The sequence below is a fragment of the Notolabrus celidotus genome, chromosome 2 (assembly GCF_009762535.1).
Source record: "Notolabrus celidotus isolate fNotCel1 chromosome 2, fNotCel1.pri, whole genome shotgun sequence".
Classification (NCBI taxonomy): Eukaryota; Metazoa; Chordata; class Actinopteri; order Labriformes; family Labridae; genus Notolabrus; species Notolabrus celidotus.
The window spans coordinates 26,449,252-26,593,430 of record NC_048273.1 but is presented as its reverse complement, the minus strand read 5'-3'; the positions used below and the strand labels follow the sequence as shown (position 1 = coordinate 26,593,430).

Below are 144,179 nucleotides of genomic sequence, written 5' to 3'. Positions count from 1 at the left end.
CCGTTCTCCGTGCATGTTTTACTGATGAAAAGTGACGATCAAGTGAGGACATACGTTTATGTTTGAAGGAAGTGAAATTGATGACGAAATCGATGACCTCCAGGGGCTGTGATTAAGGTGATTGGTCAAGGAACTCTGCCAGCCGGTTCAGAGAAGACAGAGCTAAATACATCAGACTTTCCTTCTTTGTGTGTGTTAAAAAAATCTGTTGTGACACAATGCCAATGAATATAAACTTTCACAAGTAATGATCTTTGATTATTTATTTTTTTGTTGCATTTGTGACATTCTGTTTTTGTATTTGTGGTTACCCCTCAGGCATGTTTTAACAGCTGTAGCAGCCTTCATTATTTACTGAAAAGAGACAAGATTTCCTTGTATCTTCAGTAATGTGTAAATATCCTGTTGTGTTTACCACTCATCCTGCTTTAGAATATGTGACACCAACTAGCAGATATTAAAATATACTGAGGCACAATGTGCAGAAAATGCAGCAGCCTTAATTGAATCTGTGAAAAACAAGGACATGGTAATGGGGTGTATGAAACAAAATGCGTCCAGCGATGTCCTTAGGTTTCAGCTCATTATGTCCTGATGTCTGAAAGCTATACGCTGTTGGAGTCAGAAGCAGACCACTGCAGAGCTCTTTGTTTAAATGACCATTCTCTATGCCTACCCTGTCTTTCTTTCTCACTTTGTCTCCTGCCTTGGTCAAGGAAAGAGGTGATGTGGATGTGCTCTTTGAAAGTCATATAATTACAACAGAGTAATCAGCCCATTTAACGTTCGTCTTTCCTTTTGTCCCTCATGTCCAAAGGCTTAAGGATGGCTAATTGAGCAAGTGGGCTTACCCAAATGGTGAAGACTCAGGAAGAAAAGTGGCTTTCAACATATGAAGATATGAGGGGCTTATGTCCTGCACAGAATAATTTTCTGATAACATTGAGACCACTCTTTTAGTTTTTGGAGAAAGGCGACAGAAAGGAAAACCTGGCTGAGCGCAGCTTGCAGTCACAGTGCTGCTTTGTGAGGAAAGACTGCCTGCAGTCCAAGATAAAGTGGCGGGAGGTGACAAATTCATAACAGCTTTGTGTTTTGTACAATTCGGAGGGATTGTGGGGTTGGCTGGGAATAAGGTGACACGGCTGACAGGGATTTCATCAGGACTGAACTTGCCACACACTGCAAGAACACAATCCTCTACAAGATTCGTCTTGGAGAGTCAAACAGTGGATATATATTTATATATTTTTTTATCTGCTGACTCAACCAAAGATAAGTCGTTCAGGACAGAGAATGCATTAAAGGAGTTATTAAAACAAAGAACAGCATAAAAACACATGGCTGGCTTAATATGTCAGAGGTAAAGCAGTTATTTTCACTGAACACCTGTGGTTTTCGAACACAAGGAATAGGCCTACAGCTATTTTCCACAGCAGAACAGTGGTGTACGCGACAGCTGACATTTGAAAGTGATGTACCAAGCCTTTCATTTAAACTGCTCATTCTTTTTTCCATCACAATTTGATGGTTTGGTGGAGGTTGTTTTTTATAAAGCGGTTGTGTGTCTGTGGTAAACATCCTTCACACTCTAGGGTTGAAAATGTTTAGTGAATTGAAGATCAGTTTTAGCACTTGTCAATAATAATCAAATTATATCTATTAATTGTTTCTGTTAACTCACATTGCAATTAAAAAAATGCAATGTACAAATAAACAAATTAATAGCAACTGGTGTCGAAGGAGATTCAACAACTTCTGTGTACAGTCATGGCCAAAAGTTTTGAGAATGACACAAATATTACATTTTCACAAAGTCTGCTGCTTCAGGGTTTTTAGGTGTTTTTGTCAGATGTTTCTATGGTATAATGAAATACAATTAGAAGCATTTCATAAGTATCAAAAGCTTTTATTGAGAATTACACAGAATTCATGCAATAAGTCAATATTTGCAGTGTTGACCCTTCTTTTTCAAGACCTCTGCAATTCTCCCTGGCATGCTGTCAATCAACTTCTGGACCAAATCCTGACTGATGGCAGTCCATTCTTGCATAATCAATGCTTGGAGTTTGTCAGAATTTATGGGTTTTTGATTGTCCACCCGCCTCTTGAGGATTGACCACAAGTTCTCAATGGGATTAAGATCTGGGGAGTTTCCTGGCCAAGGGCCCAAAATCTTAATGTTTTGTTCCCCGAGCCATTTTGTTACGACTTTTGCTTTATGGCAAGGTGCTCCATCATGCTGGAAAAGGCATTCTTCATCACCAAACTGTCCTTGGATGGTTGGGAGAAGTTGCTCTCGGAGGACGTTCTGGTACCATTCTTTATTCATGGCTGTGTTTTTAGGCAAGATTGTGAGAGAGCCCACTCCCTTGGCCGAAAAGCAACCCCACACATGAATGGTCTCAGGATGCATCACTGTTGGCAAGAGACAGGACTGATGGTAGTGCTCACCTCGTCTTCTCCGAACAAGCCTTCCTCCAGATGCCCCAAACAATCGGAAAGGGGATTCATCAGAGAAAATGACTTTACCCCAGTCCTCAGCAGTCCAGTCCCTGTACCTTCTGCAGAATATCAGTCTGTCCCTGATGTTTTTACTGGAGAGAAGTGGCTTCTTTGCTTCCATCCTTGACACCAGGCCTTCCTCCAAAAGTCTTCGCCTCACTGTGCATGCAGATGCACTCACACCTGCCTGCTGCCATTCCTGAGCAAGCTCTGCACTGGTGGTGGCCCGATCCCGCAGCTGTAACACCTTTAGGAGACGGTCCTGGCACTTGCTGGACTTTCTTGGGCGCCCTGGAGCCTGTTTAGCAACAATTGAACCTCTCTCCTTGAAGTTCTTGATAATTCGATAGACGGTTGACTGAGGTGCAATCTTACTCGCTGCTATAAACTTCCCTGTTAGCCCTTTTTGTGCAATGCAATGATGGCTGCACGTGTTTCCTTGCAAGTAACCATGGCTAACAGATGAGGAACAATGGTGTCATGCACCATCTTCCTTTTAAGTGTCCAGTCACTCAATCATGACAGATTGATCACCAGCCTTGTCCTCATCAACACCCACACTTGTGTTAATGTGTGTGACACCTGTGTGTCATTGAAATTATGTTACCTGGTCCTTTTGTGGCAGGGCTGAAATGCAGTGGAAATGTGTTTTTGGTGATAAAGTTCATTTTCAAGGCAAAGAGGGACTTTGCAATTAATTGCAGTTGAGCTGATCACTCCTCATAACATTCTGGAGTATATGCAAATTGCCATTATAAAAACTGAAACAGCAGACTTTGTGAAAATTAATAGTTGTGTCATTCTCAAAACTTTTGGCCATGACTGTACTCTCACTAATAGTCGTACTAATGCAGCCTAATAAGGATGTGAGGTAATGAGAGAGAAACATCATCACACACCGATGTATGAAAGAGAAATACTTAGCATACAAGTTAAGTTGTTGAAAATGCAACAGCTTGTTGTGATACAGACTTTAGACAACTATTTAATCTATGTTGGAAGCTGCCTCCGATCACTGGGACAGTGGTTAGACGATGAACTTAAGTACTGTTTGGGATTTACCATTAACAACACAAACAAGGGAGACGGAAGTAAAAAAAGACAGGTCAAAGTTTGAATGCCTTTTTTTTTTTTGTCACAGCAGTTCAATTGTATTACTTTTATAACTCACTTTACTAACATGCTCCACAGTTTATGGTCCTAAAATAAGAAACAAAGTTAAAAGTTACTAACAAAGCATTTTTATCCACCTCTCGAATCTTTAGCAAACTTGGTTAGATCTATTAAGAAACAGCTGCAAATCGTTCCTCGTTAGCATCACCTGGTGTTAATTAAGGAGATGACCTCATGAATAACTCTCTGCCAGCTTGAAATGACATGAATTATGCATGTTGCTAAAGCCTAGTCCAAATTACAATGTTTAAAATCTGAACATGTTACAATGTGGGAAATCTCACAGATGATGACACATGAGCGCAATGCAATGACAAATACAGCACTCCACACAATGACAGATTCCATTCACCAGCAACAACAGAGTCCTCAGAAATAGGTATTGCATAAAATCTCTCACAGCTGAATGTAATTTCAGATTAACGACAACGCAATGGTTGTCAAGCTAAAGGTTGGTAGCTGCTAAGACACCTGGTACATCCTTTGTGGTAGCAATTTATCCCTAGTCACTTTGGTTGTGGTATGTTCTAAGGACACATTGTGTTGCTGCCACTGTTACAACCCTAGCCGCGCCCCCGCTCTGTCTGTTTTATGAATTAATCTTCGGTAGCGTCTGTGAATGTGTGTGTGTAAGTGTGCTCCTCCCCCAGGTCCTGCAAGCCACAAGGTGATTGGTAAACGAGCGGAACCTGCCCGTCAATTAAAGGAGAGCACTCTGATTAAAGCACAGGCCAGCTGGAAGGACGAGAGAAGAACAGACAGACACTTGCTCCGTGCCTCCCATAGTCTGTTAGGATTGTTAGCGTGTTAGAATTGTTGAGTGTTAGAATTGTTAGTGTGAATCATTTTATTCTTGTACAGAGGCACTAGATCTGAACTGGGTCAGGTTTTAGCTTTTAGTTGCCCATACATTTCAAGATTTACTTTGTTAGTTTCACTAGGTTAGGGGTGCTGCTCAAGTACATTGTTTGGTTTTGCAGGTAAGCTAGGTAGGTTATTGTTTTGACTTTTCTTTTATTTAGAAAAGGCAGATAGCCCAAACTCTAGGTTAGAGTGCTCTTTTGGTTCTACTATTTTGTTCCTTTATGCCTTGTTTACTTATTTTGTAATAAATAACTTTGCCTACCCTTAACATCTGTGTTTATGATACTTTCCTTTCCCCTCACGAGCTAGGTTGTAACAGCCACAGATTAAGAGCCATTTAACTGTAAGCTTTGCATTTACTGTTGTCGCCATGTCTGCGTTTGCTCTGCGTCCTTCTTCAGTCAGCTTGCTTCCTAATTGGCTATGGTGGTGTTCCATGTGACAGTCCACAGTGTGTGCTGGGCTTTCATTGGCTTTATTCCTAAACAGGAAAGATATCATATCAGTGTGGTCCAATCATCTTCTGAGCAGATTGGGCGAAGCAAAATCACCCTCACCTTATCAAAACACCACAGGAAAATCTGACAAGATACTCATTAGAAGCATCAAAAATCTGTTTTTTTCTGACTATTGTCTGTAGGGGGAAGAGGGTCAAAGATTGAAGTAGAAAAAATCCCAACAAAAAATCTGCCAGATTAAATAAACAAAATAATATCAAATTGGGTAACTCTTTGAGTCACTGGGTCAATGGTTTTCCATCCTGTGTTTGACCAACTTATCCACCGGCCCACCCACCACCACAATAAAATGAGGACTTTGACAGCCTTTGCCGTGAAAAGGATCTGCCCTCTCAACAAAGAACCTTTCAGGTTTTGGCAAACAGGCCAGTATTGATTTCTTCTCCGCCTTGTATGTGACATTATGAGGATACATCCTTGACTTTTTGAGGATCACGGACTGTATTCAGATATTTGAGCTTAATACCAAAAACCTGCTTTGCTGCTGAAATAGCAAGGTTCACCTCTGCTCCTCAAATTCACCAGCTTTTGGAGTAAGCTGAAAGAGAGCCTTATTAAAATGTCCCCGTTTTCTTTAAAGTTCTTCTCCCATCTGTCACGTAACCTGCAGGCATCACTTTAGATGATACCAACAAAATGAATCATATCCAGGTGCCAACAGCTGCACAGCTTCTTGGAAAATGTGCTCTGAAGATTAAAACAAAGAATGAAAGACAAAAAAAGTTTGGGCTTCATTGGTCATGTGTTTGTTTCCCTTTGGCACAGTTGGGATGCCTTCAGAAGACACTGAGCCCATGGCATGGCAAATATTTGTCATTTCTTTGAACAATGCACAAATAAGAAGATTAAAACTTGTTATTTTATTTTCAACATTTCAGTCTTGAAACACTTTTGACTGTGTAATATCATAAGTGAAATAATTTAGCCTGGTCCTGCAAAAAATCAAAAGGAAACATTCTTGATGTGACCACTGTACTTTTATTTTGATTGTTTTGATTCACTTAAAAAATGCCATGAAAGGGCTGTATTGCACTTCTACGACAGTCCCTGAATGCACCTGCAGTGACAGGCTCTATGTTCACAGTACCCCGACATTCATCTGCATCTCTGATGACAAGTAGTTGATCAAAACTTACCAAATGTGTGTGATGTATCAACAAACTGGAATAAATCAGGCTTTAGACGAAGAGCGTTTTATGGTGATAGTGGCAAAAACAGCAAATAGTAAACAGACGTCCCCCCCTTGTGTCTTAGTCACTAACACTCACCAAGGGGTAAAAATCATCAATGAACATGAGAGAGATGTATGGAGGTGGGGAGAGCTATTTCACACAGCACACCTGGTTCGGGTAGTAAAAAAATAGTTTGGCGTGTAAAACAAAAACACACACCCGCTAGTGGTCACATGCAATACATTTTGTATTGCATGTAAGGTTTTGTTTTCATTTCTGCCGATTGTCAAGCTATTTTGACCCTTGTGGTGCGCTGTACTTGTGTTGTGATTCGGTACGTCGGGTACAGCGTGACTTCAGCTACTGGAGTTCTACTCATTCCTTTTGCTTGAAGAAGCACGGTGGGAAGAGCGTTTGGAGAAAGATGTGGTGACACATTCCCTGCATGAAGCCACCACAAACAAAAAGGATAAACAAAGAGGCAGGAGACGATCAAGAAGAGGAACAGACAGCTAAACGGAGTAAACAATTTTAAACAAATAAGGCATGGTTTTTTTATTTGCCCAGTGAAAAATATTTTTGTCCGGTAACTTCTTGAAGGTCACTAGCCAATGGCAGATCAGTTAAGCAGTTAATTTTACGCCCTGCTGCTAACCCTCAAATAATAACTCAGCTTGTCACGGGAATGCATCGTTTGTATTTTGAAAGATAAGACGCACAGCGGGGGAAAATAAGGATTTCATATATCTGACAGTCCACTAACAACAATTTCATCTCTTCATCATCTCGTTAACAAAATCAAAGTCAGAGTTTTTATTATCAGTGATGAACTTAACCTTGTCATAGTCTTGTCTTCGTCATGAAAAAAAGGTGCGTTGATGAACATTTATCGCCATAATTTTTGTTAACGAAATGAATACTGCGGCCTCTACCATTTGTTAGAAAGTAGGGGGCAGTATGGAACCATTTTTCAACATCCATGTGCCTTGCCCATATCAAATCTTAGTTCCACCCTTTCTGATAATTGTGTGATTGAAGTGTTTTTTTGAGGACATTTAGCCCTCAACAATGGGATTTACTTTGACATATTAAGTCTCCTAAAAACATCAGGGCCTCCTAACATTACATGTAAGGGCCCTAATAAGGTTTCCTACGACCTTAGCTCCTAACACCCTCACTCTTTCACCTTGAAGCACCACATAAGCCGATCCCTCCTACATGCAAATGCATTTTTTGTCATAGCCTGTTTGTGTGTAAGCCTGAATAATTCATCATAGAGGTGGCTTGAGGTGACGTAGGGGGGGGGGACAGAGAACATCCATCTAAGGCTGCGAACTGAGAATCACCTCTCTCTAAATGCAACTCATCATCAGTTCTCGGGTCTAAATGGGAGACGCTGTTGCATACAGCTGCAAGTGAATGCATCTATCCAGCTGGCATGTGTCCCCTGTGAGGACAGGAGAAACTTTAGCAGCATTCCTCTTGGGATTGGACTGACAGTGCGGTAAGCACATCGAACATGACTATAAATAGAGCCCAACAAAGGCTTCATCTGATGTATGTCCCTGCATGTGGCAAACTTTCAACGACTAAAGCTTTGCCGTATAAGCAGATGGTAAAAGATGCTGCAGTGGTATTGATTAGAGTTTGAGTGTATATATTGTAGCAAATGAACGTTATGGAAGTTCCAATATGAACCGTTGCAAAATAATGAGCGAGTTTAATGAAATAAAACTTTGATTAGAAAGCATCATGCCTTGTTTATTATTGAAAGGAGGTGAAATTCTGTCACTGACTCAAAGAGCATATGAAGTAGATTAAATTTTCTAAGATCTATTAATTCTTGAATGGGCTGCTGTTGACATAGTCATGCGATGTTTACGAGTATGAATTTACAGGTGTCTCATTGACAGTAACAAAAGAATAAATGCACGCTGAAGCGATTTAATCTTGTGCAGGAACAATTCAGACCTCAAAGGAGTTGATTTTTATTATTTACAAATTGCTCAAGGAGCAGGAGCACATTGCTTTGTTCTTCTTGTCGCTTGTCAGCCAATTAAATATTTCTCATTGCCCTTATACTCATTTAATGATTTATTCTTTCAACAGCAGCAGGCGGTCATGCTCGAATCTTAAAGACTGACTGTGTGCCTTTATTAGTTTGCCTTTTGAGACCAATCACTTGCATCTCTCATAAGTCCACTCCATCTCTGATTGGTCAGAGGAAAAGAGTTTCTTCTTTTTATTTTGCTCCATTTCCCTTTCCCTTTTCCTTTTCATGCATTCTGAAGGACACAGTTTTTTACCTTTTCGGCACGGTGAGGCGTTCTTATAAAATCACAGGTCCATGCGGGGGTTCACAGCAGACAGGTCACCTGTCTCCTCGGCCACCTGGGGTGAGGCGAAGGCACACAGCCAGCTGTCAGTCAGGTCTAAGAGCAGAGCGGAGAAGGGGGGGAGTGAAGGAGGGATGAGAAATGAGTGCTAATGGTATGGATGCAGGATGACATTTAAGTAGGAGTTGAATGAAAGCTCTATCTTGATGCATCTGTGATCTTTAACCTGAGTCCTACCCACAGAGAAACCCTTATGGCATGTAGGAGATTTACTTTGGATTTAAAGTGGATCATATGCATGTGTAACCGGCTGATTAGCGCTCATGCCCCACAGCTGGGTGGGAACCAATCACCTGTGGTTACCTGGTTTTTTGCGGGGATAAAATTGAGTGACGGAGCTACCTTCAGTCTCTGCAGAGCTCCGGGTTGAGAGCAGGTACGAGTCGCGTGTGTTAAGTGTTTTCAATGTCCGTACATGTGAGTAACTTTCACTTTTATTCCAGGACGGTGTTCCTTTCGGGTTGGCGGATCGTTGTGTGCCGGCAACACATATAGTACGCGGTACGAACGCGGGGTAGTGACGTGATAGGGTCGCGGACGGCCGAGGTAAACCTCAACTGGTTTTTGTTTATCTTAATGTGCCGTGTGTTTTGTTGTTGTATGTAAGTGGTTAACGTTCATGTATTTTGTTGCAGATTGCCACTTTTGCCTTGTCTTTTTGGTGTCCTTTTGCTTGTCTTTTTGCCTTTTCTATTTAGCTTGTCTTTGTTTTGTTCTTTTTGTCTTGAGTTAAAGATTCTGCTCAGTAACAGTGTGATTTAGAAGACTCTACTCAGTAACAGTGTGATTTTAGAAGACTCTACTCGGTAACAGTGTTGAAGTATCCCCGTCCAGGCTGTGTAAGCAGCCGTGGCTGTACAGTTTACAGTCATTCTTTTTCATGTTCTTTGCATTCTTCTAATTTATTAACTAGATGTGTGTTATTGTCGTGAGTGTGCCGTGTTTATAGGCCTGATTCAGATAACCTGGCTGCAGTTAGCAATGTCCTTCTAACACTGATTTCTAGTATGTCTGTCCAAGGTTGAAGTTATAACAATTAGTGTGTTTTAAAACTATTTGTCTGCCAATTAAATAAAGATTGTGTATATATTTTTCTAAACCATGCCTTTTGAATTCATTTGTGAACTCACCTGTGTATTGTTAAAGGGGAAACCCTCTGTTAAAGGGTCGGTAACTGAAAAATAAGGATATTGTTCAAACTCTTTGGGTGGAAGTCCCAAGGTGGCGTTGTTGGTATTTTATCTTCTAAACCCAGAAATCCCTTTCCAGCTCTAGCTTGGTTACACATGCACACTGCTTTTATAAAACACTCTACAGAAGCAGAATTAATGCACTCACAGGCTGTTGTAATAAGTGTTCACAAAAGGGCACATTTTTTTCTTTTTACCAAACCTGTAAGCAACTTGTAACTTTTCCGCCTACAGAGGTGCAAAGAACATGTTGATACCAAGTGGGAACCTCTGGCCACGAGAATTGAGGCCAATGCGGAAGTGTTAAACTGCAGTTCATCGAGCATCCACTTGAGGCTGGCTCCAGAAGTATAGGAAACCACATACACACCAATTCAAAAAAGACTATCTTTACAGCAGAAATAAACATGTTTGCAGCCTGGCACAAGAAATAAGTGTAGTCTGGGTAGCTCATTTCTCGATCAGCACACGCTGTACGGGGGGTGAATTTTTTTATAACGCGGCAGTTTTGAAGATATTAAGATTACCAGTTTTCCATTATGAGAGGCACAGCTGATTTGGCTGACAGGCGGGAACACCGTAGCTGTTGGCGAGGAGGCTCAAAGCCGGCTTCTTTACCTCGACAGAAGTTATCAGCATATCCAATATGGTTCCCGCCGACAATTGGCTTCAAAACAACGCTTCAGAAACAGATGGGTGACATCACAGGTACTATGTCCATTATTTATACAGTCTATGGATGATATTTAAAGCACATTAGCTTACTCCGAGGTCAGGGGCATAGCATCATTAGCTACATATAGAAAAAAACTGAGTTTTCATCAAGATCAATGAAGTATCTTTCATCTGCATATTTGTATGAATATGTAAAATGTGAGCATAATGTTATACAACAGCCAAGTTGACAGGAGTGGTTCTGCAAAACTTTGCATTACAATTAGTAATCTGAATGATTTTTTCTCATCCTGACAAATGAGACCCAACATCTTGAGTATAATCTGGAGTTTTGAGTCTTTACCAATGCAAATAATAGAGCTCAGTGTTTGTTTTTGTTAGTTTTTTACTCTGCTTTGGTAAAAACTAACCTGTTCATTCTAATAATGCAATCAGAACATAAGTCAACCCATTACCATACATTGTTATAGTTGTGCACTTTTAGTTTTTTAATCACCTGTGAGTACTCTTGAGTATGGTAAGCACTATCTATGTCTCTGATCTCCTTGATGAAAGTCATATTAGTTTCTGCACATGGCCAAAGACTTCACATTCTTTCTATTGTCCTGTTTCCTTTACTTGTATCACAAATAAACTCTTAGCTGCATAATGATGTGTCTTTTCTAGGGTTATTGGGCTGTGAACTGTATAGTTATCCTCTTGTATAACACAGGTGAAGTTTATTGTAGGGATTTCTAAGGTACTGGTTGCCTTAGTAACATACAAGATAACTTTGCTCAAGGTAAGTAGGTGTAAGTAATCCCATCAGAAGGAGCACAAAAGCTGAGACTTCCTCAAGGCTGTATACATGTCAGCCCTGGGATGCAGAAAGTGTAGGAAGGCTGGCTAACAAAACTCGACACCTTGATGGTGAAAAGGTAGCTTCACTGTACATTGTGGTACTGTCTGAAGCCGACAGTGTCTCTGTAAAAAAATGACCTTTGGTATGATAGAGGCAAAACAACACATGCACCTGCTGCCAGATCCAAATGACTTACATTTCACCTGGGGACAGAAAAAGGTTTATGATGTTTGCAGACCAATGCCAGCTTATATTTGATTCACTTGGTCATTTTATATGAGACTTCAGATTTGAAAGTTCTGGACTCACATGGACCTGGAAGGTGACATTGTTCAATTCAAGCTTACTGACATATTGGCAGAACGTTTAGCAAAACTGTTGCTAATTGCAGACACTGCAGAGCCCAGAACATAAAGTATATTAAATGAATCTGTCCACACAAGACAAACCACTTGACCCCTTTCACATCTTAAGTGACCTACTTTTACTTTACAATTTTTCATTTAAGGTTCAGGAACAGTTGGCTTTGAAACATATTGGACTGCACAATTTTCCCCACAACAAACATGCAGTATCTCACAAAAGTGAGTACACCCCTCGCATTTCTGCAAATACTTAATTATATCTTTTCATGGGACAACACTGAAGCAATGACATTATGATGTAATGTAAAGTAGTCAGTGTACAGCTTGTTTAACAGTGTAAATTTACTGTCCCCTCAAAATAACTCGACACACAGCCATTAATGTCTAAACCACCGGCAACAAAAGTGACTACACCCCTAAGTGAAAATGTCCAAATTTGGCCCAAAGTGCCAATATTTTGTGTGGTCACCATTATTTTTCAGCACTACCTTAACCCTCTTGGGCATGGAGTTCACCAGAGCTTCAAAGGTTGCCACTGGAATCCTCTTCCACTCCTCTATGATGACATCACAGAGCTGGTGGATGTTAGAGACCTTGCGCTCCTCCACCTTTCGTTTGAGGATGCCCCACAGATGCTCAATAGGGTTTATATCTGGAGACATGCTTGGCCACTCCATCACCTTTACCCTCAGCTTTTTTAGCAAGACAGGGGCCATCTTGGAGGTGTGTTTGGGGTCGTTATCATGTTGGAATACTGCCCTGCGGCCCAATTTTTTGAAAGGAGGGGATCATGCTTTGCTTCAGTATGTCACAGTACATGTTGACATTCAAGGTTCCCTCAATGAACTGTAGCTCCTTAGTGCCAGCAGCACTCATGCAGCCCCAGACCATGACACTCCCACCACCATGCTTGACTGTAGACAAAACACACTTGTCTTTGTACTCCTCGCCCGGGCACCCCCACACACGCTAGACATCATCTGAACCAAATAAGTGTATCTTGGTCTCATCAGACCACAAGACATGTTTCCAGTGATCCATGTCCTTAGTCTGCTGTCTTTAGCAGATTGTTTGCAGACTTTCTTGTGCATCATCTTTAGAAGAAATGTGAGGGGTGTACTCACTTTTGTGAGATACTGTAACTTTGAATTATTGATCAGTGTTGGCACAACATGATATACATAACAGACTGAGGGCCTGATGCCACTTTAACGCTTGCTAAACCTGACAAATGAGCTGAAAAATACATTTTCTAATTCATAAAGCATGCACTGAGGGTTAAATGCACACCACGCTTGTGCTGCAGAGTAAATAGCATCCCTGTGCACTTTTGTCAGCATACATTGAAATGTGAAAGGTGGAGATGATGACAGTTCAACCTAATCACAAATAAGCAAACGTGGCGCAAACTGTATAGCTCTGCAGAACTTTGTGTTTTCTCAATATGCTTTGTGGATTGGACCTTAAGATGGAGCCAAGCGGCAACCTCTGGCCGCGAGAATTGAAGCCAATGCAAAAGTGTTAAAAACAGCAGGTAATCTAGCTTCGGCTTGGGGCTGGCTCCAGAAGTTTGGGAAACTGCATACACACCAATTAAAAAAAAGCTGATCATTACAGCAGAAATAAACATGTTTACAGTGGTACAAAAACGATTTTAGTCTGGATAGCTCATTTCTCAAATCACTGATTTTTTTCATTACGCAGCAATTTTGAAGATATTAAGGTTACAAGTTTTCCATTACGAGAGGCACAGCTGACTTGACTGACAGGCTGGAACATTGTAGCTGTTGGCTAGGAGGTTTAAAGCCTGCCTCTTACGTCACACTCACTCGACAGCAGTTATGTTGAGTTCAACATTTCCAATATGGCTCCTGCCGACAATCGGCTTCAAAACAGCACTTCAGAAACAGATGAGTGACGTCACGGATACTACCTCCATTATTTATACAGTGCATGTATGGAGCAGATAGCAGGGGCAAATGGTGCACAATTCTTGGTGCAATTAGCGGCCCTAGTCTGTGCTCAGTCATTTCCCCCCTCTGTGTGCTCACCCTGGTCGAAACAACTTAAAAAGACTCTGAACAGCCTTTAAAATCCACTTAAAGCTTCATGATAACACAGCTGTTAGTAAAGATTTAGCTTTGATTATATTAATGCATGACTTGAATGCAAACATGGTTTAATTGCTTCATAAGAAATATTATCCCTTCAGTTGTGACTGTATGGGATGCCAATACAAATGATTCGGTGCTATTTCTGTCTACCTTCTACACTGTATTGATGTCAGATACAGCACACAACATGTCAACACATGAATAGATTTTTTCCTCCTGCCTGTGGCTCTGAGATGGGAAGAAAAGGGGGGGAAATAAAGCGTTGGAGATGGAGCTTAATTACACCTTTCTCTGATAAAGGCCTGAGATATATCGGGTAAGCAGAGGTCTCCCAATAAATTCTGGGGTGTTCCAAATGAGAAGGCAGGAAACAGAAGTGCATCTGATGTACTCAATCAAGTGCAATTAATCTCTGTTGCGGGTGAAGGTAAGGGTTGGTTGTAAAGTGCCTCACACTCCTGGCATCATTACACACTCGGGTGCCCGCTGACTTTTAAGAGGTGTGCTGCGGTGGTCTATTTGTGCATTGGAGCGTGCAGTGTACAAGCAAGGCCAGGGACATTACCCTCACTGTGTGTCGCGACACTGTAGCCTCATCAAGGTAACCTGCAGGGAGGCAATCTGTGGACGGAGTATATCAATGCTCTAATTTAAATGTCACTTCTTTTATATTACATTCCCCCGGCAAGACTTTCACCTTTTCCTTTTACACACCCAAATTAATAAGAGGCAAAATGCTAAGCCTTTACCAACCAATGCAAAATGAATGTTGTATGAATTCTGCCTGGTGACCCACTACTCACATACACAAATTGTCATGGAAACAGAATTCGGATATGATGTTTTTCTTACATAAGCTGCAAAGAATGTGGCCAAGATCCTTTTTCTTGATTCAATTTGGCATGTCATGTTCTGGTCTGTGGCTGTGAATGAAGATTACACAATTTAATCAGGAAACCATGTACCATGTGAATGTGTCATGTCCCCATGATTGGAACATTTCTATAAAAGCATCTTCTGCTTTTTCATAACCTCCCTGAGAAAAGATGATCTTTTCAGAGATCTCTTAGACAAAGACAGCTGAATCACATGAATGTCTTTCTTTCTTTTTGCTATTGTTGTTTATTTTATTGTATTTCTCTAACTTTAATATTTTTTGTCATTATTAAATCTTCCTCCACTTTTTGAAAGCTAATGAAGCTAAAGCCAAGAAATCAAACACTATCTAATACGGTTTTGATCTCTATATATGTCATAGTCTCACATCCTTTTATACACTCTTAAAATTATATTATTTATCCATTAACTTATGTTAAATACCTTTAATATTTACTCTTTTACTAGAGCTATTTGTAGGATATTACGTACAGACACGTACTGACACTTCTGTCCTGACATGAGGAACAGTGAAATCAATTTACTGTGTTTCATCTTCTTCCGATGTGTCATTTCCTCTCATTTTAATACTGTATCAGTGCTGCTTTTTTCAGTTCAACCAGTGCTAAAACAACCCAACAATTTAACTTAAAATTGATTTGATATGTCCAGAGCCTTTTTCAAATGCAGAAAAATCACATGCAGTGGCTTTAAAAGCAAAAATCCCTTTAGATATATTGTGTAATGTAAAACTAAAATTAATACTTACCTTTTTAATCTGGCGTATAACTTTGAGTAATTTATTATTAGCACTGGCCTGATTATTACCGTTATTACCATCGTTTTAGCATAATTTTTTGTTTTTTAATTTTATTCTATCTTATTTTATTCTATTTTTATTTTGTTTTTTTTTCTAGTATTTATCTGATTTTTATTCTATTTATTTTATTGTAATGATTTGATTAGATTTTCTGATATTTATGAGATTTTATTTTATTGACTTTATTGTAAGGATTTTATTTTTTTAGTATTTCATATAATGTTCCTCTAGCTTGTTTTAGACTTGTATCATTTTATTATTTTAATTTTATCTTATCCTACTACTTTTTTTTCTGTAAAGCACTTTGGGCTGCATGCCTGAATGTATGAAATATGCTATATAAATAAAAATGAGTTGAGTTGAGTATAAAGTTAGTTATTTTCACTCATGAACTGTACTCATGCTTTCAGACAGAGCTCTCGTTTGTCTTTGGAAGGATAACTTAGATTAGACACATTTTTCTCATGTGGGGGCGTTATTGTGCCGTAAAGAATGGCTTTGTAACAGGAATTGTCTTCATTTTATTGTAGTTGCACAGTTCAGTACAAATGTATTCAAGCAGGAATCCTATATTAATTCAGCAATATGCTGAGCACTAACTTGACACCACCACATGGTTCAGATTTTTCCTCTTAATGAAATCTTCAATGTTATTAGACGGCCCGGTGCATTCAACTTAGTAAATATCCAAAGAGTCACCACGGTACATTTGGAGTTAATAGATTTTTGCATGGACCAGGAAAAAACCCTTCTGGCTTTTTCTAATGCAATGTATAACAATACGCTCATCCATAAAATCAGATCAAGGATTATGAGAAACGCTGAAACCAATACTTTTCATGAAACATTAACCTCATGTGTACTTACCAGAAATTATTGTTTCATCAGAACAATGATAACAAACAGAACCACAGGGGGAGGCAGATTAGAATTTTCTCTCTTCTGTTGTTTGAAACTCTTTTCTTCATCTTCAGACTTTATTTTGGCAGCACAGAATGTTTACACCTGCACAGAACAAGAGCAGAGACAACAATAGACCATTATTGTTGATGGGAGAAAGCCACTTAGACTTTCAGGATTGCAAATCAGTCTCCAGGTATATTTTATTCCCTTTGAGGTGCAATTACTCCCAAGGACATCAGACATGTATTCTTGTCAAATAAGAAGCGGGAGGCGGTACGACCCAACTGTTTGAGCAGCAGCTAGGTCCCCTGTCAGTTCCCTTTCTGACATTTTTACAATACTCTCACCAATGTAGCCCCTGCTCCTGGCTGTTTCATATAGCTGGAGAGTTTCATACATATGAGTGCTATCACAAATGACATACAACATATCTCAAAGTCTTTACAATGAAGCCACAAGAGTCCTCTTCTCAATGCAATTGTATGAGGTAGTAATTTGTCAGGTTGGTGGGGACTGTGGTGCAGAAGTAAGGATTCTTGGAGGTCCATGAAGGGAAAAGTACTGAGAGAGGGTTAAGGTTAAGGAGAAGTTAAGTAGGGTTTCATATTTAGAGGATGCAGGGAAAAGCCTGAAACTTTTGTTCTGTGTTGATGAAATCTTGTTTTTTAGATTTTGTTTGGCTCTTCATACATTTATTGAGAGGTTATTGGATGGTGGATAGAGCAGGAAGCTGTAAAGGGAGTAGGTGATGACATGCAGAGAAGGGTCACAGGCCAAATTTATACAGAGGCTGCCCGCTTTTGGGACTAAGGCCTTTGTATGCAGGGCACGGGATTTGACTGACAAAGCACTGATGTACTACAAGATAAACGGGCCGATTATGGTCCTGATTCCTCTCTCTGACAAAAGTCAGCAAAGTCTGGATTTTTTTATGCTTCTAACATGATCTTTAAAGATTTTCCTGTGGCTTGAGGTATTTTGAGAACAATTTAACTGACCCTGATCTGCTCAGAAGAAGATTGTAGCTACATTGATTGTTGGGGTTCCAAACCAAACTTTAAATTCTATCATTATTTGTGTCATCATGTGTGGGATCTCTCACAGTTTCAACATCTGTCAAGTCTTTTAGTTTGAGCAAGGCCTAAGCTAAAACCAGTGACCCTCTCTCCTCCTTAACGCTAATATGGAGGAAAAAACATCCAACGGAAACCAAACAGATGTTGACAGAAAAAAAGCCTGGCATCATAAGAATAAAATCAGCATTGATGAAAAGCGAAATGCACGACTTACATGAAGTGCCAATGTGCAGTAAAGATGTAGAAAATAAGTCCCAAGGTAGAAAACAAGGCTACACTCCATCTACTGATCGTAATTGCTTCCTCGTTAAACACTGGCCATGGCCTTTACCTAATCTGAACTCTTTTGCAACCACTGTGTGTAAGTGCACAGCTAACAAAGAGTTCCACAGTGATGGTTGAAGACTATAGTGTTTGCCTATAAAGAGTGTAATAAAAGAGGTTTTAAGACTAGCACTTCAATTAAAGCACAAATAAAGATTCAAACGAGTGCGAGAGCAAACTTAATGGAACAAAGGTAGGAAAAAAACAGGACATACAGCTGTAAGTTATAAGAAAGAGGACTTTCAAATTCAGCCAAAGCAATCAAGTATAAATGTTCTCGATAAAACTCTGAGCATTGTAAAACGACTTTCTGCACAGAACAAAAAGAGCAAAGTACGAAATGTCATTAAATCACTGATACATTCAGAATAATTTGAACTAACATGACATGTAGGTATAGTTTAAATTCTGACAGTGATAGTTTACATCCAATGATCCATTGCTTGGACCTTAGGAGTCGCAGTTCAAACAAGGCTGCTACAATGTAATGGGAGCTATGGACATTTTGATCACTATGTTGCAGTACACCCTGAATTTCGCTGTCATTTGGGACTCTTTATCCCTCTTCCCTGTCCCATTTTATGATTGGGTAGTTCCTCTTTATTTAGTTCTGCTCAAAATGGCGAGACACTCCAAAATTGCAAGGGTTTAAATGACCGTCAATGCCTTTTGTAGGAAATGAACAATTCCAAATGTTTTTATTGAAATATTTTGAGGAAGAAGCAATAAAAAATGTCTTTAATGTGAACAAGGCTGTTTACATGAAAGTGGAGCAAAGGTTTCCAAAATCACATTCATATTTGCTCCTTGTCTGACCTTCACTGGCACCAAACACCAGATTTTTCTCCATCGCCCAAAAAAAACAGCCTGACATGTTTGCCTCAGGCCCATCCCATTTCAAAGGTGGATTTTGTATGTAGACAACAACCTAGTAATTTCCCTGGGCGCAGCAGCTGAGCACACTCGTCTGTGCGATGACAAACGGAAAGGGTTATCCGGTCCCCTCAGACTACCGCACAAACATCGCTCAGATAAACCTAATTTTGCCCAAGGCTCTCTTCACCTGCTCAAAAAGTAGAGCAATAAATTTGCAAATATCTTCAAGAATTCCCTCTTCCCTGAACATGCTGTAACTATACTTCCATAGGGGCAGTTCACCTTCCCCCGAGGACTCTGGGATACATCTTTCTGGCCTTTGGTATCTTTCTTTTTTCTTTTTTGGTTCCAACAATTACAAACGTCATGGAAGAACAATCACAAGCTCAAGGGGCCTATAGCACTTTATTTTATTTTATTTTTTTTTTTTTTGAGGGGGTGACATTGCCAAATGTTTTTCTGATTTATTTAATAATTTCTCCTTTTTTATTCTTGCATAACATTATTCATGAATATTAATGTGGTCTCATGGTGGGAACTGTTTGTGGTACTCAGGGGTCTGGGAGAGGCCGTGAAACAAAGCAGGAAAACAAATCACACTCACTAATGTGAAGTGGGAGTTATGGGCTTCCACTGAAGTGGATCACTCACTGAAATAACAGCTCACTAACAAATTTGACTCTTTTTATATATGAATAAATGGAGTAAACTGAATTTCCAAAGAGCTGTCAGAGTGAGGCTTCATTTTCCAAGTTCTTACAGGAGCTGTGGGCTGACCTACAGCGGGTCTTTACCCCCGGACTGCAGCTTCTTTTAGATCAGACAGCCAAACTTCAGGTCAGCAGGGATTAATTAGCTTTTTGAAACCCACCCAGCAGATGTCAAGGTAATCTTGGGATGTGGGCTGCAGAGGTCAATGCAATATCTCTGGGCAGTGGGAACGGGAGCTGATCTCACCAGTGTCCAACACTCTGCCAGGCCAGGCATTAGTCCCCAACAGGCTGAGACCGCTCAGTGCCAACCTCCCAGCCTCATTCAGGCCCCATTAATGGCATAGATTTTAATTAGGTCACCTTTTTAATGCCTGCAGAAATAAATGTAAGATATTTACTGTTTTTCACTGATACTGATGTTTAATCACTTTATCCCAGGAGCCGTGTTTGTAGAGCTTACTTTGAATAAGCTATCTTATCTACAGTATATGAATAAAACAAGTTTCCACACAGCCAACAAGGAGGAACAAAATCTCACATCGCCCCAACTGTTCTGGAGCTGTGTGCCAGCAAAGGACGGATCCCCAGCCAAACCTATTATTATTCAGTGGAAGGTGAGAAAACACTCAAGGAGGGGAAGCACTGGGATCAGAGTTGTCAAGGGCTGGCCTTAAAGTGCTTAACTTCTTTCAAAACCTGCCCTTCAAGAGAAGAAATGTATGTTGAATGTTTGGGGAGATGAGTGACACTTGAGTATTTCTCAGATGTGTTTGTGTGTGTTTCTGAATGACCTCACTGCAAGTCCTCATATCCAAAACATACAGTTCAAACTCGTAAGGATACACCATTTTTGCTTGAAAGCAACGGTCATACTTTCCTGTTAATGTTGTGAAAAAACGTACTGCAGGATGGAGGTAAAGTGTGCAAAGTTTTAATGACTTTGAAAATGTGAGGAACAGTGACTTCTTGGGAAATAAGTACACTTAGGGCCTGATCTACTAAGATCCAAAATAACAAGCACTATTTGCGTGTGCAAATAAAAATTTTGCACATGCTATTTCTGGGCGTGTTGCTGGTAATCTATTATGACTGCGTGCGCAAATGATAACAAGTGCAAAAGTGGTGCAGACCGCCCTATTTTACAAGGATTTTGTGTGTGCTATCGGCTGTCACCATGGAGAGTTTGAGAGAACAGAGTGGCCTTAAGCGAAAAATGCAGTTTGAAGCCATGGAGTTGGAGATCTTTGTGGAGGAGGGAAATAAACACATCGGTGAACTCCAGCAGAGACATCTCAGCGTTAGAAACGTGATTTACGAGGCCATCTGTGAACACATGTGACATCTACTCTACTCCAAAACGCAATCAGTGTTTTGATGGAGTTTAGAGTGCAATTTGATAGGCTAAGTCTGCCACTCTTGCTCACTCTTCCCAGTTAATAAACTGGGAAGTCAATAGCAGTTTGAAACAACCAGGGCCAGAAAAATTAGGCGTCACTTGGATGAAGACAGTCGCCCCACTGTCCCAGAGAGCAACTTTCGGGTGAACGTTTTTAATGCCTGATATCATCATCCAGCAACTGTCCCAAAGATTCACCAGCTTAAATGGAACTGTGAACATGTTTGAGGCAATTCACCCCAACACACTGCTGCAAGCACGAGATGAGGAGTTACTCCAAGCTGCCTGGCGGCTTAGTGAGCGCTCATTCTCCAACTAAAAACCCCTTGATGAGCACGATGGGACAGGAGACATTGAGTGGACGTGTCATGTTATCTATTGAGAATGACAGATCAAAGAAAATGGATATATTATAGCTGTTGATACAGTGGCCCACTGCTCTCATTTATTGAAAAAGTTAAAGTGGGTGTCAGAATGATGCGTTCGCTATCCGTGGTGCTGAACTGCTTTGAATTTGTGTTGTTTTATTATTATCTATTATTCTCTTGGTTTGATTGACTAAAAAATGTAGTAATGCTTGTAAGCCCCGCTGTTGCGGGCATATTGTAAAGCGATGTTATGATGAGCTTTACAGTGACCGTAGCCATGTGTGTGTAATGCTGTGCTAGTTTGCACCTGCCTTTCAAACGTATTAAATATAGACGCAAAAACTGCGCTCGCTATCTGCTTCAGGTTTGATAAATCACATTGCGTGTGCTAAATGATTACATTTGCATCTTCTCCTCCCAGTATTTTGCGCGTTCTGATGATCTACATGTATTCTGCATATTCATGAAGGCAAACACGCTAAATGGATAGTGAGTGCTATTTTGCTCATTTGAAAGACGCAATCCTCGGTGCTCTCGGTTAGTACGTCAACTTTGCGCACGCTATCAAGTTTGCACATGTTTTTATACACGCAAACCTTCAGTAGATCGGGCCCTTAGTTCCTGTAGATATGCAATTTTATATCAGAACATTTAGCACAACTGGACTAAAAGGAAAATGAAAAGCATAATCTGTTATATTACACCCAACAGTTGCAAGACTTCCCATGGGCACAGCCTGTCAATGACGGGAATCCTACAGTCATGCCGGTGTTAAGCAGATAATATGGTAATGGTAATCTCAATTTTTTTTTAAAAAAAGGAAGGCACCAAAAGACAAAAATGCTGAAGCTGATATAAAATGTCATTGTTCTTGTAAGTAAAAGGTTAATGGACAAGCTTAATTTTCAAGTAATAAATGAGATACATACAACTGAGTCTGACAGGGATAACATGAATGTCTGGAAGTGAATTCCACAGAGGTGGAGACACTCTGAAATTCAATTTTAAAACGCTGGAAGTCAAAATCAAGACTAAAATCCTCTAGCTAAGTTTAATAATTGAGCTCAATTTTAAATGTGTTCAGACACGAGGAGAGGAGTTTGCACCCTTGTAAGCTGATACAGTGGTATGTTGAGTCACTGAACTAAGAAGAGAGGAATAAATGGTCATATAGAAACAGCCAAATCCAAACTCAACATAAATTCTCGCCCAGGTTTGACCCTTGCTTTTCTGCACGAAGAGCAGACATTAAGACGGTTTAAATGCTGACCTCACTGTCGAGATCTGTGACCTGCTTTGGAGCTGCACAGCATTAATGACCCAGAAAGTGCAGCCAAGCAGATGCTTCCATGAAAGCATCAGTATGGCCTCCATTACAGTGGACGCGCATGTTTTCATAAGCAGGTGAAAAGCGAGAATGCTGATCTCATCATATTCAATTAGAGAACTTCGATGGTGAGCATTACTTCAGTTACGATCCCATTCAGGGCTCTGAGTCCACATATAAATACTTTTTCTCCATTTCATTGTTTTTGTATGTGTGCTGGGTAATGATTTACACTCTGTAGGTACCCTCCTAATCCAAAAAAATGCTACCTATATTTCTTCAGACTGAGTGCTGAACACAGCAACCTGCAGAATGAAGGCTCCTGTACCAGCACTCAGAATAGCTAACTCATGTCTTGTACAGTAATAACAGACTCTCTTCTGAACAACGATGGCAACAAGTTTATGCAGCACTCAGCATCATCACTCAGAAGGAGTCTATTATTACTGTAGAACACTTGAGTTTTGCTATTCTAACAATTTGATGTAAGTTAAAAAAAAAGGCTGTGTGAGTGTGTGATCATTCATGACAGGAAACAGAATCATTTCTTGCTTTTTAGGATTATTACAAAACCTGATTATTCATAGTGTGTATTATCATCGTTGTTGTTGCAATGGACGTATTGCAACCAAATGGCCCGGGCACACAGCAGTCAACATGTCATCACAGTTGTTGACTTCAGCCATAGAGATCTGTTACTTGAGTTCTTATTGCTTCACATCTCAATGCTGTTAATACAAGGGAAGTAATTAATGATTAATTTAGGAGCACAAATTGCACATTAGTGAGTATGTACTACCAATTTGTGCACCTAAATTGGTCACTCATTCGTACAAATAGACAACGCTCACACCCAAATTAGTCATTTGAGGTTAGCATTCACTATTGATGAAATAATGAGCTCCGTACAGGATAACTCAAGGTAGTGCTTTGTTGATCTGATAAACCCATTGGTAGGAAACAAAGCTCAGCCGGGATACTTAAGTTATATTTAGGTTACTAAATACTTAAGGAGAAGGGAAGAAACCCAAACCAAGCTGCCTTTTGTGAAATGTCAAATCGTGCACTCAAATATTTGCTCAGAAAAGTATAACAGTGATCTGAAGTTCAACAGGAGCCTTTACCCCAGCTTGCAATCTTGCATTTGCAAAGATAAGGCTAATTCAGGCAGGCAACATGAGCTGCACTAATTTCACATCTCATTCTCATTATCACCCGAAGAAGTATCCTCCTAATTAGACGGTGTATTTAAGGTGCAAGATTGCTGGTCTCTGCTTCTGCTTTGCCAATGCAAAGTTGCCCCGGCCCGCACCAGTGCTGCACTCAAACTTTCATCCCCAGCATCCACCTTCAGGCTCTGACTATAAATGGGTTTAAGATATGATGTCATCACTCCTTAATGTCTGCATGCAAAGTTCATCTGCAAAGAGTGATGAGATTTGGAGCCCAGACGTCAAACACAATGTTCTTCAGCTGCTGCAAAAGGTTTTGATCAATGCAATGTGAGGTGACTGACTGACCCTGACAAATATGTTAACATGTTTTCTCTTCTTGTTAATATCAGTATGTCATATTTTAGTTCATTTCAGATTAAGGAACTGTATAGGATTATTATAGTTGGACACAACAACTGAGCATCTGGGTCACTGTTTGTGACTTTTTAGAACAGCAAAGAGTGTCATGATCATACAGAAACAGAGATTCCTCCTCAACATGAGGGTTTTGCTCTTGGATTTCAAAAGTGTCAGTGGAAGGCAAATATAGCATGAATCAAACTTTTGTGGAACAGGTCTAAATATACTAAGAATTTATTGATGGAAAAAAGGCACTTTCAAGATTGCTGCAAGAATTTTTCCCCTACCAAATGCTTGTCAAAGCCCCAGTGAGATGTAACATGTACGAGACAAACCAGCAAAGCGATAGGATGTATGTCCTGCTTGCCTTAAATGCTTTGTTGTTGTGTTCTGTTTTTATGCACGTCCCGCATGCTTCATGTGTTTCTTAACATTTCATTATTGCTGCTTCCTCCTTGTCTTGCATGCTTCATTTAATGTATGTCTATGGCCAATTAGCCACTTTCTCTAAGACTGCTTATCTTTATGTTGTTTTTAGTCATTTTTAATCACTAGGTGTTATTTGTTCTCTAATTATTGTGTTTTCTTCTCCCATTTTTTGTTTAATCCGGTGCTTTTTAGGGAGCCTATTTTAACATCTGGCAAGAGACTGCACATGGGAACTAGCCTTTTGGCTAACTCTGGCATATTTACAGAAATGTTTATATGCACTGTCCTTGTAAATGAAAAATAAATAAAATAATGTTGCCCACAGGGGGCGCCAATATTGACAAACTTGCTGAAGCTTTAACATACACAGCAACTATGTTTTACCTTGCTCAATGAGCAATTAGAGGTGTTTTTTCATTGGAGATGTGTCAGAGGTTTCTCATTAAATCAAAGTGCATCTTAGGCACTGAAGAAATCTATATGAAACACTGTTTTGCAGGACTGTGTGGGTTGTTCATGCCTTTGGTATTTCATAGATTACCAATGCAGTAAACCTTAACAAAGAGTGTGCAGAGAGGTGCAATGTACATACAATATATATACACTACCAGTCAAAAGTTTGAACACACCTTCTTATTCAATGGTTTTTTTTATTTTAATCATTTTCAACATTTGAGATTAACACTGAAAACATACAAACTATATGATATGATATGATATGATATGATATGATATGATATGATATGATATGATATGATATGATATGATATGGTTTAGCCATAATATGGATTACAAGTGTAGTCAAATAGGGCTTTCCATTGTGTACTAACCCTACCCCTGAACAACACAACTGAACCAACAAACACATTAAGAAGGCAAGTCATTCTACAAATGAACTCTTGACAAGGCTCATGTTCATTCAAAACCATTCCAGGAGACCACTTCATGAAGCAGATTGAGAGAATACCAAGAGTGTGCAAAGCTGTCATGAAGGAAAAAGGGGGCTACTTTACAGAATCTAAAATATAAAACATATTGTGGTTTGTTTAACACTTTTTTGTTAAATAAATAATTCCATATATGTTCCTTCATAGTTTTGATGTCTTCACTATTAATCTGAAATAAATAAAAGACATTGAGTGAGAAGGTGTGTCCAAACTGTTGACTGGTAGTGTTTATATATATATATATATATATATATATATATATATATATATATATATATATATATATATATATATACATATATATGGTCATGGAATTATTATTTGAAGGACGAAAGAGGCAACGCATCGTTGCCTGTGCATTTATTTTCACTCTGCAGCTCTAGCTTCCTTCAGTAAGTTTCACTTGTTGCTGATTTGAAATAAAGGAAGGTAGTTACAGACAAAAGTGGCCGGATAGAAATTGATGGTGAGGAAGGAGGTGATAGTATTGGTTCTTGCAGATATATTTTTTTTCCTTTTTCTTGTCCTCTTCCACTTGGCAGCTAGAGGTCTAGGTCATTAAGAGAAAAGCCACGTAAGAGCCTGCTATTGAGATTCACCATCTTGCTTGAGGACACTTCAAGGTGCTGGACAGTTGTAAGAACAGCTCCCCTGCATCGTGGGACTGTGATGTCTCTCAGTCGTAATGGCAGTGAACAATGACACAGAAAGGTCATAGAGAGAAAGGAAATAAATCATAAGTCTTTCTCTTTCAGAAAGTTGGAGAGTTCATCTTAAACTTATTCAGCACAGTTTCTCTATTAATGATCAGAAATGAATGAAGCACTTAAACACCTATCTTCTTTTCTGGTTTAGGGAGATTTTAGACATAAAGTTGTTTTGTAAATCAGCTACAAAGTCTGTTTGTGTGGGTGTTGTGTCTTGGTTTTTAATGTTGATTGCTGAACATTCCTTTAATGTTATCACATGCCCCTATACTTGAGAACTGCATGGTTGTAATTGTATGTTATTTGAAGCCATTGCTTGTTGAACAGCAGCACAATAAAGGCAGTGTGCTGCACAGAACATCTTTAAGTGGCTGATCGAGGACAGGCCAAAGAGATAGCTTAATTAGCTGGTGATGAATGTGCGTGTTTATCACCTTTATGCATGTCACTGAGTGTTTTTGATGATGTGCATATTTAAAAAACAGACTATATTGGATCACAATACAGGTAGGGCATATACATGCTATCAGAACAGAGAAAATGTGCATGCTACCACAACTTTCACAGGATATAAGGACAGTACAATTATACAAAAATCTCTGAGGAGCATATGAGCATGCTGCTGAATTCTTAAATTCCTCTTCATTATCTTTTAGAGCCAGCAAAGGCGTCACTGTAGCTGGGTTTTGTTCCCCTTGAGGGACTATTTACCTCCGACTTAATTTCCTTGTTTTTGCTAATTCTTTGCAAGTTGGAGGATGTGTTGTCTTTGTTGTTTATAACATCAGAGGGAGGTGTTTAATTTACAAATGTAACAGAGTTTACCTCCAAGAGGAACTCATTTAAATAAACTAACTCAAAAGCGACTTCAGGAATAAATCAGGGTGTCGTATTCTTATGTTGTCGTCCTGTTTTTCTTCTATTTGTTAATATTTCAAGCATTTTTTTATGATCTAAAGTCGGTTCCTGTGCTTTTGTTATCAGCTCTGTATTTCTCAGTACAAATTATGCAGAAAATAAGCAACCATCTTCTTGCATGGTGGGATTTAATTGGGTGGATTTTATTGCAAGAGACAGAACACTGTGGAGAGAATGTTCACATGAATCCCAAGCTGAGAATAGAGGACACAGTCCCTGAATATTTAATGACCGTCACATTACCCCAGCCTAATCAAATGATCAGATTTGCACTTGTTTTTATTCACACAGTTTATGCATAATGCACCCTCTACTGCAAGTGAGGGGATTCTCTGTGAATTTGCACAAATCCTCAGAGTTGAGCTGAGGATGTTTGACTGAACTTAGACATAATTTGATCTTTGTGTATGGGAAATGCAGGTGAAAGTAACAAGAATACAGAAATACATCATACTGTGCAGTGTATTTTTAGGACACTATTTCCCACATTAAATAATCTCTCCTCTATCAAGAAAATCCTGCAGTGCTCAAGAAGAGATTTTATGGCTTTTAGTAGTTTATCATCAGTTCCTGCTGACTGCCTCTCAAGAATAAAGTCATCAAAACATGATGGATGGCTTTTATTCAAGCCCTCATCTGCAATCCCTCCCGACAGAACCCACAAAGGTATTCATTTACACTCAGCTATGTGGGTGTTAATGTGAATGTATGTTGCCATGCAATCTGTCAGGCTTGTTCATAGCCCGCTGGGGAGCAATCGACGTTAATCAGGCTTCAACAGGGTCAGTAATTCTAAAAGCAATCACAATACTGTGGAGATTTTGACAGTTAATGTAGACTTAGCTCCTCGATTGTTTCACCAAGAATGTTTGTTTTTAATGACGTTCAATTCAACAAGCACATGCTTTTTCACAGACAAATTAGCCACTCCACATAAATTAACAACACCTTTTGAGAATGATTAATCCTGAAACTAAGTGGTCAAGTTCATTGGAGCCCATTTTCCTTGTAGCATCCCAGTATTATGCAGCTAATTTCCAATGCCAATATTCAGCAAGCAGTCTTTACTTTATGTCAAGAGGTCAGAAGTTTAGTGGAGGTCACAGAAAGAGTATGCGGAAGCAGATGGGCATGTAGAATGTTGAATTTTAATGCAGGAAACTGGAAACCACCCACAGTGTGCCCAGACAGTAAACAAAGTGACTGTTGCTTTGCTGGAGGGGGTTTGACCACAGAATAACTTTGGTTAATTCACAAATATTCCCCTTTATTGATATGTCCCTAAGTAAAACGCTGTCTTGATTCAAAACATACCTCAGGGGTCTCAGGGGAACTTTGTCCAGACATATCAAACTACTGCTGTCCTGTAAGGCTCAACAGTTGTCGTTGGTTTGCTAGGTCAGGCTCAGCTCAGTTTTGTATTTAGTTTTCTTTAATAGAAAACAGTTTGGCACGCCATTTCAGATGTGGTGCACTGTCTCATGTGATGGCAATGGTGTTTGAATGGGGATTATTAAACTATTGCAAGCTATAATTTGCTTTTATCTCATTTTGATTTCATCATTTATTCTGAATATTAAAATGTATACATTTGTTTCATAAAATAAATGCTTCTGCAAATTTTCACTGTCTTACTGTTTCGTTCCCACTTACCTCTGACCCGCCACTACATACATTCTGACAAACACCTTTGCACAAACATTTTTCCTTTGCACTGAGCCCTGCAATCACAGCTGCTACATTGGATCATGTATATGTATAAAACTAAGTCTGAGGCTTTGCAATACAAATATGTTATCTCCCCTCAAAGCCGCACGTGATGATACAACTTTTTTCAGAAGCTCCCCTGAGCATTGATCTCGATGTATAAAACTGATGGAGTAAACAAAGACGCTAACATTTGCAGCTCCTCAAATCTGAGGGTTTTGGACTGCGTGGTGCTCCAACAAAAAAAAGGGTGTCACTTTTGGTTTGGAGGATGAGCGGTGGAAATGTTCCCGTTTTCTCTCTCTTTTTTTAATATATTGAGTAAACAATTACATTTAACCTGAAGATAAATCATGGGAAATAAATAGTTAAACCTTTTAGTGGAACACAAGGTCTGTAGGGCTCACTGCTTTTCTTTGTAGATTTGACTGGTGTGTTTGTGTGTGTGTGTGTGTGTGTGTGTGTGTGTGTGTGTGTGTGTGTGTGTGTGTGTGTGTGTGTGTGTGTGTGTGAGTGTGTGTGTTATTTTGTGTGCCTCTGATAGGTGTGTATGTGTGTGTGAAGTGCTTGTTTACATCTGTTCCAGTGTGCTGGGTTCATTGTGTGAGAGCATTTATTCGATAAAGGCTTAGGGGGATTTGAGATGAATCTTGTTTCTCTGTCGTTTTCTGCTCCCTGTTTGATTTTGGTATGAAAGCTGAAGATGAAGATTAGAAGAAGCTGTGTGACCTCAGAAAAGATGCGTTTGGACTGTCTCCGAGCTGTGCGCCTTCCATATGACATCTCAGCTTATTTATTTATGACTCTATCAGACCTTATTACTATTCAGATTCAAAGGTAATGTATCCATAATCACTCAACAATTAACTTGTCCTTGGGTTACAGAATCCTATCAAAGTCTGACCCTGGAGCCCTCTGACATAATGTTGCTTCTTTCCTTCACATCCTCCTCCAGACCTCCTCTACAATTTTGTCACATTGAAATGAAAGCATCACATTTAAAAGACCTGAGCAAATTCAAAATTTATCTCACACATTCAGAATAACCTCTCTCTTCTAAGAAGACTGTATTTTATTACATAAAGAGATCCAGAAAAGTCAGCAATCATTCTGCAAAAAATAAAAGTTTGACCTGTGAATGAATTTCTGAAACCAATAATAGTGTCCAAAACCTGTGCCCACACAGATATCAAATCATCAGTATTGTCTTTGAAAGCTGCATTTCAACGCTCGCAGTAACCTTGCAATGTATTTCCAGGGATTTCTGGCGGTAAATCCTTGTGTAAAGAAGTCTCTTTACACCACACAGAATGTAATTTAGTTAGATTTGTCTTGTAAGAATCTGCAGGAACCCCAGCAGGAGAGACTAATGCTGTACCTGTTAGTGTCAGATTGATAGTTATTACATAAGTTACATGATATCCTGCTGTTTGGCTTATCAGATGGAGCTGCAAGCTAACACATTACCAAGAACAGTGGTGTCCTTATCAATATTCACTCTGCCTCTCACATCGCCACCAAACAGATGGCTTTGCTGTTCTTTTTGCATAAACCCACAAGAAATTGTTACAACTCTTGCATACAAAACACAAAGTAGACTCCAATAATGGAGTGTCACTCTGCATAATGTCCACATTTCTGATGGATTTGGGCTCATAATGGATTCTTAATTAATGCTTGTAGGTTTTTGAAAGGCGCCAGTGCCTGCACAGATGATAAGGCTCTGAAACCACCCTGCACTCTCACTTTTTTCCCTTTTTTTTGGAATCAGTGGACTCGAACGTGATGATGATGGCGATGATGATAACAGCTCTATTTAGATTCCTGTGTGTCTGTGCAGCCACTAGCCTGCCATACATCCATCTGTGGTGTTCTAATATCTCGAACGTGGGCTGAGAGCATCATTTGTCTTAAGTGTCAAAGGCACTTGACATTACTGGCCCTCCGGCTCGCATCTCAAAGAGAGGTTGACAGGGATCTGCCAGGCGATTTGAAGCCAGCTGAGACAGGCCTGATCCGTCACAAGTCTCTTCTTTGTGCACTTTTTAAGTTAACCACCGCAATGACTTTGGAGAAACTTTAGCTGAGGCCTGAGACCAAACCTTTACTGTATAAAAGATGTCAGGCTGCAGCATGCTCGAGTGAGCAGATTATTCACTGATTACTGCTGCATGATGAGCTTTGGCCAATTTATTAATTTGGCCAAAGCCAGTAAGTAGTTCTGATGGGCAATAGTGAGAGGCACAGAAACACTTGCACTGATTGTGTAAAAATCTCTTTTTTAAAAGTCTTAAACATATAAAATGTTACAACTCTGCATCTTATCTTTAAATTTCAATTTTAGGCTTTGTCTTTAAGTTAGGAGATAGTGGATTTTTCAGGTGGTTCTTGATTCCATATGACAGAATTATTCTCCCCCAAAGGAGGATCGAGGAAAATGACAAAAAGATATGCCTTTTTCAATTTGCAGCAATCTAAGACAGGGCACATCATTGCTTGATTTTCACAAGTCAGAATTATTCTTTTGAACAGAGAAATTGTTTTTTTTAAAAAGTGCCGGCAAGTATTCCTTTTTTTTTCTTTTTGCTTATTGGCTTCATGTTTAAACCAAGCTAGGAAAAAGACACTACTGCTATGTGGGATAAATGTCTCAGCAATGATTTATTTCTGCCAGATACCCATAACGTCACCATTCTGTCATATTCACTCACTCTGATCAAGGAGCAATTTCAGCAGAATCTCTAACAAAGGCCTTTTTGATTTAGTTTTTGACATTTCTGCCAATATGTCTGACATGCAATATATGCAAATTGAACTGCTCTAATAAGCATCTTCTTTGGTTCAATTGGTTCAGACCTTTTTTTTCTTGCATATGACAGTCCGTGTTCCTAATTTTGTTCATGAAAATAGCCTTATTATTTTCCTGATAAGGGCATGCCTACTGAGATGTCACTATTCTCTTCCAGCCGAGCTATCACCCCATCCGTTCAATTTAAATTCAAAATATCATGCACACTTCTTAGGGGAGATTGTAACCTCTCTGCAGCATGTTGCATGCCCACATACAGCTATACAGGCACCTCATCATTGTCATCTCCAATAAGACTTAAATGATGGATGATTTTGTATCCAAAGCCAAATAGGAACACTGAGTTCTCTCACCCGGCCCGCCAAGTTTTTGGCTCTCTGCTCTGCCAGGAGGCAGGGAGAATTTTGCGTCAATATATGCTGCTCATATTTTCCTCACTGAATATTAAACAAGGCGAAAGTTAGTTGTAGGTCAACTGAGGGAAAAGCTTGAAGATGCTGTGCCTATACTTCAGTGTAAATTCAAAAAAGTGTAGTAACTTCTAATGGCCACTTTAGGCCTGCTCCAAAAATTGAGTTGAGCCCCATAACACAACAACCTTCTTCACAGTGGAATTAAACACGGTCTACTGGTTTAACTTGGCTTTATAAATTATGTTAAAGCCTACAGTTATGCATATTTAGAGGCATGCCATATTTGACTGACAGGTGGATGCTAAACACTGACTCAGCAAATTAAATCACTCTCTGCACCCTTGGCTGTGTTTGTGTTGTCGGTGCATGTTGGAGATATCTTCATGAAACTTAAGACGATGATGAACGCTTGCTGGTGGGTTCATCTGCCGCCCAAGATTTTGTTGTGTAATGTATTGGTGAAATGAATTTGTCTAGGGATGCATGATATATACTGAGGTAAGTTATTTGGCTGATAAGGGAGTATTTTATTAATGTTTATCATTCTGCTAAAACAGTTTTATCCTTACAGAAAATAAAATAAATAGTTGATTTCTAGTACTTATTAACAAGCCTACACATTCAGACACAGTCAATTGCTGCAACCTTCTGGTATATACAAAGGTGAGGAAATGCAGCTGCATCAAGCTGATGAGACAGTAAAAATGGTGGCACCTGTGTGGATGTTTTTCAGTTTCAGAGGACAAAGAAAAAAAAAGGCCAGAAGTTTTAATGCAGACAAATGTCTGAAGTTACCTGAAAAGTCCTCATTGCAACAAAGAAGTACAAAGCAGCAGTTGCTGCAGCTAGCATTAGCACCAATAAAGCAGTGAGTGCCACAATACCAATCCAACAAGCGTTTGAGAAATACAGAAATTCACCAGAGACAAGCCATTAATAACACGTGCTAAATTTACAGAGCCTGATTACCCTCCTTTTTCTTTAGAAGACCAAGGATTTCACCTAATGGCACATATGAAACTGTATCCCTACCCACCCTGAATGATGTGATCTCTACACACATTTACAGTCTTATCTGCAATGTCATTGACATTGGCTGAACTGTAAAGTTTTGGATTTCTGACTTCCTCTGAGTATGTGTGATATTGACTCAAAGAAACCCAGCATGCATCCTATTTTTTGTTAGCATCGCTAATTAGCCACCATTAGTTTCTCTGCTCACTGCTCCTGGCTTGTTAGCTTGGTAGTCTTTTGTCATACATGTATTCATTTGCAAAGGTCTATGACAAGAGATAGGATTACTGCCTTTTGTCCTAAGTGATGGAGGTAGACAGTAGAGATGTGAGGACTGATTGCTTTTAATTAACTCTCTCCCTCTCCCTCTCATCTGCAGACAGTAAGGAGTAAGAATAGAGTTTGTTACCTTTCACAAGCTCTATGAGCTCCTTTATTTTGACAATAAACAGCCCTGGTCAGCGACCACTACAATTAGAGCCTTATTCTGTGGGAAACAATGTAGCTAACTAGCTCATTAGCAAGCTAATAAACTAGACACAGGTATGCACTGTTTGCCAACCCCTCGATCCTCTCCAGAACCCCCCTGTTGTCTAATTGCGGTCCCTTCTGGCTCAAAGGAACAACATGGTGAGGGCCAAGATGCCAAACTGAAGGCTTTATAAAGGCAGTTAGCAAACTAATGGGTGGCATCACAGAGGGAGGTGCTATTATTTATACAGTCCGTGACTTAAAGACAAAACAATCATGAAGTTCGACAACGGAGGAACCAGTTGAAAGACATAACTGTTCCGTGCTCCTGGGAGGGTCTTGTCCTGGCCCTGCACAGTCCCTGCACTCCGGCTTTGGGTGTGTTCACCCCGAGAGGTTGAAAAATGAACAGCACCAAAGCAGATCAGAGGATCTGTTGCAGAGCAGCTGCACTGTGAAATTGATTTTAATTGAAATTGATTATTCAATCTGGGACACATGGGTCATTAATTTCTAATCTCTCACTTCAATCAATAATATATCCCTCTCTCTAAAGCGTCTTTTAGAGCATTTAACTCTTGTTTATGAATAAAAATGATTACAATGATAGCATTCCTTAATTAAAGCTGAGGCTTCCCTGCCTCATCATTATTTTTAGTGGATTTCATGCCTCCACAAGAGAAAGAAAAGTCATTAAGCCAAAAGAAAGAGGGAGTAGGCGTAGGGATCTTCTTGTTTGAACATATTTGCTTGCTTTTTTTTGTAACGTGTTTAATTTGTTTTGATGTCAGAGAGGAATGTGTTATCTATGTGTCTGTTTTTCTATCATCTCAGATCTGCCTTTATTTCATCTGTATTGAGTTGGGGGTGGACAAAAAACTCTATGAGATGATCTATAGCAGACCGTAAGTTCATTTAACACACTGTTTGGCAGGCTGGTGGTGGCCGGGCACCAAGTTTTATCAGTTAGTTGGTCGATACGACAGTCTCTACACAACAGCATGCTTTTAGTTATTCCAAAATGACTCTATTTTACATACCAGTTATATGGAAGTTGCACCATGAACAAGCAATTCTAACAGTGCTGCAATTACGTACTAAACAGAGTTTACAGACTTCCCACATTTTATAGTTTTCACATCTTTTGCACAAAAAGTGTAACCAGATTAAATCCCTAATCATTGTGAACTTCTAGAAATCATGCACACCAGTAGATGTAAATCAGTCTACAGTTGTCCACAATCATTTGTTACATCTGTTAATATCTCTTCCATGTATTTGGGCATGGAAGGAGAGTATCCGTCAACAGCACTCCCTTAAAATTAAGCAGATATTCGGTTGTTGTTTTTTACAATCCAACTGTTTCCAGTGTTACTTTGTGGAAACACTGCACACAAAAAACGAGAAAAGAAGTGTTAAACTAGGCCGCAGACAGTTTTGTTTGTTTGTTTGTTTCTGAAAACACTCAACCCATGACCCCGTTTTGAACAAGAGGGTCATAAATTGTTGAGTTTTTTATAAATAATATAATAAGAATTACAGCCTCAGGCAACCTTATTTCAAAAGTGTCAAATAATGACTTAACATGTATTATGTGCAGGATTTATTTAATAGCAGAAAAACATAACCTCTGACTTTTTTTTATTGCCTTTGTTTCAAGTTTTCAGAGACTTCATTATGAGTGAACAATTGTGTATTTAACAAGTTTTGAAAATATGCAAACTGTGCAAAGTCTTTGGTGATTAAACTCCATTGTGTTGTCATTGTGTACTCAAAGGGGTGGTGAGGCTTACAGCAGGATAGGCTACCCCTCTACGGAGTCTAGACACTGGAGAAGGATGCATGATCAGCTGAGGAGCTGGATACTGATGAGATGGACTGGAGGTGACTGGGGTGAAGTAGGGTTGCAACGACCAGACTGAAACAATGAATTGAGAGAATGAGAGGGGAACAGATTACATTTTTTAGCAGCAGCATGGTGATTGGTCAATAGGGGCTGGGGCTAAATCTGGTTGGTTTAGTGCTTGAAAGAGTAGAAAAGGAAGACAGAAGGGGAGGGAGAAGGATTTACGTGAATATAATAATAAAGTGAGAATGAATGAATAAGTACCAGTCTTACTGCTTGAACTAAAGCTGAGTTGTTCGATTGAAAATATCACTTAAAGACCCTTAAGACAGGGGCTGTCTTAAAGCTGGGGTTGGTAGTCAGATTTAGATACACTTTTTGTTATACTGGTTAAAATGATTTTTATGTCCTGATGGCAATCAATACGTAACGTGTTTCTAGAAAAGAGCGAAGAAAAGCTGCTATCTACAGCCGGAGTAAACCTGGGAAAACACCAACCGATCAGATTTCTTTGGGTGCCAAAATTTTAAACCGCTCAAATCCCGTCCTGCCGTTCTGCCCGCCTCCTGTGCGTACATTTCCCTGGCGTTCACTCCCCGTCTCCCGCCTCTGCTTCCCCTGACTCTACTGACTGCCCCTCTCGCTCCACCTCGGGCCTGTCCCCTCTAACCCGATGAGGTGCTTTGCTCAGGACTGTAGTCCGGATCAGAGTCTAAAAAGGTCTCACCACGGGGGCTCTGACAAGCAGAAGAATTAATGACATTTAGTAAGTCCTACAGAAAATGTGGATGTATTGTAGCGTCAGTCCGGACGCTGTAGGGATGATGAGCCGATTTGTGAACACCTTGAGTTTTAATAACCGGTCACTGTCGGCCGTGATCACACCAACCAACAAAGCAACAATCAATGTTTGAATTAATGAAAAACTTCTTTTGTCTCTCCTCTCTCCCGCTCGCACACTCTACATCTCTCCTGATGCCTTCACTAACTGTCAACACTGTAGGAATTAAGAACATCTACACTGAACACGTTTAACAAACAGTAGAGCTGTTACAGTATTATATGTGTTATAACTTTTCTCCTGATATCGTGTCACCAGTACAACTGGATAATGCTAGCATGACAGTTGTGAGTACTAACAGCAGCCATGTTTGTTTGTGTTTTTAACTTTCACTATGATAATGTTTTGGTGAGGACCTGTTTTGAATCAGTCACCATCATACGGTCGCAAGTCAGCGGCGCTCTTGCATGTGAGATGGGGGGGCGTCGTTTTGGAGGAGCTCCGAGGGAGGAGGGGAGGGGTTAGACGGAGTCATGAGGAAATGCTACATTCAAATTCATGCTAGTTTTCCGAGACTACCAACCCCAGCTTAAAAATGTGTTTATTTTCATGATAGGAAAGTCCTATCGATGTAGATGCCACAATAAAAGGTTTATATGATTGTTGCATCATAACATGCAAAAGGTAACAAATGATGATATGTTATTGGAGCCCTTTCATATTACATTGTGAGATGGCAGCTTGAGTTTTCAGAGCTACAGAAATAAAAAAAACTGGCCCCGGTTGGAATGCTGACTTTCCCCGTGTTCTGACTCTTGTGTTTGTCTGTGGATTGTTTGTGCAGATCCTGCTGCATGTAATAGTATGGAATTGGGACACCACCAGTTGTGACTAAGTTTATGACAATACTGTTTTGCTTCAAAACACCTCATTAATATGGTTTCATCACTCGCTGCTTATTTGAACGCAGACGACTCAAAACCGACCACTTTTCATGGGTGGAGAGAACTAACACAGGTTCTTCAGGCTGACTTGTCTGCCACAATACAGCCTGATTGGGCGTTGATTATGTTTGTTGGTTCAACCTTAATTATCCCGGCTGTTTGGTACCCATCCTCTGCCTCTGATTGCTGACGCACATTACCATGAGGTTGTGAGGAGCAGCATCCTGTGCACGTCAACTGCGACATTTCAAGTGCCACTGAGGCTCCTAATGATCATTTCCTAGCACTCCAGGCTGCTTGGGATTTGATTTGGAGTGTGTGTGTCATTAAAAAAGGAGCTTTCCCAACACACACACACACACACACACACACACACACACACACACACACACACACACACACACACACACACACACGTAGTACTTATTCATGTGAGAATCATCATTCCTAAGGATGTTAGCACCTGTTTGTCCCTGAAGTGATTGAATTACCTGTTTTTGATCTTTGAAGTATCTCTTCTCTTCTGCAAACACAAACAAATGTTTAAAAATTAGTTATTTTGTTCAACCGAATACACACATTTATGTGATTAATTACAAGTAGGGCATTGAATAATCTTCCAATAGACTATTTTAATCTCTATCAGGATCCACAGATTCATGCATCAGGTAGACGTAACGGAAATAATACAGTCTAATCAATATGAATACCGGCCTGATGATCATCACATAACATTGAGATTTGTGATGACAGTGAAAAGGAAGATGATACAATCCCACAATCATCTTATTTGATCTGTAATATGTTATTGATTTCTGCACTGCTTCAATTAAACTGGTGTCAGATTATGAGAGGGAGAGAGGGAGGGAGATATAAAAAAAACAACTGCTCCCTGGTCACAAAGAAAGGGTCCACAGCTGCTATTATCTTGGATAAATTCTTGGCAACATAGCATCTCCATGCAAACACAATTACAGCCTGAAGTCTGTAGAACTTTTATGTCAAGAGTGCTTATTCTCTTCTTGTCTGTACTCGGGGCCCCTATTAGTGTTATAGAGCAGTATCTATATAGGTAAGTTTTCATGTATTTAATGTGTAGTGCCTGCACACAAAGACATACATGGATGCACTCAAGCACGCAGTAATGTGCCAGGAAAAGCAGCAAGTTGCCTGCAAAGGCAGGAAAATTGGGCCGCTCACGAGTTAACATATTGTATCTGTTCCAAACCCAATACTTCCATCCTATTCAATAGACCAGGGGAAAAAAACAGTATGTTCTGATTCACAAGACTCACACAGTCGTTACTTACTTGTTATGTCATGCTCAGGGTGAGATGCTAAAATAGTACAATGTTAAATGGTTTCTTCTACATGACTGTCTGAAAAACAGCTATCAATCGATCACTCTGGGTTTCTTCTCCCTACCTTTATTTTCTGCATATTACCTGGCTAACAACTACGAACAAGCTGACACTAAGTATTGATCTAAAGATGATATTATTGATGTATAAATTCTTTATTTATACAGCTTGAAAATAGTCTTTCAGTTTTGCTGGTTGGGAGCAATTCCACTGTCTTCTTTGCCTACATACAGCCCAAATTGACATTACACTTTGCCATAAATGAAGATGTTGAGTCTAAACATATACATTGTTCCATTGGCTTTCTTATCAGATGCAGAAAATAACAGCAGTACCTGCGTAAAGTCCTGTGATTTTGTTTTCGCTTGCTTCGTGTTTGTTTTCTTCAATGTTTTATTGCTTCCCTCAGTTACGCCCCCCCCCAAAGGCAGCTCTGTGGGGCTAACAATACACCTACACATGACCCACCAAACACAAAAACAACTTAATCACTTAACAAAAAAGGAGTTTGATATAAAATGACAGATTAACTAACTATTCAACAAAGATCACCTAAATTCTTAGATAACAAAACACAACAAAAGCACATGCTAATCCCACGAAGCAGAGGCAGCCTGGCTGCAATCCCCAACTCAAATGCCTCTCCCCTACTGCAGGCATCTGTGGACTTTTAAAGGCCCACTGCCAGGTGAACCTCATTGCCTCAATTAGGAGGCACCTGCAGAGAAGAAGGTGATGGAGGGGGGAGGGACACAGAACAAACATACAGCTGTAACACTCTCAGATTGTTTACAGGAAGAGGTGACATCTTAAACAGAACACTACATGTGTCATAACTACTTCCTGCAGATTGACTTGATGTTTGTGTGACCAGGCTGTTCTTTGCATCTCTTGAGCTATCTAGTATTACTAACTACTGTCAAGGGGCTTTGACCAATCAGAATCAAGTATCTAACACAGCTGGGTGGTTAGTAAGAAACTGGGCAATTAAAGCATTTAACCAGTTCCTCACCACCTGATATTACCATTGGCATTGACCAACATAACAAGCATTACCAGCTTGTATGATTGATGTTTAGAAACTTTTGCTTTCACTATACTACTTTGTTATAACTTTATAAATACTTACATCCAAAGTACACCTCATGATGGGATATGGATCTTTTAAACTGTACATTTTCTATGACTTGTACTTTAAACTACTATTGTTGTGTTACACCCAGGTCAGTTTTTTTTTTCCATGGGGGTTCTCAGCCTGTTAATTCAAACTTTTTATTCCTACTTTTGCTGGAATAACTACACTATGAAATATACCTTCCAATAGTTTGAAAAATGAATACCAATTTAATTTTCATCAAACTCTTTTCACAGCTGATTTCTCCTCTTAAACAAAGTTTATGTCACCGTTCATATCCATTTATTTTTCATTCATGAAATATTATATAATGAGCACAATTTGTATCACCCCATTCAATCTTAATACCATAATTTAAAGGAAAGTCTAGCGCTCAATGAGCATTCGGTAGGTAAGTAATACTTTATTTAGGCATCGCTGCTCTGTAAGGCTGCAGTTATCCACAAAAGAAATAGCTCTGATTTCACACTCCACTCCCTTAACGGAAAGACAGACAGACTCAGATATCGACTGTGGAGCAGCACATTGGTAAAAATGTGACACAAATCCAAATAATTCATAAATGACCTTGTCTAGCGCCGGTGCCTCAATCCTCTGATGAGTACATGTCACAGCAAAGGATTGTCTAATAAGTGATGCATTGGAAAGCCTGGCCAGAGGATCCCTAAAGCAATTCTTTTGTAATTGATGTTGCAGCATAAAATGGCTCTCAGTGGGCCAGGCTGATTAGGTTGGTTTTTTTGTTGCTGTCTAGCCGCTCGCCTCTCGTGAAACAGTCACTCACCAGGTGGAATGACAGTTTCACATCCAATTATCCCATTAAGCTGGCTTGCATTCTTGTGTGTTCTCCTGTCGTGTGCCTCTCATCTCATCTCTAAATGCATGTTTGCAGACCAGAAGGGTCTGCATATTAATATTAAAGTCTGCTGAGAAACTGTGATAACGACAAACTCAAGCTGCTGGAGTTTATTCCAGAGTATTGAATAAAATGTGTAATTTATGGGGGTAAATACACTGGAAAACGTTATATTTCCCTCTTTCCTCTTCTGTGTTATCTTCCTTGTTTTATTGTCTGTATTCACTTTCATGTGGACTCTGGGGACTCATTGCAAATGTCCTGGTGTTCCACTTACTCCTCGAACTTACAGGGTTCATCAAGTCTAATCAGATCTATGCTTTGTTGGTCCCCCCCATTGTACCAGACACAGAGAGAAGAACAGAAATAAATCTGTTTGTGCACGCGGCCTTATAATTTTTCAAAGGGGTTCAGTTCACTGAGTTGCACTGTATAAGCACAGCTGCACCGTTTCAAAAGCCTACATTGTAAATACATTAAATTATAACATGCGATTTCCAGCATTTCTCACCAAGGCAGGCTTTAAACAGCGGTGTGAAGAACACTTGTACAGAAGATTTGCTGTAGTGATCTGATCGTTCTAGTAATGCTCTGAAACAAGCTTTCAGTGTGAATTTTTCATAACTTCTGAGCAACATTTCTACTCAAATATGGAATATGGAATGTTTTTGTTGTGTTGGATTGTCTGAACGGTGTCATTACGTCACAATGCTTAAAAGGGAAATATCAGCTGTTGAAGTGGAAGCATTTCTATGTCAGTCTCTACACCTCTTTGCTGATGATGTCTTACTATTTCCTTCAGTCTTTGAAATTGATTTTGTGGAATCAGCTAAAAGGCTGCACGGTGGTGCAGTGGGTAGAGCTGTTGCCTCACAGCTAGATGGTTCCTGGTTTGAATCCCCAGCCGGGTGGGTGCCTTTCTGTGTGGAGTTTGCATGTTCTCCCCGCGCATGCGTGGGTTCTCTCCGGGTACTCTGGCTTCCTCCCACAGTCACTCTAAATTGCCGTAGGTGTGAGTGTGTGCATGAATGGTTGTCTGTCTCTATGTGTTAGCCCTGTGATAGGTTGGCGACCTGTCAAGGGTGTACCCTGCTTTCCGTCCGAAGCCAGCTGGAATAGGCTCCAGGCCCCCATGACCCCTAACAGGATAAGCGGTCAAGATAATGGATGGATGAATGGATGGATGGAATCAGCAAAAACAAAAAAAAACTGTTGTTAGTGGACACATGCCCTAAGGTCTCTCTTGAAGTCAAATCACAGAGTGCATCTAACCAGCGCTTACTGTTGCTGGGTTATGATGGTTGTCCTGGGCACCTCCCTTTGTGATGACAGTTTAGTCTGTAAGCCTGGGTATTGAAAAACTAGTGTGGCTAGTTTATTTCCTCTGCATGGACCGATGGCATATTGTTGACAAAGTTGATATTAAAAGTCCCAAAGTGACAATGATGAGCATGGCAGTTTTCCAGAAGTTTAACAGTTTCGCCCGAGAGCGCAGTGACTTAAAAACAGCCGACGCAGAGGGTGTCCACTTATGCTGAGCACTGAAAATGCAGAGCTACATTGGTCTGATGTGGAAATTAGGTGCTGCTTGCAAAAATATGCTGTTAATGAACACAGGCCCTTATGCTGCCGTGTCCTTAGACTCATTGTGCCAGTTTTAGCAAATAAATTATTGAGATAGAGACCTACGCATTATTAAAACTCTTCTGGTGTGTTGTTTTGACCTCTGAAAGAATGTAATTTCTCTCTTTTTTTTTTGTAAGAAAGCCTACCTAAACCATAATCAATATAAGGTGACTTAGGGACTTTGAAATGCAAGGTAAATCTTACTGATTTTTCCAACATATCTAGGTTTTTTAATCTTCAGCCTGTGGTAATATTGTCCCTCTTGCACCACATAAACGATTCCTTGTACATCAACCAACAACTGCTTGTTTACAGAAGTTTGAGGAATAAGCAAACATGGCAACTGACTAGAACTGGGGGATACGTAACCGTGGAAATTGAGTACAGCTAGTAATACAACTATGTTGCAGAACCCAAGAAGTGTCAGAAGAAACAATGTGTTTGCCAGTCCTACGACATATTTGCAAAATGCAAAAACAAATGAGTCTGATGATCACATTTCTTAAAAGTCAGCCTCACTAACCAGCTACAGCATTGTAATTATTTTTATGTTGTTATATGCATCATAAATAGTCCTAATCCACCATATACTGTAGATTTAGACAATTAGAAATATGGCTATTGCACATTTTACTTTTATTACTTGTAGCTGACAAAACTGCATTGCTAGCTAGAAGTCCTGGCTGACTCATGTCTCCCTGTTGCATCCAGAGTATAAAACAACCAAATCCAATCATATTTTTTACATTCTTTACCACTACAATTTTCAACTATACTAACTCAATAAATCTAGTCACTAATAACCTGTAACATTACTTTGCCTCATACCATACTTACAGAGATCAGTTTGAAGGATTTACAGAGTGAAACATTTCAAAGAGGTTCTCTGCAATTTCCAGCATCTCAGAGGCCACTGGTCACGTAGAAGAACAATATGGGGCCTGGGCCAACAATTCAACTCCCTAAAAAGACCCAAGTGGCCCTTACTGTAGCCAGTGTCTGGTTTATTAGAAACATGCAACATGGCAGACTCAGTGGATCCTCTCTATCTTATTTAATATCTCTGTCTATAGATATTGAGGGCTAATTCTAAGATAACAACAATACTCATTTCAGTTGATATGGTCCTTAAAAGTTTTCTGCTTCTTGTATTGTGTTCAATTTCAGCCCTTAGAGACAGACTAGATTTGATGCCCAATTTCTTGCCCACACAGGAGGGAAAAACAATGCGTGGTTTTGCGCTGACGTTGTATTGTGTGAAGATGCTTTTTCTTCTTTTTTCTGACAGTAACTGATAGAAAATGCTTAAGAGCTGTTGCCTGATTTAATGCACTAAGAACAGGGCACAGATCCAAAAACAAAATTTTGCAAGCAATGAAACAATACAAAAGCCTATAAGGAGACAAAAGTGGACATAGCGATAAGACATCTCACTGTCTCACTCACTAATTCAGCAAACCACTCTTGGGGTTGGAGTTAAGGAATTCAAGGTCTGGTTTGGATCTTTGGGACTTTCACAGGTGAGATTAGCATTTAACTCTAACTACAAATCTGAGTCCTGCCACCACAGTGAGATTCATGTTTATAAACTAAAGGAATACTGAGCCTAACTGTTTCTCAAAAAATGTTGTCTTCTTTGGTAGATTTAAAGACAGACACACTAACTGGGCACTAAAATAATCCTTTAACATCTTTACATCTTGTGTTTTAACTTTTAAAACACAAATTTGGTTGGTTTTTCAGCCAAACCATGGCTGTCATATTGGAAATGCTGACTCAACCTTGGTTTAATCCAACCAAGCAACAGACAAAGAGGTGGAGCTGAGGCAGGCTTCTAGCCTAACAGCTTCATCATATACTGTTTGTGTCTTCAAAATGGATAAATCATAGAAATATTAAAAACGTATATCCCCAAAGAAAAAGTAGCTATTCAGAACAAGACTAATTTGATGTTTAATTTTGCTGTAAAATCAGGCATTTTAATATAGGTGTTAATGGGGATATCTTTGCTTTTGCAGCTCGCCTCAAGTGGACACTCGAGGTACTGCAGGTTTTTTTTTTTTGCACTTTCCCATTGGTTTGATTTTTTGACCCCAGAGGTTGCCACTTGGTTTAGGCACACAACTGCATACAGTTTTTTTTTCCTGTGGGAGTGGGTTTCAGATGCAATTAAACTCAGACTAAACTTTCTACATCTAAGGAACCAACTAATTAAGGCATTGTAAGAAGGGTACTATTTTTGCAACATGAAAAAATAATTATTTTATACATTTTACAAAATAGTTTGGTGTCTTAGTTGGTGGAGCATGCATCCAACACACATAGGCTGAGTACTCATCAAATCAGCTTTTGGGTGCATTTCATTCCCACTCTCTACTCCTGTCTTTCTACATTAAGCTCTATGGAGATGCTTTTTGTGATTTATGGCTTAGAAATTTGGTTAGAACTTTAAAAAGCAGCTTTCATATAGTAAACTATGGTATGATCAATTCTTAAAACTATCAAAAACTCATATACCATTGGTTAACACTGAACATGACTGTCTTCTTCAGTTCAGCCAAGACACTGTCTCATATTCTCTGCACATCCACAGTCAATGCAGCCTTACTTCCTAATGAATGGTATTCATCTGGCACCCTGAGTAATGTCATTTTACAATTTATCATAGCAGCTAATAAACTCAGGATTGATTTGTGCTTATACAAAAACACGCCAGGCAGAAACCATCACATTGGTAATAAATTGATGCTGATCTGGTCGTGGGGACAGAGCAGCCAAATGCCAGGAGAATTTATATATTTATATATTTTTTTCTTATTGGAGGCTCCTCAGCGGTGCAATCGATCCCGGTGCAGAGCCTTTTGTTCTCTGAAGTAATAAAGGAGCGTATTGATTTATTGGCGGGCGACAGTTACCTTTCGCCTCCTCCTCCTGTTCTCCGTTTCGTTCCACTGTCGGGTCCCCGGGGAGGAAAAGTTTGGTCTGTATGGAGGCCGAGGCCTTACACTTTGCTACAGTACATCTATACTGACACAGAGATTTAATCTTCCTGCCAAAAAACAATGCAAGAAGTATAGATCTGGACAAGTAGATTTATTTTTCTGGATGGATTTTAGTCAGGACTATAACATCACGTACAAATATGTTTGTTGATTTCCTGACTGTGTCAAATGACAAAACAGACTCAGTATGATCAGCATTCAGGGAAACATGTCCTTGTATAGCTGTTGTAATGAGTGTTTCCTTCATTAATTCCTTCTCATTTACAGAATTATAGACACAATGTGGCAGATGTTCGAGCAGAAGCTTCCTAACTCATCTAAATATCACTTGCAACAACAGTGCCGAGCGCAATCATTTAATGTAATCCTTTATTTTTATATAAACTCTAATTATACCCCCTTCCATTCATTTTGATTACTCCTCCTTCTTCTTAAGTAAGCTTTTATAAAATTGCTCAATTTCAGCAAACATAATCTCAAGATGAGTTTAGTTTTGCCTATTAAATCTTTGTTTTTTCAAAATTGCAATAGCATTAGTCATGCACAAATCAACGAATGTACCAACATTTTCTAAGGGAGCTCAGTAGTTTTTGTCTGTACTGCAGAGTTTGACTGGATACAGTCTGTTTGGTGTCTCTGTCTACTATTACACTTGATAGCTGGCATGCTGGACACCCAAGCACTTTCAAGAGACTCTGATATTGCAGCTAGAGGGTTGACTCTGGGGTTAGGCCAGGTGAGTCTGGTGCAGATGCCAAAGGGTGGGGAAATTCCGTATTCTGTATTCTCAGCTGTTCTTCTAATCGTTTGCGTGCAACTTTATCCAGTGCTGCTCTTTTAAACTGTGTAGGCCTTTCTAATACCCATCTTCAAAATGCAGTTGTTAATTTTCCCTGAGAGTCAGTTTAAGGCCCCCCTGAGGTCATCATCAGCATAAATCTGCTCCCTCCTGGTGAAATGTCTCTTAAGGGTTATGACAAGGCAGGTTAACAAAACAAACTAGAATAAACCGTCTTCAAACTGAGAATGTAATCAAGCAGATTGACAAATAATCATGTCATCTTTTTTTTCCCTGACTCCTTTGATTGACAGATTATTAAAGGTCAGTGTCTCCAATCAAAGTTTGCCTCTTGCCACCCACTCCCAGTGTCATACGAGAGGCTGTATGGAGACACTGGTGGAATAAAAAAATGGAGCTATTTACAAGCAGACGGTAATGTATTATGGCTGGCTACCTCTGCAGGACAGGTTTTTAGAACCAAGTGGGGTAATTTCACAATGAGCAGAGTACTGTTAGACATCATAATTATGGGCACACTACCTTGGGATCTTTTTATTTTGCTGCAGGAGGAACATGTACTACCGGGAGGGAATAAGTATTTTCCAGTCTTCCGGTTCCATTTTTCTTTAAAAACCTCATCCATATCCCTAATTACTGTACAGATGATTAATTCGTTTTTTTTTCTCTTATGTGGATGGGTAAAGTGTATTTTTCTGCGGTTTCCTCTATTAGTGTTTTTCATAGTGCTTCCTGTGTTGCGATCCTTTCCCCCTTTTGCAAACAATTATAAAAGACCTTGGCTACCTTAGGGTTTGCCAACCAGCTGTTAGAGATGTGATTTGGGCATTTAGTGACCTCAAAGTTGCAACAGATTCACAGCCAAAGCTACTGTCTCATTCTAACAGGCCTGCTCTTTTCAGGCTGCAGCGAGGCACTCATCTCCGCCACGTAATTGACACGGCTGTATCCAGGAAAAGACGTGCTGACATTTGGTAATACATTCCCCCACTCACACATCTCATCAAACACTACTCATCCATGCACAGCCCTCGTCCAACGAAACTTTTGACATGAGCTGGAGTTGATAGGAGGAGCAGACAAATTGAGGTGATGACTGTTAACCTTCACAGGTGCTTGACTTCCCTTTTGGTCTGCTGTGTCACTAAGGCACATGTGCATGTTAACAGATTAGAGATGGCATCTCACACCTGACATTAATAATGCAGATTGGATCTCTGACCTCCAGCACAGAGGTACAGAAGCATTAAATCATTGACCAGACTGAAGTGCGTGTGTTTATGAATCTGTTTAACACCAATAAATCATCGTAGAATAGTCCGGAGACATTGATGTGATCAATTTAAAATAAAAGTTTGAAGCCTTAGACTCCCCATATCTGAAACAAAACCTGCACAGCTAAGCTTGGTGGTTTGCAGGTTACCTTCTGATCTGTGGACCTTTTTTTCCTTATCAAATTCAGTGTTAGATTTATAGTGCCTCTGTCACTTGCTGTACAAACTTTACGTTTCTTTTTCTATTTAAATGGGACAATTTAATTTAAAAATACATTGAATGTATCTGTTTTATCATTATTTTCAATTAAAATTGTTTCCTCCGGAAGAACAGGATCCGGTCTTCAAAAACTCTTTTACCAATAATCAGTCTTAAAAAAGGGGGGTCATCATGAGATCAGGGTCCTGTACTTAGGTTCATCTGGTTGTTAATCTTATAGAAGTTATCTTGTTTGCCTCAGTCCTCCAGTTTTATCCAAGAATGTACTGAAGTTGCAGCTTGCTGCTGTTTCAAAAAATGTTTCATGACCCCAATCTCACCAGTACTAATGGGAATATGTTTCTAAATTCAGAATTTGTTTGCAGAGGAGGTCAAAATGTGTCAACGCGATCTTGTTACAGTTTGCTGTTAGAGTAGTTTAAAACAGTCATGTTTCAGGGGGCTTTGTGTACAGCATGAAATTTAATATTTATCCAAAACTGTAGACCAGCGTTGTGTTTTGGAAGAGTGTACAGCCAGCTGCTGTTTAAGTTAGATACCTTGATGTCATTGTCTTGACTTTTAGTCCCTTAAGCCGATCCAGAAGGGCTAAACGCTGTTAAAATCTGTGTACACCAACTCTTAATCCCTGTAAACAGACAACTGCAAGACTCTGTAGACAAGTAGACAGAAGTTTTTTGTTTCTGATGTGTTTCACTTTGTCGCTGAAATAGGACTGACCTGTCACCTGCTGGAGGGCTTATGCTGCATGCACAACAAAATGTCACATTCATGCAGAACTCGAGACGAGTGATACTTCTTTAGTAGAAAGGTTTAAAGCATTTATAAATCAGTAGCAGAGATTCAAAGCACACGTTGATGTAATTTTGTTAACTGTTAGTTCTCGAAGCAAAGAGTTACTGAAAGTGCAGTTTGTAGCTGAAAATGTGTTTGTTGACCCTGACACACTCTCTATGAAATGCTGTTTGAGTAGGTGTTCAAAATATGCAGGCATGGAAAAAGACTTCTGGCATATGCAGTTTGTGAAGTATTGACCAATCATGTTTCAGAGAGTTTTGTAAGTGCACAGGAACAAATTTAATGTTCATCCTTTGGCTAAGTAAGGTTGACTTTCAATGTCCGAGATACGATTAAACACAAGTTAGTTTGACACCAGTCCTTCATGCATTTTCAAGATGGCAGTGAGGTCTCAGCTTTATGACTGAGGCTGTTTCCGAAACGGCCTGCTACATACTACTTACTAATGTAGTAGGCAGTAGGTATTGCCTACTACATACTGCGTTTGAATTTAGTATGTAGTATGACTGTTCTGTTCGATCTGTCATGCAGCATGCTGAGCCAGACTTCGCTGGATTTCCAGTTTCGGAAAGCGGAAGTAAACAACGGCGAAGCCGATAAATAAAATGCTTATTTAGCATTCACTAATGATTTAAAAAGTTAGGAAGTGGTTTATATGTAATTTGATAACTTTCACAGCACCCAATTACGGATTTCCTCCCGTCAAAAAATGAGGAAAAAGAAAAAGCAGAACGAGCGCTGTGCATTATGGGAAACAGTACGCGAGGCAGACTGGTCCGATGCATACTGAGATATTTTCCCGAATCAGTAGACATCCGGGGAGTTTTGGCTTACTGCAGATTTTGCTCTTGTTCACATACTACTTACTACATACTGAATTTTGGACATATCAGTACGTACTGCTAGTATAGTAGGCGATTTCGGAAACAGCCGGAGTGTTTTTTTTTCTTTCTAACCTTAACCTCTATAGTGAGATATGTGCATATCAATGTGGAATCTGAAAAGGCTTTGAGTGCTCTGGTGTCTGTAACACACTCAAGTACTGACCAGACACTTTTGTCAGGGACTTTTTTGTGTGAGCAGAAAAGCAGCATGTGGAGAATAAAGGGGCAGGTCACTTTGACTACAATGCGAACCTTGAATATGTCAGCCATTGTCTGAAGAGGATTTGGCTCCTTTAGACTGAAAACAGAGATCAGTGTGCAGAACAGGAACTCTTGGCTGGGATGTGTGATATCAGTTATTCAGATATAGCTGGCTACATGCGCAGCCAGAAATTCTGTAAAACCCAGAGGCTGGTTGTTAGGTTCCAAGATTGACAAAAAAACAACCTCCTGAAGGATGAAACCTGCGACCGTTTACCGACAATGGAAGACACAGCGAAAGACAGTCCTGCTGGTTAAGTTGCTCCGAACAGTTCTTGCGTTTTTAAGGTGTCCATCTCTTTAATCTCAGGAGCTTCAGATGATGTCAAATACTCTTCATGCCTTACAATATCAGTACAAGAGAGTGAGGTTGGGTTGGGGTTACCTTTATGTTTCTATAAACAGTTATGAATGACGCATTCGTGCACATTGCAAATGCCGATCGAGTTATGGTAGCCTCAACTCAGCATGTCTTTGAGTTCAAGACTAAAACTGATACCTAAGGGGCAGATAACCATATAGAGTTCAAGCTAACATATTAGAAAAAAAACACACACAATGACACTCTGTAGGTCTCTTTGTGGAACTAAAGCCTTTGTTTGCTTTCTATTCCTCCAGACTGCCTTGACACACCGATACAACCACACACTGGCTGTCTTGCAGCCAGAGTGGAACAATAGTGCTGAGCTGCCACGCACTTGAGTTGGACATAAAGTGTCGTGTGCTGCCTGGGCCTAATTGGTATTTGGTCCAATCACCTTGTCGTTGCTGGCCGTGCAGCGGAAGCAGCACGTCAGCTGCACAATAGCAGCAGCTGCTGTTCTCTGTCAGTGTCTACACTGGATCTGTTCAGCCCCAGCACTGCTGTGCACTCGCTGCGTGTTTGACAAAGCTCACAGCCCAATGTACATGCGTATCTGTCTGTGCAAGTGATACAAAAAACGGGTGTTGAAAAGCCCTCAGGTTGCAGTAACATAACATGAGTGAGACATGAGCAATGACACAGATGGACTTGTCAGCAGCATTGCATACAATTTGATGGGCCTGATCCATGGCAGAGGACTGGAAAAAAAACTTTAGTGTGATACAGTATTACTTGAAAAGATTGCCTGAACTCAGCCACTGTGGAGCGTGGATTCAGGTCCTCTACTATTGCTAACCTCTGTCCTTTACACAACTCAATGCTGCTCTTTGTACTGAGAATAATTGTGTTTGATTTGGAAACGAACAAACGCTGTGGCTTTATGTCATAATTGAGTAACATCGTCATAACCTGGTGAATCATACTGAAATACTTTCATCCAGTTCTTACTGCGGATACATTTCACAGTACTTTACCTCTTTGGACCAAACTGCAAACAGTGTTCGAAAAGGAATAATGTTTGCTCTTCTAGAGGGGAACAAATCGGTCCCTGAGCCTTGTAACAAGAGACTGCCTATAAAGTGTGTGGTCTTTATTTTTACTCAACTACGGTAATGGACCATTTTCGGTGTTGTTAATGTAATGAAGATAATTTGGGATTTTTTTTAATTGGCACACATTACATATAACCCTGTTTGTTTGATTGTGGCCTTGCTTGGCATCATTCATGTGTGGAAAGTTTGTGCTTGGAACAAAATGTCCTTTTTTGTTAAATGGGCCGAGCAGACAAAGTTATGGTAGAAAACCATGACTGTGATTCATGAAATCTTTGATGAGAGCTTCCTTGAAATATTTTGCAAAAATATTCCAACAGCTGGACTCTGTTATAACATAATGTTTTAATATCAATTTATCTACAAAATCTTGACTGACACCACTTTATTCTGGTCTTCATGGAAAGTGCACTGATACTGAAGCAAAAGAACATATAAAAATTACAAACAAACAGACTGTACCTTTTTTACCATAAAATGTCCATTCAATTTGCGTTGGTACTTACAATATAAATGAGCAGATTCATATTGAAACATGATGATTCAACTTTGTCGTAGTGGTATCTGAATTTTACGATAGAATTCTTTAGTTGAAGAGTTTGTTTTTGTGAAATAGTTGTGCATTTTCTCGCCGATCCACCTCATTCTTTATGATAGAGCACTGAAGGTAGTTGCCACAAAACAGAAAACCAAAACAACCATATAAGTACATTCTTCGGCTGTCTACAGCTGGTCCTCTCCTGATTAGCCATACAGTTTGGTAATCCCCAGAGACAGAGGACCGCTGTAAGCATCGGCCTCACAATGGGCACGATTGAATCTTTTGTCCCGACTTCTCCTTGAGGCAGTCAAGATCTCTGTTCAAGCAGCTGTTAACTGCACAGCTTGGTGGTCTCGTAATCCATCGAATTGGGCAGGCGTGAGCTGAAGGCCTGTAAGGAGGCATGAATGCGAACCACCTCGCTGGCAGTCAGTTTAAGCCGGTGCCGCAGCAAACAAGCAAACAGATCCAACCTCTGCTGACCGGGAGGGGACAGTCGGTTCACCCGATCTCGTATTTCCAAAAGTTGCAGCATGGCAGTGTCTTGGGATCCTTGGGTGTATGGGTAGTCCAGCTGCAGAATCAAGTCACGGATCGCTTCTGGGTCAAAGTGCATGCTGTAGCCAAAGACCTGGATGCTATTGATCTTCATATAGCCCAGGTTTCTCACAGGATCTGTCACTTCTAACGGCTCGTAGTAAGCACTGTCATTCACTCCATCTTGAGTTTTTATCCTGCTCCGGAGATAGATGTGGATGGTTTCAAAGAATGTCTTCCATTTGTTGCCCAGTGTCAGAGTCCAGTTATAGCACTCAAATGGAAGGTCCAGTTTGTTGGCTTGCCAGTCTGGGAAATTATTCTCATTAACTGGGATGTACCAGCTCTCTGAGTGGCTCCCTCCAAAGGGGTTGATGTAGAGGGTAAGGGCAGGCTCCAGGGTGCTGTTCTTTGTAAGGCAGATCTGGAGGGATATTCCAAGAAGCATGTGGACCATGTTGGACTTGTACTTGTTGCTCTTCAGTGTCAGCAGCATCCTCTTTCTCCATGATGGGTCAAACCAGCTGTTGAGTCGCATGTCATTGCTTATAAAAATAGCATGGACCTATCAGACAAACAGAAATGGAAACATCATCAGCATAAAAAAAAATGTTATAAATTGTTCTTGTTTCAAAAATTGGCAGTGTGACATTCATTGATTCTGTGTACTCAGTGTGTAGAAGGGGTTTAAGTACTACAAGGCACCCAGTTCGAGCCAAACTAGGCACATGATAACATGTAATGGACATTCTAAGCCTTGTGACATGCTTTGACCTACAGTGACTAGTTGTCTCACAAACTTCAAGGAAACTTCTGGTAAGATTACAAAGATTTCCGAGCACGGCAAACATCTTCATGTGCAAGTGCCCTGGGCCCAAAAGCAAAAGGCTGGGTTCACTTTAGTGTTTCTGATGAGCAACTTTCATTAAAATGACTCGGGTGCCATGTCAGAACATTTCATCCAGTTCATTTAGTACACCCAAAATTGGAGTGCAATTATGTTTTAGAGCCAACAGTCTATAAAGCACGAATGGAAAGCTTGAGGGAAGGGGAAATTACTAAAAGTATAAATAGGTAATTAGATGGTTATGGAACATGTCACTCCATTTAATCTACTCTTTATGTACCTTGCCAAAGAAAATATTCTCAACCCATGGTCAGACCTTTTTAATGCTTTCAAATATATCCAGTGGCCTTCTGGGTGGATTGATTTACCTCATTCATAAAGACAGGCCACAGGATGCATCCATCTGCCATCTTTGTGTGAAGGGTAAGCATTCAAACTCACCTATTGTGACCTAGTATTATGTTGTTGGCATTATAAGGTAGTCTTTGGCCTCATTTTGTGCATATGTGCTACATCACACTCAAATAAATGCCTTGATTGAATTAAGTACATACCTGAAAAATATGCGAGATAATGTTAAGCAAAGCAAAGTTATAACCAATACTGGCTCATCAAGTATTATCATTAAACTCATCTTATTGATATTTTGAAATTATGTTGTCCTTTTTGACAAAGCATTATGAGCTGAAGGCAAGAAAATTGTCAAAATAACATGCCAGCATCATAGAAATCATGCTAGTGCAAAGCACACTTGGGTTGAGCAGAAGGCCTTTAGAATACAAGAGCAATTGGTGATCTATAAACTGATTTGGATGTACACAACATCTTATAGACAGTGAAAGCATTTGGCAAACCCATTTAGATCCTCTTCCACAAAACGGAAAGACTTTATTATTCAGCACAGCTTTTACAAGTGAGTATCTTCCCTAGGCTACTGCTGTGAAAGACAGCTCAGGTCTCGGTCAGTCTGACATGATTTAACAAAGGCTAAAAGAAAAATACCTCTAGCCTGCGGTCAGCTCTCTGCAGTAGGTAGCCCAGCTCCAAATCCTGGAGGTCTGTCTCGAATCCCAGGTAGTTTTCTGAAGAGTCTGCCACCATGGGCCTGCAGGCCCCCTGTGTCAGGGCAAAGCCAGGGTTGCAGCTACCACAGCGGGTGTGGTTGTCCGGTGCACACGCCGCACAAGCAGAGCCTTCCCCTACAGTGCAGGGTGGTGGCAGCTGACAGGGGGTGTGGTCGAAACGGCAGCTGCAGCTGTGGAGCTCCTCAGAGAATGAGCCAAGCTGGTTGTTCTCCGAGCAGTACAGGAGGGACTGAAAGTGATTCAGCCAGTAAGACTGATGTCTGTGGCAGGGATGGGAAAAAAAAGCAGAAAAAGAAAGAAACAGGCTTAAAAGATGAGCTTGATTAAAAGGTATCTGCATTCAAAGGTAAGGACTCCTGTTTGTAGAAAGCTTGTTAAAAAAAATACAACCAGCACAATGTTCGGCAACTAAGATGATTTAAAGACGCATGGTTTAACCTCTTTGCAATACATATACCCAGAATTTCAGAATTTCATACTCTCTTTGGCAGTCAAAACATGCAGACTTTCTGCACATGAATTATTATAATTTAATAAATGTGTAAAATGCTTTTTGAACAAATTACTGAGGAAACTTCCTCCACCAATGTAAGTATCCAAGAACATGTGCTTTTCAGGACTGAGAACATAAAAAGATAAATTTTGCTTGATGCACAGTTGGCATCAGGAAATTACTTTTCTCTAAGGATTCATGGCATCAAAGTGATAAGAAATGTATTCCAATGTCGCAGCAGCAGATTCCTTAGTCTACCTTTCTTAAGTATGACATTTCCAGCAGGTTATGACATTACGATTATGGGTTTGTAGGACTATTTTCATGCCATGAATCAGGTAAAGTTAAGGATCCTGCAGAGTACTCCATGTTGTTCCTGATGCATACATATTCCACATGCAAAAATATGAGCATAAGCACTGTTGTTTGAAGAGGAGAGGAAGGAAGAGAGGACGAGAGACATAAAAGAGAGACATTTCTCTTTGATCAGTTTGTGACATTAATATTAGAAGTGCGCTGCAGCCGCAGGGTAACTGACGCTTAGACGCACATATAATTCCCCCATGTGGGGCAGAGTTTGATTCCCGTCTAAAGCACTTTCTTGACTGTGATCCCTTTATGCCTCTTATCCTCTTTGCTTGCTGGAGAGAAGACATCCACAGAACATACCACTGGCTTTCCTTTCAGAAAGAAATAAGCACAACCTTTTTCTTTGATGAGACTGTATTGTGGTAAACTTTATGCTAATCTGAAAATGTTTGTTGGATTACATTCAGAGCAACCTTTCCCCAGAATTCTGACTTTATTGTGTGCTTGACAATGGGAAGCAGCTCTAAGTTCAGAAAATAACCCTTTTGAATATATAATATAACCCTAATGGAAAAAAGTCGTCATGGGAAATGAACTGAAGGGACTCTTCCCTTCCATCATCAGCTACCTGTGGGCAAGGCATTTCACCTCCGACAGCTTCAGCGGCGCAAAGCAGTCGCCAAGTCAAGTTTGCTGTTGTTCTGTTAGTTCCCTGGTGTGATTATGTACAGCCTTCGTGTGCCCTGCAACTCTTCTTCCAAACCACTGCTGTAAACACTTTCTTATTCTGTGCTATTTTTAAAGTCGCAGGCAACGCTGTGTTTTGAAAGTGAAATCAGACAAATATACAACTGCTGCTTTCCAGTAAAAACCACACTTTATCACAAAAATATGATCCAGTGAGGACATAAGGAGGAAACTGTTGGTAATTTGAAAGGATTGAAGGACCTCTTGGTGATTGGTGAGATTAATTAAACCTACATTCATAGGACTCCCTGAAAGAAGAGTGTATAAAAGAGCTTCTTGACATTGCCTCAGTGCATTGAACTTCAGGCACCCAAACATAATGCAGAAGTGTGATTGTTGAATATGTCATTTTCATTTCATTAGAAATAATTTGCTTCTACTGGCCTCCAGTCTTATGGTTTTCACCTGATTCACAGTTGGTCTTCTCATTCATTTCAAAGATGGTGAAGAGGGAAAGAGAGCCTTCTCTACTTGGCAGTGTGTAGGAATGAATAAATGAGCTACATACACAGAACCCTTTTTTGAACCAGGGTGCAAACATGTTTATTTTTTCTGTAAAAATTGTCTTTTTTAATATTGAATCTAATGCAGATTCCTTAGCTTTTGTGGTCAGCCTAAAGTGGACATTTGAGGAAGTGCAATCTTTTTGCACTTATTTTTCCTACTCCAGTGGTTACCAATTGAAGCAGGTCAGTGAAATCCTCACACTCTTGCTGGTATCACCAAAACCATATTTAGTGATACTAGCAAGAGTCTCTCTGAATGTTTCAAGTAATAAAGCTTGGTCAGCATCCTTGAACCCTAAAATGTATGTAACCCCCGATAGTAAGTATTTTATGTGCAGAGGTCCAACATCAAGTAAATAAGGATATTTTTTACCCAGCTTTCCTCTGGAGGTGTAAGATGCTTGATTCTGATTGGTCAAAACCCCTTGAGAACGGTTATTAACTTTCTCCAACATGAGCAATGCCAAAGCGGAGAAGAGTTCCAGCACATTTTGCTTCAGCTTATTAACACAGGCGATAAGGTAAAACCGTTAATTTCCGTTTGCATCATATTTATAAACAATGTGGCTATAACGCTAGTTTTGGTTAGCATGCTCATTTGCCTGGCTTAACAACACCAACATTTTCATATTGGACCTTATCCATTAATATTAGTATCAGCAGCATGGCAGCTGAGAGCAACTTTAGTTTACTGGTTCTTACAAAGAAACTTTAACCATGAGTGATCAGTGGTTAGGATAGTAGAATAACATATGTGACAGCCAGTTAGATTTTGCACAAGTAAAGTGAGCAATAACAAATAACTGACTGACACCTTCTTATTTATATTGCTGATTTACATTGAATTTTTATTTTTTGGGGCGGATAAAAAAATAGATAACATTCAGTTGACTTGTCAAATGATTAGATTATATTCAGGCAAAAAATGACTCTTCAACCTAACTGTGTTGTTTTGGTGTCTAATCACCTGAATATTTAGGTTTAAAAAAATATGTGTAACTTCACAATCTACATAAGGAGCAGGTTTCTACGTGATGTTTCTACTCTGCCATATTTTTACAGGGGCCCAGATTACGTCCTTGACAGACTACAAAAAGACAAGTTTTTGTATTTAGTGAGTGGCATCAAAATGCACCAGTTTGAAGATTAAGAAGTAGAGGGTTGTTGTTGTTGTAGATGTTTCTAATGGTAAAAAAAAAAGCTTGATAAATGGAGGATCATACTTATCCTGCATCATACAACCCTTTTGTCCTCCAGGGCCACCATCAATTCACTGACAGGAGGGGTGAGCAAGGGAGTGTTTCAATCTAGAATCTGTCTGCTAGACATTGCTTAATATTTCCATTTCTAGACACTGTAAGAAAAATTGACAGGAGCACTATGTGCTTATTTTTCCTGAACCTTTCCCAATAATTCATATGTATCTTCTGTCAGGGGCACTGTAAATATGCTATTCATAGAATTTGACAAACCAGTCAATCAATACCAAAGCGAGCAAAAGAAAGCAATCAATATGAAGAATGTAGAGGAAGAAAACAGCTAATGCAGTAATCATGCCTTCTAGATGTGTCTTCTTTATATGAATTAATGTTCTGCACTTTATTTTATCAAATTGCTTGTATTTTATATTTTAATGTTTGTTGTCGTTATCTGTCTGTTTTGTTTACTATGACGTATGTTGCTGCCTCTCTTGGCCAGGTCACCCTTGCGAAAGAGGTCTCAATCTCAATGGGTCTTTTATCTGGTTAAATAAAGGTTAAATAAAAAAAATAAAATGTAATCAAAACAGTTCAAGGCTGATGAAATGAGTCTGATCTATAGAGTGCCTTGAAAATGACATAACAAAAGTATTTAACATTTTCAGACTGAGATCTTAAATGCACAGACTCAGTAGTCAAACAGGGATATGAGGACTCCTCTAGACAAGACCCTGGTAGACATGAAAAAAACACAACTGGCACCAATGTCTGTGAGAGTGCTCTGCATAAGACAGGAGTTTTCTAAGCTGATTAAAGCAGAAGCACTGAAGTCATCACTTAAATGACAGTGTGCATCATTATAACTAATGACTTAAGTTCACTCATAAATTGTACTCTTTCTGTCTTAACATTATCGGGCCACTAAAAGTCTTCTTCAACTCCCTTTCACTGTTATTATAGTTTGAAAAGTAGCCCTCAAAAAGCTAAATCAATCATCTATCTCTCATCTGTCTCAAGTGCCTCAAACAGGATGTTAAAGGAACACTGAATGGGTTTTTCAAGAGCTTCCGTTTCTCTCCCAGGCAAAAAAGACAAACATCCCATTCTCAATCTCTTTCCGCCGAGCAGGGAGATTTCCGCGAAGACAGAAAAGAAAAGGAAGGCTTCACAGTTGATGCTTCTGTAATAATAAAGATAAACACTGCCTGGATGAGGGAGATGACGCTCCCACTCCATTTCCTGGCGAGTGGGTGGGAATATCAGCTGCATGGATCAGTGATTAATGTGTGCTTTGGCAAGTTGGTGCAGATGACGAGACAGGGGGTACGCTGAGACAGAAGAGGAGAAATGGAGAGAGAGACTGGACATAGAATAGAGTGCACTGTATAGATTCATCTGCAGCATAATTCATGTGTTGTGCTCTCTTGCATCAACGCCATCACTGTGGAAGCTCAGTGAATGTGAACACTGTGCAGCTGACGTTGATGGTCGATAAGCTCTCTTTGATAGAGGGAGGCAGCCAATGTAGATGTGAAGGTTATTCACTCTTAGAAGAGTGAAGTTCAGGAACTATCCTCACTTTAAGAAATAACAATGTTGTCAAACATTAAAAATTACTTTATCCTGTCAAGTCACCTCTATCTGGCATGTGAATAATTACTGTCCGTTCTTAGCAGTAGAGGTGTGGAGTAGGTCAAGGTGGACGGTAGTTTGTGCTAAATGTCAAACTTAGACACAAGTGACAGTGATTTACTCCATGCTTCTTAACATCGTTCACCAAGCTGTTCTATGTGTGGCCAACACTGAAGCTTGACTATAGATGTTACCGACCAGAAAACAGACACTGTTTGACTATAATGTCAAAAATGAATTTCACATTTTTATCTGACATCTAATTTGAACTTTTTCTTTGTATTTCAACTTTATTCCCGAAGTGAAAAACAACCCTCCTCCACTAATTTTTTCTCATCCTTGGCACTCATCTGTAAAAAATCAGTTTACTATTGTAGCTGATTTCTGCATGTATGATGACTGTAGAAAAGCTTATCTGTGTTGTAAGTCATGCATATAGCGTTGTGGTTGCTTATAGTAGTGAGAGGAACATTTCTTTGCACTAACCAGCTTAAATGTCTGCAACTCATGCTTACTCTCTTTCCCACAGATGTGTGAAAGTAAATGTATGTATTGTATGTTTCCTGACTTCCCTTTGCTTTTTAACAACTCTGATCAGCTATCATCACAAACATGATCTAATTCTGTGAGCCAAAGCCACCAACTATGCAGCTAATGAAAAAGCCACAGGCCTTGATTGTATCACTTTGATATTGTTTGTAACTCAGCATTGTGCCAACCCATTGCTCCTGCTCCTGGCCACTTCTGGTAGATAAAAAATTAAGATGGCAACTGCAAATACAAAAAAATGCTGCCCAAACACCGCTGGATCATGCCACTATAGCTACATCCACTTCTTGTACATTGTGTGGCTTAATCACTTTGTGTTATCTTGACAGGATGTGTGTAAAACAAAGCTATTTGATTTGAAAATGTTTAATCAGTCTATAAACAGAATCAAACATACAATCCTTATTTCAGATTTTTAAAAGTGGACTTCTTTTTCCCTTACGACCATGACACAAATCCAGATCTACTGTGTCAGAGAGACTTCATGGAGATTAAGTCAAATAGAATAAGATGAAATAAAGATTTAATTGTTGCATTTCAAATTTAATGATGCTTATTAAATATTAAATGGAGCAGATACTTGTTGATTTCTGAATTAAAGGTTAAGTGTTGAGGGAAGCCAGGTGAGCTAATTTATGGCTGTCTTTATGTGAAGAAATGTTGCCCTATAAAAACTGTATTGTAGATATCTAGTTGTAATGGTATTTTAACATGTAGCAGGATGAACCTTTTTCTAAGAAAGCTGTACATAAGAGATAAAAATGACTTTAACATACACCAGCGGGTTATTTCAAGAGTGTGTGAAATGCCACTTCAGCAATGGCAGCTTTTTTACTTCCACCTACGTCCCTGAAATTGGTCTAAAGAGAGAACTGCAGGCTGTGACTCCATGTTCATTTTTGATTTGCTTCTAAAATGCCAGAACCTTCTAACTCCAATGGGGGTAGAGATGAATCAGAAAAAGAATATGAAAAAAGAAAACCAGACCAAAAAAAGACTCCCTTGATGTAAAACATTGGCCACAGTAGGTTTACTCTGGAAAAAGTAACCCTTGATTAAAAACATTTTTTTTTAAAAGCATGTGATGTAGGAAGTTGTGCTCACCGCTCTCTTGGCAGATGGACCTGGGGCTGCCTGTGACATCTTTTACTGAGACTGAAGAGCTTGTAGATGACTCTGTGGGCTCGTCTGGAGAGGACCTGCATGCTGTTCTCCAGCTGCTCATATCTCCACTGGAACATGTTGTCCATGGACCACAAGTGCTGGATGGTTGACACATTTAGGAAATAGTTCTGCGGCAGCCTGGCATAGAACGCCTTGAATTCCTCTGTAACAGAAGAAACGCATACGGAAATGGATGTTAACATCGTTCCAGCATTAACGCTGTTTATAACCACAGGGATTCTCAAAACCCAGTGTCCTTTACACCTCATATAACTTTAAATAGAGACCACTAAATTGTGGTTACCAAACCCATACACTGACAGGTTAAATGAGTACATTGGAAAAGGTGAAAATTGTATAACACTATTCAGCTTGTAAAATATATAGCATTTAATTTACACACGGGGTTGGCATTTTGCACCTTGTTTACAGTCTATTAATCTTTGTGGTCACATTTGATTTTCTGTTCTGGTCTATAAGAACCTGTGAACATTTGTACTTGGACTACATCATTAACATCCTAAAGTGGCTTTTCCAGTTCATGTAATATATTTATCATTAAATAGTCACATGAAACCAAATGAATCCAGAAATAAAATGTGGTAATGAGATATTTTCAGACTTTATGACTAGACAAGGATCACCTGAACGGTCCATTAAACAACGCTTTAACGCTCTGCACAGTGCTGTGCACATTGGATTCTGGGATGTTATAAAAGCGCAGAGTGTGAACCAGTTGTTTCTTCAGTTTGAGGTTGAAGATGGTTATATGGCTGGGTTGCGTTCGAGGGAGTCTTTGAATCTGACAGACCTTGGCTGACTGTTCTATTGGATTAGAAATGAGGAGTACCTTGTGGCGATGCAGCACTTTGGCAGGGCTTCAAAATACAGCCGCTTAAATTTTGATCAGATTTACTGGAGCTGAAGGAGGAAATCTGAAGACAAATAATGATGTTGTTGTTGAAGTTGGTAGATGATGAAAGAGAAGGTCCACTTCAAAGAAGACTGCTCAGTCTTTTTATGGAAACATTGGTCCATGAGGCAGAGTGAGTTAAGCCAAGGTTTCTTTAATACTGTTTGATCATCGATAAAGAAAATAACTATAAAATCTCTGAGACAGTTCTCCTGCTGCAAAAATCTGTACTACTACTACTGCTGCTGGTAATAAAATAAAGCTTTCGTAATATTTGGCTCTTGAATATTTATGTACCAGGCTAACTTATTTACACTGACTTTAAGGTGCAGTGTGATATATGTATTGGTATTAAGCAGAAAAGACCTCTTCAAAGTCACTCAACAACAAGTTATATCAATCAATCTTTATTTATACAAACAAAGACCCAACATCAAGACAGGATAAGACCCAGTCCCATTGTATGGACAGGACTCAGTCTGATCTCATCTTAATCCACCATGAGCAGAACACTTTGCAGCATTTAGCAAGTTACAGCGGCAAGGACAAACTTCCTTTAACAGGCAGAAACCTTGAGCAGAATTAGACTCATGTTAGACAGCCATCTGCCTCGACCGAGCTGTGGTTGGAAAGAGGGATAAAGGAGACAATCCTTGTCTTTACATATCATTGTTATCAATAAGCATATATACCCAAGATTGTCTAAATGATTTGCTATTACGCAGAAGCTGTGCATCACTAGCTACAAGCATGTAATTACGAAGCCACAAACCAGCTTACCCAGTGCCTAAGATAGACACTCAAAGGTGTGCACTTATGTATTTTTTAGCACATCACCTGCAAAGCTGTCAGTTTTAACAGTGGAAGTCATTACTTGGCAGATGACATAAATGGTTGGCACAAACAGCTTAAATAACTGCATCACAAACGGCAACTCCAATCGAGACCTGAAAAAATCATGTAAACTTATACGTCATTTTTTTTAGCATAGCCTACGACTTGTATTTATTTTTAAATTAATATAAATCCTGTTACTAAGTCATTAGAAGACTTTTGTGGATTTGGCTTTTAAGTCTTGCCTCAAATGAACTGTTAATATGGACTGTTATAAAAATGATCCACAGTCACGACTATGACTAAAAAGTTGGGTAATGCTTTTCTGATTTTGATCCCTTTGTTGCCTTTCAGTTCAAGGTTAACAACAGTATTTGTTCAAGGGAAAAGTCATATTTGATCTCCACCTGTGTCAGTGGATGCATCACTTTCTGGCATCTTCCTCTGCTGATAAAGCAGAAGGCTAAAAACCTGTGATATCCTCGCTGAAGGACACATTCATGACACTTGCGGGCGTCTACATTCCGAGCACGTCTCTGCCCTCACTTTACACTCGGCTATTAAAACATAAACTTTGCAAGTAATTGCACTCAGAGAGATATTTCAGCTAAATCTATGGAGAAAAAAAAAGAGACATCCATTTTGATTTCACCCGAGTAATAATCGTGAAGGCAGGTTGACTGAGCACAGCAATAATAACCAAACATTATCCTTGGAGTTTCCACTCAAACTCTGTTTCCCCTGTGATATGAAAAACCGGACTGGCAATAAATGGGCTTTATAGCTGATTAATCTGCTCCAGACATATTGTAAACTACCTGAGCTGAAAACTGTTGATTTTTTAATTCGGTACTTTTGCCTTGTTAATATGCTTTATGCAGATAGTGTGCCAGGACCTAGGATTCACAGTCTGTAATTATAGTTCACCTATAAATCATAGAATAGGGAGGACCACACATATAGGATCTTCACACACTTTTAACTGTGCAGATAAAACCCTTGAATTCTTTCTCTCTCCCTCATATATAAATAATTTATGCTCTAAAAGTTTGATTTTCCTTGCATGCGATGTGAAAAGAGGAAGGAATCTATTATTTCCTACCTGATTCCTCAAACTCCTTATAGAGTATCCCCCACGTCTCTGTGATCCTGTCCAGGCTCTCCTCCATGGCTTGGATGTCCATGTAAGGGCAGTTGCACTCTGGAAACTTGGGGTCACAGCTGCACCAGCAGTCGCTGTCCTTGCAGACGAATTCCCCCTCTCCATTACAGGCGATGTAGCTGAGAGCAGCCTGCACAAAGCCTTCTCTCAAGTACACAGGAAGGATCAGCTGCAAGCCTGTGAAACCAAGCCCATTCGGTACAATGTTAAACAGATCCTGAGGAGTGAAAGTGTAGAGGAGTTACATTGCAGACTGTACAGAGTATGAATCTGAATGTATGTATATTGTCTTTATTTGATGTGCATACAATTTTTAGTAGGGAAACTTAGACACACCTTGCAGTTGGACCTTATTCTCCGGGCTCTGAACCAGCACAGAGCTAACAGAATCAAGGTTGTCATAGTTACTGCATCCTAGAGGACCTGTGCGGGTCTCTGTCACCTGGGCAACAACAAACAAAGAAAAGCTCATGATTAAAGTTCTCCATAGCATCTATTTAAGAGCAAACACAATGTTAAGTGATATGTCTCCATAAACCTACAGATCTTCATGTCTGAAAAAAAAAAAAATTCAAGAAGAGCCGAGTCAAATCGTTCTTATGAAACATAACAGCAGAGAAATGCACAAATAAAGTGCTGTACATGTTGGAGATAAGTTTTTTGTATCAAAGATTAAAAAGTTGTTATTTAAGGGGTTACAATCTGTGGTCCGACCACAAAAGGAACAATACATTAATCTGAAAATTCCTTAAATTGTATCCACTTAATCAACTGTTTTCTTAGTATTTAATTCTAATTTATTTTGCATGATTTTGTTTACAGTTCTCTAAAATGCAATAGGACCTCAAACTTCAGTTATCATCCTTGCCTTTGCAACACAACAAACCATGTGATGTTAGCAACTCTGAAAGATCATCTATCATCAGTTACTGGTGTGAAAACCTCTGTCAAAACCAAGCTCTTCACAGATACGGATCTGCACAGCCTTCACAAAAGTGATACAATCACATTGCATCTTTATCTCTATGCGCAACCTACGAAAGCCTTTTGTCTAGACCTCCTGTCTGTGATATACGAGTCAGGTAATTGTAAGAGCTACATTGAAAAAATCATCTGCGTACATTTTCTTTGAAGCATGTGACAGGTGAGATTCTCTGTCCACTCTTTGTGTATGTGACATATCCACTAACTTATACCTTAAAAACCTTTACACATACATGTCTCTTTGTCCAGAGTAAGTGGCTATTTCTGCTTTGTTTGAATAAAGCACTGTCTACGTAATCAATTGCACTCGTGAAAGAAACAGAAACTGGAGTAAACTCGTTTAGTTTCCTCTAAATTGCTGTTAGAGTGCTTTGCTGCACTTTTTCTGCAAGAATGCTAAAATGCTTCCTTTTTTGTCTAGCCACTGATGGACGATGTTTCGATTGACCTTTGCCACAAAGCAGCTCCAGCAAAGCATCCTTTTTTTTCACTTCATTTGCAAGAAGAGATCTTATTTCAGCACTCTCTTTTTTCTCGCTGTGACACGGCAGGGGAGCGACTAACTGATTCTCATTTTTCTCTCTTTGTGGTTCTGGGACACCATATTTTGTTCAGCGATTTGTCCTGGTCAGGCTTGTCAGAGGACAGTTGGTGTAAAGTGACAGATGGATGAGGCGAGACAATGAGGGTCAGTCGATCAGTAACACAATCATAGAGGGCTGAAGGGGCTCGGGAGCTCATATGGAGGCTGCTGCTGCAGGGAAGTGAAAACGCAGTATGGGGCTCTTTAATCAAAGCCTAATCCAGAAGAAAGAGGGTTTGTGAGTGGAAGAATAAATATCCTCTGTGAATGGGAAAAGGAAAATGAAAGATAATTTGAATGCAATTCTTGGAAAATAATATTATATCGCATTATAATCCCTTGTTTCCTTCATGGGGGATTTTAATGCTGATATGAAAGTGAGGAAATGAGATACAAACCCTGGTTTTAGACCACATGAATATTGAGTCTTTATAAGGAAATATTTGATATGCCAGATGATATGCCATATGGCAAAACATTGACTGATGAGCAGAGCATTCAATATCCGTTTTGCTTAGCAGCTGCTTTTCACTGTACATGCATTCTGGTATATTAAAAATACTTAATGGGACATTATTGGCCACCTGTATCATGGCATGTTGCTGAGTGAGATTATATATAAAAAAAAAGCTGGAGTGGTGTGAAAGACGTATCTTTTTTCTTTCTATTTCATGATTTGACCTTCTCACGCAGGTGTTACTGTGCTCAGAGCATTTCACGAACTCATTCAAACAGCATGAATACAAGAGAGATCTGGTCCTCTCATCATCTGGATTGAAAATGTGTTCCAACTTTAATCTCTTCTTAAGGAAAGGCAAGCCCCTTTGGTTTTCTTAAGCTGCACTGGACAATGTTGACCAACAGAGAGCAGTAGACACACTGCCTGACGTCCTGTCATGTCATCAAAAAAAGTAAGAGCGAATGCATCAGCAAGCAGAGGATTTTAAAAGCGGGGGAAGATTTATCGGATTTATTTACTGAAATGACAATGTTAGATGACTGACATTTGGAGCACTTCAAGGTCTGAAAGGGCATTAAACTCTCTGCAGTGATTCATCAGTGAAAAAGAGAACTTGGAGAACCCTTTCAGAAATAGAGGCTTTCTTTTCATATAAAAAAAGTGAAGGAAAAAAGCCGGGTCTAGTGAAGAGAGGTAACAGGTTAACCAAGAATGTATTTGGGTAAACATTCAACCAGTACCACCATAACATAAATGCACTTCTTTTAGATTCTAAGTTAGCTTTGAAAGAAACTATGTTTTTCATTAAACAATGTTGAACACTGTAACATGCCTCTCTAACACCACAGATATCCTTCTACCATTTTATCAAACACAGCAGATCAGTCTGCTGACCTACAATATGATGATGCAGACATCAAGCTAGTGTCAGTTTGCATCCAGTTAATAATGATGAATTTGCTGGATGTCCAAACTCTAAATTGTGACCAAGTGCTGATACTTACCATGTTGCTAATTTTTTCAAATCAGAGATTAAGTTCAGGAAAATATGGTTATTAAATGTTTTTCTGGATAAACAGAATGTAGCCAATGTACATCCCCATACTCTTGACTGCACTCCGTGCTTTGTGAGATACAACAGAGTATTGAGATTTTGTTTAAGTAGTTTGAATACTCAAGTATTTTTAAAAGCAAGTACTTCAGCACTTTAACACGAGTCATAATTTTACCAGTGAGTATTGGAGTATTTTGATCAGGAGTGGTCTATGCTTTGACACTTTTTGATACAGCTGAAAATGCCAAAGGAAGGTGACATACAAACTATGAAGGTTGTTTGTTCTGACACTCAAGGTGGTGGATGGTACAAACAAACATTATACTTTCACCAAGAGACCAGAGTTTCAGTCCAGCATGAAACCAAAGTCATTGCTGCATATTTTTCAGTAATGTGCAATTTTCACTTATGTATGCAGCATCACTTATATTAGTTACAATACATTTTCTGTTTTATATATTTAGTTCATTTTTTGGGGCATTTTTAGCTTTATCATATAGAACGGCTGAAGAGGGGCAGTAAACAAGGGATGGAGAGGTAAACCAGCGAGGACTGCAGCTCAGCAAATGGGCGCACGTCCAAATAGGCCAACCGTGCCCCATGTTATGTTTTGATGTTCTTCAAAAGCCATGTTTCTGTTCTATATTTAACTAGGTGTATTTGGTGCCATACTGAACCAAGCTGCAAACTGTCCCTCGGGTATGCACAAGAAGGTACGAGGAAGTATTAATAGGGTTGGTTATAAAGAACCTCTCCTGTTCATTGTAGCATGAGGCAGGAACAAATAATACATGTGGTTATAAGGATTTATAAGACTACACAAATAAACAATTGATGTGGCGAAAAAGCTGCAGAGTTTAGGATAATCACAATAATTGACCCTCTTCACATTGTCATCCGATTAAATGCTGCCTCAAGCCTTGAATTAGATTAGCCTCTGTGTAATGTTCAGTCAGAATGTGGAGGCTTCAGATCAGTTGTTCTGTCTGAGTAGTCGTGTTGTAGCAGTCCGATACTTTTTTTTCTTTGTAGTGTTTCATTGTTAAAATACAATTTGATTCGAGTGTCATCATAGATGATCAGCCTAGCACTCTTTTTACTTTGTAAAAAGTAACAACTGAAGGGATTCATAAGACAGGGAACACAAAAACATTATTTCTCTACTATATTGAAAACACAATACAATGGAGAGGCTGTCTGCAAGAGGAAATTCGAAACCAGAGACTCCTGCTGTTTCCTTGTGGAGAGTCTGCTGCTTTGTTCATCACTGGGTGCAGACGGACCAGCAAATATGGTCTGAGTCAGTTGAGGTTATCGCCATCAATTCAGACCGGGAGATTCTCAAATTGGACCGAAAATGCTCCCTTACGCTCTCTAACAACTGAAGTCATTACTCATTGTGCAAACAACTCCATCGGACCCCAGACTCTTCACTCTGCCGTGACTTCTTTAAGTGAGCCCAGGTTTCCACAACCGACGCTAACAGGCTTTTTCTCCAAAATGAGCTTCAATTTCCCCTTTGCATGGAGGCAGCAGGAGGGCCTTTGGCTCGCCAGACCTCTCTTTACCCCACACCGCCTCAATTTCAAATTCATGCGGAGTACAGTTTAGTTGTATCTGTTCCGCTGTTGTGTGCGGGTCAACGCCCTGTGGAAATGATGTAGAAATGTGTAGGAATCTGTCTTTTTACTCGCAATCCACAGTGATGGAGGTGAGTCTGTACTCTTTCCACTTCCTACCTGTCAGTTACGCCCTATGACTGTCTTTGGAGCATGAAAGCACATTCTATTTCCTTCTCCTCCTTTCTGTAGCGACAGAAAACCCTAATTCCCAAGAAATGACACACACAAAAGCAGCTGCCTCTGCCCTTCTGATGTGCCCACCTTTGCTGCAAGAAGAAAAACTCAACCCTCCCTGAACACAATGTAGAAAGAGGACAGAGCTTTGATACAAGTACAGGGAGTCTGATTCATGTTCTGCACCAGTAGAGAAAGCCACACTTCACAGGCCGAATACCAGAGTGTTCAGAGGAATGGAAAAAGGAAGAAAGAAGGGCCATCCTCCCCTCCATAGCCTATTAACCCCATGCTTCCTGAAGGTGACAACCGGAGGCAGGGACCTGTCAGGAGCTGTGTTTCACAAGATCCATCTATCTCCCCCTCAACATATGTGCTCATCACGGCCCTGCCTCCAGGTGCGGTGTGCTTGCGCCAGTGGATGGACATATCCCATAATAACCAGGCTGATAAAATCCTTAATCTAAAGTTTAATTACATCCGTTATCGTTGCATTGTTACCAGACAATAATGATAAGAAAGAAGGCACCAAATTTGCATCTGTGACTTAAAGAGATGTTTTCTGTGATTATTTGCTCTCGTTTAAGTCATTTCTTAAAACTAACTTTTATTGGAGAGCCTTTCCTGATTTTTTTTAATATAGTTTTTAATGTTTTGTTTTAACAGTACTGTTCATGCACTAACTGGAAGATCCCTTTTTTGATGATTTTTCACTTGCCCTTTTGATGCATTGTAAAGCACTTTAAAATAATATTTATATACAAAGCAATTTTCAAAATGTTTGTAAGAGATTATACCATTATTATTATTTTATAATTTTTCTTATTATTGTTTTATTATAATTGTCATTTTCATGCTTATTGTTAATCATAATAAAACAACAACAACAGTAATAAGAAGAAGAAGAAGAAGAAGAAGAGAAGAGAAGAAGAAGAAGAAGAAAGAAGAAGAGAAGAAAAGAAGAAGAAGAAGAAGAGAAGAAGAAGAGAAGAAGAAGAAGAAAAGAAGAAGAAGAAGAAAAAGAAGAAGAAGAAGAACAAGAGAAGAAGAAGAAGAAGAAGAAGACGAAGAGAATAAGAAGAAAATAGAAGAATAAGAAGAAGAAGAGAAGAAGAAGAAGAAGAAGAAGAAGAAGAAGAATATTCATGTTACACAGAAAGCAAACAGAAATTGAAGAATTGAAATTCAATTTTTTAAAAGGAGTAGTAAGGTTCTAGTGAAAGGCATATGCACTGCACAATTAACATACTTTTACACTAACTCAAGCATGAAACAACTCAATACATTTGTGTAGGTAAGTATTTTTCAATGTTATTCATCTAGCTGAACTGTTTTTTTTATTTAGTTTTGCATTTTGATCTATATTTGTATTTCTCATGTCATCAACTGACCCCATTGCCTGCTAGAAGTTGCACTGCAATACTGTTACAAAGAAGTTACTTGATTCTTGAATGCTTAAAATACAGTCATAATTCCCACTTAAATCCTCCTGAATGTACATTACATACTACCATGTTTACAAACTTCTAACAGTGATATCATATCACGGTCTGTTCCGTTGACTTTGCTCTTCTTTCATTCACAAACAGCTTTCCCAGCATCCTCCCTGAGCTTCTAATGTTAGCAGCTCTAAATATGGACTGAGTGTGGGATTTTCTGCAAGCTAGTGTTTACAGCCAAAGCCAGTCGGACGCTTTGTAACAGAGCAGACAGGAGTGCAAGGTCTTTGGTTTGTGATTACAGGTTTCTTAGAAGACATCAATCACTCTCTGCTGTTCAGGAACAATCCCGTTTCTCTTGTTGGAGGACATTTCTTTTTCATTCTGCGCCAACCAATTGTAATTTGATCAGACAACCTTTACTTGTTGCACCCAAATGTTGCCTCAGTTTGGCATCGGGACATTTTGAAAGTGAGTAGACTCCATGTTGAAAGCAGTAGCTGAAGATTTCATGATTCTACTACACCAGTTTTATAAAGCGTTGGTTATCTTAGTTGTCTTGGTTCCAATATAACATTTGTTTTTAAAATTGAGCTGCAAACAAGTGAAAAAAAAATGATGTGATGCAATGTAAAGAGGGAAGTGTTAGGACATAAGAAATAATTGACATGCGTTTCTTTCATCTCTGATTCAAATGAAATCTGGTTCTTCAATTTTTCTTCTCACATATGCACCTTACACTATTAATGATAAGTGAACTGTATATAGCCCTTTCTCGAGACCACTTAAAGCACTCTAACATTACATGTCACATTAACCCATTCACACCACATCCATACACTGATTGCTGCTGTGTGAAGCAGCCCTTATTGCTTTAACAGAGTGTGAAATTTCATTCTAACAACACAAAGACACAAGTTTCTCCCTTATTAATTTATCTCTACACCTGGTACGTATTCTGAAAATTCACCTTCATCTCGAAATGCTTTTTTTTCTCTCATTATACAAAAGTAAAAAATTCAATAAATAGGTAAACAAATAAGTAAATAATAAAACAAGCTTTATGCTCAGCCTTGAAACTCTTCAGAATACTGTTCCATAGAAATGCAAGGGAGCAAGAAAAGAATGGATGAACATTGAATAGAAGCTTGGTCCTCTACTTCTTTACTGTCCAAAAACATCAGCTTGTTGTCATACATTGTGATATTGACGTGAATTGAGAATAATGGAAGCTTTGATAATCATTGCATTCATCTGGCAATTTGCCACAAGAACCCGACAACAGAGACGGGAAGGTGTTACCTTGATGGCAGTGGAGGCGATCTGGATGTGGTGCAGCTTGCGCAGGGTGCTCTCCCTGTCAATGAAATAGGAGGCAGCCAGCTGGTGCAGAGCTTCCAGAGTCACAGTGGAGGAGTTTCCCGAGTACTCGCTCACCTCGGCTTTCTTACTCAGTTTCCTCTTGTCCACGAATATCGTTAAGGCCTCTTCTCCTGCACAGAAACAAAAGATTGCAATATTAAGGAATGAGAATAAGGAATTTGTCAATACCTTTTGAAATGGATACTTTGCATGCATCATCATGCTGCTAAAAGGGTATCTCTTAACCTATTTCAGGGTCCAAATGAGAATATATACAAAATGTTGTAGAATCGTCTTGGGGGATTGGCCTGCTGGCAGCAGCAGTTCTAAAAGCTGAATCATCGTTCCTTATTTTTATGTGACCTTGAAATTTTGAGGTTTTTCTCAGACCAAAAAACAACACAATGAGACAAACAAACCAATGGATTGAAGCAAAAGCCTACAAGTTCAACACAAAAAATCTTTTGTGAAAACTGGGGGCTTTGAGGAGAGCAAAATAACCACTGTTTCATGAAAAAAAAGGCTTTTACCCTTACAAAAAGGTCCATCTTTGTAGCAATCCCTTTCTTTTTTGTTATGCCTTCGAATGGACAATTTGTGTCTGTCATTGGCAGAAGCAAACATTTTTCTTGGACGTTCTTTGATTGGGTGCCTTGCCCCCAAAATATTACACTGCTGCCATTACAGCCTGTCACAAGGCTACTGGTTCTAAGAAATCCACGGGAGCGATCTCACAACTTTTTGCCTCTTTCAGTTCCTTAGTTGCCAAAAAATGTTTGTACAAAGCTTAAGAATGAATAAATAGATAAAAAAGTTCCCTTTAGATGCTTCAGTTTATAATCTCACACTCAGCTTATCAAAAGCTATGTCACCCTTCTTTAAAGAGTTAGTATATTCAGGGTTCAATTAATTTTAAGTTTCTGTCTCCCTCTTTGGTGTGAGGCACTCGTGCTGAAGCGTTAATGCACTGCACTTCCCAGAATCCCTTTTCAATCAAAAGACCTGCCAACTACTTTCAGATCCTTTAGCTTTGATTTTCTGCTAATGAAGTTTGAGCGTCTGCATTTTCTACTTCTTTCTTTTCGTCGTCCAACCAGTACATTTTTGGCAGCCACCAACTGAACACAAACACGTCTGTGACTAGTTTGTCTGTTCTGAGCTACTGTAGATACATGGGACCAGCTCCTTATGTAGATATAAGAGGAGATTATTATTATATACAGGTGTTTATAAACAAATGTAAGCATAATGATGAATATTGTATTCCATTTCTACTTAGTCTGTTCTGCTAAATGTGAATAAATACTACAGACTGTACCTTAATGCTAAGTTTTAGCGCTGTGCCATAGTTTTAAATCTAACAGCTGTTCTGCTGCAAGAGAAACACACACACACACACGAAATCCAGGTGGTTAAGAGCACAGTAGCAGCCATACAGGTGCCTCTGAAGCACGGAGACACTTGACCACAATTAGGAAAAGCCGCATCACCCTGTCTCAGTAGCCAGTGATCACAGCAATCAGCACTTCATAAGCGCAGCAGCTGAGGAGCCGCACACTCTGCTTGAGAGTCCCCAAGACACCGCACATCATATTTCTCATCATAATGCAGCGTTAATGCTTCAGGGCCATTTCTCTGCCCACTGCCTTTTCTTCCTCCGCAGCTGAAGGGCACCCTCTTAATAACACAATCTATTTATTAATTTCATTAAGTCCATATGTTTCTGCACACAGAGGCAATCCATTCAGAACCACAGAGGCATATCTCTGGCAGCATCCCAAGACAAACTCCTCATTCTCCTCTCTTCATACCACTAAGTGCTGGCTGAGGGCCAGAGCAAGCGGCTGCATCAGCGCAGGCAGCTGGTACAGTTGCATTACATGCAGCCCTTCACAACAGCGACCTTTCCTAAACCAGGAGTCAGGTCCAAAGTAATTGACAAGTGTTGCTCTGTAAAAGCAAATCTGCTTTGCAATACTAGCCCGAGCCCTCTCTGGCATCTTAAATGAGTTTTTTTCTTTCCTTTCTTTTTCCTTCACTTAGAGAACCATTAATGCTGTCCATTCATCACACCGCACAAACCAAAAAAAGAGGTTTAAGTGTGACTGGGATTGGCAGGTTCACAGTACACAAGCTTTTACATGCTTTCATTCATCTCTGAAGGGCGATATCTGTGCTGCCAGTGGTATTTTATATAGTTGTGATGTTTTATTCAGTTACTTACTGCAGCTGAGTTATTGTGTCATGTCCATCTGTTTTCCATATGCAACAGTCTGGAGAGCAAATTCTAAAAGCTTTTATCGGCACAAATTGTACACTTAACTAAACCCTGTATCATGTGGGAGAAGAGTAATTCCTTAAAGCATATTTTTCCTTATGCTGCTGCACTATAATGATAATGAGTTCTATGCAGGATTACAAGAAACAGTCATCCTCCTCATTGTCTGTGTACTCAAAGAATTATTGGTTGGTGTGGTGTCACATAAGCTTTAGCTTTATTCTCTCTTGCACTATTGCAGTATTAGTTAAGCACGACAAGCTGGGATATTTTTGGGATCTCATTTCAATCAAGTTAATTAAATTATTGAAAGGTCACATAAGGTTTTCAAAGATTGCTTCCTAATCACCTAAGATTACAGTTTAAATAATCTGAGAGCAATGGCGACCATTTCATCCACAAAAGACAAAAATTGCCTTCGTCTCCATCTATTTGAAATCAAGACTCCCTCTTTCACACATGACCTTAATTCTAGCTGTTCATTTTTGTTTTTGAAAATTGGACACCTGCCGAGTCAGTGTTGCAGGCTTGAAATGAAAAATTATATATAATTATGTACAGCTTTATGAACAAAGTTTGTGGAGTCAGTTGGATGATGCTTGGTACTGAAATGCATTATTCAGACTTGTTGTGGTTTACCTCCCAGCGTAGCTGACAGCAGGAAGTGAGTCCCATACTTCCTGATCAGGTTGTCAGTGATCATCTGGGTGGTGGGCCGGCGGCCCAGGAGTCGAATGTTCCTGATGAACTCAGGGGTCAGAGGTAACGGAGACGCCAAGAAATCCCTCCTTTCTACTGCCAAGTTGTTCACCTTCCATCTCCCAAACTCCCTGCAGGAATCAGAAGAGAACACAGAAAACACACATCACAATCCCTTTCAAGTACATGGACCACTCAAAGCACTTTTGCACTGCCCGTCACATTCACCCATTCACACACTGCAGGCAGAGGATGCTATTGTAGGAGACCATCATATTAACTAATCCCATTCATTTGAATTCACACGCCACTGACTCTGTCACCTGGGGAAATTTTCATTGGCATGGTTCATTGTCTCGCAAAGGACACTTTGGCAGGAGCTGGGATCGAACCGCCAACTGACTGATTAAGATGACCCACTGTACTGTTTAGTCATGAGTAATGTATGCAGAAGAGAAGTCCAAGACAGTTTCCAAGATCAATTTTTGTTCTCATGAAGAGTTCCTACTTTTGTCTTATTTTAAAGCAAATGTGTGTTTGAAATGTAGTTTTAACTGAAGAAAAAAATGTTATTCTTGTTTTTTTGCTTTTTTTTTGTTCTGCACAACTCAGATACTGAATAAACAAAAACTAATATAAAAAAGGTCTTTTTTAAATTGTATTAAATTCATAAACAGTAAACTATCTACTAACATTCTAAACTACAATGTTAATGTATTATATTTCCTACATTTTCACATTTTTTCATCTTTAAAATTTGTGTTTTCTTTCAAACTCCATGTACTTATTATTGCCACTTTGTGATGCAACTTGTTTAACGTTTAAACCAATAAAGCCTTTGAACCAGTTGGAACAAAATGCCACATTGATTGGACTGTCAATAACAAAGCACTAAATTAATTTAGAAAATAGCAAGATTCACGTGTACCCGCTCTTACACAGCAACATCAGTCTGCCTAACCTTGCATATCTTAGTTGAATAAATGGCTTGAAGAGAGACGTAAGAAAGAGAAAAAGAGAGTAGCGAATTTAATTTGCTGTATCTCTCTTCATCTGTGTAATGACAGGAATCTTGCCGGACATGCCCACACAGCCTGCACTTATTTGTAAGTGAATTGATTGAGGAAAAAAAGGCAAAATGAGAAAAGAAAAGAGGTAGCAACAAGAAAAAAAAAGGAACAGAAAAATTACATCTTCACAAAAACATCATTCAAAACAACAATCGACACATGGGATAGATATGTGCTCATGCAACAGATCTGACAGGTGTTTTCCCTAATAGCTCCATCATGACTGAGATATAAATCGCCATGAATAAAGCAAATGGTGGAACAAGCTAAAGCTGTGTCGCTCCGACAGAAAATGTGCTCCGTAATTCAAAAGAACTACAGCAGATGAAAAAGAAAATGGTGAATAAAACGCTCTCTCTCTTTCTCCTTCTCTTGTACCACTAATCTGTCTGACCTCAACCATTATAGTCTGTGTTTATAGGAATCCCTAATGCTTCATGATGGTAATACATTTGGACATGTTCATATTAGATTGCATCTGACAGCTTTACAATGATTACACCGTGCCGGTCCAGGCAGCATGAAAGAAGCAGGATTTTCATTTTTTGCTTTGAATACTGTAAAGGAAGGACTTTCTCCCTGCATATCTCCCTCTTACAGCTTTAAATCCACTGTGGCTCTCTGCTTTCATGTGGAGACGAAAATATTTATTATAAGGACGGAAAAAAATAGAAATGTCAACGCCCGCTTGGCAAGCTGGACTAGAGCAAAACTTTAGAAACCAGAGGATACAGACGTTCAATCAGAAAAGACCAACCTGGCACCCTGCAAGCATTCTTTCTACTTCTCTTTGAGCAAATTTACCCAAGGCACAGCTCTTCAAACTGATACTGCATTCAGCAGTGCTTTGACTCATATAGAAAGTTATACTGCAAGTAAAAGTTCAAGGTGTTTAGGGGAAGATTGCCATGTGAAGTGTCCTTCACAAACGCTTTAGTGTTCTGCGTGACCTGCAGCTCCACACTCAGCTTCACAGACACTGCATGGTGTGAATTAAAATTAGACTTTCATTGGGCTGTTTGTCTGACATTTGGAAGAGGTGCACATTTTAGGGGAATACTTTGTTTGGTGGAGAGACGTGAGTGCGGCATCAGCTTCTGAATAGCTTTACAAAGTCAATAAGTCATCTGAGAGAGCTATGCAGAATAACTGTTTTAAAATCGCACAGACGTGCATCTTCTCCGTTGCTGCATCTCAACAATTTCCTTTCGATTTGTTGTTTGGATCAGAATAAGATTTATCACAGAAACTAAAAACTGGCACCAACAGCAGCAGAAAGTGGAATACAGCTTTAGGAACCGATCAGAGAAGTCAGTTTGAGTTATTTTCAAGCAAAAAGTAGCATATTATATGATTTTATTTTACATCTGAGACACTTGTGACTGTAAACTTTTGGAGGACTCCCATAGGTGTGCTCTGATAGGCGGGCTGTAAATCACCAATGTTGCAAAAACAAAATAATACTATCATAAAACAACTTTACATTTGATATCTTACAAATGATCATGCACATTTTGTGAGAAACAGAATCAGTCAGTCCCTCTTGTGACTCATACTTCAGGACAAAGCCTCTGATTAGCTTCTGACAGCCTTATTAAGGTTATGGGGTTAATGTGAAAAAGATTAGCTAAAGAGAAGCAACGTGCCAAATTTAGAGCACAAATTAAGGTGAAAATGATTACTGAATATGATTATTTTTTCTTTTTACACAATACTTAAATCCCCTTCTCCTGGGTAAAAGTCCTGCCATGTTTGGATCAATCAATTAGAGACCCAGGCTAACTAAATCCGTCTCTCTGCAAGGTCACCTAATGTCTCTCTTGTTGGGCCGTCTGAGCCGTTGCTTTGTGAGTCTAATGTTGTTGTGAATGAGTCCAGACTGGCTCCACACTAATTGGTTACACATGAATAATAATGCATTACTTTTTGCTGGTAGAAGTACAGAGAGTTAATAAGAACAGCCTAAAATAAATTGGAAATTTCTTAGAATCAGAATTTTGGACTTCAGATATCTAGAGTTAATTTGGTATCAGGTCTTTACACTGCAAAAACTCAAAACTAAACAAGGTTGTTTGTCTGTATCTAGTAAAAAAAATGTTTAGACATAATATGAAACCAAATGTATCTGACAAGTCCAACTAAACATCTTATTTGAAGTATATCACAACCAACTGGGACCTGAATGTTTTTTATTGATACAATTGCTGCCAACAGGGTCAGACAAATGTACTGATCATGTTTCTTGAAATAAGAATAATGTCTCAACTCTAGAAACTAAAGTAGTACATTATTCTTGCCCCATTTGCATTTTTTTCCCTCAATGCAAGCAATTCAGGTCTTAGTTTAGGCTCTTTTAATCTTGAAATAAGACTTATCTGGACTTGTCAGGGGAATCCAGCTTCTATTAAGTCAAATAAGATTTTCTTTCACTAAAGATAAGAACATAGACACCTGCCTAGTTTGAGATTTTGCAGGTCTGCTTGCAGCTCAGTGAGGCTGTATGCAGTTGTATGCAACATGTTAACAATGACAATGCTAATATGCATTTTACTCATTATTATGCTATAGTTTGCATTTAAGTTCGACAACAAAGAATGTTCAGGTCAGTGGAGAGATAATTTTCCAAATAGTTGGTCATCTACCAAAATACCTTGCATTTTTGACCTGATAATCTGGCATAATAAAGTTGTTTAATAATGTCAGACTTGTTTTTTTCCCCATGGTTTTGAAGACGTAACAAGTATTGTTTATTTTTTAGTAATATTGCATCAAATTTTAAATATCTGGTAGTCAAACATTGGCAGGATTTATGAATCAACATGAATTTTTTTATTCAGTCTCAAAACCATTCAATAGTTGTTGATTGGAGCGTTGGACTCATTGGGACCACTAAACAGATAGAGGTACATCACAAGCATGGCTATGTTACAAATAAAAGTGGTTAAACACTTGTAATGGCTATACCTTATTGTACCTTTAAATAAGCAGAAAACTCATTGTGTCCATTTTTGCAAGCATGGCACACACACTCTCACGATTATCAGGACATGCCCGCTCACAAGCCTGGACTAAGTCCGCTGCAATGCCAAGTTTTTCAGTTCAGCTCCTCCCAAAGAAAAAATCAACTAATTTGGATTAGGGTTTTCATTTGCCCTGAGCAGCCCAGGCTTGAAGTCACACTCTGACCACTACTAACCTGCTTTCATAACAAATTGGATAAAAGAACCAACGGCCAAACTCTATACGACTTAGGCAGCACAAGATCAAAAATGCAGGGTCAGAACAGCTTGCTCCGCAGATAGTATGCTTTGAGATGAGAGCATTTAACTCTGGAGTTCCAAATCTGGACTTCTGCTTTGGGCTCAAAGCCCTTATACGTATTAACGTAATCATGTGACATCAAGGTGATAATATGTATCAACTACTAAGCAGATGTTAACAATCTGATGACCTGTGATGATGATCTTTCTTATGATTGAATGTTTTTTTTGATCATCTGCTGAGCATTACCAATATAACAAAAACATAATTTTACCATTGAAAAAACATCTCCAAACTACGATAATTTATATCCCAAACTGATGCAGAGAAATTAGTCCATGCATTCATATCAACTTGGTTGGATTATTGCAACGCACTGTACACAGGGCTATCCAAACAATCCGTAGGACGGCTTCAGCTCAGTCAGAACAAAGCAGCCAGAATCCTGACACACACAAGAAAATTGGATCATATCACCCCGCTTCTCAAAACACTTCATTGGCTCCCCGTTCAGTACAGAATCAGTTTCAAAATCATATTACTAGTCCATGAAGCACTCAATGGTTCAGCTCCCCAGTACATCTCTGACTTGCTCACAGTGTATAACCCAACCTGGATCCTTAGGTCAGCAGGTGGAAGACATTTAACCATACCCAGAGTACACTCAAAGTTTTTGTGAAGGGGCCTTCAGCTACTGTGGTCCTTCTCTTTGGAACAAACTGCCTGCTGACCTGAGGTCAATCACTACCATCTCCACTTTTAAAAAATCAGCTCAAAACATATTTATTTTCCGAAGCACATGAATGATATGACTGTTGTGACTGGCTGCATGTGCAGCAACACTTGATTGCTGTTTGCTGTGTTGATGTATGTTTGGTGTATATATTGTTTTTATTTTGTAAATATTTTCACGTTTTTAATTCTCCATGTAAAACATGATGAGCTTAGGTGTAATGAAATGTGCTTTATAAATAAAATTGCTATTGCTATTGCTATCATATTCCGATGATAACTCAAGTGACAACGAGCAAAAAATGTAACCTGCACATCCATTTTCAAAGCACCAGAGATGTAGGTTCATTCAGAGAGTCTGGTACCATAAGACACCTATAGTTCAAACCACTATATTAAAAAGTAGAGGCCTGAAAATACAAATGAATACGAAGCTGCAAAATTCATGTGTGGCTGCCAAATACAGTCAGTTTTCCATAATACATTCTTAGGCACTTTGATTCACTACTTCTTTTCAGAATTCAGTGAAGCCGACACACAAAGAAGGGGAAGGACGTGACCTCCAAGAAATTGAGGAGACGCTGTTAAAAGAGACTCGATAATAATGCCAGCTTCGCTTCCTTTTTTGTACCTTAGTCAAATGGATGCAGCTTTACTTCACGTCAAGTATGCTATCTATGTCTGATCCATTCTCTGTCACTGTCAGGTTTTCATATCAAGTGTATGCTCATTGATTTAACTTGTTTTCAGACAACTTTAAAATAAACCTCATTAAAAGAGCAGCGGGGCTCATCCACAACTTCAGCAACAGCTAAAGAATATACCTCAGGATTCACTCACAAGTTTTTTTGTGTGGGCTGATAATGATTTGAGATCATTATGTAGAAAGATATATGAAGTACAGATAAAGCCCACCTACAGAGATATAGCCTATTTTAGCATCTTTAACTAGGACTACTTAAATGCAAAGTTGAAAAACGAAGACACATCCATCTTTGATGTTTTAAAGAAGCCTGATAGTCGGGCCAGTGGAGAGATTGTGTTTATTTCTGAGAGCACTTTGTTTCCATCACAATCTGCATGGTAATGAATGTATAAAGAGACAGTTATGAAGTCACAGACAGATATCGCAGCTGTAATTATAATAGATCGGTTGTGATTACTTTGAAATTTCTCAGGGAAGGCTACAGGAGAGCCGTGCCAATTTTTTTTTGCAATCCGCCTGGCACTGCCCCCAATTTACTCACATAATCACGCTTATATGAGAAGAAAGGCACGGAAAAATATTTCCTCAGAGAGCCTTCTGCCTTTTTATAGAGTGCTTTGTGCTTTAAGGTTATTTGAGAAGCTACATTCTGATGCTTTTTTGAAAGCAATGAAACAGATCCTTTCTATGCGACCATTAAAACCACAACTATGCCATGTAGAAATCAACAGGGGTGAAGAATTAATATCTCTGGACATTTATTTACGTGTGACAGGACATAAACATTCAGTAAAGCATGTCAGCTGCATGTCTTATCTGTCAAATGTTGCACTTTTCTCCCTCTGTAATAAAAGTTTGACTGCTGTAATCAGAACAGGGTTGGGCAACCTTGGTGGCTGATGATGGATGGAGGGAGTGTGGCCTTTTGAAAGGGTATATATCACATTAAAGCAGGAGTAATGAGGAGAGCTCGAACACCCAGATGTTTGAATGATACAGAGCGTGAAACCATCTCCAATCCAAACTGATGCACACAAAGTTAGAGCGAGCTTGTGGCAAAGATTTGGAGTATATATCGATTTCAATTTCAGATACAAAACGACAAAACAAGACTCTTTTTCAGCACAGCGTTAAGCAGAAACTGTAAGGAGAGTGTGCAAAATAAACATAATGATGTTAAATGGATATGTTGTACCCGCTGACCTTTTTGCTGACACTGTAGTATTCAGACAAAGGCTTTGACTAATCTCTTGCTCTGATACATCTAGTGTAGCTATTAATCTCAACCTCATTTCATGCCATACAAATAAATGACCTCTTCAAATGGGACACCATGTCTCTTGAGTTCCACTTTGCAGTGTGAAAGCACTAGTTCAAAGCTGCAGCAAGTTCTGTGGAAAAAGAGGAATACACAGGGAGGGAGAGCGGGAGAAAGAGCGAGGCAGAGCAGGTACAGAAAGAGTATTCGCAAATCCCAGCTGTCGTTCGTTTCCTCGGTTATCGTTGACTGTGATAAGCTAGCCCGGCCTTATCTTAAACCCCTACAGGCCAAATAGTTCGTCCTGCGGGGAGAGGAGAAAATGAAATGGGTTTCACCATGGAGTTGATTTTAGGAGCCGCAATCCTCCCAACAAGCAGCTAAGTCATTATTATTATCAATTTCATTGCTCCTGTTTGCAAAAGGTACATCAGCCTAGCACATCAGTTCAACTCTTTGGATGCTATCATAGCAAAGTTTTTAGAGTTGTTAGTATTTTCTCTGAATTTAAAGAGGGACTACTTTTGGGATGCTTTCAACCAATGTGCAACTTCAGTGGTCAAAAGTAGCAGGATAGATCTACTAAGGAACTGTACAGACATCACTTTGAACCCAGTGTACATTAACACAGATACATTTGAAAGCGGTTAAACACTTGCTCCTGCCTTGATGTTTTGTAACTTTTCATCAGCTTCAACAGATTTACATGAACAATGATCTGCATATGCCAGATTGCAGCCACGTTTTTCACAATAGTTTACACTGCAGATATCATAGAGTAATATCATCAAAAAATGTAGTGAGACAAGACATAAGTAAAAAACAAAAAAATTAGCTATTGCAATTTTAACTAAGATCTTGATTTAATCAGGGTTTTGTAAAAAATAATAACCCCAAACAAACTGCACAAGATAGTTTAAGACTGAGTCAGTGGTTGACAAACTCAGTTGCTTTTGTTCTGTCAAGGTAAGATCACAAACTAGTACTCAACAAGTCAGAGTAAAACACTTTAGAGCTTGTGATGTGATTAAGGTCTACATTCACTTTTATTTTTTTTTATCATATACCCGAATGGCACATTTCAAAAACTCCCAGACGGCTCAGTTGTTAGAGCAAAAGTAACTTGTTTTATGTGTGAAATAGAATTAATATATTACCAATGTTTGAGTTCCAGCTCCCACCTACGAGCTAAGCATACATGCGCAGCTTATCAGACTGATGTCAGTGGGCGTGAATCACCTCAGGGCTATGGCTGAAATTAAATTGAAGAAAGTAATAGTGCTTGCTAAATGGACAGCAGGCCAGCCATCACTGTGAAGACGCGGGTCTAAGGGACGTCCTCAAGCTGGAATGTTGTTGTATGCCTTATTGCCACACGGAACAAACTAGAACTCCTGAAAAGTGCAAAGATGTCTCAATCACTGGGAATCCCTGGACGTCAGTGAGCAATCAAAACAATAGTGACATGGATTGGACATTCTGCCAATTTCCTAATGTGTAAAAGTGTTATCTTTTAAAAATAATAATGTCTCTATTTGACAGAATAAGCACTATGAAGCCGTCTTACTTTTGAGCCATGATTTCAGAGCATACTGGTGTAGCAGTGCAGCATTAGTTTGGGGTTTTAAATCTATAAGTTGTTATCATAAAGTATATTCCCTTGCATTTATTTTATTTGCAGATCAAGATACTGGCAATAATTGGTTTGCATAATTCATATGTACTTAAAAACTGTTTTGTAATGCAAATGTATGGAATCTTAAACGTGATTAAAAATGTGATTAATCGCAACAAACTATTGAAATTCTGTGATTAATCATATCTAAAAATAATAACGAGTTGACAGACCTTCTTATATATAAAGCACATGATAACTAGTTACTGACAAAATAGAATATCATGATCACATTTATTGTATTGTCAAAGATCAAATCAGTGGTTAGCAGCTTCTTTGGCTTGTGACCCTTAAAAGAGTCCATCTAGCTGAGATCAATTGTAAAACAATCATATTCACAAGTTAGAATAACCCTCCCTCTTCTCGAATGAACAAATACAAATTGTTTTTAGGATGCAAAGCGGCCATACTATCTAATGTTTCACAAAAAGTTAAGTATAGCATATGAACACAAAGTGAAGTAGCCAAACTCCTCTTCTTTCCCAACCCATTAATCATCTCACAACCTCCAGATTTATCCAGTGACCCTTTGGAGGAGGTCCAACCCTTAGATTGGTGCACACCATCCCCACAGGAACTTTTTATCTTACACACATACTGTACTTTCATACCTTAAACAACTACCGCATTCATTTAGTGTTTGTGTAGTTGCATCACTAACAACTTTAACATGTTCTTATTAGTGTGACATAGACAAAATAGTGATTTCACCTTAGAATCGTTTAGTGTAGCTAATCGTTAATGGCATAATAGTTATGTTGAATTCTGTAGTGTATAATTTTCACGTCTGTTATTTTAGACTAGAGAATTCCCACTTTTGATGGCATGCAGCCCCACAATTAATCACTTCAATAATTTTTGATGGGCATGGTGAATTTTTCCATTAAATATTTTCCGCAATGCCATCTTATCCCATAAAAAATAATCACATGCATAATCCAAATGCAATATGTTCAGAGCACAGCCAAATGCATGTCAACAGTCCTGCCTTCACCCTGGTGAATGTGGCAGCTTTCCCTTGGCAGTGTTTCCTGTAGACAGGTGGCTGAGGCGGAAGGCCCACATTGTGTTTGCACTGGAAGCAATGGGTTTGCTCTCCAGTGATTCTCCAAAACACACTCACACTGACATCCACAAAAAAAAAACTAACCCTCAATGATTCCCTTCAAATTCAATCGGCAAGAGGAGACAAACAGAGTGAAGGGACAGCTTGATGTGGAATTATTACTTCATCATTGCTGAGGTAGCTTAGAGGCTGCAACTTAGAGCCCTGCTCCTAGTGATCCATCTTCTTCTATAATGGAGACTTTATTAAGATTTAAGAGAGATTCAGACTACCAATGAGGAAGGCCAGACAAGGCAGTAATACAGTCACTCCTAACTACTTCTGCCCTTTTTCTAAAACAGGCAAGCAACCTCTCTACCAAGAATGGACAGTAAGAAAAATGTTTGTCAAAGATACCAGCACCTGGAGTAGGCTGGTATGCTCTGGTTTGAATTACTACCACTTCTAAATTTAATCCTGGTATGCTAGGAATATACCGGGTCATTCTCAGCATCCCGGGAATCCTCACCAGCTGCCAGTACCCTTTCCTGGCCTCTCCATATTACAGTTTCTCTTGGCAATTCATAATAGCACCTAAAATACACAACCAATGGTGCACCAGCTGACACTCACCCCTGTCTGTTGTTGCTGGAGAGTATAATAGAATGCCTAGTAACACCAAGCTGACATGAAAACACAAGTTTCTAGAGTGTCGAATAATCGAAACCTGAGTAAAAAAAAGACGATAACAATGTTGGCCTAGCTAAAACAAACCTACTGTGAACAGTTCATATATCCTGATGGGAAATGGTATAGGAGCCTGGTGATGAAGAGATGGAGGGTTATTTCTCTGACACATTAAAGTTTTTTTTTTTTCAATTAATGTATGTTTTGAAAATCAGCATCATCCTCTAGTATCTTTTATTAACTGTAGAAATTCAAACACTGATAATTTACTGACACTGGCACTTATCTTTTTTCCACTTAAAGTACTGCAAGATACTATTGTTGGATCAGAACAATGGCCACTGACACTTGGTGTACATTTCTCTCATTTTAAGAAACACAGTGTGAAGTGCACACAGACTGCAAAGATGATGAAAGCTGCTTCCTTTTATGTACCATTGTTTTGGAGGTGAAAGCATAATGGTCTGTTTGCCAAGCAAGAAAGCAGTTTTGTGATTCTAAATTAACTGAAACACAATCATTTGAGCAACTGTGTTACAAAATGTGTATCAACAATGAGGACTAGCTTGTGTGAATCAGCTTTCAGAAAGAGTAAGCACATCTACCAACTGAGAACCATCTTAAAGCCCCCTCGGAGGAACTCTCTGTTTGTGTTGGTTTAGCACCCCCTCTGGACAAAGTAGTACACGGCAATCCCATTCTGTTGTCTTTCAACAGTGATCATTGTTGGTCACATAAAAGTAATCAGATTTCAACAAAGCTCCAGAGAGGCATCCATGTATTAAAATGTAATTCCTTTCAGTATATCGCAAATACATTCCCTAAAATAAAACATAAACTCTGTGACTGTGGAAGAAAAGTTTGCAGATCACCAAATCCAGTATCCTCTGGGCACAATGTACATTTCTACAAGCCTTTTATGGCTATTTTCCCAATAACTGTTGAGATATTTCAGTCTAGACAACAGAAGCAGACAGATCAACCAACAGGCCAAGACTACTCACCATCCAATGGAGCCGTTATGATGCGGTTTAATATCTCAAATGGGGATAGAAAGGGAAAACATAATAAGACTTTCCTTCATCTATAGTGAAATTACACCTATTTTACACATTCATCATCTTTATTGAATCCAAACTCAAGTGAGAGAGCTCTACTAAAGAGAGAGAAATTGCCCTCCACAGTTGCCTGGGGCGTTAACAAATTGAATAAAACTGAGAATGAAAGTAAAACTCAGCCATTATTACAGGTTGTTGCAGGGAATACTGTCTCTTATGACTTAAAAGAAAAGGACAAGCAGAGACCAATACCTTTTTTGATATTTAATAGCTGAGGAAATGTGTCTTAAGAGGCAACAACTACTATTTATTAAAGTTCCTTCAACAGCCTACTTACCACAAGGAGCAACTTGAAGTTGCCAAACTCTCTCAGGGACTTTCAGGAGAGGAGAGAAGACAAAGAACATCAGTTAGAGTGTAGCAGCGGGATGTTGAGAAGCGGAGCTGAGGGAGTCTGATCTGAAACACTAACCTCAACCCTCCTCAGAGCACCTGCAGGCTCCCCTGGGGTTTAGGAAATCTGCTGTTGTTCTGTCTGCTTGAAATGGCTCTTATATCCAACATGACTGAACATGAGCTGCCTGCTTTTGATCAAGTTAACTCTAAGGGTGGTTGGGTCCTGCATGCTTCCAGAATAAACTGATTGCATTTTTTATTAGAGTCTTATTGTTTTAAGTCATTATTGAATAATCTACAGTGATGCTTTCTCACAAACTGACACTATCTACTGCGATTTATTTTCTTTAGTAACTTGGTCGTTGAGCTTTCAACAGGAAAGAATTCCTGAATCTAGTACAATATGTGCCTGGATACAAGCTGACAGTAAATGTGACCTTGTTTTCATTACACCTTGAGCTTATTTTATTTAACCTGAGGGCTTGAATAAATCAAATACCTTGTTGGTTTGAAATGTGTCCACCACAGGTTTAATTACCGAATATAGAATAAAGGCTAGTTGGCTTGTTTAACATGTTTTACTGCAGAGTGTATGCCCCTTCAGCGTCTCACATGGTGACAATATTCCTCTTGCAATCAATCATAGGGATAGGTTATTGATTTGCAATTCATCTGCAGTTGTAGGACCTTATGACATCAACTAGGGGTAAATAATCTGATTTCACTGCTTTCAGATCACCTAGCAACTGAGGAGACAATAGTTCGTAAAAATCTGAGAGGAGCGGTTGGCCCGGGTCTGATTCCAGCCTGTGGCTCCTCTCTCGCATATCATTTCCCCACTCTCTCACCCAGTTTCCTGCTCTATCGACAGTCCTATCCTGTCGAAATAAAGGTGTAAAAGCCCGAAAAATGTAACCTAAAAAAGGAAATCTTAAAGGAGCCATGTTTCATGCTAAAACAAATACCTTCTGTTAGCAAAAGCTAACATTAGAAATCAAAAATACAAACTGGCTGACATAACTGTCTGATGCTTGCCGGTAGGAGCAATATGTCAATGCGGCTGCCATCTTGGAGAGGGGGAGCTGTGCCTCCTAATGTATGCAAGTCCAATGTCAGGAGTTTTTTTTTTTTAAAGGGAAATATTCATAACCTACTGAATTGTGAATTGAGAGAATACATATGGGATGTTAATGATGTCTGAGTTGACAGCTGATTTACTGTACATTAAGTGTGAATTGCTAATCAAGTTATTTAATGAACAAGGAGTCTGGATGCAGCTCAGATATGTTTAATCTGGAGAGATGCGTCAGATATCCAGGCAGTGGATATTCATTTCTACCCGAAAAAGATACAGAAAGTTGTGTCAGGTTGACCGAGGTTACAGATCCACAGAGCAGTGGCTCCACAGTAACAACTTAAGAGAAATCTGAGAAGTTGAACATTTATTTTTCATACTTCAACTTTTCCCCAAACTGGGCTGGTTATCAAACCTCACTGCTCTGTAAACACCAATATTTGATAGCCCTGCAGCATCAGAAAATGAAAACTCATGGTACTAAGTGCCGGTCAGATTTTCAATCTTGTTTACTTGTTCTTTCATCAGACATTTCTCATTCAAATCAAAGCCCCGAAAAACTTTGACAAACTGCAAACTTTTTCTATTCATCTCGGTCAAGGCTTGCTGACCATTTACAGATGCAATGATAGGTCTGACATCTTCTTTTAACTAACTAATATCTATTTTGAAACAGTTATTTTTTTAAATCAGAATTTCTTAAATAACAAAGTTCCTCAAATAGTTTTTTTGTTTTCCCCCTGATGAAATGGTCTGAAAGGGATTCTTAAGCCATGATTTCAACCTATGGTGATGAGAGGAAAAACATGTTTTCCTTTTTTTTTTATTTTCAAGACATGCTTTGGGGATTGCTTCAACCGAGCATCACTTTCGTTTATTGCTGGCGAAGGAGACAGTGAAAGCTTGATTGGAAAATTTAAGGGCCTTTGTTTGCCAGCAGGGGTAGCTGTGAAGTTGAAATACACATTATGCAAGAAATTTTGAATTTTTGGGGGGGCTTGGCGTGACTTTGTCCTCTTGAGAGAAAATGGCAGTGAGCCCAGTTTCTTTAAAAAAAAAAAACAGCCCTTCTGAATTGTGCATGAGCCAACTCCAGGTGTGTGCACCCAAAAACATTACCACATTTCATTCCTATCAACACAAGCACTAAAGGGGACAACTATTTGCCAAAACAGAGGGACACAAGCTTGCCCACACAGCTGTAACCCTCCTGCCTTTGTCAGGCTCCTTGCTGGACTCGATTGGGACTGAATCCAAGAGAATTTCAATTTGGGAAGATTTACAGGCTATTTACTTTTTAGGTTAGTTTTTCCTTTTAATATCATCACTATTAATCAACGTCGCATTGTGGTAATCTAGAGAGCCTCAAACACAACCTTGCAGCTGACAGAACCCTCTCAGGGGATTCTGTGATAATGCAGAGTAATAAGTACTAAGAGCTCACTAATCACTTGGCCACATGATAAGACTATTAATCTTGCTGCTCGTGCAGCTCAGCTCCAACGGATCGCTGCCTTTTGCCAAAGAAGGAAATATTAAAAAGCTCTAATGCAGCAACCATACACCAAAGCCATAAAGCATCCAAGCACCGATCCATAGATGTCAGGAGCCCTGTCCATCTATTTCCAGAAGCCCAGACAACATCCTCCTAAATGACGAAGGATATGATTCATGACACAATCTGTGCTAATTCGTCTGCATGCCGATACCTCAGACTGTGTTGCTGTCACGACAAATCATCATTTTTTTCCAGCTCTAATCACCATATTTCAGCTGACCACCTGATCAGGTGACTCCCTGAGGGGTTTGGAAGGCAGCACAATGTGATGTACAGCCTGCTGATAGCAACATGTCTGCATGAAATACATCATGATTCTGTCGAGGAAAGTGCCAGAAATCTTGTGAACATTGGCAGAGAGGAACCTTTTCAGCATGACAGCACAGGACCAATAATCCAGTCTGCCTACTAAATAACCATGAAAGGGGTTTTCAGAAAGCATATTGTCAAATGTGTGTGCACAAATGTGATGTTTTATTTTCTCCCTTACATCATTTTGATGCTAGAATAAAATTGTAAGCAGGGAAAAACAAATGTAATGCTTATAAAAATCATTTGCAGTTGCTGCTGCGACACCAGTGATCAAACATTATCACATACATGTTGAAATGCCTTTGAAGTCACCTCGCCCCCGATGTTAGTCTCTTTCCTTCTGCTACAAATTGCATCAGATACACATTGACAAGATAATTCAACCCAAGCATTAGAGGTCATTCCTTCTTATCCCATCTTTATCATTTCATTCAACATCACCTGATTTGCAGACTGCAGTGCATTTCTTTGCAAGCAATGTAATTACACCACAATGCTGTAATAAAAGTGAGGTGGGGGATTTCAGACAGGATTGCTCACAACAAATGTCAAAGTGAGCAACAGCTCAGTGTGAATAACCAGATATACCTGGTAATGATACAGGCATGCAGGGGTTTTCATTTCTGACATCCATGAATGATGCTAACATAATATCCACATTGCAGATTCCTTACATAGAATAACTTCCTCCAAATCAACACAAAATATATTTTAAATGCTTATCAGTTTGTCATACTTTTAAATAATTCTTCAAAAAAGTGCCATAATTATTTGTTTTATATTGACAAATGCTAAATTCTGTCAGTAAACTTGTTCCTAAATGCAACTACCTCAAGATGTAGACAAACTGTTTACCACGATTTGACGACTCTATGACTATATGGGAGGTCAAGCCTTAAGTTATCAGGCACCTCTATTTCTGAATCATGTACCAGTCAAGGTCCGGGAGGCAGACACCCTCTCTACTTTTAAGAGTAGACTTAAAACATTCCTTTTTGATAAAGCTTATAGTTAGGACTGGCTGTAAGCTTTTCTGCTATAGGCTTGGACTGATGGGGGAACTGCGACACATCTCTCCCCTCTCTCTGCCCATCACTTACTTTAACTCTTCCTGTCCCATTAAAGTTACTAACCATAGACCTTCCTGAAGTCCCTGAGTTCCCTTGTCTCGTAGGTTCCTGTGAGTCGTTGTGGTAGACTTCTTGCTGCTGTGGACGTTCTAGACTCCAGCTGCTACAACTACTACGATCTGTCTCACCTCTATATCTCTCTCTGTTCATCTCTCTATCCCTCTTTCTGCCTGTTAAGAGGAAGTTTTTCCTTGCCGCTGTTACTTCCTAAATGCTGCAAAGTACTCTGCTCATGGTGGATTAAGAAGAGATAAGACTGAGTCCTGTCTGTAAGATGGGACTCTACCAAATATATTTAACAGAGTATGGTCTAGACCAGCTCTGTTTGTAAGGCGTCTTGAGATAACATTTGTTGTGATGTAGCACTATATAAATAAAGACAGATTGATATGTATAAGCATTAACCTACAATGAAAGTGATCTTTGTTTACATACAGCCAGACGCTCAAAGTACAGCTGTGACGACAGTGTGATGTGTCTGCTGGGAGATTTTTATATAAGTAGAATTACAACAGCACACAGTGTGGAGCGCCTCTCCATGCTTCCATCCTGACTCACCTGTATATCTTGTATCTGGTGGAGAAGCCTTGTCGGTTCTTCTCCACAAAGTCGATGTACTCTGGGGAGTGATGGAAGGGCCCTTTATCCGACAGGAGCCAGTCCAGGGGGCCCCCGGGCTTGTCATTGGGGAGGCTGGTTGTTGCCACTGCAGCTGCTGTTACCGCCGACTGTAAACACACCCAGCAGTGAAGGCTGAGGCTGATGACGCCCCATAGAGCCATCAGAGATGGAGGGAGCGGGTGAGGGGATGAGGGGTGGTGATGGTGGAGGATGGAGAGGGGGGTGTTCAGCAGCCAAAGCCACTCTTTATTAGCTGGCTCCTCCACTGGGATGACCGGGGGACCTGCATCACCTCAACGCCCCCGGAACACCTAAAGAAAAGCACAAACACACAGATAAGGATACAAACAAACACCCACAACTGGCGTAAAAGACAGAGAGACAAACATAAACCTGACAATACTTCAGAGTTTAACTGCTCCATGTGGCAGCCAGACACAGATGCTTGAATTCTCAAGTGTTTGAAGAGATTTCATTACACAGATGGATCATTCAGCCCATTCCCTCTGTGTTGGAATGACTCGTTCATTAATTACTTGCAAATTGAAGGGAAATTAATTGATCATTGAAATAATTTATCAAAGAAAGGTGGAAAACATTCACCAGCTGTGGTTTTGAAAAGAAGAAGCACAAGAAAGATAAGCAGTAAATCCTCACATTTAAAACATTTTTCTTTTGTTGCTTACCTTCAAACAAACACATTCAGGCTTGTGATTTCAAAAGGAACTAAAGGTTAAATCTAACGTACACACACACAAACACACATCCTTAATTCAACCTTAAATTAATGAGGTAACAATTCACATATTTTGAAAGCATGTCAGTCTTTCCGTATTTGGCTGTAACCATGTTAAATTTAACCACGCTGTATTTCCCCATTACCAAGCCCTGCAAGCACTGCTCTGCTCATTGAGAGTAAATTAGGGTTTAGTGTCTTGATCAAAGACACTTCATTATGTGAACAGGAAGAGCCAGAGGGCTCGAGCCACCAAGCTCCAGATTCATGGACAGCCAGGGACAGAATCATGGATCCACATCACTTGAAGAGCTGAAATTGGGAAGAACTTTACAGATTATGTGCTCACTCCCACTCCAACCACATTCACTGGCACATAACTTAAAGGAGTAACAGTGGATGTTTCAGTGTCACTCATCAAAGACATTTTTATGGTTCAAGAATTCATTGATTATGAATAAAAAAACAATGACAGGGTTTATAGAAGCAATAATAATAACAATAGTAATCATTAGTTTCAGCTTAATTTCTCAGGGACCGGTGGAAGAATAAATAACCCCTTTAATATAAAAGAAAATCACAGCACTTGTAAGTGAAATGCACTCTGATGTGCTCTGAATCGTTCCTCCTTCAGAAAAAGAACAGTTAGTTTCAGTTTTATTCATTTTCAGCTGAGTATTTCACATTAGTTATGATTAATTGCTTCTTGGAGCTTAAGTTTTCCCGTACAAGTCAAGAACTGTATTTGGGTTACACGGGGGAAGTTTAGCAGACCTGATTAGCAAACTGAACCTGGGATTTTAAAATATACTCTCACGCAAAAGTCTAGACTAACAATTCTGCTTCTTAAATGTTCTAGCAATTGACCGATTATTCTTAAAGTTAGGTTTCCTATTCAAATCAAAACAGTAGCATATCATTTATTTGCTATATCCATCGATTTCTATAGCACTTAACAGCTCTGTATAGATAATGTTTATTATTACTATTCTCACATATTTTCAGTCATACTGCACCTCCACTATTGAGAGTACTCCTCACAGAGAAAGGGATAAATACACTTACACACCAACAGAGGTACTTTTGTTGTAAGAATAACAAAGTCTTGGTTTCTGAGTTTTATCAGATGGCATGCTGTTCAGACTGTTGTCCAGGGCCCACATTAGTCTCCATCACCATCTCAAGGCTTGTCAATCATCTCCCCCGCAGTGACAGTTTCCTATGCTTTGTGTGCACGTGTTTGTGTGTTTGTGTTGTGGCATGGGGGGGGGTTGAGTCCCATTACAGTATTCTGATGACAATCTGTCAAGTTAACTCAGCCATATGACTGCGTGTGTGTGGGTGTATGCACATGTGTGTGGGCTTCAACAATCATTACACTCACACAAACCAGCAGGCGGCATGAGTACAGTGCTGCCTGCTGGTTTGCCTCGAAATAAAACACCTAATACCGTCACTTTTTAATTGAAAGGAATAGATAGGGATTATTGAAAACAAAATTCCTTGGGAAGTCTATGACTCCATAGTCTGTTGAGATGAGCTGGAAATTAAAAAAAAAAATCATTCCAGTCTGACATCACTGTTTGATCTTCTGATCCCAGAGTATGAAGGAGAGTGTTGGTGCATTTTGTTTTTTTCTCTCTTTTTTGAGATACATTAGGGCTGCAGCTGCTTTTTGAAGGCATTGATGTGGTGTTAAATTACATTTTGAATGAAAGATGGCAAACTGAAAGGAAATAGGTGCACAAGAGGAAAACAAACTACGTTATTTTATTTTCCACCTACATTGACCAACTTGGACACTGACAGGCAGTGGAGAGGTTGTGATTTAAATTATCACTCTTCAGCCTCTTTAGATGGTTTCTTATTGTGAGTTAGCATGCTGTCACCACACCTGTGTACCTTCACACTGATCCCCCAATGGCTTAACATTGGTGTGCACTGCACACTGTAACACTTAAAATTCCGTGCTACTAAATTACATGCAGAGCAATGTCACTAGATGGCGCTTTGTTTTTGTCATTGTAGTGGGTCACTCACAGCAAAAGCACCCAAGCTCTAGCTACTCCTTTTTTGCCTCTCAACTCAACAGTAACCCTAGGGTTTGTGTGAGTACTGTTTGCCCATGTAAGATAACATAGTGGCTGAACAACCAGGCCTTGTAGGGTTGATGTGTCGTTTATAGTAAATGACAAGCATTGTGGAAACCAAAGACCATGTGATTTTCCAGTTTTGGCTAGCTTCATTGTCTCCAATGCTTTCAAAAACACCATTTACCAAGATCCACCACTATGCCTCTGTGACATTCATATTGAAGGTGAGACATAACAGGGGCATAATTATTATGTTTTAACTGGAAGAATAAAAAAAGGATAAATATAGCCTCAAACATCAAACCTCTAAAAAGCTAAGGAGCAGGGCACTGAGGTCTGATAACCTCACTTCTAAATGTAAAAATCCTACCTCAAGTGATGACAAAATACAACCTTAACCACCAATATACACAAATCACCAGTCAGTTAAATTAACATTTAACATTTGGTATCTAGTGTTGTCATCTTTTTTCTTTCGGTTTCTAATCAGTGATCTTACCATGGTCTGCTCCCTGCTTGAGGACAGTGCTCCCATGAATGTCTGCACACCAACACCCATTACCTTACCAGGTTGTGAGAGGAGATGTAGACTGTACCAAGTGGGACTATTGGATAGGGGGGCAGTGCTTTGGTTTCTTTTTTTATTATCTATTGCCAACCAGAAGTAAACTCAACTTGAGTTTAAAGATTTTTTTCAAACATTATTTTACATGTTGGTGCTTCAGTACAAAGATTGTTTAATGACATATTTTGACTCAAACAGTTTGTTGAATTTTACCCTTGCTTGAAGCATTGTGGTTTAACCAGGAAGTATTTCAATATTTTGTTTGATCTGATTAGGCTTTTGCTGTAGACTTCCTTTAATTTGACTTTCCTTCATTTTGCATTGATGGCATTTTTAGATACTAATATGGAGTAACAGAAAAACTGAGCTCTTAACCAAATTCCTGGACTGTTGGGATTATCTGATTCTCCAAACCTCCCAGTATTTCTGTTTCCAAGGCAGAGAGGAAGACCAGCAAATGGACAGATGGCAGGTAAGCAGTGATTTGAAAAACCTACTTGTTCCTGTGCTAAAACAGAAATGGTGATGCATTAAGCACTGCTTTTTTTGTATTGAAGAAACAAAAGAAAGGCTTCATGTGGATAAGTGGTTGGAAAGCTTGATATTGAAACTTTAGAGTAAGCTTGAGGAATGCTATTTCAGAATTTGAAGGACCGGATTTTAAAGTACTTGTCACTCATGGCACCCTACTACTTCCCCATTTGCTGCTTATTTTCTCCCCACTTGTGTCCTAATTCCTGCTGCTAAAGTAAAAATGCAGCTCTCAGATTTGAAGCACTTCAGTGGAGAGCTTTTCTATATAGTGTATATATATATATATATATGATGGAGATGGATAGAACTAACCCAGTAATTGGAGTTCATTTGGTATGATCCAAATAAGTAGAGACATTTATTTTAAAAAAGAGAGACTTTCTGGATTCTTGTGATGCTACATGTGGAAGTGAAAAGTTCCTAGGTTAATCATCATGTTGGGTTTGTTTTTTATATTTTTATATAAATGGTGTACTGAACACTTATCTGACAGCAGTGAAAAAGAAGTGCTTGTTAAAATATCCCCTGCTGTGATGTATGTGCATGATAAATAGTTTCAAGCATTTTGGTTCCTTAAAATGCTCAAACAACAGGACTGTGTTAGGTCCATATTACAATTTGTATACTATTACTTTACACTATCCAAAGTGCCGGCTGAGAATTGGTACAATTCTGATCAGCATCAACATATGAGTATAAACAGTACATGAAAACATTGATGTGGAAATGGTGCAAATTCTCCCAAATTCTTTTCTGACTTTTTTTATTGTTGATGCCGTCAGACTGCCAACAAGTCCTTCAGAAATCTCTGCTCTCGTTCCAGCAGTGTTGAATACTTTATTGGCACAGAGACTGAAGACTTCAGTCCCCCCATATTTTCTGTTATCTTCTGCCATGCTTGAACATTGCACTTTCCTCTCTGAGCCTTTAGCAGCAGAGGGCCACATAGCGAGCAGAGTAACACTTTGGTGTCTGAGGTTTGTCAAAACATACACAAAGTTGGGGTTTACTGTCATATAGAATCAGGATCTGGAGGATGTCGCTGTATTAAAACGCAACACATTTTGACTCACAACCCTTCAGTACAGCAGCTTGGTCTGTGGCCCCAAATTCCATATTATGTTGAAACCAGTCTAGTATCAGTTCCACATGTGCTACACTATCAGATTTGTCTGGTTAATCAGAAAGATTTTTGTCCCGATCCCTTCCTTTAAAAAAGTCAGCAAAGGCTGGATTCACTGATGGTTTAAAAAGATCATCTTGTCAGATTTTACAGTTGTGTGAGGTGTGTTAGTGATTTTACTTCCCCTGATTTACTAGAAAGATGATGTAGCAATGATTTGAAATCGTAAAGATTTAATATGTTCAATATTTAAGATTAGGTATCCTGTTTTGCGAAGGGAACCCTGAGGACAGCTGAGCACGCACTCTGTGAATTGTTACAGGAAGCGAAATGATAGCCAGTTTGGAATCAAGATGATTAAAAAGGGGAGCACAACAAAAGTGGACAAGGGGACAGTAGTAAACATGAAGCATGAAGTTAGATGGCTGTCAGAAACAGAGGACTTGTTGATTTGCAACCACATGAGTATTTCTTTATTTTATTATCTTATTGATTTATTTTGTTTTGGTGAGTTAAATTTTATATCTTGAATTTAAACATCTTCATTTATCTCAAGTTTTTGATAGTATCATGATAGAGTTTCCTCAGTTGGTCAGCAACTTTTTTTTTTTATCATGTTCATAACCTTGGATTGTGGGGTTGATGGGTCTTTTTGGGGATTTTAATTTATTCTATTTTATTATTATTATTATTTTTTTTGATTTTTTTGCCATTGCTCTTATTGGATAGGAAAGCTGGGGAGAGATGTGAAATGTGGGGAGTAGAGAGTGGTAGAGACCGGGAGTCAAACCTGCAACCACTGCGATGAGGACCATAGCCTATGAACATGTGGCCACACTTGGACAGCTAGGCCAACGGTGCCCCTCTATTATTATTATTTTAATGTACAACAATAATCTATCCTGATTTGTCATCACATCTGAGGTTTCTCTCATTTTCATCATCTGTTCATATTTTTTAAATATTGTAGTGCATGCCAGGCTTTAGACTGTCCCAATAGAGCAGGTATTTTAGTGAAGCAAAACTTGCTGACACATGTTTGACATTTCAAGACTTTTGGACATTAAACAAACTGACATGTTCAAACTGTAAAACAGATTCAATCTGATAATGAAGGAGGTATAGAAAACAGGACATGGTTAAGGTTAGATAGAATGTATGCTTATACATGTGAATGCTTTTTGTTGTTAATATTGACCAAATGTCTTCTTTGAAGTGTCTTTTATTTGAAAGAAAGTGAACTTTGTGAGAAAAGTTTATATATTTTGAGAAACCAAGAATCAAACTAAAATGAGTCATCTTCTAAATTAAAGTCCCATGAGTGTTTGAGCCGTTCATTTGGAAATGAAAATGCAGGCATTTTCAGCATGATCAAACTAAGATACCTGAATTCAATACCACATTTACGCAACCAGTTACAAGACAGCATCCAGGAATTAGGCCATTACACCATTTATAAATGGATTTTGCAGCACTGGCCAAGCTTTTCTATTAAATTATTTGGGATGATGTTGGATAATGCATGATCAGGTGATGCTGGATAATGCATGACAACATGTGCATGCTGCAACACACTTGGCTTTAAAACAACTACCTGTGCATCTTTTGTTGATTAAATCCAAAACCACCTTTTGCTTCTGCTTTGACTCTATTTTATAGGTGAACAGTGACCTGCTTTACATGGTGCACATCGTGTTTAGAGTGACCTTTCTCAGAGGGGAGTAGGTGGCGTGTTAATATCAAAAACGAGCGCAGAGGTCATATTAAAAGACTCTTTAATCCTATCATCCAACAGGCAGCTGTCCAAAAAGCTGAGGCAGGGAAAACACTGCTCTCGCTCTCTTCCCTGTTGCTCGCTCTCTTTATTTCCCGCGCTCTCACCCGCTTTTGTCGTTTTTCTTTTGTATCTCTTTCCTCAAACCACCCACTCTCTTCTTCCTCATCTTTCTCAAATGCTTCCAAAGCCTACTGACTCACACACTCCATGTTTTTTTCTCACACACTTGCTATGACAGTCCTGTCGGTAAACATTCATTGTTTTCTGACAGGTCTGTGCCAACCTTATAATCACATTATCTCCAGAACAAAGCCATCCACTAAGTCTATGTCATTGTCTGCCTGGGTGATATCAGATACATGCCATTTTCACTCTACAAGGCCATTATGTCACATTTTCAACCTTATGCAAACACTGCTTTTCATCAATGTGAAAAATGCTCCTCCTTAGGGCAGGCAGGAGCTACATAATCTAGAAACAACAAATCAAATGTTTGGTGATACAGCAAGGAGGAATTTTCAATTTTTGCAGTAGACAAACGCCAGGGCTCCAGTGGATCCACTCAAATATGATTTCGCACAACGTGGGCCAGCAATAACCTGGGGCTGTTTGGAACCTCTGTATAAAATGAAAGCTGTGTTTGTTCCTGTGAGGTCCTCTCAATGGGATTGTGGAGAGAGTGCAAATGATGGGGGAATAGACTTTCCCACACATGAATGTAATGAGGACTCACATTCCCTGAATAGGCAAACGCTATAGGAATAATGTCAGTGAAATGCAAGACGAGGCATCATATAGCAAATACAGCCCTTTTACTTATTATCCATGTAGATTAAAGCTATCAAGTGACTGTTTTGTTTTTATGAATGTTTTCATAATCTCCCTCCATATTATCTCAGACATACTCTCAAAGCACCAAGGTAATCATGATTTTAAGTTAAATTAAAAACACTTTGAGCCTTCAGAGGCATTTTTTCTGCTCTTTGGAAACATCTGTTATATGGCTCTCAAGGTTTACAAAATGACTCTGTGGCAAAATTGACAGTCAGCATGTGCATCAATAAACAATTGCTTTAGCCTTGTTATGTGACATGCAATTCTTCTCTCAGATGTTAAACATGCTGCACAGGAAAGATGTAATGTTTGTTTAAGAGGAAGGACAGCACAGTCATTGCAATTTTTCTTTTAAACAACACTTTTGACAAGGTCATGTTTATTTCTTTCTTCAATGGAAAAAAGTATTTGTGTCTGTCTTTTTTCTCTGCTGGCTCTATAGGGAGATGAGGACGTTCAACAAATGGCCGTTTCAGTGAAGAGCCAACAGTGGATCAAATTGTACTACATTTTAACACCCACTGCCCGTCATAATGGCAGGCTATATTCAATAAGCACCACTGAATATCAAATGGTTCAGCTGCAGAAATGCTTAACAAGTCTCTCATGATGACTCCTGTCATTTGCAAGGTTTTTAATGTCTTGTCATTACTTGACCGAAAGGCCCAGTGGATCAATGGTGGAGAAAGGGGTGCTGTGTGTCTGCTCTTTTTTTCTTTCTAACGCCATTTGCTTTGTAACTTGTGGCAAACAATTAAAACCCAGTCTCATACATAAAAGTAAAATAAATCTGTTTTTTTTACACAAGTACTTTTTCATCCCTTCATCCCTGACTCATATGTGAACAGATGGTAGAAACCCCTTAACCAATGAACTTTTTCTTAAACTTGAGAAACATCATTTTAGTCCCAAATAAATGTTGCAATCTGGTTATGTCTAGCAACACAAATACTTTTCTAACACTGGACTAAGATTGTGGTTTCCGTTGGTCAAGTGTACATTAAGTATGTGGTGTGACATATCAGTTAAAATCACAGCCTGTTTATAAGAAGTGCACATAGCACCCTGACATCACCAACATTTTGTAAATCTTGATTTTGGACTCACTATCGGTTTTCGCATTTTGGCTGTCGACAGATTGAGTTTCCAGAGTCAGAAGTGAAATTATTTGGACCTAGAGTGACATGCATTGCTATTTCTCAGTCATAGTTGACAGATGGTTGTGGTGGCGACTTGTCAATCAGTAATTCAACCTTTTAAATTCTAAATGAATCAATTATTATCACTTCCCCCTCATAGTCTGTCTCCAACCAGAAAAGCCGTCACTCTTCTGGACTCTTCTAAATCTTATCTGAACACAAACTATTCATAGTTGCAGCGCAGCCTAAGATACAGACTTCCGTGCTGTCCATGGATTATCTCCAAAATTACACAACATGATGGCAATCTATATTGAGTCAGTGGTGTATGTGATATTAGGAAGTTTGTAGCTTGCACTGCAACATGCAACTCGTGTCTGACCAGTGTGTAGACGGCAGACATCAGAGCTCCAGACATCTGTGGTTGAACTCATCACTGTTGCATCTTTGAACTGTGCACATAAGTGTCCACTCTCGCTCTTGTAGAGTTCAGACGTAGCGATCTCAGAAAACATCTCTGTGATGGCAAACTGTACTATGACTCCAAGTATCCAACCAGGCAGTAGAATCACTTGTCTTCAACAACTTGCAGGGGAAAACGATGACTCCAAGAACCCTATTTGAACAATCAATGGGAAGTTTATCTTGTTCCTGCTCCTGACAGAGTTGAATATTACAGTTAGTCTTCTTTTTTGTTTGGCTGAAGTCACCCGTAAGGATCCACTCATAGATTGGCTAATTGCCATGATACCCGTTTTATATGTTTGAGCCAGTATCAGGCCAATATCCAATATCAGGAACCAGTTGGTGCATCCTTACTTGACATGTTAGTCATTTAAACAGTAAAATAGGGACTAAAGTGATACCTGAAGAATAAATTGTCAGCAGTCTTAGCATTTTGCATCTGCTTTGAAACAACCTGCCTTCCTTCTGTAACAAGCAGTCACCCCCTCATTGCCTCTTAAAGAATGCTCATTTTATGGTTTCTGCATGGCTTAACCTCTGAAACTTGAGGCTTTGTCCATTTTTTTTTTATAAAAGGTCAGCAGTTAAAGTAATTCAACCCTGACTTTAGGTTTTACAAGTGACTCTTAACTCTCATAGGTGCAAGTCCTGAGTGTGCATGACCCATCCGTCGCCCCAGGCTTCCTGTTTCCTTCCAGACAACTTTTGTGGTGCAGGTAAGAAATAAAGTAATGCATTTCATTTGGAAGTGTGACATTCATGCTGACTGTTGAGAATAAAAGTAAATTCCTATCCATAAAAACAACTCAATTACAGACTGAGTTCAGTGTCATAAGACAAACTATGAACATAATGGTCCAGTACGACCCAGTGATTTAGACAAGTCTCACCACAACATGTGCCTCCAGAGATTAAAGCTGTAATTTAAACAACCCCTGACTGAAAACCAGGCGTCCATGTTAAAAAGACTAGCAGTCAAAGAAATAGGACAACATGCTCAAAGCTTATTTCACATCTCACAATGTTCTTCCCTGAGGCATGATGTTAAAAATCTAAATGAAACAGTCAGTCAAAGACATTTTTCATTACAAGGCCTACTGGTGGTAACGTGAAGGTATGACGCATACGCAGTGTGGGCCTCGCATATCCTCTGGCTATTTGGAACCTCCGTGTGAAATGACAACTCTCATTGTTTTTCTGCTTTTCATCGGAATGATCAAAAAGGAAACATTCACACGATAGAAAATATCACGTCCATAGCTGATACTACTGTCGAAGTCTGGTAAATGAACAGCCTCAGGAAAACATGACATGTTTGCAAATGTGTCATTCAGAAAGAGAGATCATTTCCTAGAAGGCATGAGTGCTGATAATCTTAACATTACCCTGCTCTTGTTTTGAAAGGAAGTGATTGATTCAAGTTCTTGAGCTGAATTAACTAAATTGGCGGTTGATGCCACTCTGAGTTAATATCTCAATTGATTTTGCTAAAGAGAACATCCGAAACACGCTTCCATTTATTGGCTTCTCCCACTAATCTGGTGCGTTTGTGATGAATAGATTTATCTGTCTTCACAAAATCTTTCGGGCTGCTCTGAAGCTCTTCCTGCAACTCAGTAAAACTGCCAGAATTACGTGTTTCCTCTGGAGATACAGGCCCGACTACTGACTGCAGTGTTGGATCTTGACTCTCACCTTGTCTTTTGGAGGATACTGTAAGCTTGATGAGATGTGGGAACTCCCAGGCCTAATCTTTCTCGAGAATTTCAGCAGCCGTTTCCATTGGAGACCAGGACAAAACAGAGCATTCAGCCCCCCAAACATCTGCTCGCTTATTGTAGGGTGCCAGCTCTAACGGTCACCTACCTGAGTGTATGTATGCGTGTGTGAAGATGTATGCAAGTGTGCACCCACATCTACAATTGGAACCCTAACCACAGCAGATTCTCTCTGTTGGCACTGTGAGTATGCAAATTGAAATGAGTCTATTTTTTATTTAAGCTCACACTTTGAAAACATTTGAGGAAAACAACGGTAGAAGAAGAGAATCAAACGAGAGAAGAGGGAGGGTGTGATTAAAACGTTTCATAAGAATTTCTTCAACAGGATCCATTTTGTAACTTGTCCGCAAGCCAACCCCCAAAACCGTCCTCAAAGTAGAGAAACAGGAACTGATAAACTTTACATCTTCCCCTCCGTGCTGACTAATGAGGTTTTTGCCCCTAATTAACCCAGTTATCTTCCCTCCTACAACTGTCAACAATGCCTCTCGTAGCAGCGCCAGCGGTAAAACACAGCCTTTGTGAAATTATAATATGTGACTGCCAGTTGCACTCATCCGGCTGTCTTGCAAACAAATACAAAGGATGAGCTCCTGTGGTGTCCTGGGAAGCAGACATCAAAGACAGAAAATGTCACTTACACACACACACACACACACACACACACACACACACACAAAGATCTACAAACATGCATATGTAAGCGTCAGACATGAAGACTCAAAGCAATATTGCATGACCTAGCAGTGCTGGGCTGCTGCAGGGAAGGTCAAATGAAAGAGTGTGTTGTGCTGGTGTGTGTTTTTCAGCACAAACTCTAGTTCAGGTGTTGCTCTGTGGACAGCAAAATTTACTTCTGAGCTTACCCAAGATGATGTGGGTCCAACATGACACTCGGAGGTTGCCCTCAATCACCAAAGACATATTTATTAAAATTTAACTCTGTGGTGTTCAAAGTATAGCTTCAGATTTAAGTGGACACGCTGAACCTAATTTCATGCACGTTAACTCTGTTTTTTTCTTAATAATTTCTGCTTTATCACTACAAAGTTAGGCTTAAACTATGATTTGCATTTTGGCTGCAATATACTTTATCACTTATAATTCTCTTTGTATGTAAATGAGTTTCAGTGAAGTCACTCAGAAAAGAAACTTATTTATATTGGTTATTTACAGCGGCTGCAACTATAATGATATTCACTACTGTATAGGGACATACTGTATTTTAGACCTAACTCTAATAGGAAAACTGTAGCTTTCTCAAACAGCTGTATTAGATAAGAGGAGGCACTAGCCAAGCATGAAGTGTCAACATCATGTGTAACATAAAAAGCAATACTTATCGGTACGGTGTGTTAAATGGGAATATTTAAGGATAACAAGCTGTCAGGTTGAAACACTCCCTCGCTCCCCCCTCCTGTTGATGAGGCGACCTTCGAGGACAAGAAGCTCCTGTGATGCATGATAAGTATGATTCTCCATTTGACAAGAGTTTACCATCAAAAGTTATATTATTAAAAATTGCATTGCGTACATCAACCACTCCTTTTTTCTTCATCTATCACCCAGTGCATTTCATGCAGCCACTCACAAAGTACAAAAACATGTATGTCACTAGTTTGTCCGGTCTGTGCTTCTGTAGAAACATGGCAGTGCAAGATGGCAGCCTCCATGGAAAGGGACCCGCTACTATGTAAATACAAAATGCTCATTCTATGTTCACAAAACGATATGATTTTTTATGTAAAGGTGATTTTACACTACGGAAAACATACTTTTTAATGTCACATTCCATTTCTACCAGATCTGTTCTGATTAATGCCAATAAATCTTATACACTTGCACCTTTGATTGTGTGTAGATTTCAAACATAGTTTGATTAAAAAATCTAATTAGTTTATTTTGTCTTAGCAGGATTCTTAAAGGCAATGTGGGGAGTGTTCATGTTGTGTTGATTCTGGTGACCCCTTTTAGATGAAGGATTTGTGGGATGAAGACTTAATTTCCCATGAGTACCATCACCCACTGTGGTGAAGATGTGGCTCTTGCCAAAGAATACATTTGGTGTAAAAGCAAATAAATACAGGTCTTCTTTTTAATCCTACTTTTCTTTGTTCGAGATGACAATTAGCAGGATGCAGTGTGATGATGTCATGTGTGGATTTGTAGCTATGTCAAATCTTTAACTAAGTATACGACTAAACTTTGTAGACTCTGTTCATTACAGTCATTTAGCTTCCAAGAGTTGAGCAGACATACCGCTTTAACGTTACCCATCACTGACCAGGTGTCATAATTTGCTCATTACTCTGATGTCCCAATAAGTGTCTGAATTATTGTAAATAATGCACACAGTTAACTTACTTCGCATTGCCAAACTTTACCAGTAGAGTTCTAAACATGGACACTTCAGGGTGAGGGACAAATAACGATTTTATTTTTTTTTATTTTTAAAGAAACCCGAACACAAGCATTAAAATTTATTATAAAGAAATAACCAATCTTGTTGCTGATAATATGTTGTTTCTATGTAGGCCATGAAGAGGCAGTGTGTATCAGTATACGAGTGAGACTATAATAAAACCGGTTAAAGTTCCCCACAGTGCCTTTAAAGCCCCTAAACCAGCAGCCATGTTGTACTATTTCTTTAACATGTCATTATTGAATAGTTATATGCCATCTCTGACAAAGACATCAAAAGTCAAATAAAATCTAGCTGATAAAAAACTGTATTTCCTAGCGTTGAAAGATAGCAAAGGCTCACAAGGACCCCTGACAGAACATGTAAGTCACAAAGCTCCTATGTTGTGTGTTAAAGCTCTATTTGCTGAAAGTTTGTTGGTTGAAAAGAAATCCAAACAGGCCAGAATTTCTGTTTCCTCCCCATGATATAAAAGCTGCTGATCAACAGGGGAGCCAGAAAGCAGATAAGCCAATAAACCAGCCAGTGTTAGAGCCTCAAATGGACTCTGAGACTCTACAATGATGCAGTTTGTTACAGTGGACTCTTTCTTTCTAAGAAGCATAAGTCGCAGAAGAAACTGAGTCTTTGTGAAATCCCATTTAATCCATCTACCACTGTCTACAAAATACAGTAGTTCATTAAGGCAGAGAAATTCTCCAACACGCATCACCTTAGCCAGCTTGGAAACAGATCAGGATAACAAATCCTTCCTCTCACAAAAGCAAGAGGAAGGTTTGGCTGGAGGAGGAAGCAATAAACTGATAACACTAAAAAAAACCCAGTTTTTAATACAGTTACATTCCTTTATGGATAGAAAGAAACAAACTCAGTTACCTTATACAGTAAACTCCGTATGAAGAGCTTTTTGTTTCAAGTGAAGCTAATAGAGAGGTGCCCTTAACCTGCATTATTTGCACTGACCAACAGAGAACTCTGAAACTCCAATCATAAGAGAGATGGGAAGATGATCCTCCTTCTAAGTTTAATTCAGAACAATCTTTAGATCGGTTTAGGGTCTCAAACTCCAGTTTAAAGTCATTTTCAGTGTGTATGGTGTTCATCATCAATAATTTTACCAAACAGCAACCACTGCTGTTGAAAAAATGAAGCCAATGCAAAAGTGCAAAAAAATGCAGTTCTTCAGATGTCCACATGATGCTGGCTTCATAACCCCAGGGCCTCCCATGTCAAAATGCCAATATGCCCACATATTTATAGACTGGTACCAATAAACAATAATGGTCTCAACAGTTCATTTCTGTATTTGTGCACACTACCAAGAGTGAAATTTTAAATAACAATTTGTTTTGAGTATGATAAGGTTAAGAGCTATGCAAATAATTGCATTATTAGGTGCTTGACTGCAATTTAGCTGTGCTCAAGGAGGTCTAACACCTGCCTCAGCTCAACCTCTTTGCCTATTCGATGTTGACCAAAAGTTAGGTTAAGGTTCACAATACCTCCTCAGAAACCAACGGGTGAGGTCACCAAAACAGCCTCCATGTTTTTTTAATTTTACTCAAAGTAGGATCATAGTTACCAAATAAAGAGTAATCTTTAAAATGTTGCTATCTGTTTCATGTTTCTACCGTAGCATCCCATCAACAAGGATAGAGACATAACCATGCTTTGCCATTCTGTCATCCAAATATAGACACTTCTAGATTCAAAAACCAAGATGGGGATAGCGAAAATACCAACTCAGAGCTTCAAAGGGTGTACACAAACCAAAGGATAATATCATAGCGACTGTGTCTGCTTGTGTTCTATAATCTTAAATCCAACGCTAAAAAATAGCTGCAAAAAAAAGCATTTGGATCCATCAACTTTCAATCAGTTCTTAACAGATCTTTATTTCCAGCAGCCGAGGATCAATAGAACCATGTTTGTACAGGCAGGAACTGTGTGTGTGTGTGTGTGTGTGTGTGTGTGTGTGTGTGTGTGTGTGTGTGTGTGTGTGTGTGTGTGTGTGTGTGTGTGTGTGTGTGTGTGTGTGTGTGTGTGTGTGTGTGTGTGTCGGACTGTTTGCTGGATGCGTGTTTTTCTTCTCCTCGATGGCTGTGGCAGCGATGGGTGATTAATTATTTAGACGGATCCAATCCTTTACTCAGCTCAGGGTCTCTATCAGTGTCTGTACGTGTGTACATGTGTTGACTTAAGCACGTAAAGTGTGCCATTTTTAATCTGCAAGGGTGCTGGAATAAATCATTATAAGCTATTGTACATTAAAAACTCAAGTGGAAAGCAAACAAGAGCGAAAGTCCCCTAAATGATTGCTTTACAGACTGTAAACTTCTTTGTTGCACATTTTTTCTTTCTTGTATGGCTGCATATCAGTGAGAGGGCGAGAAACATACAGAGTGAAGCTTCTATAAATCAAAGTAAAATACAAACAGAGGCTCTTCTGCGGGTGGCCTTGTGCAAACAGGGACAAAGGTGGCTCTTAAATTAGAGGGCCGGTTTTCTTCCTTGCACTTCTTTCAGGCTCTTTTTTTTGTTTGTGTCCTCTGCTTTTATGCTTGCTTCCTGAAACGCCACAAATGGAACAAATTAGACTTCATTCCCGGCTCTCACTGCACATCCTTCCCCAGCCGAAGAGAGTGTCTGGCAGATGCATGTTTTCAAACAGTAGATTCCATGTCATTTTATTGAAACTCAACCTTTGCACTCTATGTGGGCTGGAACAGACTGTTCTACACTTACTGTGCGCAGTTTAGTATACTCTGTCCATGTAAAGAGGCCACTTGTACTGATCCACTGATCGAGTATTCACAACAACATAATTGGTGATTATTTGAAAGTTCACAGTTCAGGAGCTGTGACAGTCTGTGATTTAGAATGTAAAAGCTGTTTTTATTTGCACTCATCCAAAATGTTTTGGTTGCTGTTGAGCCTTAAATTGTATAACAGGTGATTACTGCTCTTAAAGTAACAGGAAATCATCTGCTTATGTTGGAACACTTTCTTGATACTTAATTTCCATCCTACACATCCAATGTATTTCACATGCAAGGACTACTTAATGGACTACATGAACAAATTAATCCGAGAAATAACCAGTGTTGTGAATAACATGTTACTAAGTAACTAATTAATGTAACTAGCTTCTATTTGCAGTAATTTGTAGCTTGTTACTTTTCAGATGCAGTTATGCTGATCAACTAATTCCTCGTTAATTTACGTCAAATCGCCCACAACGCCATACGATTCGTCATCTGACTCGGCAGGTATAAGATCACGCCTATGTCAGCACAGTAGCCCCCTGGGGGAAAGAATATTGGGGGAAGTAAACACAATGGCTGATGATCATTCAGACTTGAGCTCACTGTCTTGGAAATACCAGCGTTATTTCTCCCTGCACAGGACATGAACATAGTGGTGGTTGTAGTCTATATATATATATATATATATATATATATATATATATATATATATATATATATATATATATATATATATATATGTAGAAGAGGGGAAACTTTGTGCACCGCCAAGTCTCTTCTAGTCTCCCAAAGCACCAAACAACAAGCTTTTACTAAGATAGCAGCCAAAGAGCCCGGCGCTGCAAAATAAGGGTGACCCTGGTGCAGCTAACATTAGCTCAGCAGGCTAGAGAAAAGCCACTCCATCCATGAATAATTACTAGCTCCACAATCTGTCAACCAGGAAGAACGAAACAGAATGATTGTGAGGTGTGTTGTTGAAGATATGCTTCCCATATCAACTGTTGAGTCTGCTGCTTTCAGAGAACTAATAAGCAAAATAGCAGCGGGATGAGAGGCTGGGTGAATTAATTAGAGGACTAAAGCAAAAGGAGTAGTGCTAGTTACTTTCCCAAGGAACTTATTGCGTGTAATGCAGTAGCCCATAGTAAATCATTTACTTTTTGGTAGTGGTAACTAGCAACTTTAACCAATTACTACATTCCTGTAATCCGCCAAACACCAGAGGTAACCAACATGGCGAAAGTTACCTTACTTGTTACAATATTATAGTTTTATTTAACCAACGCTTTGAATATCCTAATCAACATCAACAACATCCAAATGATGATCATCACTGATGCATGGATATCATGCAGAGGTGATCATGAAGGGGCTGGGTCTTAACCTTTCTCTGGAAAAGGATTCAGTGGATCAAACAGCGTTTGGTTACTTCTCCTCAGAACTTAAAACAAAGTTTTGAAATGAATGCTGTCTGGAGGAGAAAAATGACATTCAATTTGCATATTTTGTGGAACAGAAGTGGGTAATAAAACTGTGGAGATGCTAATAGTTTGCATCTGTGCCTGTCTTCCCTAAGATTACTGACAGTTTGCCCCATCCCCCATCCCATCTACCCAACCCTTTTTTATGGTGTAATACTTAAAGCTATTTAAAGATTATAATTTGCTGTGGCTCGTGTTACTATGATCTGTTCAAAATAACTCATTATAAAAGAAGAAAAAGCTCTAATATAGAGCAATAAACAAAAAAGATGATTGGCTAAGTTATGGCATATTAGATTAATAGAGTGAAGTACCTTAGAGGTAGGATACAAAGTATATCTCTGGTATGGATTAGGATTAGGGTTTCACCACTTAATCCATAACATCCACTGCTGGAAATACAACCTCGCAAGTGTGTTATGAATGTAGTATACCCCCTGATTTTTCAAGACTATGATTGATCAGTTGTAGAATTTAGTAACATTTACATTAACCTGTTATTGTCATGCTTTGTGCAGGTCAGTGCATGGTTACATTCCTGTGCTGAATTTTGTAAAGTAAAATCTAATATGAAATGGAGCACGTTACTTGTATGACTGACTGCAGATTTTGCCGTAAGAGCTAAAAACATCTTAAGTCGATCCTTCTCTGTGTGTGAGAGAGAGTGAGAGAGAGGGCTTTTACACAGTATCTTCATACTCAACATTCAATTACCAGTTGCCTCAGAGAGATTCTGCTTTAATGCCCCAGTCGCACTTAATCTGAGAGATTCTATTTTAATGCCCCAGTCGGTCCCAAATCCTTCAATGAGACATTTTTTCCTCTTTTCATGATCTTCTCCTCGTTTGCTTCCCCCCCCCCCCCCCCCCCCCCATCTTCTCATCTATTCCTTTCTCTCCCTCAAACCCGCTCCCCTCCATCATTTCAGATTGAAGTCAAACTCGACGCTTCTCTCATTATCATAAAATAATGGGCCGATCTTGGCAAAACTTGACCTCCAAAATACTACCAAAAACTGCACACTCAGTCAATCTTTTCCCTCTTTTCATCTTCATTTTCTCTCCCTCTCTTTATACCTCTTATCTGCTTATTTCAGACATCATTTTTTACCTCACTCATCCAACACCTACTTCCAAGCAAAAAGCTGGTATGATCAAATGCACTGCAACGAGGGCCCTCATTCATTAAGTCGAACACTTGTTAGCTTTCCAACCCCTTCATCCCAACCCCCAAACAAAGCTGTGCACTAGAGAATCATTTTGCATTAAACCGAAACAGCATTTTCATTCCACAGAGTCTCTTCATTCCCTTGTGGTGTGTTTACAGTTAGAGGTGGGAGGCACAATTCCTCCCTCGTCTCCCATTCTCTCCTCACCCGTCACACCTACTAACAAAGTCTGATCCGGTTCTATCAGGCAGCCGACACTAAACTGTAAGAACAAGGCGCCTTCTCAGGCATGTAATTCCTACTGTTGGTGTTAGTTCAGACGCCTATAGATGGCTCCCAGTCTCTGTTTCAATTTGTTGTTAAATCTATTTGATAGGGATGATGTAATTTGACGGTTACAAAACCGAGCACAGTGCTGCTGTGTTTCTTTTGCTGATTTTGTACTTTTGTCCTGTTGGGCTTAAACATGCTCAGTGTCATCAAATATACAGCATTGCAGTATCATAAAACTTTATCACACTACAGATATATAATGCAAGAAAATACAAAAACATCCTTATACACTCAGTCCATACAACAATAAACCTTAATAACTTTGAATACAAAATGCTGGAAATTAGCACACTCTGGTTGACTTCTAGTCGGACCTTAACCTTTATTTTGAAAGATGTATCAAGTTAAAGTGATTTGTTTTCACTTTGCAATGTTTACCAACCCTTAATGGACAAAGCTCGTTATCCAGGTATAGATATGATGCTGCATTTTACAGTATCTATGAACTTTCAACATGCTCCTCTGTTGCTGTCCTGTCTGTGGATACACGTGGGACCAGGATCTAGAATTACGATACATTTGGAAAGACATCAGAGAAATCATAAATGAGTAAAACATTTAAAACCAGCAGATTGTATGTTAAGTATGTGACAGTGATGCCTCTCTACAGGCTTTTCTTCATTGGTATCAGTGCCTGATAGTATAAAGACAAAGGTTTCTGATCCTAGATAGTGGTGCTTGAGCCCATTCTGTTATACAATCACAAAAAGAAAAAGGAGACTTTTTTTCACAGGCTTGCTGGCATGAGGGTTCAGCTTGTCTCTTTAAAGTTTCCATGACAGGCAGCTGGTCTCCTCGTAGACATCTCCACAAGTGAGTAAATCAAGTATAAAAGTAGTCACACAAATGTCCCTCCCTGGCTGGACATCCTAACAGGAGGAAAAGTAGAAATGTGTTGAGCAGTTAACTTCCCCCTTTGTGGCGCAGGTGATCGACACAGTGAGAGAAATCTCTCTTTTCATGGAAGGAGACAGTGTGCCTTTCAGGCCGAGACACGCTCGGGTTCACCAGTCTCCCAGGATAGATGAGGACAGGGGCTGAACAGTGGCCCTGTTGTGGCCCTATAAACCGTCTGAGGCTGTGGCACTTCTTCCCATCAGTGGCAAGTGGCATTGAGAATTACAGCACTGTTTTTCTCCTTCATAATGCTCAGCTACAACACCACCTTCCTGCTACTGCTATATATTCTAAGATACTGCATTAATATTAAGTTATATTTCAAATATTATAAATAACACCTATGCCAGTGTGCCCTTGGGCCTGTATGATTGCATTTTAAATGTTATTTGTTTGCTTCGAGGGCATTCGGTTCATTATCAGAGCTTCTGCTGATGCTCCCATAAGGCTACCCTGACTCATGTGCAGTCTTTGAGGGTGATGCTAGAGGGTGAAATGTATAATTATGAAATCAGCGGGACTGTTTTCCTTCTTTTTTTCCCAGGCTGAAAGCGAGCTGGCTTTTTCTGCCTCGCTGCTGCTTGGCGAAGCGTGCACTGTGCACACATCAGTGTTAGAGATCTGATCCTCTACAGGCGAGAATGCCAATACACCCTAAGGAATATAGATTAGAGATGTTTGTTGGAGGAGGCAGATAAAGGGTGGCAGTGTGAGTACAGGGAGGGGAGAGAGGGAGGGGTGAGGCAGTGAGAAAGCAAGGAGATCAGTCTGATTGTGCTCATATATGTACTGACAAGGCATGAAAAGCAACATTGTGTTTGCCGTCCTGGAGGCAGCAGTGGATAGAGTTTCCCTGTGTGCATGCATGTGCAGGTGCATGTTGTCATGCTTGTGCATAAATGTGTTTATGTATGTGTGTGGGAGTTTCAGGAGGCATTTCACACATGTCACCGCACAGCAGATTTGTTTTTCGGGTGCTATCCAGGCCAAGTACACTGCAGACATGTTTATTTTCCAGAGAGAAATGAGCAGAAAGCATCCACAGGTATGTTGTTAATGTATGTATAACTTCTAAGTTATATTAACACATTCAAATTACACAAAAAAATATATAATTACAAAAACTCACCGCGGATTGGAACAGCAAGTAAAGTTTAACTCGGTATTTCCCATTCTCGGTGCCCCGTAATAGCTGAGATTGAAGAGAAACTCATTTCACAGTTTATCAGGATTCAATAGCAACTCCGCGAAGAGGAAGAAACAGCACTCCAAAAACACTCAGTACACACTCAGGGATCCGAAAAGAGGTAAAAGTAAAGGGTGATGAGGGCTGCTCCGGATCAATCCGTCGCACCAGCGAGAAAACTTTCACTTTTGGCTGCGGGTGAAAAGCCTCATCCCAGCTGCAATTCAACGCTCCTAGAAGCTTTGACCTTTGAGAGGATAATGAGTTAACAAAATGAAATCATCCAGCAGGAGATGTAGTCAAGAGGATAGAGAGAGAGGATAAGGAGGAGGAGGAGAGAGCCTCAAGGAGCGCAAAGGGGCTGTCGATTAGAGGATTAAAAAGACGCGTTTGCGCATTTGTTGCAGCCAGAAAGCGGCGGGGTCCAGCGTCGGGCAGATGCGACGGAATGCGGCTACCGGGACGCGGACAGCCGCCCCACCGAGATGGTTAAATATCCCGTTATGAATTCCAACCCAACAACACGACCCGCCTACTCCGCATCAGTGTGTGAGTGTATGTGTGTGTGTTTGGATGCGCGCAGGAGACCGATCCTAGACTAAGTGTATGCGCCCGGTAGCAGATAACAGGCATGAGCGCCTCAGCTCTCCCCTCTGCCCCTCTTTTCTCCCTCCCTCCCCTTTTCTCTCCCTCTCTTTTAGTCACATGTTTAAGACACAAGAAGCCCTCTGTAATAGCTGCCAAAGCGGGGTAGAATAAGGTAGACGACGTGGCGAGAATGATAACAAGCGTTTTTTTTGTTCACACTCTTCCCCTCTTCCTCCTCACTTCAAATGAGGGTGTGCACTAAGCGAAATGGCAGTCTTCTCATTAACTTTATGCCCCAATATAGTTCTTTTAATGCCGCAGTTATTTATAAAGACATGGGGAATGAAAGTAATTAAATATCTTCTATAACTGCTTGGCTGGTCCACTCAGGAAAAAAAAAAAAAAGTCTAAAGAGGACGTCAACATTGAAGTCCTTTTTCTGTCTAATCTGTCACATTAGTCAGAGGAGTGAAGGTGTTGAGCATAAAGCTTAATCCTCTTTGGTTTTGTCTCGTGGAGCATGACTATGCATGAACCGTTAGTCATTAAGTGGCTCTGCAAAGGAAGCTCTGCTCAAATCACCCAGCAGCAGAGACCATGAAGCCACTGAGTGAATGAATGGATGCTGGCGTTTTCATAATGACTATGACAGCACACATTACAGTTACAGGGATCAGCGCTGTTAAACTGCACACCCAGGCACCTGATTTCATTTCAGGTGGCACTGATCAAAACCAGAGGCAGAGCATGTAGGGTCTGAACTGGTCAGGAGGGATCGGACTGATCTGCAGGAATAATTAATATGCAGAGGAGAAAAAAGGAGGTCTTTTGTCAGAGTGACATCTGAAATACATTTTGAATACCACCAGAGATGTGAACACTTCTCTGGGTCAGGATATTTGAGATACCCCAGTGGTAGAATTGGATTTTGAATCGTTAATAAGAAAATTAAAACTTGGCTGGAAATAGTAAAAGTGCATATGATATCAAAGTTAAGAGTCTCCTTAGGCATCCACAAATCTGAGTGAAAATAAATCTTCAAAACTGTACAAGCTAGCTTAAGCAACAGCAATTTTTGCTGTTAAAAATTTCTAAAGACTGAAGGCAAAGTCAATCACATTCTAATCCACATCTCCCTGGCTCTGTGGCAATCAGCCTCAAACATTATCTATGATTTGTCTGAATGAGAGGAGGAGGCGGAGGCCCTTTCATCTGAAAAATGATAATTCTTACCACTGAATACTGAGACACAAATATTATCCAAATCATAGACAGAAGTTAAAACACACATGCAAGATTAGTTCAGATAGGCTAGTTGTTCTATGCAATGATAAATGATGACTGTAATGTTAGTTAGTGCTATATCATTGCAGAACCTTACTCCCCTAACAAAGGCTAAGCAGCAGATGCCAAAAGTTGATCAATGGCCCAAACTGAACTCTTTTTGTTGGAATTAGTGGTTCACACTCAAAACTGATGAGGCAGACAATACTGAAGCTCTGAGGCTTGTATTACTTGAGTGAACCACAATGCTTCACAATAAAGCATCAAAGCGTGTCAAAGTCGTGGCTGTTCATGTTCGAGGTTTGTTTCATAATCATGTGACTGTTCATGTTTTAAGCTTCCAATGTTACCAGCGCTTCAGAAACTTTTCATTCAGCTTTGCAGATTAAAAGGTTTTGTATGTAAACTGTGTGATTGTTAACAGTCAAGAAAGTAGGCTACTCATCAACTACTGGTGTTTTATGTGCAAATTTAAAACAATATTATTAGAACTTTGTGACAATGCTTAGTTTGTAAATTATTTACAACATACTCGCACAAAAGTGTAAATATTTAATGCACTCTCTGAGCCAGGGCAGATATACGTATAGTTTGATTTCGTGATACACAGGCCTCCCAAACTTTATTTAACTATTAGACAAAAACTGTGAATATCACAGAGGTGACCATCATTACATGCCAACAGATGTCACGGTGCTTACTGGGGCTGAAGCTTCAAAGCATTGAATCTTTTTCCGCTCAAATTGAAAAAAAGACCCACAGCCACATCCGTCCATCACTACCCACACCCAGCATGACTCACAAACAATGCTAGTACCGGATGTGAACAGTGTAACAGCTGCTATGACACTATTCCTGCGATAGGATTGTAGCATTGATGCATATTTTTTATGACACATTAAAGCACTTCACCAAGCCTGATTCAAACCCAGTGCTAGGTCAGGTTAAGACATTTTAAACAATTAAGTAAGCAGTCAAATTTCAATGTATTTTCATTAGAGTGTAGCTTTTACCTACATAGGAGCCTAAATCCCATACAATTCTTGGGAACTCAGCTTTCCAGTGGTTTGCATTATCAAGAGTTTGAATGCAAAATGTATTATTCACTGACTAATGCTAAGGGGAATGGGCCATGTTTCATAAAAATACAGTGTGGGTGGTGTGTGGGTCATTTTTTAAACTTGGATACCCCTGGGACTAAAGAAACAAAACTAAATCCACTCGGAAACAGCAGGAATTAATCTGGGAAAGCAATCAGCTCTTGGAATTCAACAGGCACAGCAGCCTCAGTGTGGTGCTAATTAACCCAGTTTGCCGCGTGTTTCCAGTGTCCATTTAGTATGCTGAGCTGAGCATGTGGCCGTCCCTGCTTCTCAAGTTGATTTATGTCACTTCCCAGAAGAGCTATCTGCCGTGTTCTGTGTGACACAAACCCAGTTTTTATATTCCTGACTGTCAATTCTGATCAAGACAGTCTTGCATTAAGTGGCAACTTATTTGGAAAATGTCATTAATTTAACCATTTCCTGAAAGTGCATCCAACCAGCTATGGGCTGAATTAGAATAAGCACACTGTTGTTTCCTTTCAAAATCAATTTATCATTCATACTAAAGCCTTCCAGCTCTGTGGGTCTTGTTGTTGTTGATAAGCTTGTGGAGGTGGAGCTGTCCGTGGTGCTGAATAACTAGCCTCACACTGTTTGGAGCCCCTGGGATTTCCAAAGTTTAACTTTCAGATTAAAAACTCCTTATATGCTTGATTGGATAATTGTTTCAGTGTTTGTATTGGCAAGAGAGCTCTCTTTACATAACAGCACACATTATAATTACTAATCACTTTAAATTATTGTGTTTTTGCTCGACAAAAACACTTCAAACTTTGGTAGGAGGAATATTTTTTTTACTCTTTAAAGGCCTCTTTGTTGGAAACTGTATCCCTCTCTTCCTGGCCATGACCTGCTAAGTACTGTAATTCCATTAATTCTGCTATCAACCATTAATGACCTCCATTAGCATATTAATGAGTGATGTTCATGAAATGGATCTCCATCATGTCTGCTGGAAGTGGAGCAGCCCAGTGGATTTGCTGCTCCAGTGTCTGTGATGAGCCGGGCTGTGTAACTAATTTACACCTTAAGCACAGTCTCATTAGAGGACCTGGGAGGGTCTGGAGAGGATCACATTCATTTCAGCTCTGCCACTGTCTGGACAGGCACTGAAAATGTTCCTCTAGTAAGGAGTGTTGAATGTGATATTTGGCCTTTTTCGGTGTCATTCTTCATTCTCTAATGCCAGAGTTCTGCTCACCAAGAAGATGACGCCTGCATCAGTGTCTCTGCTGTGTCAGAGATGTAACCTTTTTGGGATGTGTGTGTGTTTGACTTGAATGCAGGGCTCAACGTGAACAAAAAAATCCCCTGGCATTTTGGCCCGGACCAACCCACTACCATCGATCACACAAAAGCCATCTTGATGCTCCATGTGTCAGTGTCTGATGTGGATTAATGATGTTGAACTTAAAAACCAACATTTTACTGTTGGTGACATTGTTAATGGCAACTGTTAGTTTGCAGAAACAGAATTATGTATATGTCTCAGGACAAGCGGATAAAAGTTCAAGGCTGTTCACTCATTCATTGCCTGGGAAACAAACAAAAGTGAAGTGATTTTGTCTTTTTAAAATAAAAACAAGCAATATAATAGGGAAACATTTTTTAGAGAAAAGAACAAGCCGAAACTCTAAGCACTTTACAATTTGTGTTTCCTAATTATAGATTGGACTTGGCATGTCCTGGAAGAGGTTGTGGCTATTGGGAAGGTTAATTATTTTTTTCATAGATCCTATTAAAATCACCCTTGAATAAGTCAGTGAATAGGTTAAACATTCAACCAATATTATGTTAAGATTTTCTTGTTCTTGATCATCAAAATCTCATCTACAGTTTTACATAGAGCATATGCATGGATACATTCCAGCAATGAACAACACCAGTCATTGAGATATCAATACTTATACATCTCAAGCAATCAATCAAGCTTTCTTCATGTGGCGCCAAATTACAGCAAATGTTACCTCAAAATGCTTTACAAACGTTGCAATTTTAGACCATACTCTATGATATATTATTAACAAAGACCCAACAACTCGTTTTATGTGATTTTTATCATTTTTATCTGCCAGACACCTGAATTTCCCCCTTTGGCATGAATAAAGTACATTCTATTCTATTCTACATCTAGGCAGGATAAGATCCAGTCCCATCTTACAGACAGGACTCAGTCTGCTGTCATATTAAGCCACCATGAGCAGAGCACTTTGCAGCATAATCATTTAGCAAGTTACAGCGGCAAGGACAAACTTCCTTTTAACAGGCAGAAACCTCGAGCAGAACCAGACTCATGTTAGACAGCCATCTGCCTCAACCGTTTGGGGGTTGGAAAGGGGGATAGAGGAGATTAAGAGGAAGAGAGATGATAGTGGTGAGACGGATAGTATGGAGACAAACGGCAATGAGATATGCTTAATGCTTCATTACCTGTCAAACAGACAAACAAAACAACAACAAAAACTATGTTTTTAACCTGTTATGAAACAAACTGAAACTGACACTTCTTAAAGACTTACAAAAGCAAACAAGACCATCAGCGTACAGAATGTGTGAAACTGCTGCTTGATGGGATGGGTATCAGACAAAGTGATTAACTGCATTGTTAACAATATCCAAGTTAAATATGTTCCATTAGTGATACGTTTCACTCTTGAAATCAAGCTGGATGGGAATTCTTGTTAAAAACAGGGCTCGCACATGTACAGATTATAATTGGTTTGACATCAAAGGTACTGTTTTGTCCACAGGGGGTACACAAACCAAAAGCTCCTCATAGGAACTTTAATATACACATGAATATACACAAAATCTCTAAATCCCTAAATGAGAATAAAATAAACTTGTGGTGATTAGGGCTCCAAATGACTCGATGAACAAGTTTCACCACTGATTGGTCCCTAACTTGTGATGTGGCGGTTTTCTTATGGAAAGTAAACATCTCCCGAGCCCTCACTTCTTGAGACTGTACTGCGGGCACCTGAAGGGCATTCTTTCCATGGATGGTTAAGTTACAGCAGTCAGCAGAAAGTGTGGGTTGGTTAAAGGGCTGTGTGATGTGCTTGCTACAGTGAGGAATGAATCTGTCTTATGTAACGTTAAGGCAATTTCTGTCAGTTCTTCACTAATGTTAGCAAGCAACCAACTGACCAACTCACTGTAATAAATGTTCCTGTTAAATGATAGTACCGGCAGCTTCAGTTAACGGCATCTTACTGTTATTTTACTATTGTAAACTACAATAACAGTTAAATACTGTAAAAAACAGTATGTTGAGTTTATTTCACAACTGGTGCTGTAATCTGAGTTTTTACAGTTTATTACTATTTTAGAAAACTTAAAACTTCAAAATAAAATCCTGAGAACTTGCTTGCATAAAAATCCCACGCTCTGTTTCTTTTACATTCAATACCTGACACATTTTAAGTATATCAACATTATTTAGCACATTTTTGTAAAACAAAATCGACCAAATCATTCTTAAAGGTTTTTAATCTGCCAACCCACCTGTATACAACCTACATACTGTAATTAATGTACCCTACCTTTACTGTCAATAATGTAATATAATGTACATATTGGACAGAACACATTACTAAGACTTGCTACCTTAAAATGACAACAGGAACATCTGGTTGCAATGTGGGCTGTTCCTTGTGAGAGTCCTGTGAGGAAATGTGTTGTAGGCTACACAAAGCGCTCAAAGTCTGTAGGGATTCACAGTTGCCCTTTTCTGGACAAGTTACTCTGTCTCTCTCTCCTGATTGTCTCCTTGTCTGTCTCCTGCCTTGGCTACTTTCTCCCTTTCATCTCCCAATTAGGCGCCTTCAATGATATACCAGGAATGGCATGAAAGGTATAAGATGTTATGGTTATTATTTTAATTCTGACAAATAAAACATTAAAAACAGTAGACCATTCATGAACAGAGGAGATAGAGCATAGTAGCTGAGGTGGTAAAATGAGTGCTATATTCAAACTAAATAGTCTACTTGCTGTAGGTTTCATGTATTCTTAATCTTCATCATCATTGGTGTGCTTATCTTTATACAAGTAGCAGGCTTTGTGCATGCACTTTTTAAATTCACGCGTTAAAGGCTCATCATTGTGCATTTGTCTTTAGCAGCGTAACACTGATACTCACATCATTTTCTAGAAATGTATTCAACAAGCTTAAAAGTCTGAAAGTGTGAAATATTGCTTGAAGAAGTAATAGTCAGTACACTAATCCCGAGAAGGGGTTAACCCTTAGCTGGCCTGAAGGATAATTCACCCACCAGAAATGTGCACGGTCCACCAGTGACCAGTCCAACCCTACTTGTATACCGGTTTTATCTTACATTTTTAGCAACAGTGACTCTGATACAATACAGGGTTTGTGTTTCCACCCAATTCTATGCTCCATCTCAGAGGATCTAACTGTATATAGCAGAGTGTCAGGATCCCACAATCCCCTCCACAGTCTCACATAAGCTGAACCCCCCCCTGTAATTTGACCTTAGCCATCTCCAATATCCCTCAGGCAGCCATGGAGGACAGTAGATTCAGATAACTCCATTCTACTGTGCCTGTGAAATGAATTTAGATCTGCTCAACCAAGGGCCCATTCATTTTGGCTCCATTTCACCTTCAATCATTTCCCAAGAATGCCATCAGACCAGCAGTTATCTATTCCACATTTAAAACAGCGGGATTATTTGGTGCAGGGGATGAATATACCTCATACTTCATACAGATTTCCTCAAGCTATATCGTGTTACCTTCTATCTATTGCTGCACTACAGATTCCCTGTATTAGAATAGAAGCCAGTGCCGACCCAGCAGTGTGATACCCTGTTTATTATGGTATATGCTTATCACTGCATAGCTGGGACAAAAGGTTCATGAACAGAAGGAACTTTTAAACAGCTCCAGGGGGTTGTTTGCAACTTTTCTGTCTCATCACAAAGCAAATTCTGCTGTTTCCCCTCTTAACTTCCTAAGGAGTCTAGCTGCAGTCATGATTATTTACCCTTATTTGAACACAGCACAATCTCAAGAACAACCCCATTGACACATCTCCTAGCTGGGTGCTGTAAAAGCTTTAATGAGAGTCTTCAGGGTTAATGTTTTCATCTACTGGAACTCCTCATAATATCATTACCAGCTCCCAAATGCATCCCACTCTAGTACTTATAATACCATAAACAACACTTTGTGTAATGGCCAATATGAGGCTTAATGATGACCCTGATGAGAAGAGGAATTAAGTCGATTCCAGAGGCAGAGTTATAAAGGTGAGATAACCTTGTTTTCAGCTCGAAGCAACAATAGCAATAGCAAGATAGCAATCAGTATTTTCATTCCAGATATTTATCATGGTGTGGCAGCCTCAGTGCTTAACAGTGTGGTCGCTAATTCAGAGGGATTGTTGGATTGATAAAACATCTGCAGAGGGGGATGAAGAAGGTAAGCTGCTTTGTCTACCCTTCAGTAAACATAGATGATATTTTCTATCACACACTGATAACGTACTATCCTTCTGAATAAATATTCCAGCGTTCCTGTATACTTTCCATTCAAACTCAACACTTTCCTGACTTCAGTATTCAGATTTTTGTATCATATTTGACGTTGGTATACAAATAGCTCAAAGTCATGTACAATCCCAATTCCCCAAAAGTTGGGATGCTATATAAAATTGTTAATAATAACAAAATGTGATGTTTTGTCAATCATTTAAACTCTATACTTAATGAAAAATAGTTCAAAGACAACATATCACATTTTGAAACCAAAGGAATTGTTTTATGAAAAACTATATGCTCATTTTAAAAGGTATGGACAGGATCATGTTTACCATTGTGTGCTTTTAACCACACTCTGCTAACCTTTTGGAATCAAGTAGACCAGTTTTTGGCGTGTTGAAACTGAAAGGTTGTTCTGTTCTTGTTTTATATAGGCTTGCAGCCCCCCAATAATTGTTGGTCTCCTTTGTCCAATTTTACCTTTCAAGATGCTCCAAATCCAAGTCTGGAATGTAGGTAGGCCAGTTCAGAACTCAGACTCTTCCACTGCTGAGTTATGCTGTTGTACTACATGCAGAATGTGGTTTGGCACAGTCTCATCTGAAAAAGGCATTGCCTAGGTAGCAGCATATGTTGCTCCAAAACCTGTAAATATTGCTCAGAATGAATGGGGCCTTCGTCAGGCCACAGAGTAAGCTTCCACTTCAACTTAGTCCATCTTAAACAGGCTTGGGCCAAAATAAGTTGATGGCATTTCTGGCACATATTCATGGTTTTCTCTTTGCATGGAACAATTCCATCTACCATTTATAGTTACAGCTCCAAGCTGTGTTCACAGTGATGTTAAGATTTATTTTGAGCCCATGCAGTGATTTCCACTACAGAGCTATGTCTGCTTGTAACGCAGTCCCGCCTGAGGGGCTGGAGATCATGGACATCTAGTATTGATTTTAGGCCTTTTCCATTTTGTACAGAGATTTCTTCAGATTCTCTGAATATTTAAATGATATTATGAACTGTAGATGACAAAGTGCCTAAATTATTTGAAATTGTACACTGAGGAACAATATTGTGAAATTGTAAATATATTTGCTAATTTAGTCTTGCACAGAGTGGTGAACTTCTTCCCATCATAACTTCTGAAACTCAGCCTCTCTGGAATGCCTCTTCTTATACCCAGAAATGTATTTTGCAAAGTTTCGCTGTGCCTGTTTTGAAACATGTTGCTGGTATCAAATTTAAAATAGGAATACATTTTCATAATATAGTCAAATGCATCAGTATCAACATTTGTTATGTGGTCTTTGCACTATTTTTTTCCATCATATATAGGCTTTAAATGATTTTCAAAACATCCAAATCTGTTTTTATCAACATTTTACACAACGTCTCAACTTTTTTGGAATTGGAGTTGTAAGAAACTGTTTCAAATTCCACTTTTAACATGTCTTCATGGGGCTTATACTGGGGATGTTCAGGCAAGCCCACATAAACTTCCAGATACTTTCAGTTACCCTTTGTGGCTGCTCTGTCCACCCTCTGTTCAGAAAATTTGACAATATTCTACCGTAAAACATCTCTTCCATGAAAGGACAAAAATAACCAGTGCTGACTTTGACAGTGTGGAGATAATGCACCTGAAAGCTGGTTGCTGCCCACCTTAAAGTGGAAGAGAAGAACTTTCCTTGAAAATGTATGTTTTCCCTTAACATGGAAATAAATCATGTTACACATTTCCCCCCTTGTCTCAGTGCCTTCTACATATAAATGACTATGAGTATAAAAAAGTAGGATTCATATATTTCCAAAGCATCTGCAGTTGATCCTGTTTCCATTGATACAGTGATTTAATTCTAAAATAGAAACAATAGTCTGTATATTTTTCTTATTAGTAAATTAATGCATAACTCATAAATGTTAGGAAAAGCTTCATATTTGTCCATTTATGATGCTATGTAAACATAATACAGTATCTATTTGTACCTAGTCTTTTCTCCAAACTCTCTTTTCTTTCGTCTAAATGTATCCTGACCTGGAAATGACCTGAATCATTGTTCATACCTTTCACTGCTGAGTATCCTATACAGATCCATGGCACTCACTGTCACAATAAGAATTGCAGATTAAGGGAACCCCAGTAAAGTTTTGAGTCCTGATCTGTATTGGCATTGTTTTCTTTTCACAGTCGGAGAAAAACTCATGACAAAAAAAAGTTTGCACCACAAATCCCTGAAAAGACTCCAAAAAAGAAGGAATACTTGAACATAAACTGCAGCGAGAGTGCCCTTAGGTTTGACACTGAACTTAAAACTTCTCCCTTCCAGTCGTGTTTTGGCAAACAGAACAGAGATGTAAGAAGCATCCTGATGCTGCCATGTTGCTTTAATGTTTCCTTTTTAACATGCTTGGAATAACAATTTAAAACATTAATATGTATTCTTTTATGACTAACAGTGAAGCTTGTTTGTGTAACTGTAATTTGACAAACTACAAAAGTGCAGACGTTCTTAGACAGTTCTCTGCCAGAAAGAAATTGGGAAATTGAGAGGCCAGGCATGGATAGATCAGTGTGCCTTTATACCTCGAGTATGCTGCCATGGAGGAAGCCTATCATTGAAACCCAATGAACAGATAGCTCTGAGATTTATCAGAAATGATATAGTGCTGTGAATGAGAAGGCTATGGCTTCTCCATTACCTATCCATCACCAGTGATGTATTGCAGATAAACAACTAGGCAGCAACAAGCTCTTGCTGAGAGGCTGACCTCGTTGATGAAAGTGAAAACTCCCCCATGGCCATCCCCGCGTACACAGCCCCCTCTTCTCAATACAACAGTCAGCGCTTGTCTCTGTACAAGGGAACTCATATCAACACTATTACATCTTGGGGGTGGTGTGTGTGCACTGACAGAAGAGAACAAACACACAATTTGTCTCCAAACATGAGATGGGAAGGTCCTTGTCTCAGCACCAGTGCCTTGAGGTGAAGTTCAAAGGTTATTCTTGTGCTACGCAGCAGTCGTATATCTTCACTGGCCTGTACATCACCTGTTTAAATAGCACATTGTTTCATTTCACACCAGCTGTGTGTCATAGAGTGAAAATAGACCTGTATTTTGTGTTTTTAAGTCTAAACTCTGAAACTCAGTTCCAAACGAGCTGCAACGTCCAGGGCGAAACATGTGGGAGTGATACAAATTGCTGTCTTTCAAAGTGGCCAATTGAAGCTGGGTCCTTTTAAACAAACATATTAATTTTTTTTAAAATAACAGGCACAATTACTCTATGTTAAGACATAATAGCTACTTTGTATCTTGTCTTGCATCAAAACAAACTGAAATCCCAATGTTTCCTAATGCTAACAAAGACAGGATGAGTCGTGTTGAGTAAGGGGTGTAGTATGTTGTTCAAACTACAACCAAAACAATGTATGTTCAAGTGCGTGAAAATTCAATTTCAGGTAAATTGTTGAAAAAACAAAATAGGGTTGTCTGTTGATTTTAAATTGCAATTAATCCAATTTTTAATCACGTTTCAGATTCCAGTATTTTGCATTTCAAAATAGTTTTTAAGTTTGTGTTTACAGTGTAAAGCAAGTCAGTGTCCTGATTTAGGAGTCAAATGAATGCAAAAAAAATTATCATTTAGATGTATTATTCAAATTACTTCTGCACTGCTACACCAGTGTTGAGATAAGATAGAGTGTAAGCACATTTCTTCTATTTGGTTCCATCCACAGCTCTTTGCGATGTTGTGGCTCTTCCTGGTTTTGCAATGCAGTTGCATGCAGACATCAGTCTGATTAGCTGCACCTGTATGCTTAGCTCGTAGGTGGTAGCCCAAACTCAAAGCACTTGGCTGATATATTAATTCTGTTTGACATAATGCATATTACATTTGACTTGTCAAATGAGCCATCTGGGAGTTTTTTTTTAAGGTTCAATGCGCCATTGTAAAGCGTAGTGGTGTCTTTATTTTCCATCATGGCTGAGGCAGTGAGTGGCTACAGCAGCTTAACTAAAGTGAGCTGAAGGGACAAAATAATATAAACAAGTACTGTGTTAATTTTAGACCCTAATCCAATGGGATTAATAGCTTTTAATGCTGTCAGTCCTAAAAAATAATAAAAAAACTATCTTTGAATTTTGGTTTCTTAAAGCAGAAACCTCCAGGATTGTAGTGCAGACAAAAGCTGTAGTCCCTGCTCTGCATTTTTTTTTCCTGAAACCTGAACAAAGACACCAAATGACAGCATTGGACAGACTTTATTTTGAGCACATCAATACCATCTGTAAATTGCTACATTATCTCTCCAAGTCGGTCTTGCAACACTGTTTACATAAGAGATGACTCATCTTTCCCAAAGCATGAAAATAACTCCCTTGAGCAAGAACAGTATCATAATATCCTGACTACAACACACCCTTGTCAGTATGGATGTCCTAATTAAATTTTCAGCCTAAAGTCCTGATTTATTATTGAGTCTCTGCTGTTAGAGTTCAACCTAATATTTACATGTCCTTTTCTTGTGTAGTGCAGCTGCACCGCACATACGTAGGTCTTCAACAAAGAAAATTAACCAGTTATTTATTGTTGATTTTTTTATGTTAATGTAGGAGGAAACATACTTTGTCACAGGCCACTTAACAATTCACTGTCAATGTTGTTAAATATCTGTTAATGTTTGTGTGACAGAGAGAGGAATATATATTCAATTTCAAATACACATTTAATTCATTCAGTAAACACAGCCCTCAAAGGATGAGATAGAAAATGCTCTTTTTGCCCTTATTATTAGTGCTGGTCAGTGCTGGGTTGGTGAAGTAACACTGTCTTGTGCATTGCCTTTACACTGCTTGGCAGTACCTGCACCCAAATTGACTTGAAGCACTTTGTTACTCTTACTGATCTTGTTTCCTCTTGTCTAGATCTTTGCTTGTGTTGTTCTTGTTCTCGTATGTACGTTGCTTTGGATAAAAGCGTCTGCTAAATGACATTGTAACATTGTAACATTGTCTTAGAAACACTTCAAGTTTGAAATGGTCTGGGGAAATTTTATTTTACTTTGATTCATAGATCAAAATAATATAAAATATTAAGTTCTAGCAGGAGAGTTTCAAGGCACTGTAAGCAAACATATCTGCTGAATGATCACTGAGGGGTTTTATTTTATCTGCTCATAACAACTAAAATATCACTCTATTATACTAGGCTCATGACAGCCTTAGGTCACACTGACTGAAGCCCATTATGAACATCATGTTGAGTTCTGCAAATCCAAAGAAAAGCAAATTAATTGAATATGAGGAACCATCACAACTAGTGGTGAGGATGAATTGGATACATGTTGGTGTCCATCCACAATTACCCTTCATCGCCATTGTTGGCGCCAAATAACAAAAATGAATAACTCTAAGAAAAAGCTAATCCTAGATGGAGAAAGATCCAAGTTATGGTGTTCTGAAGTAATAAAGCACTTTTGGCCTTTAGCTGGTGTCCTAACTAGCATTTAGGAAGCACACAGTGGCTTAAAAATTTGCAGAACACATACACATACCCTGACCAACCTGCCATTCGTGCGCCGTTACAGTGGCTGCTCTTCTTGATTCAATAATGTGTCTCCTTTGTCCCTCACTTGCATTATTTCCCCCTGTCTTTGCTCTTCCTAGTGAGGATCTGAATAGGAAAGTGAAACAAGGACAGAGAAGGCATATTTGCCAACTGAGAAATCCTTCCACTGCGTCAGTCTGAAGAGACGTCGGGTCACACCTGTCAAACCTGCTGTACAAATGTCCAGAGAAGCCCTCATCAGAGAAACTATTTCCAAAACTTCACATATATTTGGATATCTTAGTCTTATGAAGAAACTTTTGTTCACTGAGAGATGTTAACTGTTATACATGGCCCATTCATTTTGTGATATTTTCTCAGCTGTACATTTTAATTGTTCTTCAAAAGCCTCTAATGCATGAACAGTTCAGTGTTGACTGGGATATGTGTCACACTGTCACAGAGTTAAAAATAAATAAATAAACAAATAAATAATGATCTGTGTGGAGGTGCGGCATGCTGCACCTGAACCGATAAGGTCTTGTCTTTGGTGAAAAAATGCATGTAAACGAAACAGCAGTGTATTCTCGATCTGAACTCCCTCACTCCTCGATCCTTGTCTCCTCCAAGCGCTTTCAAAGAATTATAAGATCCTTCATCATCATGGCGGAGAGGAAACAAATTCTAGGTCAGCCAAGGAGACAGGGCCCAAGTATGTCCAAACTAATCTCATGAGAAGCACCCAGTATACTTAGCTCTTCCTTTACTTGAAACACACAGAACATGTGGAACCCAGACAGTAAATGGATGCACCATCAGGAAATATTCAGGAGAACATATACTTCCAAGCATCATTTATAGAAGATAAGCCCAGACAGTCTTATACCTTAGTGGAGAAATGTTTTTATTTCCACTTGTTTGTAAGACTCTGCACCAGGTGTTTGTCCTGCAAAAATCAATACTAAGTCTTTACACGGAACAGTCCTTGTTGCAATTAAAAGCCCTGTCCAACCATTAGGGGTGATTTCTACATTAACAAGGACAAGATCCCTCACTGGGTTCCCTCCCAAGAGGACTTCTAACTGTCTTAACACAGACCAGGTAGAGCTTTTTATTACATTTGGCTGCTCAGTTGTTGATGCGTTTGGTGCCTGTTGCCTGTTAGCACCACTGACAGACTTGCAGTTGGGCCTATCTCAATGGAATGAAATGACAATATCATGTTTGATCGAGTACTGCTTAGACAGCTTAAGTAGTGACAGCTTTCCCCCCCTCATTTTGGGGTGGGGAAAGCTGTTGGTCAGCCCTAGAAGGGACAGAGGAATATGGTTTCATGTTTCTGTTTTGTCAGTTTCTGAAAGCAGATGTTTTTTTCCCTGAGACCAGATCAGACATCAGAATTCCATCCAGCAAAGAAGGAGTGTAGGAAGATGAAAAGGGTTTTTTATTTTTATTTTTCTGCATGTACTCTTCTTATCCAACCTTTTGTTTTGCCTGGAAGAGGGTAAACAAATGACACAAAGCAGAGTGGAAGTCTTAGAGATAAATCCTCGACCTGTGGTTTGCAGAGGATTGAGCTTTGGAAGAAGGGACAAGTTAAGGCATGTGAAGTGACCCGGTCCACATTACCCCTGTCACTATCTGTATTTCCCAGCTTGGCCTGATAGATCCATGGGCTCTCTGTTGACAGAGATAATACAAGACCCAGAGAAAGACTGTTTTGTGACAGCATCCAAAGAAACAGCGTGGAACAGGGAAAAGCGGAGCACGGGGGGGAAAGTGCATGACTCAGCGAAAGGTGCCGCACCATTAAAATTAAATTTACAGCTGGTTTCAGACAAATCTGTAAGCTCTGTGGCTTTAGGCAGAGGTGGTTGGGCATTTGGAGGACATTACAAATTGACACCCTACTTCTTGGGACTACTGAATCATTTATTACACCTACCACTACTTAAGCTGTCGAAGCAGTGATGGGTTTGGCACTGTGTTGTCCACAGTTAATTTATCAGGGATGAGCAGGCTGCTGCACTGTCTGCCCAGTCCACTGTTGAATCTTCCTCAGTCTGTAAAAATGTCAAAATCTGCAGCTTTCATTTTATCAGTGAAGCTGATGGAGGGGAACCAATCAAAGTTCTCACAGAGGAATATAATAAAGGACATATTTGTGTGTAACAATTTAAATAATCAATAACCTAATGTTCAGCTGCTTTTAAAATACTTATTTTTTCTGCGTAAAGCTTTACCAAACTCAGCAGTGACTCGTGCCACAACCAGTTGAACACAAAGGAACTCTGATTAAGTTACCAAGAGAGCAAGAATAGAACTCTAAAAAGGTAACCAGGAGAACCAGAAGACCCCAAGTCAACTCTGAGCAAATAAGCATGAGAACAAGAGGGGGCATGTAGAACCAGTTTCGAGAGTTAAACAAGAACCAAAGAAAACTATGAACAGGTGGCCAGGAAGTTCAGAGCTTATGACCAGGAGAACCCCAGAGAAGAAGGCTACTAGTAGATAGACTTTTGAACATATAACCAGCAGGATATGAAGAGAACCCGAAGGACGTAAGACAACTCTTAACAGCTACCATAAAGAACCGAAGATGTATTTAACCAGAAGAACAGGAGGGAACTCCAAACAGGTACCAAAGAGAATGAGTTGACCAAGGAGATACTAACGGGAAATCTGAATGGGTAACCCAAAGATGTTAACAAATGACCACCAGAACAAGAAACAACTGTGACTATGAGACCAGAAGAACCAGAAGAAGCAAAGGGAACTCTGAATAGATAACCATGAGAACCAGAGAGGAAGAACTAGAGACTGTTCTTTACAGGTGAGACAAGGATAAAAAGAGAGAACTCAAAACAGATCTCCATTAAAACATAGAATAGGAGAGGACTTAAAAAAGCTTTTCAGTAGATACACAGGGAACCCTGAAAAATATACCAGTAGAATGAGACAGAACTCTACGCAAATTATGAGGAGAACCTAAGAGAACTCTGAGCAGGTAACTAATGGAGCTAGATAGAACTCCAGACAGGTTACAGGTCCCATTAACACAAGAAAACTATCTTAGGTCAGCAGTGGAACCAGAAAGAACTCTATAAAGAAAACCAGTGGAGGAGAAAATATATTTTGATGATGGCAAAGATGATGGCAAAGAGATCCATCTTTAAACAGGAAACCAGAAGAGCCAGACAGAACCTCTAACAGGTAACCAATGAAACAAGAGCGATAATGTTGAACAGGTATATAAGAACCGAATATATATAGAGGAAAATCCAAGGAGAACTCTGAATATGATAGTGACAACTCTTACCAGGTGACAAGTAGAACCAGAGAGAACACTGAACAGGACACCAGGGAAGCCAGGAAGAGCCATATGGCACATCATTTCTCACTGTGTAGATAATGTCTGGCTTTCTGCTGGATGCTAGGTGAGATTAAGGGTTAAATTGCTCATACAACTGTGAGATGAAAAGCTTTATCATTTTAGAAGAGATATTTTTAAGTATCCAAAACTAGCAGGCAGAGGAAATAATAAAAAAAAGTAATATGCTAGTAACCTGAAAGGTGGTTGGGTGATCACAATGTGTGCACAAAACTAACGCACAACTGATAAATATCTCCTGCAGACGATGACCCCTGATTAAACACACAAATTAAAGGCATAACTAATACCTGGCTTTCCCTGTTGAAATATTACTAGGAACCAGCGCTTCCAACATTATGCAGAAAAATTGATTTTCTTTTTTTGTAAAACATTACCATAATACCCTTATATCTGTCTGCACAAATTAATTACTTCCATTACAGTGGAGCTTAGCAGAATGGATTTGCATTTTTTGGCCTTATAGCAAAAGCCACTCTCTCCTTTTCTGACTTTTATTCATTATGGCTTCACTCACGGATACCAGACAAAAAAAAGGGAAAAATAAAACCAGGCCACATTTGGGGTTTTGTGCTTTCAAGCTTGACAAAATTTCCTATCAATTTGAGACTTTCTTTTCTTCCTGGAGTGGTGTTTTTGCTGTAGATTCACATAACTGTCTTTTATTTTCCTCAGAAAAACAGAGTTATGAACAAACTCCTCCACATTCAAACATGCATCGCCTGAAACTTGGATCTGTTAGAACATTCACAGTGTAACATCTTGAGTTACACATGTAAACAGGTTAAAAATAGTAATAAAAAGTGGAAACATACCACAATACTAAGTGTAAATACTAGGGCTGCCAAAAAATTCAATTACAATTAATCCCACGGTTGCCCATAGTTGTCCTGACATCTCCTCCACTCGAGCTTTCTTGTCTTTAAACAAGTTGTGCATCTTGGATACAATGGTTTCTCTCAAAGGCATTTCATTTGTGCAGTCACTGGATGAGATTCAACTTATTTCAAGCAGACCTTTGTCCTCCACAATGTTGATCGGCCTGCAAGCTTTAGCCACACATTTAGCAATCACTGTAGAAAGTTTGTTGCCCGTAGAGTTGTCCAGACAACTCCATTGCAAAGTACCCAGTATGGCCTGTCTTTTGCAAGACAAAAGCTGTCTGCATCAGCTGTGTGCTTTGCTAGCAAGTATTATTCAAGACTCAATGTACTTTGTTCTCATTGACAGAACATGGAAAGAACTTTGGTCTTGGCGAGATGACCATCTGGCCGGGCTTTGAAGCTAAACTTGCCATTTCAGACTCATTTCTTTGTCAGTTTCTGCTCAAGAAGGTTTGTTTCTGTTTGATTATTGTTTGAAAAAGATTACTGCTGTATGGCCTCCTGATTTCCAAAACAACAGGATGGGCCAAGGGTCATAATCACAGGACACGAGTGCGATATATCAAATAAATATGTGGCGTTAAAAGGAATTTGCATGAACGTGTTATCATCGTGTTAACATTGACAGCTCAAGTGAGCACTCTTAAAGACTTCTCTTTTGTTTTCTGACACAGCAGGAGTAGGGTATACATGCCTTATATTTCTGCAGAGGTTTGGGTGGGTCTCAACACCAAAAATAAATCATAAAACATGTTTTTCACTGTAAAAATTTTTTTTCATGATTCAAAAAGGAGGCAGAAAGGGCTTCTGGAAATACATCCTTTAGTGTCAGATCTGTGGAGAGGGAAGGCCGGTGAACATGTTTGATTGACAGCTTGAACCAGTAGGAACACAGAGGCACATTGTGAACAAAGCTTGCACTGAACAAGACAAGGACAGACAGCATCATGTCATCAGGACAATTGAGCAGTACAAGTGTACTTTCAAGTTTCAAGCTTTTCCATGTCCCACAGCCAACCAATAAGGGAAGTACCCTGCGAAACAATGATAGTCAGGTGACTGTCTGATGCCAAGAAAGCTGCTGTCAGTCACCTTTCTTGTGTTGTATTGAGACGAGGGCAAGCCAAGGTTTTATTTAGAAAGATACAAGGTACATTGATGTGTCATACTAAACCAAAAGAACTTCATATCTGTATTTCATTTTCTCTGTTGGTTTATTTTTGTGCATCTTTGAAACATTTGTTCAAAATCTGTATACCTCAGCGCAGATGAATATGACTTCAGAAAAAAGATAATTTAAAGTTTTTTTTCCTTTCTTTGTGACTGAAAACTGTCCCCAGCATTTAGGCTTAGAGATGACTGTCAGTCATTCTCTACTGTGCTGTTGTTGTAAGTCGGGTTGTAAATGTTAAAATAACGTTAATCAGGGGAAATTAAGTCAGAGCAAAAGAAAAGACAGGTCAGACTTTGCATGTTTCACCTGTTAGTGAATTAAATAAATCATAAAGACTGCATGTGACTGTGACTACAAATTAGAGAACCAACAGGGCATAATGTTTTATTAATATTAAACCTGTCATGACTGATTTTATGGTCATTTGTGAACAGAGGATGAAAGCTGTAAACACAACTCTGACATACCTTTCCTAAAGATAAGGGAACATTTCAGCAAACTGTTACTCAAATATAAGAGGGTTTTATTCTTCAAACTAGTTGGGCAGATGTCACTGTGAGTGTTCCCCTGGAATCTCCAGACCCAACAGCAAGCTCGTATTCACTTTCTCTGGCAGGTAGGTCTTGAGCTGATGTCATTCTAATCAATTTCTGCTAACATTACTGCACACATGTATGTAGAGAAAGTTTGAGGATAATCCTTTTATTTTCAAATGAACCTATTTGATGTAGCTGAGAAAAATGTGCATGAAAAGGTGCAGTAAAGTTGTGTCTGGACTTAAAAACAAAGAAGAGACAGTGTCTGTTAAGCTGCACGTAAATATTTTATGATGTGTGCATAAAGTTGATGGTTGATGAAAAGGCAAACTCACCTTCTGCAGGAATGAAACTGAGCTGCTGAACACTTGGTAGCTTCTCAAACTGCTGAAAGATTTGGTAACCTTGACATGCTCAGAGTTTAATTAACTGACTATCAATTGAATCCTCAGAGTACATACAACCTTAAATAGAATATTTCAAAAGTACATAGTCATTATCCGGAATGCAGGGGGAATTCATTGCTTGAAGCATTTTTCTTGCACCAATGAACTATGAAGTCCAAACTCAATGTTGGTTTCACGATATAACCGCCTTCCTCAGGAACACAAGTGGGTTTCTATCCAACACACAGTTAAACAGTATTGAGCCGCTGAGGAGTGGTGATTTGGCTTGTTTTCAAGATACACTTTCGCCCATCAACACTGATTTAGAGTTTGATTGTTGGACATCTGTTTTTCAGGGTTTGGAGAATATTTAGTGAGAGACAGAGCTGTCACCAATCCCTGGCGTTTATCCCCACTATAGACGAGGGATTTGGGGGCCCTTTAGAAACAGTGATTGACAGTCATGTTAAGTAACACAGAGCTTCCAGGAGAATCGTCTTCCCTGGTGGAATGTCTGGCTGTAATTTTCCATGAATCTAGTGCGAGCAATCCCCTGTTCCTCAGCCCTAATTTAACAGTCCTAAAACACCTCAGTGCACTTGGTGCTGAACAAAAACCAAACATTGCTAATGCCAAGTTAATTAATAGAACCCCAGCTGCTCAGGCCTCGGAAAGACACGACAATGCCAAGGAGGAAATATTCTGCTCTGTACACGTCTATTGTGACAATGATGATCTGGTGTCATTGGGAAATGCCCTTATTGCACCGCTCATCTGCTTTGTTAATTTTGTTTACAAAGTCATCGCTTTCCAAGAAAAGCTCTGATTAATTTCAGTATCAGGGCTCAAGGGGACTTCCAGGTGCTTTCAGATCGGAAAGGAAAGTATTTCTGCCAGAGAGGTGGATAGTTTTAACTTATTCATTATTTTAATACTTTATAATGGAAATCTAATTTGTTCATCATTTTGAAAGGAAATTTAAGTCTTTCAACTCATTTTTTGATGCAATAATTCTTGCTTGTTGTAATCATGCATAACTAATGAAGAATTTAATCTAATCTATACAATAGTTTTATTCAGTTGCACTGGTTATTTGCAGCTGACTGAAATACTGCATCTACATTTCTATGTTTTAGAAGCTGTAACATTTATTCAATTCCTTTTTTCAAAACTGATTTGATATATTTGAGTATAACAGACCAATGTTCATATATGGGATTCTATGGAAAGTCCTTATTAGTGCATTTAACATACCAGAGTCATCTAACAGTTAATGAACCATTAATTAATGTAGCCCAGATGATGACAAAAAGGTCCACCACGTTGGTCTAAACTAAAAAGTACAGTAATTTGTGGAAAAAAAAATGTTGTCCATGCAGGAAGAACTTCTGATAGCATGAAAAATTGTGTGCAAGGTTAGATTTAACACAAATCAAATCCTCCTCATGTGATTGTGATCATAATCCATGAATATGAATAATCACTTTGATGTTCCTTTGCTCTCCTTTCTGACCACCACACTATCCATATTGAATCCATCCTGTTTGTCATTGTTTTGGTCGGTGACCAAAAGTTGAAATAAATGCATGAACTTCCCATCAGTCTTTGCTAATATGTTTAACTAAGATCAGATCACAAGGGCAGTAGTTAGAGATGAAACATGAACGCCAGCTTTGAGGAAACCTCTGCATTTGAAATACAACCCTTTATCTCTCACTTACAAGAAGTTCCAGACCTTTTTTCCACCCTTTCAAAAGTAATCTCCCCCTCGCTTCATCAAGGGACTTGGGTAATTGAAAGGATAGATAACAACATGTTTTCATTGGGTGCTAAGCTTTATCTAATCCAGTTTTGAAGGAAGATAATTAAAGGTCAAATGACTGACCAAGGTAGTGCTTCTTTTCACAGCAGTGCCCCCTCTGATAAAACACCATGTCACCCGATCATTTAATTGACTTTGCTTTACATGTGCTACCTCAGAAATAGAGAGCGATATACGATTGTGGGATGCAAGGTCATAAATCATCTAGCCTGCCTGTAAACACTATCACTTAAATGGGATAGTAGATCTAGCAGTCGCTGTTAACAAATCTCCTTTGACCTGCAGAATCAGACCTGCAGCCCTCCTGCTCGGCCTGGACTATTTCACCAGAGAGCAGAAGCAGCGCCTGTGCACCTTTCCATATCTGACTCTTTAATTTTTCATATCTAGCTTCCCCCCTGATACGAAGAGGCAGGTCAAATTGAGAAACATTGCCCAGAGTATGGTTACTGTGGTCAGTTAATGGCTCTGAAATATGTAGGCATTTTCCTCTCTTCTCAGTCACGCATGCTATTGATTCCTTTGGGGCTCCATCAATCATGGCGATAACTCTGCCGTCACATAAGTTACTGAGAGCCATCGCTCAGACCCCGAGGCCGAGGGAGGACAGGACAGGAAGGGACAGAAATCTATGGGCTCCTTTATCTCTACAGTTTGTTTTATTCCTGCCTGTGTGTTTTTCACCCCACCAGTCAAGTGCAGTGTGTGATGACATTAAGAGCCCATGAATCAGCTGACATCAACACTTCCAGTCTAATTGTATAAATTAAAGTGTCTCCTCTTTATCACCTCTGATTATCTGTTGTGTTGAATCATAACCTCCCAGGTCATTGGGATGAATATGAATCATACCTTGAGCTTGTGTGTATAAATGAATCTATGAAGAAAAACCATATGAGATGATCGCATGCCACTGAAAAGAAAAATCACAGATGACCTTGTTAACTTGACAAATGCTTAACTAAACTCTATGATACTATTGCTGTATTTATTTAAGGACCATTCTATTATGACACACTGTGGCAGGACAAATAAAGTTATATAAGGCTAAGCCCGTTTTTAGCTGTATAATCTTTTAAAATCACAATTAGCGGCACTCTTGGCCTAGCGGTCTAAGGGTGCATCCCATATACGGAGGGTATAGTCCTTATTGCAGCAGTCGCAGGTTCAATCCCAGCCTCAACCATTTGCTGCATGTCTTCCCTCACTCTCTACTCCCCACATTTCCTGTCTCTCTTCAGCTGTCTTATCCATCAGACAAGAATGCCCCAAAATATAACTTAAAAAAAAAAATCGATATTAATACATCTATTAGCCGTTATTCCATCAAGTGCAGGCTTTTTTAGCCTCTTTTAGTTTGCTAATTTCATAAATTGGCATATAATTGACATATCTCTCATTGAGCTGTTTTTCTTATTCATAAGTTTATCATCAAAATTAATAAAGTCAGTGCTGTCCAACTTATTTTAACAGAACCAGGGCAATGTACAAGTACAATTGCATGTTTCTGTGACTCACTGTCAAGAATCAGCAAGTTTTAGTCATTTTAATTCAACTTGAATGACTGAAAATTGTATTATTTATCAAGGTTGTGTTTAGAGAAAAACTGAAGTTAGATGAACAAAGAAAAGAAAAGAAAAGGTTTGGTACACGACTTGACAATCACATAAATAAGACATCTAATCATTGAAGAAAGCAAATGATGATACATTTATTAATTCAATTTCATGTTCAACTCTTTGGCAATATTTGTGATGAATGAGATAGTAATCTTTATTCGATGTAAAGTGACCCAGACTAGGTGGAAAAATGTTGTTACACTTATTCTCTGAAGCATCCACGTTTTTCAACATCAGGACTCCAACGTGAAACACAATAAATCAGAAAAAAGACTCAAGGACCCAAATTCAACAACTGTGACTGTTCAGAGGTACTTTAACTGCATTGTAATTTAAGTTATTTTGGATCATAAGGAGCCTAAAACTGTGAACTATGCAAACACGTTTTACAGTATTCTAATTTATGTTAAGCTGAGTAAATAAGAACATTGCCAGAGCTTTATTTTGACCAAGATACATCTCTGTCTTGTTAGATTAATCTGCTCTCCATCTCTGTTGTTCATTGTGTGCTTTGGTTGGAGCCTTCCTGATCTCCTTCATAAATAAGTCATAAAAAAATAATAAAAACATGACATTTCATTTTCTCTGCTCTGACTTTGTGATTCTAAAAGCATATTTGCGTTGTTGTCTCTATTCAAAGTGCAGAGGAACGGGGTCACTATGCTGTAAAGAGCCACTGAGGATTTCATCACACTGTTTCAGAGCACAGCTTCCATGTCCTGTGATAGACTGCACACAGTTCCACACAGATTTCCATTTCAACCAGAGTGCATCCAAAAAAAACAAAACAATGAATACTTATCGTTTTTAATACTAATACTCCAATACATTGAACATGAGGACAAAATGCTGCAAACAGAAAAACCTCAGTGCTTAAATATCTACATCGATATCCACTTCTTTAGAAACACGTTTCACTGTTTTTAAGAGCCACTGTATTTAAGTTTGTTGTAGATCAAAACAATTAGTTTTCTGACAATAACAGGAATGATTTTGAAACGCACTATATTATATTTTTGTGTGATTGACAGCCTGTCGATGTTGCTGGCATTGCCTTAATTGTGCTGGTGCGGTAAATCCCAACCATCATGTAGTGCACACAGGTTTAAAAAAATTAGACTGATTTTCAAGAAGTCTTTGACCCAGGTTTGAGTTGCAAGCCTGTGCAAATGTCAGTCGATGCTCGATACAGCAAAAAGAGCACCGACGGGAGCAGGGTATAATGTTTGTTTTAAAGTGAATTTGATGTGTATGTAAAAAGGGGCCTCTTCTGTCTCTTCTTTCAGCCAGCTGTGAGTAAACAAGTGGCCATTGTCTGATTGCTTTGCTGATGTCAAAGCTTTCCCCTGGGACCCACATAAAATATTCATAAGGCGTGTTTTGAAATGCAAGTGAAGTCATAGCACTGAGTGAATTGTAGAAGAGCTGCCACAGTATCAGTTTTTTGCAAGATCCTTTAATCTGGACGACAGTACCAGCATCTTTTAGGTCTTCTGTATCATAATAATGACCCAGACTGGATTTTTCATTTCAGTCTGGTTCGATCTCTGCTTGGGTTGATGTTGGGTTGATGTTGGGTATGAATAACACATTACATAAACAAACAAATAGGTCTAAATATGTGGTACAAGTAAATATAAATGTACAAGATGGTACTCATGTTCCCTGTTGTAAACTGGACATGCTGATCTGTTCAGGTTTTCTCTATCCCCAAGAGAAGAACTGACAAAGAAACAAGTCTTTGTAATTGTCCTGCTAAGGAGCAGGAGTGAACCATCTGGTATTGAACTGTAAAGGAAATTGGCAAAGCAGGGGGTCCAATTGGGATCCTTCCAAAAAAATGATTCCAGTGTTTTTCTTGCATAACTTAGAGATTCTTCAGTTAGTGCACAGCAGGTCGGCTGAATATACAAAAGTGTCATTTTCTGCGGGCTAAATCCAACAGACCTTGGGTAAACTTTGCAACAATGCTGAAATGTTGTTTAAAGTCATGTTTCAGCAAATGGAAAAATAGCTTGTCACGAGCCTTAAGACTACTGATGGTGAGGAGAAGCAGGAATGTAAGGCATTTCTTTCCTTCCTTTATCTGTCAAGTGCTGTTGAAACTTTAATTTAGTCTGGTGCATACATCACAACTTTTTGTTCGCTTTTTCGTTCTCATAGGATCCCTGTGGAAACCCGCTGCCTGGTGACATTACAAACATGAGCAATGTCATTATGAGACTGTAATAACTGTCTAATATTAATCGGTGATGACACATTTTGAACACACATTTTAATGCAAACCTGGCATAAATTGTCTTGCAGGAAAAAATACAATAACAGTGGACACAAGATGGAATTCAGTCCAGCCCAGTCTGCACTCTGCGTTCAAGGCTATATCTCTGACCAGTCAGGGGGGGTATGTCTGTACCATTGGTTTGAGCGATTTCAAGAGATGCACCTCATGATGACTGATTAGGGTCTTTCAGCTAAAACTTCCATTAGTTTGTGTTTTTGGTCAGCTCTCGTTTAAAGGGAACTTAAAGCACTATTTCAAGGGGTTTTCAGTATTCAGTATAGTCGCTTGTTTATCCCCTCTTGAAAGCATGCAATACATTTTCATTGAGGCAGTAAATACACTTGATTCACAGTCCAACTCTTGTCTCATCAGTATACAACATTTTCTTCTGGTGCCTCATGCTGTTAGCCATTTTTTATTTTTACAAGACCTTTTATGAGTCCTTTTGACAATAAAGTGGTGAGTTCCTTGTTTTTTAAATATGTTTTTTAAAATAGTGCTTCACAGCAGTATGCACATTTTTACAAAGGGTCCCAACAGTTAAGCTAACTGCTAACTTAAAACATTCAGTATTTCAGTGCAGCAGCATCACAGCCTCAACAAACAAACACATCATAAGTTTGATTGGTTGTCTGGCTGGCTGTCCACAGACATTAGCATCCTGCTGGTTTGGATCACTGACACAAAATAAGAAATACTCTGGAGTAAGTTTTTTAGATATGTTATTTTCAGATGCACTAGTGAAGATGCAAAGTTGTGACCCTCTTAGCATTCCTTGGCCGAATGCATATGTTCTTGTCTTTCATTTTGCTCCTGTAAACAACAGCAGGGTAGCAGAGCGGTGGAAACATTGTCCTTTCAACAGGAAGCAGCAGGGGTTTATGGGAAACAGCACAGGTGGAAGTGAGTTATCAACTCACTACAGCTACAGCTGTCAGCCTTGTGATTGATGTCTTCCAGTGTTACTTTCTGTAAATAAGATTGGAAAACAAATAGCCTGCACTGCTTCAGTGTAAAGAAAACAAAAAAACAGAAAGAAGAGTGCTCGGATAAAACTGGACTATTGTCTGTTGACAGTTTAGAGTCTGGGGTCAATGATGCGTATGTCGGGGCATCCAGTGTAGCTAGTGGATAAATTGATAAGTGATGAATGATATACGAACCAAGACTACTTTTTCAGGGAGCTGGACATGGTTTACAGAGTTGCAGGGATGGAGTTGGAATGGAGAAACAAAGGTTAAGAAAGGTTTGATATTACCGGTCCCTTTACAGAGAAAAAAACAAAAAGCATAATCACCATTAGACAATGGCCAATGGGTTCCTAAATCTCTCCGACCAATGCTTTCTACTTTTTATGCTGTCTGCACAGGCAATTTTCCTTCAAGCTATTTTCCTCCAGCCTGCTGAGCCAGGTCCAGTTAACACAATAAACAGAAACTAAAAAGCTTATGACATCAACAATCTACTCATTCAATCAATTTGTATTTATTCAGCGCCAAATCATATATCTCAGGAGACTTTACAGAAAGAGCGGCTCAATACCATCTTTATGTTATTTAGACAGACCTTACATTATTTGAACATAAGCACTTGGTGATAGTGAAGAAAAAAAACAAAAAACAGGCAGAAACCTGGAGCAGAACCAGATTCATTGGTGAACTGCCAGGACTGGATTGGCCAAGTAACTATGATAGGGTGGGGTGCAGAAAGATAGAAATGAACAGAGACAAACAAGCAGCTAAAACAATAGATACTACAGTACAAGGTCTGCTTTCACTAGAAAATATCTGTTGCGATCAGCTTCTTAAGGACTCTTGAGTGTCTGGTAAGTTTGTTATGAGCCGAGCTCTAATTGGAAAAATAAGTGCAGATACTCCCCTTAGTCACTTGTTTTATGTGTGGCCAGTATCATTAGTATCATGTTAAAAATTCAGACAGACAATAAAATATATCAGAAGATTATGCTGATTTTACAACATACATTTATTAGAAAAATAACTTCAGCATGTCACTCAACAAAAAAACTTCCAAAACTCTGCATCACCATGCTCCTATCCAGTTTTCCATCAGGCTATATAAACTGTATTTAGTAGTTTTGGTTGCAGTACCTTACTCTCGGTCGAAAACAAACAGATGACCATCATGGAGCACTTGCCTGTCACAGCTGTTACAAGACGTTTACTCGACTGTTTTCACTAGTGGTGCATTACATGTTGCTAGCATCATGTAGTGCTCTATGGATAATGTATTTCAGGAGCTACTTTGTGGTGCAAACATTAACTTTAATATGGTGAGTACGGAAAGCTGGCAAGAAGTTGTGGTAGGCTTAAAAGTTCCAGGGTGTGGTAGCGGTGGTACTGCACACCTGAGCGTATCAGCCCACTTATAGCACTGGGTAAGAGGGACATTGGTTGGCAGTGGTTCCAATGGTTTAGCCAATTATCAAAACACTTTTTAGAGTTATGGATGACCATTTTCTCTATTGTTCTTGTAATGATACCCTTGTGGTGATATGTCAGTCACTAACAACTTGGCTTCCAACCCCAGCTCTTGTACATGAATGATATGAGTTGGCTCCTGTTTAAGAGCTGGTGTCCCTTTTTCCCCTGTCTTATTATCTGAAGCATGACAGACCAAAGAAACAATCATCTGTCCAAAGCACTCGGCCACAAGCACACTACATGCACTGGCTGAATGCTGTGTCATGGTGTGTGTTGTGTGACCCATAAGGTGCAGGGAGACGGGTTGGTGCTTGATGAATATGAATGTTTTTATACCAAAACATCATGTCTAATTGAGAACCAAATATGTCAAAAAGGAAAGAAACTAACAGCATCATTAGTGTCCTTTATAAAACTTACAAGTGTGCAATCCAATAAGATTGTTTTTACTGCCATTTCACAAGGCTATAGAAAGCAATGAGTCTTGAGTTGTTGTTGTTTTATTTCCTTCAAATTTACTTGAACAAGTAGGATCTGCCAAGGTTATAGAAGTTGTAAAATGTCCTGTTTAAGTCCAAATCTGCTGCTTAAGTCTGTCCTGCAACCTTGTTGATTTGCAAGGCCACACTGGTGCATCTGTGATAACAGCAATTACGATAACTCCAAGGCCTGAACCAGCTTTGTGCTATCAAAACAAATTAATCCCAATTAGCTGGTATTCAGTGGCAAAATTGATTTCAGTAATCGTGGAAAACAACCTAACTGGGGGATTGGATATGAAACAAGAGTCATGTTTCTCCTCTTCTAATGTTTGGAGTTTACGTTTCAGGGTAAAATAACACTAAAACACAACATGCAATAATAAGATTACAAGATCTCTCTTCAATATCAGTGTTGTAAGATGCTTAATTCTCACTGAAATCTAAAGGCGTTTCACATTTCTAGTCAATTACACTCAGTAGAGCCATTATTATTAAGATGGAGCCTCCATGAACTTTTCTCCAGCTGGTTTTGTCCCAACAGGGGCCTTCATTAACATGGACTCCTGCACCGAGCCTGGAGCCTTTCACTGTCCTTAAACTGCCCATGCAAAAATGGGAAATTAGCAAATGTCAATCACTAACTGACACAACTATCAGGAGGAGTCAGTGTGAGTCTGAAAATGGCCTGAGGGGAGGTGGTGATGGAGAGGGATACGGTTTCCTTTAACGCTGTCCCATTCTGAATATCAACTCAAACCATGTTCATGCTCCTCGCTGTGCTGAATTCTTGCCTACGGTGCTTCACACCAAGTCTCCTCCTCCTCTGTCACCTTGTTTGCTCAGAATGACAGCCACTGGAAATCATGTAGGTGGATCAATTAGATGGCAGATGGCACAACAATCACTGGCACATTAGCTTGCAGGATTTCAACCAAGACAGCTCGTCTTGTGCTTTTCTAAGCAGATAATACAGTCAGTACACAAAGACAGATTATTTAAATTTGACATCTTATTAGCTCAAGTTTTTACCAGTTCTATGTGGTGCATTTAAAACTTTTATTTTCAGTGTTTTTTGAAGAACCAGCTGGATTTCCTTAAAAATATGCTTTCAAATATACAGTGTTTTGTCTTAATTCTTGTAGAAATTTAGCTTTAATAAATAAAAAAATGTAAACATGACTTTGGAGCAAGACTTCAGAAAAATCCGTTTGAAAATCAATGTTCATATCTTCAAGAAAACCTGTTTTGAAACACCACTTTCATGGTTACAACCATTTATAAAACTGTAAAGGCGTGGTGAATGATGTTTTGATTGATATCGCCATAGCTCTGAGCACAAAAATGAGTGTACGGCTCTTAACAGTTAAATCCTCTGAGCTACAATCAGAGGGGGAGGCTGCAGTGTGAGTTACAAAATGCATGCTTTCCTTGGTCAGCAGGCAACAAATGCAATGCTAATTAATCAAAAGTAAAGACAGATCATCAACAGCCTGAATTAAATTTCTACTGCAACAAAAAAGACATCCAGGGTCTACATTCAACACCTGCACCAGTCAATCAACTATTAGTCACCCCCCTATGCAGACAGCTGCCATGTACAGGTGCAGCTCAGAAAATGAGAGTATTCTTTAATCAAACAAAGCATCTTCTATTCTGGACTCATTACATGTACAGCCAAATATTTTGAGGGTTTTTAATTTTTAATTTTGATGATTACAGCCAAAAACTAAATCAATCAATCTTTATTTATATAGTGCCAAATGACAGCAAATGTTATCCCATGACGCTTTACGATCAGAGCAGGTCTAGACCAGACTCATGTTTTTTTATAAACAAAGACCAAACATCAAGACAAAATAAGATCCAGTCCCTTCTTACAGACAGGACTGTCTTATATCATCTTAATCCACCATGAGTAGAGCACTTTGCAGCAAGTTACAGTGATAAGGAATAACTTCCTTTAAACAGGCAGAAACCTTGAGCACAACCAGACTCATATTAGACAGACATCTGCCTTGACCAAATTGGGGTTGGATCTCAAATTATTAGAATGTTTCGTTTTGATTTTGACAAACATTCATTCAATATAAATACCTTATATGTCTCTGTCCAGTTCAGTGCATTGCAACAGCAGTCACAGGAAGACTGCTGACTTGACAGATGTCCAGAATGCGATCTTCAACACACTCCACAAGAAGGGTGACTCACAGTCGGCCATTACTAAAAAAAGGCTTGTTGTTCAGAGTGCTGTATTGAGCCATATTACTGGAAAATTTGACTAGAAGGGAAAAGTGTGCTAGGAATAAGTGCACAACCAACGGGGATGACAACAGCGTGGAGACTCAAAAAACGTTTTATTTGAGGACTCATGAGAGCTTTAATTGGAGTGGACTGAGGCTAGTGTCAGTGCATCATGAGACACCATGCACAGATGTTTTCAGGAAAGCGATTGCAATAGTTGTATTCTCAATGTCAAGCCACTCCTGAACCAGAGACATCAGAATAACATGGGCTAAGGAGAAAAAGAGCTAGACTGTCGCTCAGTAGTCCAAAGTCCTCTTTTGAAAATGTTGCATTGCATTTGGAAATCAAGGTCCTAGAGACTGAGGCACAAATACAATGTGTCTAAAGTCTGGTGTGAAGTTTCTGCAGTGTGTGATTGTTTGGGGTGCCATGTCACCTGCTGGTGTTGGTCCACTGAGTTTTATCAGGTCCAAAGTCAACACAGAGGTCTACCACACGTTTTCAGAGCACTTCATGCTTCCACGTTAGCACCTGCCCACACTGCCAAAACTACCACCAATTGGTTTGCTTACCATGATATTACTGTGCTTGATTAGCCAGAAAACTGAACACCATTGAGAATTTGTTTGGTATTGTCAAGACGAAGATGACAAACACCTGACCCAAAAATTCTGATCAGTTGATGGCTGCTATCAAAACAACCTGAGCTTCAATTACACCTCAGCATTGTCACAGGATGATCACCTCCATGCCATGCCCCATTGATACAGTTCTTGTGGTGAACACGTCCCAACCAAGTATTAAGTGTATACATGAACACATTTTTCAGAAACTGAACATTTGTGTATTTTAAATAGTTTGTTTGATTAACCTTAAAGGAAATATTATTTTAATTTGAGATACTAGATTTTGGATTTTCATGAGCTTTAGCCATAATCATCAAACTAAAACAGTCTTCAAATATTAAACTTTACATTTAATGTCTATTATAATGCATGAGTTTAACATTTTGAGTTAAATTTCTAAAAATGATTAACTTCATTAAATTATCCTATTTTTTAAGCTTCACTTGTATAATGTATGTCCTGCAGATAGTGTGTATAAACATCCATGCTTTACTTTGCTGTTTTGAAATTCATT

The 144,179-nt window shown here is 39.3% G+C and overlaps 1 protein-coding gene and 2 long non-coding RNA genes across 4 annotated transcripts; 1 reads left to right on the top strand and 2 right to left on the bottom strand.

Annotated features, from left to right (window-relative positions):
- Positions 1-35,083: 35,083 nt before the first annotated feature.
- Positions 35,084-39,046, bottom strand: LOC117805326. Its single transcript, XR_004629404.1, has 4 exons — positions 38,966-39,046; positions 38,749-38,866; positions 37,544-37,575; positions 35,084-35,399 (listed from the first exon to the last, which is right to left on the bottom strand). It is a non-coding gene; the product is annotated as an uncharacterized LOC117805326 (long non-coding RNA).
- Positions 39,047-51,054: 12,008 nt separating this feature from the next.
- Positions 51,055-93,851, bottom strand: brinp3a.2 (bone morphogenetic protein/retinoic acid inducible neural-specific 3a, tandem duplicate 2). 2 transcript variants are annotated; one of them, XM_034700870.1, is made up of 9 exons: positions 93,770-93,851; positions 90,379-90,752; positions 73,798-73,988; positions 70,821-71,011; positions 63,539-63,644; positions 63,143-63,379; positions 60,234-60,456; positions 53,612-53,954; positions 51,055-52,327 (listed from the first exon to the last, which is right to left on the bottom strand). In XM_034700870.1, exons 2-9 carry the CDS (start codon positions 90,600-90,602, stop codon positions 51,557-51,559), a joined length of 2,286 nt encoding a protein of 761 aa, XP_034556761.1. In that variant the 5' UTR covers positions 90,603-90,752; positions 93,770-93,851; the 3' UTR covers positions 51,055-51,556. The 2 variants fall into 2 exon arrangements, with proteins under 2 accessions (XP_034556761.1, XP_034556769.1); XM_034700878.1 differs by lacking the exons at positions 90,379-90,752; positions 93,770-93,851 and adding an exon at positions 84,383-84,450.
- A 251-nt stretch (positions 93,852-94,102) lies between these two features.
- On the top strand, positions 94,103-126,234 carry LOC117825172. The gene is made up of 3 exons (XR_004633798.1): positions 94,103-94,307; positions 100,347-100,423; positions 125,899-126,234. It is a non-coding gene; the product is annotated as an uncharacterized LOC117825172 (long non-coding RNA).
- The last annotated feature ends 17,945 nt before the right edge of the window (positions 126,235-144,179 follow it).

Excerpts from the sequence above, each read along its gene's own strand:
- brinp3a.2 (XM_034700870.1), bottom strand. The coding sequence starts at position 90,602 with ATGGCTCTATGGGGCGTCATCAGCCTCAGCCTTCACTGCTGGGTGTGT. Across the intron at positions 60,457-63,142 it reads TAAGGAGTTTGAGGAATCAG|AGGAATTCAAGGCGTTCTAT; the intron begins GTAGGAAATAAT and ends CTTCTGTTACAG. Across the intron at positions 53,955-60,233 it reads GTCCATCTGCCAAGAGAGCG|ACATCAGTCTTACTGGCTGA; the intron begins GTGAGCACAACT and ends TCCCTGCCACAG.